The sequence below is a fragment of the Balaenoptera physalus genome (assembly GCF_965194825.1).
Source record: "Balaenoptera physalus genome assembly, chromosome: 3".
In the NCBI taxonomy this organism is placed as follows: Eukaryota; Metazoa; Chordata; class Mammalia; order Artiodactyla; family Balaenopteridae; genus Balaenoptera; species Balaenoptera physalus.
The window spans coordinates 76,865,064-77,009,242 of NC_138890.1; the positions used below are offsets into that span (position 1 = coordinate 76,865,064).

General features: G+C 34.9%; 2 protein-coding genes and 2 long non-coding RNA genes across 6 annotated transcripts in view; 3 read left to right on the forward strand and 1 right to left on the reverse strand.

Annotated features, from left to right (window-relative positions):
• The window catches only part of LOX (lysyl oxidase), a gene marked incomplete at its 3' end in the record, with an annotated part of 15,619 nt that extends 15,592 nt beyond the window's left edge, over window positions 1-27 (forward strand). Inside the window, exon 7 of the mRNA XM_082457909.1 lies at window positions 1-27. This exon is cut by the window's left edge and continues 3,572 nt beyond it.
• Window positions 28-16,719: 16,692 nt separating this feature from the next.
• Window positions 16,720-30,261, forward strand: LOC309658887. Its single transcript, XR_014262441.1, has 2 exons — window positions 16,720-16,835; window positions 16,883-30,261. It is a non-coding gene; the product is annotated as an uncharacterized lncRNA (long non-coding RNA).
• On the reverse strand, window positions 29,891-90,431 carry SRFBP1 (serum response factor binding protein 1). 2 transcript variants are annotated; one of them, XM_082457908.1, is made up of 8 exons: window positions 90,226-90,431; window positions 79,765-79,853; window positions 78,301-78,373; window positions 53,666-53,737; window positions 36,677-36,758; window positions 35,188-35,899; window positions 33,869-33,906; window positions 29,891-30,564 (listed from the first exon to the last, which is right to left on the reverse strand). In XM_082457908.1, the coding sequence occupies exons 1-8, from the start codon at window positions 90,259-90,261 to the stop codon at window positions 30,380-30,382; spliced, it is 1,287 nt and encodes a 428-aa protein (XP_082314034.1). In that variant the 5' UTR covers window positions 90,262-90,431; the 3' UTR covers window positions 29,891-30,379. The 2 variants fall into 2 exon arrangements, with proteins under 2 accessions (XP_082314034.1, XP_082314033.1); XM_082457907.1 differs by having other exon boundaries at window positions 36,677-36,794; window positions 90,226-90,415.
• A 56-nt stretch (window positions 90,432-90,487) lies between these two features.
• Window positions 90,488-118,204, forward strand: LOC309658882. Of its 2 annotated transcripts, none has more exons than XR_014262435.1 (3): window positions 90,488-90,602; window positions 91,058-91,203; window positions 106,253-118,204. It is a non-coding gene; the product is annotated as an uncharacterized lncRNA (long non-coding RNA). The 2 variants fall into 2 exon arrangements; XR_014262436.1 differs by lacking the exon at window positions 106,253-118,204 and adding an exon at window positions 93,204-93,547.
• The last annotated feature ends 25,975 nt before the right edge of the window (window positions 118,205-144,179 follow it).

Below are 144,179 nucleotides of genomic sequence, written 5' to 3' on the forward strand. Positions count from 1 at the left end.
TGCCTTGAATAAATGATTTCAAGTGTCTAGAGTGGTCATTTATTGTTACATATAAATAAATGATATGAATTTCACTTTAGATTAAGATCTTAAAGCCATGTGTATGGTTGGTGGTTTTGCTTAATTGCCTTTTGTATTAACAAATTGTTTAACAAGCTCACATGACTTGAAACTTGTCTGTGATGGATAAAAATCTAGCTGATGTTTTAAAAAGAAACTATCATACATGAACAGATTCTAACTTTTGTTATCATTACCAACCACTTCCAAGGATGCAGGGCAAGCATTGTAAGAATAACCACTCTCTATTTTGATTAGCATTTCTTAGAAATATACAAGAGCATATATACACCCAGGGGACACATCCAGCTCTAGATACAAATTATTTATATGAAGAAAAACATTGCTATCATAGTAATCCTTATTTAAACGTTTACCAGATTAGCCTGGAAGCTGGTAACCTGAGAGGACGAACAGGCCCCAAACTGTGGGCAAGTGTTTTGGGAGGACAATTTGAAAAATTAACCCACGAACAATTCACCTTTAAGGAGCTCTTGCAGGTAAAGTAGATGTAGGCTTGTGTCTGACAATTTTCAGATTTGACATTAGCAGGACATTAGTGACACTGGAAACCACCAATTTCCTGCTTTCCTCACCTGCTCAAGGCAAAATATGTTATTAGTGTAAAAGATGTTTACCTTTCATCAGTGTTGAGTTTCAGACACTGTTCATTATTATTAGCTCATTAACCAAAGATAGGAGAAGGCAGGTTTTTCCTTCTGTCAGAAACTTTGACTGCCTTAAGTTACTCATTTATTAATACTTCTAATCCTTGCCACAGATATTAGTAGGGAATTAACACACAGGTTGAATAAATCACTTAAAGCATGTATTAAGGAATTCTAGTTTCACAAATACTCTACTCAAAAAGAACCCCACAGTAAAATAACTATGGGAAATGTTATCTTTATGGTGGCGATTCACAATACATATTACCATGTTAAAGATTCTGAGAAGTCCTGCAGGAAAGAAACCAGTTTGTTAGCCAGTGTTTCTCAAATTTATTTTGCCACAAAAGTCTTTTTTTAAAAATTTTAAATAGCACTTTTTATCCTGTTAAGCTTTTTTGTCTTCTTGGAAAACTCTGGAATATGACATATTAAGTAATTATCAATTCATAAAAATAAGATCATTTACAAATTACTTAAAGTATGATAGTGGTAGCATTTGTGCTGTAGGACACAGGAATACCTGAAACCCACCAATTTACTGCCTGCCTTGCTTCCAAAAAACTGCATGGTTAAATAGGGTCCTTTCAAAGGAAACGATTATTTCAGATTCTAAATCATGTTCTCTTTCAGAAGGAAACAGAGATCTTTCTTATTTGTTAAGTAACTTGAAAGCTTTATATACCCCTAATTAAAATCTCTCCTCTCCTACATATTAGTTGTTTATAACATTCAGGATGAACCAGTCATTTTCTTCATGGTTCATTCATTTTGTATAATTGAAATTATTATGTTATACATAATAGCATAGCTTAAGTAAATTTCAATTAAATCTTAGTACTCACAGTGGGCAGGGAAAAACAAAACTGGTAATGAATGACTTGGAAGGATATATGCATGTATTTACAATTTGCTCCCAATAATTTGCTGTTTAAACTGTTGATAAGAGGCACCACTTTGGAGAGAGAAAAAATAGCCACAAACCACAAGGTGAACCATCAATACAATGACCAAGAACATGTCTTTGCCAATGTTAGAAATACAATATTTCCAGTTCCTAATTCCTTTAAATACCAAGTCAAGCCAGAGTTCATAACACAACTGTATATAACAGGGACTAAGGACAAATGCAATGATAGAAACTATTAAGAGATAACTCCTCTTAAAAATGAATCAATAATGCTGGATGTTTATTCATGTATCTTTACTGAACTAATGCATACATTTGGAGCTTGAAAAATTTGGAGCCAATATTGCCAACCAGTCTTTTGCAAACTAGTGAATTATACCATTGTCATATAGCAAACCATTAGAATCAACCATTTTCAATTATTACGAGTTTTTCAGTGAGATGGTTTTAGGAAAAAAACTTTTATAACAATCTATAGTTGGGTTGATGCTGGGGCTAAGATTCATGGATATATAAACAATCTGATAGTTGTGATCACTTCACTTTTGTTTTAGGGCTCTTTGGTTTCTGGTAACAGGAATATATTTTAAACTTGATTACTCCAAAGAGGAATTTTTAGGCTTATGTAACCAAACAGAAGAGGGGCAAGTTAGGGTTTGCCTCAGGAGCAGAGATGGAACCAGGAAATCAAATACTATCAAGACCACATTATTGCTACCTTTTCTCTGTTTGTGTGTCAACTTCATTCTCTTAGTTTAGTTTCTCAATAAGGATGGAAACCTTATTGCCTGCAGATCTGGGTACACACCAACATAGCTTGTTGATCAGAAAGAAAATGGCATTAGCCTGTTACTCAAGTGTGAAAATTCTAAGGGAAGGCATTTCATAGGCTCAGTCCGGGTCATGTGCCAATGTCAGTTCCAGTCATTGTGGATACTATGACAGGTCCAATTGAGTCAAGTTCTTTACCCTATTAAGTCACCAAAGTCAAGGAGACAGAGTCAAGTAAGAGGATGGCTGCTCCCATCCAAAGCACGTGACTGCATTTTTGGCTTCATGTGTGGGTATAAGGGGAAGGTGGGGCATGGACAATGATAACTCCAGAGGAAGGGGGTGAGTTATGATGGGTATTGTCAATGAAAAGATTACTGGGAGCCAGCAAATCACTCAATTTATGTCCAGCAAAAAGACTAATAAAATCAGTATCTATAAAATTCAACTCATAACGTTTCCTTCCAAAATACTCACCCACCTAATTTCTGTTAAGAGAACCCAATATTCTCTGTATCTAAGGGCTGACTATTCACCCAGAAAGAAGTAATGCCATCTTGCTCTCCCTTTCAAGATTATTCACCTCCCCTATTGGCAAGTCTGAACAGCATGATCACTCTCACCCTGCCTTCCATTTCACGAAGTCTTTAGTAGGGCATTTCAGGAGGGAAGCTCATCTTTACAAGTGCGAGAAGATCCTAGTTCCTTTTTATTCAACCAGTCACCTTGAAGTTGCAAAAAAAAAAAAAGAAAAGAAAGAAAAAAAAAATCCATCCAAAGAGGAAAACAAATAAGAAAAAGAGCCATTGTTTTAAGATTTTGCTCCTCCAAATGCTACCCATTCTCACTGACCCGTCTACTATCCCTCTTCCCTGTTGTTTGTCTTTGACCATCAGTGAGAGACTCCATCTGGAAGGGATATCTTAGAGAGGGAACATTTCCTTCTTTATTTCTGTTAGTTGCATTATGCTTCTAACACATTTACAGTCCCTGTAGAGTAGGTATAATTCAATGGCAGGGAAAGTGGGGAATGAAAACCTCAGAGAAAAGCACAGCAAAATATTAGTGTTCTGGAAGAACTGCAGCTGTAATGAGAGGCTTGGGTGACAGTAATAAGTAGTCAGCTATACCCATCCCTCTCCCAATATTATCTTAGTGTTTTCACCGTTCTTTTTAATCCACAGTGTAGAAAAATTTACATGGGGTTGATGCTGGGGTGAGGCAGGAGTGGTGCACAGGTATGACAACTCATCCCAGATATTTCTGAACCTGAGTCCAAGAGCATCAGCAACTGGGTTAAATTTGCTTTGCAGATGAGGATGAGGTCAGAGGAATGGGATGGAAAACATACATGGTGCAACCTCTTCACTAATTTAGGCAACTAGCTCTCTGGAAAGTGACCTACAAAGTCAAGATATTCTCCAAGGCCTAGGCTGACCAGAGTTGCCTTTTCATCCGCAGGGAGTTATTCTGTTACTCTTTCAGAGTTTGAGAAGGTTTATCAGGAGCTAGGCACACATAACCTTATTTCCTGCCCCCTTCTCCCCAATTTTCTAAAAGGAATACTTTTGAGTATTAGAGACATGGAAAAAAATGACATTCTCCTCTTCTCTCTCATCATGTACAGGATTTCACAATTTAGCAACAGGGTGTCCTCTCTTAATGATCAACAAGAGGCCAATAACAGTGCTTTAACCTCAAACATTGGTCTTACTTGAATGTACTTAGAAAAAAATCTAAGAGTTAGACTTTGCCCTATCAGAGTATTTTAGATCTTCACTCAAAATCAATACTCCCATCCTGGTTCCACTGAAATCCTTTAAGTTAGTTGTCATCAATAAATAATTTTCATTTCCCTGCAGTAATTACTAAGGTAACAGTTCCTTAATATCATCAGATATCTAGTTAGCATTCAAATTTCACCATCTCATAATTTTTTTACTTTTCTTTTATTTGTTTGATTCAGGAGCAAACAAGAACCACACATTGGCTTGGTTATTATGTGTTTTAAGTCTCTTTAAAATATATATATTTCCCTTTTATCATTCTTTATCTTGCTCTTAATGTGTGTGAAAAAATAGGTATTTTTATAGAATACCTACTGTCTCATAGAATTTTCCACATTCTAGATTTTGCAGACTGTATCCTGGTGGTGTCACTTAATACATTCTTCTGTTCCTTGTATTTCCTATGAAAAGTCAAATCTAGAGGCTTGACCAGATGTAGGTTAGGTTTGAATTGGGGGAGCAAAAAGACATGATACATGGTGGTGTGTCCTTCATAACTGCATCATATGAGGAAGCCCAGGATGTCTCTACCATCTATCTTTTGGTGATGTTAAGAATGACTAGTGGGTTCAGTGTTGTCAGTCTGATCCATCCAATATAGAAGTTCCCATCAGATTTTCACCTACTCATTTTAGCAGCCATTATTGATCACTGCTAGATCCATTATCAAATTTTCAAAATAGGTGATTTAAAAATTTTTTTTTAACTTTTTTTTTTACTTATTCCTTCTCTTTAAAAAAATTTTATTGGAGTACAGTTGCTTTACAATATTGTGTTAGTTTATACTGTACAGCAAAGTGAATGAGCTATATATATATATATATATATGTATGTATGTATATATATATATATATATATATATATATATATATATATATATATATATATATATACACACACACATATATCCCCTCTTTTTTGGATTTCCTTCTCATTTAGGTCAAAATAAGTGATTTTCTTAAAAAAAGAACAGTGAGTATTCCATAATGGTATATATGCTTTTTTTTTTTTAAATTAATTAATTAATTTATCCACGGCTGTGTTGGGTCTTCGCCCCTGTGCGAGGCCTCTCTCTAGCTGCGGCAAGTGGGGGCCACTCTTCATTGTGGTGCGCGGGCCTCTCACTATCGCAGCCTCTCCTGTTGCGGAGCACAGGCTCCAGATGCGCAGGCTCAGCAATTGTGGCTCACGGGCCCAGTCGCTCCACGGCATGCGGCATCTTCCCAGACCAGGGCTCGAACCCATGTACCCTGCATTGGCAGGCAGATTCTCAACCACTGCGCCACCAAGGAAGCCCTGCTTTTTCATTTGAATTGAACTGTTTGTTTCTTTCATTAATGCACTTTATTAAATTAAATAACATTTAACATGAAACTTGATAACTGATCTTTTTTTTCTTTTTCTTTTAGTAATTTGAGATAGTTTTGGAACCTTATAAAAGACATTCAAGGTGCTGTGCTCTTTCACAAGAAAGGCCAAAATGTTGTTTTTGGAGCTGTTTTTCTCATGTGCGTGTATATTTTTCTCCCCTTAATGTCAAAGGTAATTTTAACCTTACACAAGTGATCTGTTGACTTGAAATATCATGGGAAAACTTTGACCTAGAACATTTTCAAAGAGGATAGTTACTGGAAATACAAAAAAGCTAAGGACACTTGGCAAGGAGGTTATATTACTTGCTTCAAATCTCTACACAAGTACATAGCTTTCTCCTTCCTCAAATTTTTCAATTTTAAATTTGGTTTCTCAATTTCCTGTAAACTAAATTTCAAGACCTTTAAATGACATTCAAGGCCTACCTTTATCTCACCCTAATTCTCCACTTTATTGGTTTCATATCTACTACTTTTGTGCATTGTCTTCTCTGGCCAAACTAGACAACTGACTATTCTCCTTACGCCTCTTGTCTCTCCAGGAGTTAAGTACTTCCTGGGGTACACACAGGGACTTCACTTCTCTATTAAGGTGTTTGTTTTTTTTTATAGATTCACATATATTCATGCTCTCTTACTAGACTTGTAGTGGACAGCTACTCTTTCTTGGCTAACACCATGTCTTCCTACTATTTAAAAGAAATTGGCACCCTGATTTCCTTTTGGGGGAATACTTCTCCCACACTGCATTGTTAATGACGGTATCCTACACCAAGCAGGACACAGCTCCAGGTCCCAAGCTCGATGAATTAAAGGAGACTTTCTCCCTAAAATTTTAATTATCAGCAAAGTGACTAAAAGACTGATAATGGTTATAAAGGATTAACTGGCAGCCAGATGAGTTTCTCAAGAACTAATAGCTATTATTTACTGAGTGCTTGCCAAAGAACCCTATATACTATGTATAGACTCCTATTTGAAAATATAGCAGGGCTAGGTCTTAGTATTTATTTTGTTGTTTTCAGGGTATTTCTTACTCTTTTCTTTCTCACTTATCCTCAATTTGTCATTTCTCTACTCCCAGTTCATATTCACTCAGGAACAAAGATTCAAAAAAAACTTACCCCTGAAGTGCCAGATGAGTTCTTTTCTTTTCTTTTTTTATTTTTTTTAATGAATTACAGAGATTTATGTAAGAGTTCCTTCTCTTTCCCCCATAAAACACACACAAAACACTTCTGAAAATCAGCAAACAATCAGTCACTCAAAGGTTTTTCTTTTTCTGAATTTTATTTATTTTTTTATACAGCAGGTTCTGATTATCTATTTTATACATATTAGTGTATATATGTCAATCCCAATCTCCCAGTTCATCACACCACCCACCTCCCCCTGTTTTCCCCCCATGGTGCCTATACGTTTGTTCTCTACATCTGTGTCTCTATTTCTGCCTTGCAAACCAGTTCATCAGTACCATTTTTCTAGATTCCACATATATGTGCTAATATATGATATTTGTTTTTCTCTTTCTGACTTACTTCACTCTGCATGACAGTCTCTAGGTCCATCCATGTCTCTACAAATGACCCAATTTCATTCATTTTAACGGCTGAGTAATATTCCATTGCATATATGTATCACTTCTTCTTTATCCATTCGTTTGTTGATGGGCATTTAGGCTGCTTCCATGACCTGGCTATTGTAAATAGTGCTGCAATGAACAGTGGGGTGCAAGTGTCTTTTTGAATTAAGGTTTTCTCTGGGTATATGCCCAGTAGTGGGATTGCTAGGTCATATGGTAATTCTATTTTTAGTTTTTTAAGGAACCTCCATACTGTTCTCCATAGTGGCTGTATCAATTTACATTCCCACCAACAGTGCAAGAGGGTTCCCTTTTCTACACACCCTCTCCAGCATTTGTTGTTTGTAGATTTTCTAATGATGCCCATTCTAACTGGTGTGAGGTGATACCTCATTGTAGTTTTGATTTGCATTTCTCTAATAATTAGCTGCTCATTGAGCAGCTCTTCATGTGCCTCTTGGCCATCTGTATGTCTTCCTTGGAGAAATGTCTATTTAGATATTCTGCCCATTTTTTGATTAGGTTGTTTGCTTTTTTAATATTGAGCTGCATGAGCTGTTTATATAATTTGGAGATTAATCCTTTGTCTGTTGATTCGTTTACAAATATTTTCTCCCATTCTGAGAGTTGTCTTTTCGTCTTTATAGTTTCCTTTGCTGTGCAAATGCTTTTAAATTTCATTAGGTCCCATTTGTTTATTTTTGTTTTTATTTCTATTACTGTAGGAGGTGGGTCAAAAAAGATCTTGCTGTGATTTACATCAAAGAGTGTTCTTCCTATGTTTCCCTCTAAGAGTTTAACAGTGTCTGGGATTACATTTAGGTCTTTAATCCATTTTGAGTTTATTTTTGTGTATGGTGTTAGGGAGTGTTCTAATTTCATTCTTTTACATATAGCTGTCCAGTTTTCCCAGCATTGCTTATTGAAGAGACTGTCTTCTGGATTGTATATCCTTGTCTGCTTTGTCATAGATTAGTTGACCATAGGTGCATGAGTTTATCTCTGGGTTTTCTATCCTGTTCCATTGATCTATATTTCTGTTTCTGTGCCAGTACCATATTGTCTTGTTTACTGTAGCTTTGTAGTATAGTCTAAAGTCAGGGAGTCTGATTCTTCCAGCTCCATTTTTTTCCCTCAAGATTGCTTTGGCTATTTGGGGTCTTTTGTGTCTCCATACAAATTTTAAGATTTTTTGTTCTAGTTCTGTAAAAAATGCCATTGGTAATTTGATAGGGATTGCATTGAATCTGTAGATTGCTTTGGGTAGTATAGTCATTTTCACAATATTGATTCTTCCAAGCCAAAAACATAGTATATCTCTCCATCTGTTTGTGTCATCTTTGATTTCTTTCATCAGTGTCTTATAGTTTTCTGAGTACAGGTATTTTACCTCCTTAGGTAGGTTTATTCCTAGGTATTTTATTCTTTTTGTTGCAGTGGTGAATGGGACTGTTTCCTTAATTTCTCTTTCTGATCTGTTGTTGTTAGTGTATAGGAATGCAAGAGATTTCTGTGCATTAATTTTGTATCCTGCAACTTTACCAAATTCATTGATTAGCTCTAGTAGTCTTCTGGTAGCATATTTAGGATTCTCTACGTATATTATCATGTCATCTGCAAACAGTGACAGTTTTACTTCTTCTTTTCCAGTTTGTATTCCTTTTATTTCTTTTTCTTCTCTGATTGCCATGGCTAGGACTTCCAAAGCTATGTTGAATAATAGTGGTGAGAGTGGACATCCTTGTCTTGTTCCTGATCTTAAATGCTTTCAGTTTTCCACCATTGAGAATTATGTTTGCTGTGGGTTTGCCATATATGGCCTTTATTATATTGAGGTAGATTCCCTCTATACCCACTTTCTGGAGAGTTTTTATCATAAATGGATGTTGAATTTTGTCAAAAGCTTTTTCTGCATCTATTGAGATGATCATATGGTTTTTATTCTTCAATTTGCTAATATGATGTACCACATTGATTGATTTACATATACTGAAGAATTCTTACATCACTGGGATAAATCCCACTTTATTATAGTGTATGATCCTTTTAATGTTTCATTGGATTCTGTTTGCTAGTATTTTGTTGAGGATTTTTGCATCTATATTCATCAGTGATATTGGTCTGTAATTTTCTTTTTTAGTAGCATCTCTGTCTGGTTTTGGTATCAGGGTGATGGTGGCCTCATAGAATGAGTTTGGGAGTGTTCCTTCCTCTGCAATTTTTTGGAAGAGTTTGAGAAGGATAGGTGTTAGCTCTTCTCTAAATGTTTGATAGAATTCACCTGTGAAACCATCTGGTCCTGGACTTTTGTTTGTTGGAAGATTTTTAACCACAGTTTCAATTTCAGTGCCTGTGAGTGGTCTGTTCATATTTTCTATTTCTTCCTGGTTCAGTCTTGGAAGGTTATACCTGTCTAAGAATTTGTCCATTTCTTCCAGGTTGTCCATTTTATTGGCATAGAGTTGCTCGTAGTAGTCTCTTAGTATGCTTTGTATTTCTGCAGTTTCCATTGTAACTTCTCTGTTTTCATTTCTAATTTTATTGATTTGAGTCCTCTCCCTCTTTTTCTTGATGAATCTGGCTTAAGGTTTACCCATTTTGTTTACCTTCTTAAAGAACCAGCTTTTAGTTTTATCGATCTTTACTATTATTTTCTTTGTTTGTATTTCATTTATTTCTGCTCTGATCTGTATGATTTCTTTCCTGCTACTAACTTTGGGTTTTCTTTGTTCTTCTTTCTCTAGTTCCTTTAGCTGTAAGGTTAGATTGTTTACTTGAGATTTTTGTTTCTTGAGGTAGGACTGTACTGCTATAAACTTCCCTCTTAGAACTGCTTTTGCTACATCCCATAGGTTTTGGTTTGCTGTGTTTTCTTTGTTATTTGCCTCTATGTATTTTTTGATTTCCTCTTTGATTTCTTCAGTGATCTCTTGGTTATTTTGGTAGCATATTTTAATATGCTCTTGGTAGCATATTATTTAGCCTCCATGTGTTTGTGTTTTTTACTATTTTTTTCCCTGCAATTGATTTCTAATCTCACAGCATTGTGGTCAGAAAAGATGCTTGATACAATTTCAATTTTCTTAAATTTACTGGGGCTTGATTTGTGACCCAAGATGTGATCTATCTTGCAGAATGTTCTGTGTGCACTTGAGAAGAAAGTGTAATCTGCTGTTTGCAGATGGAATGTCCCATAAATATCAATTAAATCTATATGGTCTATTGTGTCATTTAAAACTTGTGTTTCCTTATTAATTTTCTATCTGGATGATCTATCCATTGGTGTAAGTGAGGTGTTAAAGTCCCCCACTGTTACTGTGGTACTGTTGATTTCCTCTTTTCTAGCTGTTAGCAGTTGCCTTATGTATTGAGGTGCTCCTATGTTGGGTGCATGTATGTTTATAATTGTTATATCTTCTTCTTGAATTGATCCCTTGATCATTATGTAGTGTCCTTCTTTGTCTCTTATAGCATTCTTTATTTTAAAGTCTATTTTATCTGATATGAGTATTGCTACTCCAGCTTTCTTTTGATTTCCATTTGCATGGAATATCTTTTTCCATCCCCTCATTTTCAGTCTGTATGTGTCCCTAGGTCTGAAGTGGTTCTCTTGTAGACAGCATATATGTGGATATTGTTTTTGTATCCATTCAGCAAGCCTGTGTCTTTTGGTTGGAGCATTTAATCCATTCACATTTAAGGTAATTATCAATATGTATGTTCGTATTACCATTTTCTTAATTGTTTTGGGTTTCTTTTTGTAGGTCCTTTTCTTCTCTTGTGTTTCCCACTTAGAGAAGTTCGTTTAGCATTTGTTGTGGAGCTGATTTGGTGGTGCTGAATTCTCTTAGCTTTTGCTTCTCTGTAAAGCTTTTGATTTCTCCGTCGAATCTGAATGAGATCCTTGCTGGGTAGAGTAATCTTGGCTGTAGGTTCTTCCCTTTCATCACTTTAAATATATCGTGCCACTCCCTTCTGGCTTGCAGAGTTTCTGCTGAGAAATCAGCTGTTAACCTTATGGGAATTCCGTTGTATGTTATTTGTCATTTTTCCTTTGTTGCTTTTAATAATTTTTCTGTGTCTTTAATTTTTGTCAATTTGATTACTATGTGTCTTGGCATGTTTCTCCTTGGGTTTGTCCTGCCTGGGACTATCTGAACTTCCTGGACTTGGGTGGCTATTTCCTTTCCCATGTTAGGGAAGTTTTTGACTATAATCTCTTCAAATATTTTCTCACATCTTTTCTTTCTCTCTTCTCCTTCTGGGACCCCTATAATGCGAATGTTGGTGCGTTTAATGTTGTCTCAGAGATCTCTTAGGCTGTCTTCGTTTCTTTTTATTCTTTTTTCTTTATTCTGTTCCGCAGCAGTGAATTCCACCATTCTGTCTTCCAGGTCACTCATCCATTCTTCTGCCTCATATATTCTGCTATTGATTCCTTCTAGTGTATTTTTCATTTCAGTTATTGTATTGCTCATCTCTGTTTGTTTGTTCTTTATTTCTAGGCGTTTGTTCTTTAATTCTTCTAGATCTTTGTTAAACATTTCTTGCATCATCTCAATCTTTGGCTCCATTCTTTTTCCGAGGTCCTGGATCATCTTCACTATTATTCTGAATTCTTTTTCTAGAGGTTGCCTATTTCCACTTCATTTAGTTGTTTTTCTGGGGTTTTATATTGTTCCTTCATCTGGTACATAGTTCTCTGCCTTTTTATTTTGTCTATCTTTCTGTGAATGTGGTTTTTGTTCCATACGCTGCAGGATTGTCATTCTTCTTTCTTCTGCTGTCTGCCCTCTGGTGGATGAGGCTATCTAAGAGGCTTGTGTGAGCTTCCTGATGGGAGGGACTGGTGGTGGGTAGAGCTGGGTGTTGCTCTGGTGGGCAGAGTTCAGTCAGACTTTAATCCACTTATCTGCTGATGGTTGGGGCTGAGTTCCCTCCTTGTTGGTTGTGTGGCCTGAGGCGACCCAGCAATGGAGACTACCCGGCTCTTTGGTGGGGCTAATGGTGGTCTTTGGGAGGGCTCACACCAAGGAGTACTTCCCAGAACTTCTGCTGCCAGTGTCTTTGTCCCCGCAGTGAGCCAAAGACACCCCCCGTCTCTGCAGGAGACCCTCCAACACTAGCAGGTAGGTCTGGTTCAGTCTCCTATGGGGTCACTGCTCCTTCCCCCTGGGTCCTGACGCGCACACTACTTTGTGTGTGCCCTTCAAGAGTGGAGTCTCTGTTTCCCCCAGTCCTGTCAAAGTCCTGCAGTCAATTCCCACTAGCCTTCAAAGTCTGATTCTCTGGGAATTCCTCCTCCTGTTGCTGGACTCCCAGGTTGGGAAGCCTGAGGTGGGGCTCAGAACCTTCACTCCAGTTGGTGGACTTCTGTGGTATAACTGTTCTCCTGTTTGTGAGTCACCCACCCAGTGATTATGGGATTTAATTTTATTGTGATTGCACCCCACCTACCAGCTCATCGTGGCTTTTCCTTTGTCTTTGGATGTGGGGTATCTTTTTTGGTGAGTTCCAGTGTCTTCCTGTCAATGATTGTTCAGCAGTTAGTTCTGATTCCAGTGTTCTCGCAAGAGGGAGCGAGCGCATGTCCTTCTACTCCATCTTGAACCAATCTCCAGATCGTTCTTATAGGCGTACTTGTAGGACTGTTTTCTCTGGCTTCAAAAGAACAAATAAAACTGGAACTGGAAAAAGAAAAAGAAAGGTAGAGTGGGAATTCAACCTGATGAGGAAGATGGTTAGAAAGAGGAAGGATTAGAACTTTCAGAGTTTCGGGGAGCAGAATGAAAGTTTCTCTGATTTTTTTACCTACAGGTAACCTGTCATTCAACAGTCCTGAATACTTGTGGGTCCTCCTGGAGAAAGGGGTGAGGGAACTTGGATACCTTACATGAAGATGAGGAGAAAAAACAAACAAAAAACACCCTTACTGTAACCGCAATAAAATTGGAATAAAATGAATGGGAAATTCCACTATAAATGAGGCAGAGGCAGAATCAATGTTAATTTTATTTCTTCCTTTCCTGTTAGCTATACCTATTGTATTTCTTTTATTTCTAACTACACTGGCTTCAACTTTCTAAAACAATGTGAAGTGAAAATGTAATAATAGTATAATGACAGCCATCCTTGTTACGTTTCTAACTTCCAATATTTCTCCATTAAATGTAATATTGGCTATTAGTCTAAGATACCCATTTTCACATTAAGAAATTAAACTTCTATTTCTAGATTTTTTAAGTGCTTTGTTTAGAAATGGACAGATTAATGAATCTCTTGGGGTTTTAATGGGATGAAAAAAGATTTTTTATTGGTCTTACTGGAATGATGCATTTAGTCAAATTCAGTTCCTATCATTTAATTAACCATGGTAATACTGAACAACACTAAAAAATATAGAGAAGTTGGTTTGTAGTATTATTTGACATTTTCCCATTCACATTTATAAATGATTCAGCTCCTCCCACTCCCCATAATATAATCTTTGTTAATTTTATTACCAAGATTATCCAATCTTCCAAAAAATATGGCAGCATGATGTAGTTGTTAACAACACAGGCTATTCAGTTCACATCTTAGCTTCACCACTTACTGGCTGTGTGACCTTCAACAAGTCAAGTGACCAACAAAGATTAGGGTGATAGAACAGAATGTAAATTCTATAAACCTTCATAAGGTAGAAATGGTATAAATAACAAACAGTGAGAAGGGAAGAAAAGGCAAAGAAAAATTTGCTAGTTTTTCATATTTTTATAGCTGGGTCAAAATATGTAATTGAAATCAGATAAATATATCCATCTGCCTATTCTTAGATTTATTAGTATAAAGATAAACCCTAAGAAAGATAATATCACTGACTAATAGTCAGTAATGGAGGAAAGAATGCTCAAAGGAAGAAGAACAATTTAATTTAATCATTATTCAGAATATACTGTCTAAAGCAAGTCAACAAATATGGACAATTGGCTAAATCAAATACACCACCTGTTTTTGTAGATACAGGTTAGTGAAATACAGCCACACCCATTTGTTCACATATTATCTATGGCTGCTTTTGTGCTACAACACCAGAGTCAAGTGGCCACCAGAGACTTTATGGGCTGCAAGGCCTAGAATATTTACTCTCTCACTTGTTACAGAAAGTGTTTGATGACCCATGTTCTAAAGCAATAGAGTATTAAGTATGTCTGTGTATATATACGATTACAATGATAAAGATAGCCTCTATTAAAAAAATTCAAATATTTCATATTATACAAGAATCATTGACACACACGAAAGTTGCCTAGAAAGAATGACAATGTAACTGACAGCTGACTTCTCAATAGAAACAAAGTCAGAAAACAATGAGATATTTTCATACTAATGAAGAAAATAATTATTAACCAAGATTAGTTACCCTGCTAGAATGTCAGTTGAGAATGAGACTGAAATAAAGACATTATTCTAATAGACAAAAACTAAGAGGGCTTACCACTAACCGATCTTCACTATACAATGTTGAAAAATGTGTACCTAGGAAAGCAGGAAAATGATACCAGAAAGAAGGTCAAAGACAAAAAAAAAAAAATTGGTCAACAAAGAAATTGGTAAACATGTGAGTAAATCTATATAAACATTAACTGTATAAAACAATAATGATAATGTCTAATTTGGAGATAAAGTTAAAAGGCAGAACTGAAATTTTTGACACAAATGCATGCAAGATAAAAAAGTGATCAAAGAGTTAGGAAGTTTATGTATTGTTTAGTAGGCTGGTAGAGTTACTGAGGTTAATTTTAATTTTTAAAAATATTCACTTTAAATTTTAAAGGGTAATTACCAAAAGAAATTCCAAAATAGCAGAGAAGGAAAATAGGAAAAACATCTGAAATGCAATTGGAAAAAGGTAGGAAAAGAGAAAACAAGTAGCCTAGAAATCACAATGTATCAGAATCTTTGGTATACGGCTAAAAGACCACACAAAGAAAAAACTGAATACCTTACTTAGGTAAACCATTAACTAATCTAGAAAAAAGTATAAAACATAAATACACAAAATAAAAGACTGAACTCACCCAAATTTGTAGAGGTAATTTTAAAAATCAAGAGATTACATTGTTTAGCTCTGCAAATAAAATATATATCATGGATGAAATGGTTACTTTTTTTTTTTTGTGGGTGCCACACTGTGTGGCTTGCAGATCTTAGTTCCCCAGCCAGAGATGGAAGCCAGGGCCCTGCAGTGACAGCACTGAGTCCTAACCAATGGACCGCCAGGTAATTCCTGAAAAGGTTACTTTTTAAGAAAAATATAAAATTGAGTTCAGGTGAAAATCTAAATAGATAAATTAATATAGAAAAAATAGAGAAATACACGAGGCAGAAATGGTTTTTTTAGAATTATTCCACTAAATCTTTAAAGAACAAAAGAGAAAAATCACATAGTAACTTTCAAAAATGCTTAAAAGGCATGTGTTAAAACTCAACATCCATTCTTGATTTAAAAAAAATATGTTTTAATAAGAGGAATAGATCATAACTTCATAAAACATATCTTTCTAAATCTAAAAGTCAACTTCATGCTTAAGTGAAAGCACTAAAAGCATTTCCATTAATGTCAGGAATAGACAAAGAGGTCCACTTTCAGTGTTATTATTTTATGTTGTATTGGAGGTACTAGCCATTCTACTTAGGTAAGAGAAATAGAGTTACAAAAATTAGGAGCAAGTAAAATGATCATTATCTGAAGAAGGTATAATTCTGAACCTGGGAAGATGGAGGAGAAACAGTGGAGTAACTATTAAAAAAACAGTGAGAGTTTTGTAAGGTAGCTGAGAAAGTTTTAGCCTTCATATATACCAACAATAACCAGTTAGGAGGTTAAAAATTAGATATCATTTATAACATGAACAAAATCAAATACCTTATTTGGAAAAAAAAATCAAAGTCAAAAGACAAATGACAAAATGGAAATTCTTTGCAAATCATGGTAGGCACAGGGCTTATTTCACTAACATATGAAGAACTCCTACAAACCAGTAGCAAAAAGACTAAGAACCCCAAATAAATATGGTCAAAAAATAGGTCATAGAAAATGAAAATACAAATGGCTGTGCTAATTGTTTTCATTTTAAATTAATTACAGTAAACTTCAAATGAGCTTCTAATGCTGCCTAGTAATCATACTGTTTCTTATTTCAATTATTTTCATACTTTTTCTCCAGCATTAATTCATACTTTCTCCTCTATAATCAAACATTACCTTCTCTCCCATTCTCATCTCCACTGCTACCATCCAAGTCCAAGCCATTCTATCTCTTACCTGGGTTATTCTAATAGCCTCCTAACTGGCAGCTTCAGGTATTCAACTATATGAGTCATTGATATGCTGAAAAAACTTGTATATATCCATGATTAGTTATTCAATAATAATATTTATTCAAATATTTATAGAATATGTATTTTAAAAGCAAATATTTAACTGAGCACTACCATGCACTTCTATGAATGTCACAGAAGAAAAACCAAGCAAAGAGGAAGGAATAATCAGTTGGTTTCTAAGGGAAATCAGAGAAGCTCTCCCTAATAAGCTGACAATTGAACGGAGACCTGCAAAACTGAGGGAGGGAGCCTTGCAGATATCAAAGCGGAGAATATAAATTCAAGCACTAAAGTAAGAAAATTCTAAGCATTAGTAATGTAATTATAGAACTCACTAAAGTAAAAAAATTCTAAGCATTGATAAGGCAATTATAGCATTACAGGCCTTAAAAATTTGATAGGGCTTGCAAACCTCTCCTTTATCACAGGTGGTACCTATGATTCAAAAAAAAAACAAAAACAAAATCAGAACTAGTTCACACCTATTTTAGACCTAAGTTAAACTGGTTGTTGTTGGTATATGTGAAGACTACGAACTCCCGTCCATTACAGAGAGAGCTAAGCTAAACACTGAATATTCATACCATGTTTAGTTTAAAAATAAACACAAATAATCCTCCTCCATTCATTGACCCTCTAAGTTTTGGCTGTCTTTACTGAAAAACATCCTTTCAATTATATCCTGAAGACAGCATGGAGAATGACTTTCTTTCAAAACAAGTTTTCCCTTGAGGAGAAACACATGTTCAAAGTACAAACAACATTCCAGTATTCAACTTAAGGCTACTTAATTTCTGCATGATGATGTCATACTTAGACTACTGAACTTGCTCCTGTTCATATCATTTCTTCTACAGTTCTATATTTTAGGCCCATGCATGGAAGCAGACCCATCATTTTATACAACTAGAGAACAACAATAAGAACATGTTTGAAACACAAATACCTCCCAGGTTACAAAAAAATTCTAAGAATAATCAGAATTAATATCCCAAGACAATTTTTTAAAATAAAACTTAGAAGCTGATTTTAAAATTTGTTTCTAAAGAAAAGACAAAAGACTTGCCAAGAAAATTCTGAGAAAAAAAATTATGCGTAAACAGGGCTACTGGGTATCTAAGGAAAATACAAAGCTATAATAATTTAAAATGTAATATCTGATCAGAGAAACAGATAAGCAGAAAAGAGAGAGAGCCTAGGAACAATGCTGTGCTTATATGGTGACATTTCAAATCAGTAGAGAAGGGATGACCCAACTACTCAAAAATAGCATTAAAACCATATTCATTTCAGAAAAACTAGAATAGTTAGATCCCAACAACATATCATATACTTATTAGCTGCAGTAACAGATAACACTCTAAATCTCAGTGACATAACCAAATACTTATTTCTTACTCATGTGAAGTTCAACAGGTGGCTGGGTAGGGTTGTGGGGATCTGTTCCATGCCACCATGCAGGAACCCTGGCTGATAGAAATTTCACCATCTTCAAAATCTATCTTGCAAGGTTGCCCAAGATGTCAACATCTAGCTGGAAAACAAAGAAAGAAACGTGGAGATTGCCTGGAAAGTTCTGTGGGGCATGTGAAAATCATGTAATCACTTTTAGCCATATTTGGTTACCTAAGTAAAAGAAGAAATAGATTAAGTGAACACCTTATAGCCCATTTCTAACATAGTATGTCCTTCTGGTTACCAGGTGCCCTACCACATAGAGCACATTCCCTCCTTCCCTAAGTGAGACAAGCCAAAATTCCATCCAGTTATTGCAACCAGCTCAATGCCCAGGATCTCTGAATAATGCATGGTTCTTTCCACCAGTTCTGGATACGGCCACTTGAGGTTCCAGTGACACTTGCACCAGCAACAGATGTTATAGAAATCTCTCTACTGCCAGCAGGTCCAATTTACCGTGGTGAAGCAAGGACAGGACAGTTGTAATAAAAACTGCCATCTGGTAAAGGGAACATGGGAGACACACAGAAGGCGATGGTCTATAGTAGTTATGACATCCTTCTGGCAGGTGTTTTGAGGTCCCTCTTATCTGGCAGTGGGATATTTTCCTGATTTCAGTTTTTCTATCTGGAAGAAACTACTTATTCAATGTTCTTCAAAGCTCTGGATCTACCTTTTTGGAGGTTTTTTGGTCCATTATTACATTTGATACAAATGATGGGGATCTTGCCCTCACTGGGGGCCTTTACAGTTTTTGCAACCCATTTCTTTCCTGAGCAAGTTTGGGAGCCCCAAAATACTAGTAATGATAGAACATTTGAAGGCTATTGAAATCCAGTCTTGTAATTTCTTTGGTATTACAAAAAAAGCAGATTACTGTTTTTGAGGGAAAGGTATCTATTCAGTCACATATGCTGATAGCACCCCCAAAGGTCTTTCCTAAATATAATTCTCAAGCCTGCCTTATTTTTTCCCTCATTTGCCAACATGGCTTAAAGTCATCATGTTTAGGAGGAAATGCCACACCGTTACTTAGAACTGTGTGGAGCCAGAAGTCTTAGTGGGCATTTGTCCATAATCTCTTATTATTTGGGGCTAGAAGCCATGGCTTTCTCATCCTTTTACTTTTTTTTCTTTTTTTCTGCTTTCAAACTAACAAGTTTTTGCTACATCCCATTTCTTGTTTTTTGTATCACTTTGATAAATGCAGGTAGTAACAATCAACATTCACTACCAACATTCCATTCTCCAGCCTCTCTCCGTACTATGATGTCAGTAAGCATGTGGTCCACCTTCCAAGTAATTGTAAATGACCATTTAAAATATTGTTTTGTTACTGCATGCAGAAATCTCCAGTTTTATAGCCCTGGATATTAGTTTCCATCTTGACTGTATGGTGGACCAATGCCAAGAGTTTTGGATTTTTGTTACAGTAGCATCCTTCTTCTAGCAACAATTTCTGCATCAGAGTAATACCTTGTACTATCAAAAAACAAACAAGAAAAAAGCCCAAATTCTCAGTGGTTTTACACAATAGATGCTTGTTTGATGATAACTTAAGTCCAGTTGGCTTAAGTGGAGGAAAAGGTGGATAACTATGGTTTTCACAGTGATTGACATTCCCACATTGATGGTTCTTTCTTCATCTTAAAAACGGGGTCCTCTACTGTCTCCCTGGGAACTGACACCCAGCTGAGGGACAAAAGAAGGGTGGAGGAGAGAAGAGGATTTCATGGGCCAGACCTGGAAGTGGTTTACATAATTTTCACCCATATTCCAATAAGTAATTCTTGTCACATGACACCAACCTAACTTCAGGAGAGGCTGAGAAATGCAGATTCATTGTAACTAATTGGTTTAAGCAGTTTGCCAATTGGGGTAAATTCCAGAAAGATTAAGGCCTAAAGGTAAACATAAACCTATACAAGTACTAGAGGAAAATATAGTAGAATTATTTCGGGCTGTCAAGTACTCAAAAGGGTATGGGAGTTCCATGGGCCTTCACTGGGCACTCAGGAGAAAGATGAGGGACAGAGCAAAGATAAGAGAAAACTTTCCTTGATGGTGCAGACCTGAAAGAGGAGAGGTTACTGTTACAGGAAGGACACAAATACCCACCAGGATCCTTCTTCCCTACTAAGAAAAAAGCCTTAAGCCACGGTAAGGTCATCAATTAGCCAGGACACAGGTATAAAGACTCACTGTGGCTTGGAAGTGTAAAAGGGAAAACAAAAAACAAAAACAACTCTGTATCCCTGGGAAAGGTCAAGAAGCCATCCTTCATCCAGATCTCCTAACTTGGGAAGGAGCAAGAAACTCTCCCAAACAAGATTCACCACGGATGCAATGAAAGTTTAGCTGCCACAAGGAAGAGGGGCAGGATCTTTGTTCAGAAAGCCACAATACCAAGATCCAGTAATAATGTTTAATAATGAAAACCACAGAAAAATTTTTAAAGTATGAAAACTGCAGAAAAAATATTTAAATATCAAGAGCTCAAATAATTCCTTCCATGAGTCCTTTTTTGAGGAATGTACTAGAAAATGAACTTCATCCAAACAAAACATAACTGGGAAAACTTCAGCAATTTAGCTTTAATATACTTAACTGCAAATCTAAGGCTAAAACTAAGGTGGGGATAAGGGCAGAATAATATGTTATATAATAATGTTCAATGTTATGTGTTGTATGTTCCAATGACATTATATTAATGCAATTAAAAATTGGAAGGGAATGCAGATGGAAGAAGGAAAGTAGAATAAACCCATTAGCTGTGATTTAGGCAACAAGCGATACTTAAGGGATGTCATTAAAAATGGACAATACAGATTGTGAATAAAAGAATAAGGGACTAAAGCCATTAAATAAAGGTATAAGCACAAAGATAACCACCAGAAATACTAACCTTCCTAAGTGCCAAATTTAGGAATTTCTTTTTAAAAAAGAGAACGCAGCAAACATTATGAAGAGGAACAAAATAAATATAATAATTACAGTATAAGATAATCTGACAGAATTGAAAGCAATCATAATCATCTTATCAACAAATGTGAAAAGGTTTATTATATGGAAAGATTTTCAACCTGGCTCTTAAAGACCCAACAAAATGCTCTATTCAAGAGACACATCTGAAACAGAATGATTCAGAAAGACTAAAAATGAAAGGATAGTCAAAGGTATTCCAGACAAATGGAAACACAAAGAAAGCAGGGACAGCAATATTTGTATCCAAGTAGAAAACAAATAGTAGGGTAAGATTTTCTAACTATGATGCCAAATCTATATGCAAAAATGAAATAATAGGAAATAAAAAGAGAAACCAGTACATCTGATTACATATAAGTGGCAGACAAACAACATGATAGAAATGTAAATGACATAAATAAAATCAAAAGACAACTGACAATGGATGGACCTAGAGATTATCATACTAAGTGAAGTAAATCGGAGAGAAAAAGACAAATATCATATGATATCACTTATATGTGGAATCTAAAAAAATGATACAAATGAATTTATTTACAAAACAGAAACAAACTCACAGACTTTGGAAACAAACTTATGGCTACCAAAGGAGAAAAGGGGTGAGAGAGGGATAAATTAAAAGTTTGCGATTAGCAGATACAAACTTCTATACATAAAATAGATAACCAACAAGGACCTACTGTTTAGCACAGGGAACTCTACTCGATATTCTGTAATAACCTAAATGGGAAAGGAATTTGAAAAAGAAGAGATATATGTATATGTATAGCTGAATCACTTAGCTGTACACCTGAAACTAACACAACATTGTAAATCAACTATACTCCAATATAAAATAAAAATTAAAAAAATCAATTAGAAAAAGGCAGACAAAACAAAAATAGCTTATAAGCAAATAAAAAGACAATTGACAAAACAGGAAAAAATATTTGCAATACATATAACAGATAAAGGGCTAATATCCCTAAAACATAAATAAATCTTAAAAATTTGGGGAAAAGGACAAAAAGAAAAACCAACTCCTCACCAATGGGAAAATGGGCAAGACAGAAAATATTCACAAAAATTCATATAAAATTGTCCCCCAAAATTTAAAAAAGTACTCAACTATGCCCATAATCAGAGAAATGTATAGGAAAACTACACTGAAGTGACATTTCTCACCTATCCAATTAGCAAAATTAAAAATGTAAAACACCATACTCTACTGGAGAGGTGTTGGAAACAAGTCTGTCTTATATGCTGCTGGTGAAAATACAAATTGTTACAACCCTCATGGAAAAAAAATCTGGCAATTTTTAACTACATATACATTTACCTTCTGACATAACAGTGTTACCTCTAGGAACTTACCCCAAAGGCATACCTCCAACAATATGAAAATACATACTGCTGGTTCATATTTTGTTTGAAACACTGTTTGTAGCTGTAAAATATGAAAAATAATCTATAGGCTCCTACATAGATGAGTGAATAAATTGATAGATAGGTGCAATGTCATTTTTTATTTATTTATATTCTGTAATGGCTTAAACAACAAAAATTTATTATCTAATAGTTCTGTAGTTTAGACCCATGTAGTTCTGACATGGGTCTCACTGGGCTAAAATCGGGGTGTCAGCAGTGCTGTGTTCCTCTCTAGAGGCTCTCGGGGAGGATCCTTTTCGTGGGTCGTTCAGGTTGTTGGCAGAATTCAGTTTCTTGAAGGGGTAGGCCTGAGATACCCATTTTCTTACTGGATGTAAACTGAAGGCTTCTAGAGGCCACCTGCATTGCTTGGCTTGTGATCCTTTTTCTCTATCTTCGAAGCCAGCAATAGCGGGTGCTGTCCCTCTCACACATTTTTTTTTTTTTTTTAATTGAAGCATAGTTGACTTACAACATTAATTTCAGGTGTACAACATAGTGAATTGTTATTTTTATAGATTATACTCCATATAAAGTTATAAAATTGGCTATATTCCTTGTGCTGTATATTACATCCTTATAACTTTTTTATACCTAGTAGTTTGTACCTCTTAATTCCCTCCCCCTAAGCCTCTCCCTTCTGGTAACAACTAGTTTGTTCTCTGTATCTGTGTCTATTTCTGTTTTGTTATATTCGTTCATTTGTTTTATTTTAAACAAGGAAGATCTCTATTGACAGATTTGTAGTGATTTCCAGAATACATTTTTAAATGAAGAAAGCAAAGATCATAAAAGTATCTAGGAAATGTCAATTTTTATGTAAGAAAGAAGGGGAAATAAGAATATATACATGTTTGTTAATCTGTGCAAACAGAAACTCAGGAAGAATACACCAAGGACCAATGAGATTGACTATCTACATGGGGTGGGTGGGATTGGGGTGGAAAGGAAAGAAACAATTGGAAGGGCATAGTTGGCACTTCTCTTGAGTATACTGTTTTGTGCAGCTCTAACATATGGAACAATGTTAACATTTCACTTACATAAAGAAAAAAATAAATAAAATTACCAAGGATGGAGAAAAGAATACTTCAAATTAAATACCATCATAAATATATGAACTAAAATGCATTTCCAATGAAGTACTATATGGAAGGAAGGAGAGGGGGAAAAAAAAACCACTAACCCAGGTAACTTTTTATTATTATTATTTAAAAAAACTGAGATACAATTCACATACAATAATGTGCATCCTTATAAAGTGCACTATTCAGTGGATATTTGTATTCACAAAGTTGTGCAACCAAACTACAATCCAATTCCAGAACACATTCAATCCTAAAAGAAATGCCACACCCATTAGCGGTCATTCACTATTCCTCCTTCTCCCAGCCCTTAGCAATCACTAATCTACTTTTGATCTCAATGGATTTACGTATTCTAGACATTTCATATAAATGGAACCCTGTTTTGTGTTTGGCTTCTTTCTAAGCATGATGTTTTGTCTTTTTTTTTTAACTTTTGGGTTGGTTTATTTATTTATTTATTTATTTATGGCTGTGTTGGGTCTTCGTTTCTGTGCGAGGGCTTTCTCTAGTTGTGGCAAGTGGGGGCCACTCTTTATTGCGGTGCGTGGGCCTCTCATTATCGTGGCCTCTCTTGTTGCAGAGCACAGGCTCCAGACGCGCAGGCTCAGTAATTGTGGCTCACGGGCCTAGTTGCTCCGCGGCATGTGGGATCTTCCGAGACCAGGGCTCGAACCCATGTCCCCTGCATTGGCAGGCAGATTCTCAACCACTGCGCCACCAGGGAAGCCCAGCATGATGTTTTCAAAGTTCATCCATATCACAATATGTATCAATACTTCATTCCTTTTTATGGCTGAATAATATTCCATTGCATGTACAAACCACTTTTAATTATCTAGTCATCAGTTGATGGGTATTTGGGGTCTTTCTTCTTTTTACCTATTACGAATAATGCTCCTATGAAATTCATATTCAGGTTTTTTTTTTTTAAACAAGTTTTCAATTCTCTTGCAGGTATACAGCTATGATTGGAAATGTGGGGTCATATGAGACTCCCATTATGCCTATGTTGGTACATTTGATGGTATCCCCACAAGTCTTTGAAATTTTCGTTATTTTTTTTCCCTCTAACTGGATAATCTCAATTGATCAATTGTTAGATTTACCCAATCTTTCTTCTGTCTGCTCCAACGTACTGTTGAACCCATCTGTTGAAAGTTTTGTTTCACAGTAATGTACTTCTCAATTCCTAAACTTCTTTATAATTTTTATCTCATTACTGATATTCTCTATTTGATGAGACATTGTTCTCAAACTTTCTCTTAGTTTTTTAGATATGGTTTCTCCTTTTGTTCTTTGAACACATTTAAAATAGCTTAATGTTTTTGTCAAATATATCCAAAGTTTGGACCTGTTTGGGACAGTTTCTATTGATTGCTTCCCCACCCTATATATGAGCCACAATTTATTTCTGTGTATGTCTTACAACATTCTGTTTAAAACTAGACATTTTAAATAATATAATGTTGCAACTCCAAAATCAGATATTCTCTTCTCCTCAGGGCTTGTTGTTGTTGCTATTTTTTGTTGTTGTCCAGTGACTTCTTTGAACTATCTTTGTGAAGTCTGTATTCTTTGTTGTATATGGCCACTAAAGTCTCTGCTTCATTAGCTTAGTGGTACACTAATAACTGGACAAAGATTTCCTTAATGCTTGCAATTGATATTTCTCTCATTTTGCTGAGAGTCGGTATGTGTGTTGGGGTACACCTTCAACACTTGGCCAGGAAGTTGACAATTCCACATCAGCCTTCACTTCCTGCTTATGCAGAGCCCCCAAAGTCAACCAGAAGTGAGGGTTTAGGGCCTTCTCAGCACTTTCCTGAACATGCACATAGCCCTGTCATTCATGTGACTTTTCCTTAATTCCAGGAAATTTGTCAAAACTTATCAAATTCCCTAAAGATATTGAGTTTTCCAGATTTCCTTTTAATTTGATTAACTTCTTGTTTTCCCCAACTGCCTCAGGCAGCTGTGATGTTAACAATTGCTTCTAATTGATTTCAAAAAGTGATCTCAGGAAAAACGCTTTTCACACTGGGAAAGCTCTTCCTCAAGTTAGATAAAAACAGAATTGCCATGGGCTCTCCCAGTGAAGTACCATACTGGCCAAATAATGATAGTTCTCGGGGAATGTGTCTTTGAATAAGCTCCAACCCTGTTCTGGCCCCTCCAGTGTCTGCCAGGCTGCAGGTTTTCATCATGACTGTGGGTTGTTGATTTTCAAAACACCATGGATTTGGGGAGTGGGGGATGAAAATAGGGCAAGTTAGAGTGTCACAAAGATACTGTTCCTATCAAGATTCAGCCATTTTTTAATAAATAACATTCCCTGGATTGCTGTAAGCTTTTGGTTAGTCCACAGTTCTGAAAACACTGATTCTGACAATATGGACAGTTTTCTCATTGTTTTTAATGGAGAAAAAGAATTTCTGGATGTCCTTACTCAGCCATTTTTGCTGACATTATCCCAGGTAACTTGCAAACTTAGTTTTGAGACCATATGCCCTCAGGCTAAAGAAAAAAGAACTCTAAACATAAATTAAAGTTTGGTTAGTAGACTTGTATTTTGCAAAGGTGTCAGTCAGCAATTCTGAAGTTAACTTCTGTGTACTCTAGGGTTGAGAAAATAAGTAAATATATTGTGGAAAATAAGAAACCACCTTCCTCACTATTACAGAAAAGGATTTACATGACAAAAGGACAGAGGAGACAGCTTGAGGGGGGCTTCCACAACCAAATTAAGGATAATTTGACCATCAAAATAAAGAACTTCTATTTCCCACCACTATGAAATAACAGGGATTAGATTTGTTCTTCTATATTAAACGACTAGAAAACTGGACAAAGTGGATGAAACAAAGGTTTCAGACAACGGACAAAAAGCAGTACAGGATATTAATACCTGAGAGAAAGAACTCAAATGAGTTGAGTGCTATAAGTACACCAGCTCACTGTTTGAAGAGTTTCCAAATTACAGTGCCGGGGGAAGGAAACCCAAAATAGCCCAATGGCCTTTCTGAAGAGACAGTTCAAAGTTTACATAGGTTAATGTGACTAGAATTTGTGAGGTAAAAAAATAGAGAGGAAGGAGATGCACAGAAGAGGAAAAAGTGCTCTGGAGATCTGTACAACGGTCCCCTCAAGTCAACTGTATTATACTGATCTGTGCAATGTATATAAAGAATCTAACAAGGCCAGGGGGGAAAAAGTCACTAGAAAAGAGTTAGTGGAAACATCCTAGGAGCTAATACAGGTCCAGGTATAGTTTGTGTTCTCACCAGACACAACAGAAAAATTTCCTAACAAAGAATTAGGCAGAGTTCTTAGAACTGTAATGCCTCAGGAGTGGCGCCAAATGAGTCCTAGACCAAGATTTCACAACCTTAGTACTACTGAAATTCTGGGCATGATAATTCTTTGTTGTATATATTGTAGAATATTGAGCAGCATCTCTGGCCTATATCCACTAGATGCAACATCTTTCTCCCCAGTTGTGACACAGAAAATATCTCTAGACATTGCCAAATATACCTTGTGGGTAAAAACTGTCCCAAGTTGGGAACTGCTCCAGACAAGATCATTAAAATAGCTATGAATGTTCTGTATGTTCCAGGAAGTAGAGAAAAACATGGACATGATACAAAGACAAGTGGAACATTACAGCAAAATCAGTAACAATGTACTATACGGTTAAATGTAGAAGCAAAAACTATATAAACAATAGTACAAAAGCTGGGGGGGAAAACTGAAGTGTACTGTAGTAAAAGGTACTTGGACCATACGTAAAGTGGTATAAATACTACCTGAGGTTAGGCTGTGAAAAATTAAAGATGTATACTATAGTAAACCTCTTAAGCCAATAATAGATAAAATGAAGTAATAAAAAATACCTTATTAATAAAAAATAAATAGAAAAGTAGAAAAAAGAGGTCCCCATGAGATAATACTGAAATACATTTAAAAACTCAATAAACAGGAGAAAATGGAAGACTCTTCCTTATTCTAAAAAGCCATCTAAAAAGTATAGTAAAAAGATGAAATTAAAAAATCATCATTTACAATTACTATAGCAATAGTTGTTTCAGGTAAGAATTATGAATGAATGTTAAAACTAGTGCATGAAAGTTTCAGGACAGAATTAAACATAGTCTCAAAGTATCTCCTCACAAGATAATTATTAATTACAAAGAGAAAAACAGTAACTTTGCAGTGGAGAAACCTTATAGATACCACTTGAAACAAGTAAGTAAAGTTAATACTACCAGTAATGGGCCAGCCATATCAACATTGTCACCTAACTCCAGATATGATGCACTAGGACAAATACAACATTCCTTCTCTAACATTCCTGCCAAAAGTGCAGAACCTGAATTTGATAATGGGAATATTAGACAAACCCAAATAAAGGGACACTGCAAAATAGATCTGTACTTTTGAAAAATGTCAATGTCATGAAATCCTAAGACAGACTGAGGTACTGTTCTCAACCGAAGAGATGACAAGTGAATGTAAGGTGACAACTGTATGTAAGGCATGATGCTGCACTTTCTGTTGCTGTAAAAAGACATTGGGAAATTGTCAAAATCCGAATATTTGATAACTGGAGTGTGGTAATACAAAAGAATAGAGAATGACTTTGTTTTTAAAGAGAGAATATAAACGGGAGAGAGAAAAAGATGGAAATGATAAAAGGGTGAGAGGTAGAGAGTAGGTAGAGAGGGAGAGAGGGAAGAAGGGAAGAAAAGAGACGAGAGAAAGGGAGAAAGATTAAAAAAAGGAAGAAGAGAAAGGGGAAAAGGAAGGAAAAAAGGAGAGGAGAGAAGGGAGGATGACAGCCAAGGATAAAGTAAATACAGGAAAATGTTAATATTTGGGAAATTTGGGTGAAGGATATTGTGTAGTAAAGAACCTGGCCTTGCCCAAAGAGAGAAAGTGCCTTTGCCTTCAGCTTCGTGGATGCACTCTATGTCATACCTGATAGGAGTGTCTTTGTTTAGGGCAGGAGCTGGCTGCACTAAAAAAGACCTACCATGTAATTTAGGATGGGGACTTCGGTATTCTTAATCCATCTGCAACAATCATGCGGGCAATCAACTGATCATGTCTTCAAATCAAAGCCACAATAAAAATTCGGGACACTAAAGCTCAAGTGAGTGTCTCTGATTGGCAATACTCTGTGCATATTGATGCCACGATGGTAATGCAACCTGAGGACAACAGAAACTTTGCTTTTAGAACCCTCATAGACTTTGCCCTAGGCATCCTCTTCCTTTGGCTGGTTATAATCTGTACCCTTTCCCTGTAATAAACTATAACTGGGAATATAATAGGTTTCAGTGAGTTCTGCAAGCAAATTTTTGAACCTGAGTGTATTTGGGGAACCCTCCCCTGCAATCTCCGAACCTGCAGTTGGTGTCAGAAGTGAGAGTGGTCTTGTATGGGCTCTTTCCTCTAACTTTGTAGGCAAACCCTAATTCCTTGAAGTTGGGGTTAGACGTCTTGAGCCGACAGACAGTGCTCTCAACCTCACAGTTCGGCTAAATCTGGGTAGGGATAGAGACATTATTTTTTAACTTTTCCTGCAGTAATTCTTCATAATTAAAATTTCAATTGAAATTAATTTCAATTTGACATAATTGGAATTATGTAAAAATAAAAATTTAAAAAAGGAGAAAAAACCAAATTTTGCATTTAATACAGCAGAAATAATTTTCTTTCTGTATGATCTCTTGAATTCTATTGCTCTAGTTATCTAAATTCTTAAGCTCTTGAAAAAGATAAAAATGACTTTCCAGAGCTTCTGAATTCCTGTTAACCAGAAGGTTTTTTCTGTCATTAACAGCACCAATGTATAGAAAACAGAGAATTTAGTTAGCGTTACTTAGTTAACCAAGAACCTTAATTTCTCAGAGCAGCAAAAAGTGAAACATTTGAAGGGATTTTTAAAATCCTGTTTTCCTTTTAAATAACAGTACTATGAAGTATAAAGCAGACCCTTCTTCAGTGAGTTATCTCATAACCTCTGCTCAGCTATCAGTACAAATGCTCCTTTAATCACATCTCCTTCAGAATTTGTTCTTATAAATTCCAATCTATGATTCCTCAAAAACTGTTTCTGTAAGAACACATGGGAGAGAGCAAGCAAGGGAACCTGTTGTTGGTTCTCGCTGCCCCCTGCTGCAGCAGGGACCCCAATAAAGCCCTGCCTGAAAAAAAAATAAGAACACATGGTCAAGATATTACACATTCTTGATTTGACAGAAATTTTATATGCAGTAAAATATAAAACACATTTTTGGTTGTGTTGCTACATTTAAATATGAATGTTGTCCAACTAAGTGAAGCATAATTCAGAAATCCAAAATTTTCCTGGGAACCTATTTTAAAACAGTTAAAAACCAAAAAATTACAAATAATTAAAACTATAACAAGTTAATATTTACTTATATAATTTATTATCTGTATACCCATAATAAAAGTTACCATCTTAGTTTTGCTAACAAGAACAATTTTCAGCAAAAATGATCTATTTTAGATAGCTACAATTTCCTCATATTTTTCCATTATTATTTTAAATATACCTCAACATTTATTTTCAAAGTAAAGAAACATACAGCTAAACTAGTGAAATATGCTTCATGATTAGCACAAATGAGAAAATCTGGGACAGCCAACATCTCAATATTCTTTTATAGAGGGAATAGTCTAGACATATTTAAAATTAATTTAAGTATTCACTTGATTTGTGGAAGCTTAAACATAACTTGAACACACTTAAAAAAAAAAAAAAAGACAAAACCAAACTCAAAGAGACTTCTTCAAATACATATTTAAATAATGGGCTGGTTAAAAAAAAAGAAGAAAGGTTAAAAAAAGAAAAACAAATTTTAGATAGAGAAGTTCACAAAAAAATAGTACTAATCAATCATCAAAGGTAATTTTTTTCCCCTGAAACACAGCAATTTTGGATTGCTGTTCTTTTCGCCTCCGGCTTGCTTCCCATGAAGGATGAAGAGGCAGCTGTGATTTCTGTTTTGTATTTTCAGATCCTCTTTGTGCACTCTTATTAAACTGATTATTGATCTGAGGTTCAATTCGCTGAAAATCTGGAGCAGAAAGCAAAATTAATGAAAACTAAGTCTATACATAAATAGCATAGAAAACAAATACATTTTATCTTCTCAAATCAGTGTTTAAGGAAGAAATTTAGTTTTACTTAAATGGAATACCTCACAGTGTAAAATCTAAGTCCTACAGGGAAGTTTGAAGTTGAAATACACATATGAGCAGTCAATTTGGGGACACATGCTTTCTAATCGTTGTAAATAGATGTCTGTTGCACGCCTCCTAGTATATGCTGTGCTGTCTTATTTACACTGACATTAAGAAACATAGTCCAGACAACATACAAGGCAAAAAAATTTAAAAAGGAGGGGCATTTTGTATTTTTAAAGGAATATGATTCATTATCATATGATACCTGTGTGCGGAGCAATGCAGCCAGAAAATTCACATGTTTTAACTAAAATATTGAATCCAACGGTGTTGATGGGTGAGCTGTTGTAAGGGCTGTTAATTGATTCCACTCCCTTCTGTTATTGAACAAAAAGTTGTGGTTGCAAGGTAAACTGCCGTATCTGCTCAAATTTAAGACTAAGCTCTTTTTTAACCATAAAGTTATCCACCAGATATGAGGGTGGCAACTTGTATTCTAGTCCTTACAACCTCTTTTATTATGAGAAACTTCAATTATATTATTTTGAACAAAGTACTAGGAGACATGCTGGCCTGAAAAGACTGAATCAATGCATATTTATAGAATCAGAAAGAAAAAGAGAGGTAAAAAATTTAATACAGATTTATTAATCAGTCCTAGGGGTGTATAATTTCTCCATTGCAAGTTAGCCATCATTGTCAGAAGCCTTTTAAAGATCTTAAAAAGCAAATGTCATAATGTTATACAAGCAAGTGTACAGTTGGGATAACATTTCCAAAACATCACTGCATACAGATTCAAAATGTCCCATATCTTGTACAAATCACATGTGCTCTAGAAATCTGTAATACTCAAAGAATGCCTCTAGTGATAAAGAGTGATGAATTTAAATGTTAAATGAAATTGTTTCATGTAAACTGAAATTTGAATAAGGCAATATTTCTAAACTGATACATATTTTACATAATTATGTAAAGCATATTTGCATGAGCAAACAAATGGATAAATTAAGTATTATAAATTTATAAACTAAAAACAAAAACATGTTTTACTTGGGTTTCCTCATCGGGAAAATGTGGGAGTGTCTTAAATTTATAGTTATTCTGTATTTGTGAATATAAGGCCACGTATTTGCCAAACCTAGTATTTTAATACAGCCATTAAAATATCATAAAAATTTGGCACGGGCTTTGCAGTTCAGTGGTAGGTAGTAAGGAAATGGATACCTGAGGCTGAAAAGTGAGCATCCTGTGTATATGTTAAGGAAAAGGTAAAATTGTTGCCAGTGAAAACTTGGGAAGTAGGCTACATGCCTATGGAATTGCAGCACAAGGGTAAGTGGCTGGAAAGAATAAAAAGATTAGTGTACTGATGGCTCTTTGGCAAAGTACTACAAAAAAAAAGAGAAAAGTTCAGGAAAGAACTGGCCAGCTCACAAGCAGAATCAAAAGGGAAGAGAGGGTTCAGATATTTGGGACCTAAAGGTTTAGAAAAGCCTTTGGACTCCTAACAGTAAGAGATAAGACTGAGAAAGATTTTAAGCAGTAAAGGCCCAAAGAGATTTAGCCCTGGAGCAGAGATAAGAGCAAAGGTATGGCCATCTCAACCAAACCTGAGAATCTGAATGCAACAGACACTGAATGACTGGGACAGTGGCGGAGGGCGGGGGCGGGGAATGACTCACCAACATAAATAAGGCAAGTTTGAAAAATAGCTCTAGGAAAGAATTTTTGGTGTGGTGACTAGCTCATTGATGGACTGATTGGAAATAAAGAGGTCAGAAATCCAGTAAGTTTTGGAGGGAATTTTTATTGTGAAAGAAATCACAAACCTAGGCTGGAAAAAACCTGACTGTTAAGACTTGAAACCATCTTCACGATCATATATTTTTACTAATCACTTGGGGCAACTCCCAAGAAGATCATACTAACTGTCTACTTCAGCTGTGGCCATGGAACAAAGACCCTCCCAAGAACACAGTCAGAGACCATGGAGAACAGTGGATAAGAAAATTCCTCATAGATTCTTCACAATCTTTGCTCAGGTAGTAGACATGTTGCACACCTCCCATGTTTCCCTTAACTGATTGAGAGTTTTTATTGTGGTTACCTTGTTCCTGCTCTGCCACTAAATATCTGGTCTGAGTTGTGGGCAGGCAGTGTGTCTTTTTAGTGCACAGGTCACCAAATTTTGAGCAGTTACATCATGAGATCTGATGGAAAGCACTGCATCATCACTCAGGGATTCTAGGCTTTGAACTGGATACAATGACTGGATGGGACTTTGGGTTGGCTTCCTCAGGAAGGAAGCACATAGTGTGCTCTATGTGTTGAGAAATTACCAGAGAAAAAAGTGAAATTACCATCTGATGATCAAAAGGATAGTCAGCAGCAGACAGTTACGTGTTCAAGAAATTCCACTTTCTTTTTCCACCCAGCCGCATAGTTAGACTGCATTTCTTAGCTCCCTTTTGGCTAGGATGGGGTCATGTAACTAAATTCTGGCTAATGAAATGTGAGCAGAACTGATCCCTAACACTTTCAGGCCTGGCCCATGAAAACTTCTTACAAAATTCTCCGTGTACTCTATTCCCTTTTGTTGGTCAAATGGAGAATACCTGGGAACAGGAGTAGAAAGGAGCCAAAGATGGAAGGAGCCTGATCCTTGAATGACTATGTGAAACACAGCCCCTGTGCTGATTCATAGTAGACTGTAATGTGAGAAATAAATTTTTATTATTTTAAATCAGTGAGAGTTTGGGATTATGTACAGAAGTCAGACCACCCAAATATATTAAATTTGATTTGTTACGAATTAATCTGAAAATCTGGTTTCACTCTTAACCCTGAAAGTAACATACTTAGTACTGAATGTTTAATGGCATGGCGTTGACTAAGATGGAACTCACATAGCAATATACTTAAAGAATATGTCGATTAGTTCAAGATAAATTAAATAGACCCGATATTTCCTGATAACTTTTGTCTAACATATTTCCTACTGGCAGGACATAGAGGGTAAAAAAAAATAATTAAAATTTAAAAATTATTCTGATTAATTATAAGATGCTCTATTTACATTTCTGTGGGTACATAATTGATTCAGGCTACTAAGCAACCAGAATTTTTCATCTTCCCTCTTTGGCAAAGCATTGCTCAACTGCATATGGAAGTCAGACAGTCATTAATACATACCTGGGGTTTTGCTTCTTGGCGCCTGTTCTCTGTAATTTCTAAAAGAAGAAAAATACCATTAGGACATTTAAAAGATAAACAAATCCTCTGACTTTAAGAAGATAACATAATAAAAATGTTGATAAAACTCATTAAAAAAACTATCATACTCCTTTACCCCCCCAGAAACGAATAAAAAAATTATGAAAACCCCATGTTTTAGCTACATCAAAGGTTTGTTAGACCCCAATATTACTACAGAAACATGTAGGAATTTTCCTCTCACCACCCATATAGGGATTTCTGGCCATAAAATATCCCGTCTTGGTTACCTTGTACCTTTGAGAACTATCTAGACAAAGAATTTCAAAAATCTTACAGGGGGAATGAGTCCCATATAACAATCACATATAACAAAAATTTAGATTAACATTTTTCGGGGAGAGGGAAGGGATAGTGGTGCTTAATTTTCAAGTGAGGGAAAAACTGTAGCTTTTTTAGGCACAGTTGGGAGATATATGAAATAATGTAATAATTTTCAAGGCTCCAAAGATGGTTTGTGTGTCTTTTCCATACTCTGACATTTTTGGAAAATTTCAACATCATATTTTTCTATTCTACTAAAAATTATGCCTGACCTATAAATTATAGAAAAAGTTTATGGAAGAAAATAGCTAACCATGATTTTTATTCTAAAATGTGAAGATATCCCCTACCAGATTAGAATTACAAATGAAGTTAAACTTATTGATTTATAACAAAACAGCTATGAAAAGTAGTGATTAACAGAAGGGATAAGGATGACAGCATCACCAAATACAAAGCAGTCTGGAGAAACTCAGAGTTAGGGCAAGCAGCCTTATCTACTGAAACAGAAATACATAATAAAACGGTTGAGTTTTACAATAATGCCCTGGGTCAACAAGAGAAAAAAAAACAACAAAAAAACTCACCACATTCTTTTCAGAAAGCTCTGTTTAAAAAGTGAGATATGTGAGAAATTTTCAAAAGTTTTCACCAAAAGCTAACTAAAAGTTTCAAAACTTGGATAATCAAAGGAATAAACTTAAATTAGCTAGACAATTAAATTAGACAAATTATTTATCTATATTGTCTCATTTTCTGATGAGCTTGGAAAAATGTGGCATTCTCATACGTGTATTTGTATATATTATCCAATATAAACTTGGAGAGGGCCAAGTCTAAACTTTATAGGATGTATTGTACAAACTAGAATTATGTATGAGAGATAGTATCTCAGTGTCAGGATGTGTGGTTATTTCATATCTTTTGAAAAATTAAGAACTAATAATTCTTTCAGGATGAAAAAATACTCTTACCTTCCAGAGCTTTTAGATCCAGATAAAGAATGGAAAAACACTGATTCAAACTTCCTTGCTTCTGTACATGGCTTGTTTTTATCACTTCTCATATCCTGATGGGTTTCAAGTATATCTTCTTCAGGCAACAATTTTTTGGGGGGGTTTTGTTCCTTAACTGAAAAATGACAACTACTTTCCTTCTTCCGTGTCCGTTTGACTTTCCCAATGAAGAAGTCATCACCACTATCACTATCCTCGGACATGGAAGACTGTTTGTAAAACCTTTCTTCTGTGCTATCATCAAAATATTCCTTCTCTTCTTCATGTAATTCTTCTCCATCACTGTTAACACCAAGTGAGCTACTGGACTCTTTCTCTTTTTTGGTTTGACTAAATGTTTTCATTTTGGGGTCAGCAGGTATCTTCTGGGGTTCAGAGGGTACTGCAGAATCTTTTTCAGAAGGCTTTGATAGAGAATTTGGAATGTCCACTGTTTTGGGTCCATGTTCCATCTTGGCTATATTTTCTTTTGAATTATTTATTGGTTTCTTTGCCAATATTTTGGCTTCTTTCTCTTTTTGCTCACTGATAATAGTTCCTTCATGCTGTAACTTACTGGCATCGTCGTTTGAACACAAAGTGTCCTTGGAATCATTTTCTTCTGAAGCATTCTTTGATGACTTAACTTCAACAACATTTTGTCTTGCATCTTTAAAGGCTTTGACAGCAGCTGCAAGAGAAACAGCATATGACTTGTTTCAGCATTGAAACAAATAATACAAAACATTATTGTTTTAGTACAGTATTTCTTAAATTATTTGGAAATACTTAAGAGAATGACTGGAATTTATATTACATATATATAATGGGTATGAATTTACAAAGAAATCTATTGACTTTTACAAAACCAAACATATACAAAATGCTCAGAGGTATCCATTTTAAATCTCTAAAATTAAAAGAAAATTTATTCCTTCATGTTTGGATGTTAAGAAGAACAGTAAAAACTTCACTAAATACAAATAAATAGAATAAAATGGCAACTTTAATTTCTGTAATAATAATGTATTAATACAATTGTAAATACCATAAATTGTGTTTTCAGACATAAAAATAAGTATCTTCTAATCTGTGACAGAAGCATTTAATTCCTTCAATACATTTTAAAATGTACATACATAAATAGAAATTATGTGACTAAGTGGCAATATCATAAGTAATAATATGAATTATACCAATATTTAGAAAATCAATTATATTCAATATTATCATGAATATATATTTTAGAAATTTAGGAAATAGGAATTTAGAAAAAATACAAAATATTTTCAGACATCAGATAACTTCTATATTGTCAGGTAGCTTCCCACATTTGGAAATATTTGAAAGAGACATTTATAATATAAAAGATCCTCAAAAGGAGAAAAGCACCATAAAAGTAAATAAATGAATGGCCGTTTATTCAAATCATGTACCATAAATGGCTTAAAAGTCATTTAATTCATACCTTTTAGCACATCTATTTTTTTCTTCAGAAGAGGGTGCACTGCTAGTCTGGCAACTGCTCTTTCAGTTGCAGTAGAATCAGGCTGCAAATTGAAGTAACAAGCACATGGGAATAAAAACTACGCAACACTACTAAGAAGTGAATAAAATGCAATCCATTATAATTTTTAAAAGTTAAGAGTTAGGGAACAGGAATTTGTTAATATTCTAATTAGACAACTCACCTGTAATCCATGCTAAAGATAACACACTGACAAAAATACTACTGTTCTTAACAGTTAAAATTATCATGTAATCAATTAATAAATATTCTTTGGGTACTTAATATCTTTCCAGAATTGTGGTAAGCATCGTGTGTGATATTAAAAAAAAAAAGTAATATAGCTCCTGTATTCAGAGTTTAAAAGATCTAGTTAAGAAAACTAAAATAATATGAAAGAATCAAGTAACATATTAGTACTAAGCTGGGTGATATAATCCATGACTACTATAATGCTTGAAGTTCCATTTACTAGAGACCTAGAAATTATCAAATGCTATATATTTTTATTTTGAATGACTAGTACCATTACTGTATTCTCACAACCTTCCACCAGTGCCTGGCTTATAGCCAACACTTTATAGATGTTTGATGATGACTGAATGGGACTATATACATATATATATACACATACATACATTAATATTTATACATTTAGAAAATTCATAATTCAGACTGCTTTAAATATCACCTGTAGGCTGAAAACTTCCAAATTTCTACCTCAAGCTCTAACTTGAGTTCCAGACTCATATATCCAACCACCTACTTGACATGTTAAAAGAGAATGCTGTAACTTTCTTCTTAAACCTACTTCTGCTATAGTCTTTCCCATCTTATTGTATGTAATTTTAATTTTTCTGGTTGCTCAGGCCTAAAACTCAAATGATTCTTCCATTACATTTCTCCTTTCTTCACAGCTCAAATAAATCCTTCAGCAAATCCTGTGGTTTCATCTGCAAAATCTATCCAGAACCAGTCACTTACACCATTTCTACTTACTTCCTTTGACCAAATCACCAATACCTCTCACCTGGACCAATGTAATAAGCTCACACCTGGTCATTCTCCATTGCCTCTTGTTCTCTCACAGTCAATTTTCATATAGCAGTCACAGCAAGCTTTTAAACATAACCAGATCATGTTATTTCCCTATCTGTTCTTTTTAAAGCTTTACTGCCTTCTGATGCTTAGGCTCTTCCTTTGCAAGCTCTTCTCTACTTGGAATACTCTACTCCCAAATACACACGGGCTGATCATCTCATTGTATTCAGGTCTCTGCTCAAATGTTATCTGAACTAAAACACTTTCCATCACTATTTACTTCACATCACTCAACACGGCACGCCAGTGCAGATATTTTCGTATCTGTGAGGCAGGGACTTTTGTCTTCCACATTCCTGTAGACCTAGTGCCTAGGACAATAACTGATAATAGTTGGCATTCAATAAATATTCCATGAAGCAAGTAAAAATTTCACTAGTGTGTGAAAGTAGAGCTATCAGCTTTAAACATCTTTACTTTAAATTTACCCTTCATTGTTAACAGCCCAATAAGGCCTTTTCCTTCCCAGTAATAAACACTTATGAGTACCTAAGTAAAAGCAAGATGATAACAGTTTGAAATCTATTCTGTTTGGAGAACTTATCTAGGTAGAGTCCCTCAGAGAACAACTCCTTTAAATTAGACCTGGTGCAAATCCTGTGCCAGGACGATTTGCTGCCTAATTACCTTCTGTCCTGGGTCAAATGGTATCCTCCCCAAATTTTTATCCAACTAGAAACTGAGAATGTGATCCTACTTGGAAACAAGGTCATTGCAGATATAATTAATTAAGAGGAGAGCATACTGGTTTAGGGTGGGCCCTAAATCTAATATGACTGGTGTCTCTATAAGGAGGGCACTTGGATACAGAGGCACGGGGAGACAGAAAGGGAACACCACTGAGGCAAAGGCTGCAATTACCCTGCCACAAGCCAAGTTGGAAGAAGCAAGGAAGGGGTCTTCCCTAGAACCTTCTGAGGAAGTACAGCCCTACTGATGCCTTGATTTCAGATTTCTAGTCTTCTGAAACGCAAGAAAATATTATAAACTTCTGTTGTCATATAACATTTAACTTTTGGTATTTTGTTATAAATTTTTGTTGTTATATACCATCTAGTTTTTGGTACTTTGTTACAGCAGCCTTAGGGAAACTAATACACCTTGATTCTGACTCTTAGACACTGTCTCTGTTCAGCCTTCTGCAAGAAATATAGTCCATTTGGAGACTATTCATTAAGTACGGTGTTAAGCCAATCCTGTTTCTTCAACTCCTTGCTGGGTTTCCTTTTTTTTTTTCCCTCTTTGGTAACGATAAGTTTGTTTTCTATGTCTGTGAGTCTGTTTGTAAATAAGTTCATTTGTATCATTTTTTTAGATTCCACATATAAGTGATATCATTTGATATTTATCCTTCTCTGTCTACTTCACTTAATACGATAATCTCTAGGTCCATCCATGTTACTGAAAATGGCATTATTTCATCCTTTTTATGGCTGAGTAATATTCCATTGTGTGTGTGTGTGTGTGTGTGTGTGTGTGTGTGTGTGTGTGTGTTTATCACGTCTTCTTTACCCATTCATCTGTCAATGGACATTTAGGACGCTTCCATGTCTTGGCTATTGTAAATAGTGCTGTTATGAACACTGGGGTGCATGTACCTTTTCGGATTAGAATTTTCCCCGGATATATGCCCAGGAGTGGGATTGCAGGATCATATGATAACTCTGTTTTTAGTTTTTTTGTTTTGTTTTTTTTTTTACTTTGAAGAAACCTTTACTGCTTATTCAAATGATAAATAACAACTCATTAAGTTGTCCAAGCAGTTTATTCCTCTATAAGATAATGAATGAGCAAAAAAGAGAATATTCAGAATGATATGCTCATTTCCCTAGGATGTTCAATAAGCAACATACTGTGTTCTTTCAGCTTAAAAGGTTCTAACTATATTGTATTCCACACAGCATAGGTCACCTGTGCTGTGTGTTTTTAGTTTTTTAAGGAAGCTCTACACGTTCTCCATAGTGGCTACAACAATTTACATTCCCACCAACAGTGTAGGAGGGTTCCTTTTTCTCCACACCTCTCCAGCATTTATTATTTGTTGACTTTTTGATGATGGCCATTCTGACTGGTGTGAGGCAATACTCCATTGTAGTTTTGATTTCCATTTCTCTAATAATTAGCAATACTGAGCATCTTTTCATGTACTTGTTGGTGACCTGCATGTCTTCTTTGGAGAAATGTCTACTTAGCTCTTCTGCCCATTTTTTAATTGGGTTATTTGTTTTTTTTGATATTAAGCTGTATGACCTATTTGTATATTTTGGAAATTAACCCCTTGTTAGTTAATTAACCACACTGTTTGCAAATATTTTCTCCCAGTCAGTAGGTTGTCTTTTAATTTTGTTTATGGTTTCCTTTGCTGTGTAAAAGCTTTTAAGTTTAATTAGGTCCCATTTGTTTATTTTCATTTTTATTTCCATTACTCTAGGAGACAGATCCAAAAAATTATTACTGTGATTTACATCAAAGAGTGTTCTGCTTATGTTTTCCTCTAGGAGTTTTATAGTATCTGGTCTTACATTTAGGTCTTTAATCCATTTTGAGTTTATTTTTGTATAGAGTGTTAGAGAATGCTCTAATTTCAGTCTTTTACATGAGGCTGTCCAGCTTCCCCAACACCACTTACTGAAAGAGACTGTCTTTTCTCCATTGTATATTCCTGCCTCCTTTGTCACAGATTAATTGACCATAAGTGCATGGGTTTATTTCTGGGCTTTCTATACTGTTCCATTGATCTATATGTCTGTTTTGGTACCGGTACTATACTGTTTTGATTACTGTTGCTTTGTAGTATAGTCTGAAGTCAGGGAGCATGATTCCTCCAGCTCCATTCTTCTTTCTCAAGATTGTTTTGGCTATTCAGGGTCTCTTGTGTTTCCATACAAATTAAAAATTTTTTTGTTCTAGTTCTGTGAAAAATGCCATTAGTAATTTGATAGGGATTGCACTGAATCTATAGATTGCCTTGGGTAGTATGGTCATTTTGACAATACTGATTATTCCAATCCAAAAACATGGTATATCTCTGCTTCTTTAACTCCTTGTTGGGTTTCCTGAAGTAATACAGGACTTCCTACTCATGTTATCTACCTAGGAGAAACATGAGCGAATCTGGCAAGAAAGCCTATTGCTGGTATCCTGTGTTACTCAGTGACCGGCTGGGCTGCTGAAAGTATGGGTCAAACACACTGGCTTGAGTTTTGTAGAAAAGCTATTAACACAGAAACCTCAATGAAGAACATGCTTTTTCAGGCTGAAAAGGCTCAACACAATAGATGAAAATAGAGTCACATCACAATGCTGGGGTCTACAACTTTCAGAAAGAAAAAATAAAATCACATGCACAAAATTCAAGAATCAGAATTAGAGGTCAGGACAATAAATTTGTAGGAAAATGATTTCCAAACTAGAGAAGAATAAAAATACTTTCAGACATGGAAGTTTTTAAAAGTTTACATTCTTTGAACCTTTCTCCCTAGAAGCTACTGGCTCCACTAAAATGAGGAAGGAAACAAAGAATGAGGTAGGCATGGGATAAAAGAAACAGAAGATCCAGGCAAAAGGAATGCCCAGTATGGTAACAGGAGATTTAGATTTAGATTTACAATACCTAGTGTTATTAACTATCTTGAGAGGAGATTTCAATAACTGATGAGGAGTTTGGTGTTATATAGAGAGTACACAGAAAACAACAAAATAAACATAATAATTACAAACTATAAGTAGAAATATTATACAGAAAAAGAAAAGTAATAATCACTCACTACGTGACTCACAGCCAAAATAACATAATCACTAAATGTTCATCTAATCTAAATCTAACCCAAGTATATTAGGAAGATAGAAGGGATAAGGAGGGTACATATACGACACAGGGGCTGAAGGAGGAAAGAGATCTAAATCCTTATAAACCACAGCAGGAAGTCACTAATGCTTCAAATGTACTAATATAAACATACTTATGTGGGGGTAAATCCTGTCAGAATCAACTGAACTTGAAAGTGGGGAAAGACCAAGAGAGAGAACTGTCATTTTCACAAAAAAATCTTGTAGAACTATTTGATTTTCAAACTGGCCCATGGGCCAACTTCTCACCTGCTGTCTGTTTTTAAAAATAAAGTTTTATGGGAATACAGCCAAATTCATTCATTCACATACTATCTATGGCTGCACTATGTCACAATGGCATTGTTGAGTAGTTGTGACAAAGACTGTAAGGCCTAGAAAGCCTAAAATATGTACAGTACTGTCCTTTACAGAAAGAGTGTAATGTTGCTCTACATTACATGCAAGTAGAATCCTCAGTGGAAGTAAACTAAAAACTGAGGAAAACAGAAAAAAAATTTTTTTTAGCAGGCTCATCATGTTTAAAAGTTGAATTTAAAACAAAAACACTGCCACGACAGACTTTTGTTGCCAAATCGAGGCAACAGGTTATAGCACTAAATGCAATAAATGTGCTTCCTGAACGCTGACATAATAAGAGATTCCGGCTTAGTAGAAACAATTCGGTATTCAGTGCAGAAGCAGTATGTCTTAATCTTCAGGACTAATTCTAGAACATTTATATGTAAAAACAATAACAGTGACAACAAAAACAACTAGTCCTGACAAATGTTATACACACCCCAGGAATCTTTCCTCAGGTTACAAGGGAAAAAGACATTCCAATAGCATCTGTTTTTTCTTTAACTGTTTCTTTCAGTATATTTCCCGAGTAGCTACTAAAAATTCAATTCACTTCAAAGAAAATTCCTGATATATGAACAACTGTATCTGTAAGGCAGATAAACTAGAAAGTAATTATTTTTATCATGTGAGTTAATTTCACGTTTTAGATAAGAAGTTCTGGGAATACGAAATAGATTTTGACTGAAGGTATTCATGTATAATTGTTCAAAACCATATTTACTACTGTTACCAAATCCCTGTTTTGACAACTTGCTAAAAGCTTTAATGAACCGGGTATTTTTCTTTCCAGAGTTAGCTATATCTTTCCATCTTAGTTATAAAGTTTTAGAAGAACAGTGGTAATACTTGTGTGTTGTGTCTAGTGTTGACTCAAAGTAATACTGCTTTGATAGGAATCATTTTATCTTTGAATTTACTTAGCAATGCTATTTCTCTGCCCTGGAAGATATCCCAGAGTTAAGTGTGACTTAGTGATCTAATTTCAGTAAATTCTCTTAAAAAAAAAAGAGGTGGGGTGGGGGCTCTAGAATAAGATTTAAAATTGTACAATTATGTATTAGTCTAATAAATGAAGATGTTATTCTTATATGTCATCCTCTATAACTGTGGTGGACTTATTTGGGGAGAATACAGGTTAATAAGAAGTGAGATTGGTTAAAAAATAGCCATTGCGTTGCATAATCCCAGGGTTGGCATTCACACTGTAGTTGTCACAATTGGAGTTGTACAGTATATTGCTTATGCACTCATATGTACCAGCAGTGAGTTCAAAGAAGAACATGAAGGCTTGAGTCTACAAGCTATATAGGTCTATAAAATTAAGTAGTTACTAATCAGGTATGATTACATAACAATTTAATAAGCAGAATTATGTATACCACAGCTTTAGGTTCTGTGATTATACGTAATTTGTGTTTTTAAAGAAAACAGATAACGGTATCAGCAAATAAAAGTATTATTCTCTTGAAAGTACTTTGTTGATAAAAGTAGGTACTTTAACATAAGATATAAAACATATTCTCATTCTTTATGCTTCTCAGTTTGACAGCTAGTATGTGATGACAATGTGGCTTACTTAGGAAATCTAAGAGGTGTGGGCATTTAACTTCCTGTAATCACTCCATATCAGAGAACAATTTTATATCTCTGGGTAAGTTTTGAATAGCTATAAATACAAAATCCAGTTTATAGTATGAGGCAGTATCCCTGTCCTTAACAGTGGCTAGGATAGACACTACTCCATTGGTAGGAATGCAATTGTTTAAAAGAACATAAGAAGAAGAATGGGTTGAAAATAAACGGCTTCTCTAATTAATGCCAATCCTTTTCAAACTCTTCCAAAAAAAACATAGAGGGGGGAACATCACTAAACTCATTTTATGAGCCAGCATTGCCCTGACATCAAAGCCATATAAGGACACTACAGGAAAAGAAAACTACAGGATAAACTATTTACCCCTGATAAATAAAGATGCAAAATTCTAGACAAAATTCTAGCAAATCAAATTCAACAGCACATTCAAAAGATAATACACCATAATCAAGTGGGATTTAACCATGGGATGCAAAGATGGTTCAATATCCACCAATTAATGTACATGATGTACCTACCACATTAACAGAATGAAGGCTGAAATATCACATGATCCTCTCAATAGATGGACAAAAAGACAAAATTCAACATCCTTTCATGATAAAAGCTCTCAACAAATTGGGTATAAAAGGAACATACCTCAGTTTAACAAAGATCATGTATAACAAACACAGAGCTAACATCATTCTCAACAATGAAAAGCTGAAAGGTTTTCCTCTAAAGTCAGGAACAAGACAAGGGTGCCCACTCTCACCACTTTTATTCAACATGGTACTGGAAGTCTTAGCCAGAGCAATTAGGAAAGAAAAAGAAATAAAAGGCATCCAAATTGGAAAGGAAGAAGTAAAATGGTCTCTGAATACAGATGACATGATCTTATACACAGCAAACCCTAAATACTCCACTAGAAAATTGTTAGAAATAATAAAACAAATTCAGTGAAGTTACAAGATACAAAACCAACATACATAAATCAGTTGCACTTCTACACAATAACAACAAAATATCTGAAAGAAAAATAAAGAAAACAATCCTATTTACACTACCATCGAAAACAGCAAAATACAAGGAGGTAAATGATCTGTACACTGAAAACTATAAGACTTTGATTAAAGAAATTGAGGAAGACGCAAATAAATGCAAAGATACCCCATGTTCATGGAATGGAAGAATTAATACGGTTAAAATGTCTCTACTATCAAAAGCCATCTAAAGATTCAACTCAATCCCTATCAAAATTCCTCCAGAGTGCCAATTGAAGGATGAATGGATAAAGAAGGTATAGTATATATACAACAGAATATTATTCAGCCATGTGAGAGAAGAAAATCCTTCCATTTGTGACAACATGGATGGATCTGGCATTATGCTAAGTGAAATAAGTCAGATACAGAAAGACAAATCCAGCACAGTATCACTTATATGTGGAATCTACAAAAAGCCAAACTGATAGAAGCAGAGAGCGGAATGGTGGTTGTCAGGGACTGGGAGAAGTTAGTCAAAGGTATGAACTTTCAGTTACAAGATGAGTAAGTTATGGGGATCTAATATTCAGCATGGTGACTACAGATAACAATACTTTATCAAATATTTGAAAGTTGCTAAGAGTCAATCTTAAATGTTCTCACCACACACACACACACACACACAAATTACGTAAGGTGTTGGATGTATTAACTAACTTTATTATGGTAATCATTTCATACTATATATGTATATCAAACCATCACGTTGTTTACCTTAAACTTATACAATGTTATGTCAATTTATATCTCAATAAAGCTAGAAACAAAAAACTTTTTTACCAAAATATTTAAATATATCAGCATCTTTAGAATAAAAGAAAAAAAAGAAAAAGAAAAAAGAAATGGTTTCTCAAGTTCTCACTTAGCTGGAATCTATTTAACAAAAATGTTGTCTTGTAGGTATGTGCCATACCCACTTTGTACCACAATGGTATTTGTGTATGAACATTTCAATATGTCCCTACTGCTTCTAATTTTTATAAAGTGGAATTTTGATAAAGCTAGCTACACGACACCACTGCTAAATATCTTAGGGAATGAACTATTCTTGTTATAATGAAATATGAACTATTCCTGTTATAATGAAATATGACAATGTCAGAGTTGTTTAAGAATATTTAAAAAAAAATAATACAGTGCAGAAATACCACAAAAATCTTGCTAAGATTGTGTGAGGGATACAAAATATTTAATTTTTTTTTTTTTTTTTGGCAAAACAAAACCACACACAGAGAGGACAGCCCCGTCATTTTCATATCTGATGCAGTAAGAATTTTGAAGGGGGACTGAAACGCATTACCAGAATGTCTGATCTGGAAGAGCTGCTTATTAGAGAAATGAGAAAAAACAAAAGCCAGAGATGGTAAGTGACCTGCCTGAAGTCATGCAGTTAGAGGCAGGCAATGATAGCTGGAATGCAAAAACGCCTAAAAATGTAAGCCTCTTCCCTTTGTAAAGGAATCTTTGCAAATAGAAGCATGGTAGACAAAAAAATCCTTTTATTTATTTGCTAGCTGTATTTAATTAATTCATATCTGTTCTTGATGGTCTGTTACTGATTTGCAAATCTGAGTAGCTCATGATTTGGGGAGTAGAAGAAATATTCTAATGGGGAAAAAACTGTGCAAATGGAAAAACTGTTAATGACATACACATTAGTTATATGCTTTATAAATACTCGGGGTTTAAATTTTCATTCTTTTAAGACGAATAAAAGATGTTATACATGTACATGCATACCTTGTTTTATTGTGCTTTGTTTTATTGCACTTCACAGATATTATGTTTTTTTTACAAATTGAAGGTTTGTAGCAACCCTGTGTCTATCAAGTCTATTGGCACCATTCTTCCAACAGCATTTGCTCACTTTGTGTCTCTGTATCACATTTTGGTAATTCTTGCAATATTTCAACTTTTTCATTATTATTATATTTGTTATGGCAATCTGTGACCACTGATCTTTGATGTTACTACTGTAATTGTTTGGGGCGCCAAAAACCACGCTCATATAAGAAAACAAACAACTGATGTTCTGACTGCTCCACTGAACACTGAGATGTTCCCCTGTCTCTCTCTCTCTTTGGGCCTCCCTATTCCCTGAGACAAAACAATATTGAAATTAGGCCAATTAATAACCCTACAATGGCCTGTAAGTATTCAAGTGAATGGAAGAGTCACATGTCTCTAACTTTAAATCAAAAGCTAGAAAGGACTAAGCTTAGTGGGGAAGGTATGCTGAAAGCCAAGATAGGCTGAATGCTAGGCCTCTTGCCCCAAACAGTTAGCCAAGATGTAAATGCAAAGGAAAAGTTCTTGAAGGAAACTAAAAGGGCTACTCCAGTGAACACACAAATGATTAGAAAGCAAAACAGCCTCACTGCTGATAACAGAGAAAGCTATAGTGGTCTAGATAGAAGATTAAACCAAGCCACAACATTTCCTTAAACCAAAGCCTAATCCAGAGCAAGACCCTAACTCTCTTCAGCTCTTTGAAGGCTGAGAGAGGTGAGGAAGCTGCAGAAGGAAAGCTAGCAGAGTTTGGTTCATGAGGTTTAAGGACAGAAGCTGTCTCCACAACATCAAAGGGCAAGGTAAAGCAGCAAGTGCTGATGTAGAAGCTGTAGCATATTATCCAGAAGATTTGGCTAAGATAAACAATGCAGGTGGCTACACTAAACAACAGATTTTCAACGTAGAAACACCCTTTTTGGGAAGAAGATGCCTTTTATAGCTAGAAAGGAGAAGTTAATGCCTGGCTTCAAAGGACAGGCTGACAACTCTTGTTAGAAGCTAACGCAGCTGGTGACTGAAGCTAAAACTAGTACTCATTTACCACTCCGAAAATCCTAGGGCCCTTGAGAATTATGCTAAATCTACTCTGCCCAGGCTCTCTAAATGGAACAATAAAGTCTGGAGACAGCACATCTGTTTATAACAGGGCTTGCTGAATTGAATATTTTAAGCCCATTGTTCAGACTTACTGCTCAGAGAAAAAGATTCCTTTCAAAATATTACTGCTCATTGACAATGCACCTGGTCATCAGGGCTCTGATGGAGGGGTACAACGAGATTCATGTTGTTCTCATGCCTCCTAACACAACACACATTCTGCAGCCCCATGGATCGAAGAGTCATTTCAACCTTCAAGTCTTCTTTAAGAAATACACTTCATAAGGCTATAGTTGCCATAGCCAGCGATTCCTCCTATGGAACTAGGCAAAGTAAGTTGAAAACCTTCTGGAAAGAATTCACCATTCTACATGCCATTAAAAACATTCATGATTCATGGGAAAAGGTCAAAATAGTAGCAGTAACAGGAGTTTGGAAGAAGTTGATTCTAACCCTTATGAATGACTTTGAGAGGTTCAAGACTTCAGTGAAGGAAGTAACTGCAGATGTGGTGAAACCAGCAAGAGAACTAGAATTGGAAGTGAAGATGTGACTGAATTGTTGCAATCTCATGATAAAAGCTGAATATATGGGGATTGCTTCTTATGGATGAGCAAAGAAAGTGGTTTCCTGAGATGGAAACTACTCCTGGTGCAGATGCTGTGAAGATTGCTGAAATGACCACAAAGGACTTAGAATATTATATAAACTTAGTTGATAAAACAGCAGCAGTGTTTGAGAGGACTGACACCAATTTTGAAAGAAGTTCTATTGCGGGTAAAATGCTATCAAACAGCACTGCCTGCTACAGAGAAATCGTTTCTGAAAGGAAGAGGCAATCGATGCTGCACACTTCATTGTTGTATTATTTTAAGAAATCACCACAGCCACCCAAACTTCAGCAACCGCCACCCTGATCCGTCAGCAGCCATCAACTTCAAGGCAAGACCCTCCACCAGCAAAAAGAATACAACTTGCTGAAGACTCATGACGGTTAGCACTTTTTGGCAATGAAGTATTTTTAAATTTAGGTACGTACATTTTTTAGACATAATGCTATTGCACACTTAATAGTCTACAGTACAGTGTAAACATAACTTTTATATGCACTGAGAAACCAAAAATTTATCACTTGCTTTATTGCGGTTATTTGCTTTACTGAGGTGGTCTGAAATTGAGCCCCTGGTATCTCTGAGGTATGCCTGTAGTTCTTAAAATGTTTGATTTGGAAAAAGTCTTAGTTAAAAATACCAAATTTTATAAATTACAGCAATCATTTAAATAAATGTTTAAATTTCTCTAATAAAAATTTGTCAAATTTAACACTTTAAACCTTTCTTTAATTTTATTCTTAAGAAAGCAATTAGAAATCATTCATTTAATTTTTTAAGTTCAAATTTTAACAAGAGGTTAAAGAGGTAAAGGGAATATAGACCAAAGATTTTATCTAACAATTAGACTAACAGTATTGACTTGATCTCAAGACCACTTAGCCAGTTAGGAACAAGCTAGAGTTCAAAGTCAGGTTTCTGAATTCAGTCTAGTATTCTCAACAAGTTTTCTTCTAAACTATTTGAGATAACTTTCCCTCATTTTGTGACCCAACTCCAAGCCTCCCTCAAATCTTTTTGTAAAGAAATTAAATATAAACATAAGAAAAGAGGCTTGTTAATCAAGAGGGCTCAGGTTCATACCTTTGGCAGTGTTTTGGGTCTCTGCTGCAATGTGAGATGTCTACATTTTGCTTAAGGCACTGAGCCTAAGTGTAGGAACTCAAAGAGTCAGTACGACAGTCCCTGTCATGAGGGACTTCAAATTCTTTATCCTTCCTTACTTCTTTCCTGTCCATCTTCCTTCCTCACTTAGTTTCTCCCTCTTTATATTTACAGATATTTATATTTACATAAATATGCCTTATTATGTGAAGGCACAGTCTTACACATAAGGACACAAACACCATCTTTTGAGGTTCATGATCTTGCACTAATTTAAAAGGTTAAAACAAATGCACAAATAACTAACCCAAGGTAGAATGTGATAAACTTCATAGGAGAGACTGAAAATGTGGAGGTTTATAAAAGAATTCAAATACAGCCACACTTCTTAAATTTAAATAAAATTATTTTGAAGCTTAAAAGGCTAAGTAATCACGATTAACAAATAGTTTTTACACATGCATGGAACAGTCTTCACAATATTGGGGGATATGAAGGAAACCACAGCTTTCATTACTTGAAGTTGACACAGTGTTTGCCTTGGAAAATTCTCAGGAAACTGTGGTTTTCATACACCTCCAGTTTCTTCCATTTCAAATAAATTAAATTAAAAAAGGAAAACACCTCACTTTTTAATGGACACATTTTATTTTGGCATATGGGTATTTACTGTGAACACAAAGCATTTGGTGTTCAAGTTTGAAAAGAATTTTGAGAATGTACATGTAAATATAAACAAGAGTCTAAAAATGAAAAAGCTCTCTTACACACCATGTTCATTCCTTTGAAATGTTGCCTTAAAACAAACTGACGCTAAATGAACTAGTACAGGTAGAATGCTAGTAGCATACTTTTAACATTAACTGGACTTAAATTCAATTCCAGGTTTTACCTAATGATATAAACCAACACATTCATATTTGTATTTATTAAAAACATTTAGAGATATAATAAGAAACAGTCTATTCAGCTGGATCAGAAGAACTGTGGCAAACAAAGCAAAATACGGCTTAGAGTCCACATTTAAGAGAATGGGAGACTTTTCTGTATTCAATGAACTCTTAAAATCCCTACAACACCATGATTTCCAAAATGCAGTCTTACATATATGGGACTTATTCCATCCTTTTGTCCTAAACTTTCATTTTGTAGGCAGAGACATGGGTTTAGAACTTGGATCTGACATTTCCTACTGACTACCTATGACCATAGGTATATTTTACCTTTCTAGGCCCGTTGTCTCATCTGTTAAATGAGATTATCATCATCTTCCCTGAGAAAGCTAACGTATATAAAGCATCTAACGAGTCAGGCAACTGGTAGATGTTAACAAATATTAATTTGCTTCCTCTCATCCTGTAGCTGTTTAATATAACTGTGTTCTATTTCCTTCCTTTCTTCCATAGTGCTTAGCCGATTGCTCTGCATATAACAGATGTTTTGAATTGCGAAGCCCTTGAAATTCTGGCAATAATTGTCTGGAAATGTCACAGTTCTAGTCCCCAAACTCTCTAGCTTTAAAACTCTTGTACAAATATTAACTGGCTACTTAATCTTTCTAACCCCTTTCTGAATTTGGAAAATGAAGACACTACTAGTATTACTACACACCTACACACACATGTACACACACACGTGTGCACACATGAATGTTTTCTATACGAGATCATTGTTGTAAGATCAACTGAGGTAATAATGTATATGCATGAACTGTGCAGGCTCTAAGAAGTTACACAAATTAGTTTGTTCTGCTCTATTCTGATGGTCAGACAGCTTCAAATGTACAGAGCTCTATGTAATAGCCTTATTTCCTCTTTGGTCATCTTTCACTAACCTCCCTTCCTATGGCAAACTAATCAGTCTTCTCTCCATGACACTGCTACTTGCCTCATTTTTATTCCAGAAGTTTAATTTATTAACATATTTTGATACAGAACATGAATCCAATCAAAGAATATCACAAATGACATAAAACAGTAGCAAAATAGTTGAAATCAAATAGCTTGGGAGGAATCTGAAATCATTTTAAGTAAGACAATTTCCCTTGGCTCTAAATCCTCAAGGGTTCCATCAAGAACTCTGATGAAACAGAACTGTTTTCCTTTTCTCCTTCTCCACCTCCCTTTCCTTCCTTCTGTTTGGAGGAAGATACCAAAAGGGCAGAAATGCAATCAGGTTTCGCTTGACAATATTTCAGTTAGATCCTAAACTTTCTATGTGAATATTATAAATCTCATGACTACAAATATAGTAATATGCAAATGAATTTACTATTACAAAATAAAAATGGATAAGTGAATACAGACACATTTCCCCGTTTTTAGGATGACATTTCACACAATGGAAGGTTTAACAAAGGGTTGTAAATGAAAGAAGATACCCTAAAAAAACCTGATGCTACAAATATTACACATACATCAACTAATAGTAACCTTACAAAGTGAAAAAAATCTGACTGAAAAGTTAAAAAAAAAAAAAAAAAGGATATTTTATTTTGGATATTTTCAAGTTAAAATTAAATAATATTGTCAAGTTTTAGTGTTGAAATTTAAATGGAAACATAGTATTAGCCAACTAAAAATAAATTGCTTTTTATTCTCATCACAAATTAAATATTATTGAAATACTTTTAGAATGCAGCAACCAGAAAATTCAAAAAAATTTTTCTGGTAAAAACCTTAAATTATTATTTTTTTAAACTCTCAAGAGGAAACAAATATGTCCTACCATATTTTTATACAATTACCACTATTCTATTTAACATGTCATTATTTTGTCAGAAATATAGATAGACCAAGACACAAGTTAAAAACTATAACAGAACTAAAATTTTTCCTCTCTATGAATGAATGCTATGAAATAAGAATATTTACTGTAAAATCATGTTAGTATAAAATAAGGAAGCTGTTTGTAAAATTATGCTCATGACTTTGGTGTTGCCTTCCTGACAAGGACCGTGACAACAACAAATCTTCCCTCCCCTCAAACATACAAAAACGTTCATGTTCTGGCCTTCTTACAATAAAATGCTTTAAAATTTAACATGGCTAAAATCAGTGAATTGCAGAGAGGTGAGTGCTAGTGTACATAAATGTAGGATCAGAGTAATTTTTTCCTTAAGGCTGGAATAGGAAAATTGATATTTACAGTTGGAGATTCCAACACACATCTCTTAGTCAACAATAAAACAAGTAGGTAGAAAGTCAGTAAAGATGTAAATCACCTGAACAACACCATCAATCAGTTTGACCTAAATGACATTTATAGGACACTGATCCCAATATAATAATATTGTTTTCAGGTGCACATGAAATATTCACCAAGATAAGCCATACTCTGGACAAATAACACAAATAATAAAGTTAAAAGAATAAAAATCATAAAGAGTATGCACATGGATCATAAAGAAAACTAACAAAAAGATACCTGGAAACCCCCAATTGTTCAGAAATTAAACAATGTACTTCTAATTAAACCATAGGTTAAAGGTGAAATTTCAAGGGAAATTTAAAACATTTTAAACTCAAAGAAAATAAAATATATCATATTTATAAGATGTAGCTAAAGCAGTGCTTAGAGGGATATTTATAGCATTAAATGCTTATATTAGGAAAAAATAAAGGTCTAAATCAGTAATTTAAGCTTCCACGTTAAGAAACTAGAGAAAGAGCAAAGTAAGCACAAATGCAAGAGGAAGAAATAATACAGATTAGAGCAAATGTGAATAAAAGTGAAAAAAGAAATGTAATAGAGTTATAAAAATCAATTAATCCAAAAATCTGTTCTCTGGTGGAACTGTCACGTAGCCTTTAGCAAAGTGGGTAGAAATGAAAAAGAGGAAATACTAAGGATGAAGCAAGTGACGCAAATGCAAGGAGCAGAAGATCTGGGTAAAAGTCCTAACTGTGCACCTAACAGTGGCATACCCTTAATTAGCTCACTTCATTCTTTCTGAGCTTCAGTTTCCTTACAAAAAGGGGGTAAAAATAATTTTCATAGGGTAAATGCAGGGATTAAATAAAATATTCATAAAAACTATTTGGAAAGAATAAAAATAAAGAGTCTTTATTCTAATTTGTAAGATTAACAGACTAACTGCTATCTAACACACAAATGCCACATTAACTTCAACATACCTGTAAGGTCCTTGAGGGTGTGGTATCACAGCAAAGCAAAATTCATAAATTACCATAAAAATATTTTTTGCTGGCAGTAGTAGAGCTCAAATGGGGAAAAATCATTGTACACTAATAGTAATTGGCTTTTTAAAAAAATAATCACACCAGGTGATTGATTGACTGACTGACTGATTTTTTAGTAACTGGCTTTTGCTAAGTTCTCTCTTCAAGGAAAAAAGTGAAAGGAAAAAAGTAGGTCAACAATACAAATAAGGAACTTTTCCTAAAAGAAATACAACCCCTTGCAGAAGTACCTTTTTGCAGGTTTTTTCAAAGTTGATATCATCACCAAGAGCAGATTTAGTTACTGTATCAGGTTTCAACTCCTGTAAAAGAATAAAACAAACTAATTTTAGTTATGAGCTTTATTTTAAACTGTCATTATTATATGAGAAATTCCCATGTTTTGCTTTTAAGAAATCCATTATTTAAAGAAACTACTACTTATTTTAATGACATTTCAGGACATTGGCAATTCTATCAATTTATAAAGAAATGTAGAGATTTACAGAGAAACACTTAATTTTAATTCTTACTTTAAAAAAAAACAATATATATTTATTTATTTATGGCTGCATGCGGGCTTTCTCTAGTTGTGATGAGTGGGGGCCACTCTTCGTTGCAGTGTGTGGGCTTCTCATTGCGGTGGCTTCTCTTGTTGCAGAGAACGGGCTCTAGGCATGTGGGCCTCAGCAGTTGTGGCACGTGGGCTCAGTAGTTGTGGCTTGCAGGTTCCAGAGCACAGGCTCAGTAGTTGTGGCACACGGGCTTAGTTGCTCCGCAGCCTGTGGGATCTCCCAGACCAGGGCTTGAACCCGTGTCCCCTGCATTGGCAGGTGGACTCCTAACCACTGCGCCACCAGGGAAGTCTCTTAATTCTTGATTAAAAAAAAAAAAATCTAACCCACTAAACACTTTTCTATTATGGAAGGAATTAATCCAGATTTATTTTAGAAAATTAAAAAACACAGAAAAACAGAAAGAAAAATAAGTAAAATTACCAGCAATGTTTACATGGTTATAATTTTATTATACACCCTTCTACAAGCTTCTTTAAAAGAATTTAAGTTTGATATGCATTCCACTAAGGGAATGAAGGATGACTTTAGATCATATGAAAATGCAATTTTTCTACATTAATAGTTATCAAGTTATTCTAATACGCATGAAAAAAATGAACATTTTTTTTATTATTGTCTAGAAGAAAGCTAAATAGAAAAATCAGTTGATTTTAAAACAACACTGAATGACAGTAAGGTGTATTGTATATGTGATGTGACAAAAACTGTGCAAACATTAAGTGAAAATGATATTTAAATTATACTTTAAACAAAAACAGGACCATAGTATTTTGTAAACTAGCTTTATTTAATAACAGGGCAAATGTCTATTTTTGGTTTTTTTGCTCTTATTTATTTAACCAAATTCTTACTACTGGACATTAATACATTTTCTGATTTTTGATCTTTTTGTAAATAGGAATGTGATGACTACCCTTGTACATACTGCTTTGTGTAACTCCTCCTGAAAAATTACCACAGATTCTATATTAAAGAGCTATATTGGAGTTTTGGAAGAAGAGTAGAATGGGAAAAAAAAATCAAATATTGATAATGATGATCCAATGTCAAAAAGATCAGAAAGCACTGTTTCTGAGAGTAAAAACTCAATTTCATTTTGTGTACACTAATATAAATGTGAAAAATGTGTATGTAAAACAAATCCATATAAAAAGTACATAAATAATGGACTCCTTTTAAATTGTATATGTGTGTATATACAAAAAAATTCATTATGTGACATATTTTGGCTGAAAATGTCTTAAGTTTGATGAGCTAATTTAGGAGATGGCCTCCCTTAAGCAGTTTCAAGTTAATAAAGCTATTTAAATTACAGTTAAAAATCCAGATTTTAAGACTTGCCCCACGTTTGTCAATGGCTGGCTACAAGCACCTTTTTTTACTCTGTAAGACAAAAATCAGCCTAAAGAGTGAATTGGTTAAATTTTATTGCTAAAATGAACTTAAGTAAGTGCAGAAGGTAATGATACTACCTAAATCTCAACCCACCCACATATTCCCTCCAAAACAATAAATTCAACAAGGAGTACAAATAAAACCAAACATGAACCGTGCCCTCAGTGTTATTAGTAGATAAATACCTATAAGCAGAGAAACTAACACCAAATTCAACAGCTCTCACTGCTGCTACAAGCTTATGAATATACAGAGCCAGAGAATGAAAGACTAAGATACTAGGAGGAAAAGAAGAGAGTGGCGTGAAGGACATGCATTAATGACAGACAAAAAGCACCACAAGAAAGCAAAAAGTACTACAAAAGGTCAAAGTATTGAACACAAGTCTCAGATTTGGTAATTCACAGCACTACAGAGAAGGAAGGGCTTGAAAGTGAGTGATTTTGAAGGCGACAGCCTCAAGAAGCACTGCTTTGAGGAGAATTAGATAAACAGGGGTTGTGCACTTCCCTTTAGTGATAACAGTGTAGGTAAAGGAAAGAAAGAGAAATTAAGGACCCTACAGAGACGAAAGAAAATACATGTAAACCAAGTCCTCCTTCTCATTATCCACTAAAAAAATGTCACTTTGCCATACTGACATAAGGTGGGCCCTGTATAAGAAACGTCTACAGTTCGGAAAAGAAAAAAAGCCAAATTCATATAAAATTAATTTAAGAATAAAAAGGAAAATGTAAATCAAAATATTTTATCTGATTCTCTCCTAAAAACTAAACGTCAAAAAGACAACTGTAACATAACCCTGCAAACTTCATTGGGGAGCCTCAAACAAGTAGTTGGGGCCTATACAAAAAAATTTGCAAAATGAGAAATTAAAACACTGAAGAAGAGAAATAGGTAAAACACAGAAGTGCATCAACAGTTGATAAAGCTTAGGAAATAAAATGCAAGAAAAGAAAAACAATCTCAGAAAGAGAGAACAGATTTAAAGAAAAATTCAACAAGGAACACTGAAGAAAGTCAAGAAAACTACCAAGAAAATGAAAATAAGATAAAGAAAAAGGGACAGAAAGAAAGTGGCAAAGGATGATCCCACATACGTGTAATCGGAGTCTCTGAAGAAGAAAAACAATAGACAAAAGCCAGTACTTAAAACTATAGTTCTAAAACAACTTTCTGGAAAAAAACAACCCAAAAATTTAACAAAATGGTTTACTATGTACCTAGCTTAAAGAGACCTGGAACAATCAATAACGAAACTTATTCTGGTAAAACTATTAGATTTTAAAGACAAAGGAAAAAAATCTTCAGAACTTGTGGCCAAAAAGATCAATTTAGTTATAAGGGTGAAAAAACTGAGCTGGTATCAGATATCAAGAACAAAATAAACATAAGTATGCAGCAGCATTTTCAATATAAGCAAGTGTAAGCCAAGAATTTTACAGTCAAATAGCTCTAAAGAATCAGGTCTAGAGAAAATAGTTTTGAACTTGCAAGAATTCAGGAAATACAGTATACATGTGTTTGTCTCCAGAGGAATCTTCTAGAGGAGGAGTTCAGCCAGCAAGAGATAATTTTGGTAAAAGAACTGATGGTGAGTATGTATCTGCAGAGCTAGAATTAAAAGAAATGTGGGGGCACAGGAGAAAGAATAACACATAAACTTTGTCCTCATGCTCAGAGCCTGTGAATAAGTTACCTTACATGGCCAAAGAGACTTTATTATGTATTTAAGTTAAGGATCCTAAAATGAGGATCCTGGATTACCCAGAGTGGGCCTAATGTAACCACAAGGCTCCTCCTAAGAGGGAAGCAGAAGGGTATCAGTTAGAGAAAGAGGAGAAAAAGGGAGAGATACTGAGGTACTGAGATTTAAAGATGCTGTGCTGTTGGCCTTGAAGACGGAGGAAGGGGCCATGAGTCAATGAACACAGGTGACCTCTAAAACCTGAAAGAGTCTCCACAAGGGATACAATTCTGTCAACATCTTGGTTTAAAACTTCTGACTTCCAGAACTGTAAGATAATAAATCTGTGTTGTTTTTAGCCGCTAAGTTTGTGTTAACTTGTTGCAACAGCACTAGAAAACTAATATACATACGTTTTATCTCCCACCAATCTTCATATTATAAAATAATTCATTACACCATATTATTTGGACAGCATCATATACCATAAATAATGCCTAGAATTAAATACTTACCCTAAAACTATAAAAGTAAAATCTAGATGCATTTAGATGGCTTAAACTTTCCTTATCATCCCACTCATACTTCAGTATTTTGGGTCAACTCATTTTTACCTTAATTTTAAATATAAACATATGTGTCATTAAAAGGGAATGCTATCTCCTATGACATAGTTCATATAAAATTTTTAAATGGTGCTTAAATAACAAAACTGTATGGACAGGAATGCTGTGCCATAACTAGAATTTTGGTTCAGAACTATCCTAATTAGACACTGAGGAATTTAATAAATCAAGCAGTTTATTAGACAATGCAAAAATTGCAATAAAATATATATTATGAATTTATTCTTCCCTCCCTACACTTCTATTCAGAAGAGATCAGGAACTGCCTTTCAGAATAAGACTCTTTGATGTGTTATTCCAAATGGATAGACAGCACCTCAAATGTTAGTATTCCCTTCAGCAGGTAAGACGAAATTTAACCCACAGCCTTTCTCAATCCTTCTAAGAGTCTGCTATGCAGTCTACTTGACAAGTTCGTGGTAAATTGCCAGGACTTTCAAATCATCTCTTAATTGCTCCAAATTCTAAATTTATATACATTCTGACTCAGAATATCTAATACACGTTTAAAGGAAGAAGTCTTAAACAACTATTTTCATTATTCTTGGATTGGATTTAGTAGTTCTAATGATAGGTTATAATTTCGCCACAAAATTTAATTTACTCATATTGTAAGAATAAATTACCCTTCAAACTGATTATGAAAGCCGGTTGCTACAGCAAAATTCACTAGGGTCTAATAGATCAGTAATATAAACTGCAGGGGATAGTGGGAATTTATTTTTTTTTTAAAGATCTGAAGTAATTCACAGTTTTCAAAGAATGCCTTGGATGATGGATGTTTTACTGGATTTGCGGCTGCGGTACCTTACCTGACAATACATCTACTCTCTTCATTATAAACGAATGGCTTCCCACAAGAGTTTGAAAAGCACATAAGATTGCAAGCTTTGTGGATAAAACTCCAAAAAGCCCTCATTTAGGTAAAACGTAGAGAACTCTAAAAGACAAATGGTATTTAGAGGCTTGGACATGAAAGAGTTGCAACAATGCCAGGTTTCTGGCTAACTACTCAGAAGAGGAAGTAGTTGGAACCAGCTTGTTGGGAACACTTCTGCTTAAGCTAGTTTGAACATGGTTAGGTAGTAAGCCATCTGGTCAAAAGGTCTGAGGAACTACATAAAACAGTCAGGGAATAATTTATGCTTATACTAAGCTTAATCTTTCATTTTCTTGATGGGAAAATGGAATGAAGAGCCCAGAGTGTAAGTTCCTCAAGGGTGAGAATGGTCTCTTATCCACCTTTGACTATTTGATCCTAGTATAATGATATCAATACATTTGTTCAACAGAAATGGACCAGAGTGAAAAAATTTTAAATGCCTATTTCTTAGCGATAGGTTAGTAAAGTCTCTTACCAATAGACAAGTCAAATTCAGAATTTCCAAAGAATTTTTAGTTGCCAATGTGGGTTTTTTCTTTAGAAAAGCAAAGATGAAGAGATAAAATACTAGAAAAAATAGCTAGGACTACTAGAGTGTTGCAAAACAGAAGACTTAACTGCTCAAAAGTATTCTACATTACCATAATTTTTATTCATAGTGGGAGAAGGCCAAATACTACTTAAGAACTCACTGAAACGTAGATATTATATTGTGAACGGCTGGGAAACTGCATTAGCTAATAAGCTAGGCAGGTGCCATAAAAGACAAGACTGCTCTTTCTGAGAAAAGATTTCATTACCAACTGGAAAACTAAGATCCATTTCTAGACCCAACAAAAGACATTTCTACACAGCAGCTCTGTTCCTATTCCAAAGACATTAAACATACTCAATGCAGAAAGGTAGACTTAAACATGGTTAAGAAAATACCAATAAAAATGTGAAAGAAAAGACACCAGTTCAGTGCTTATATGATAATTTTACACTATGCTATTCCTAGTATATGGGGTTAATTCTAAGTAAAATGAATAAGACAGGAACACTTGGCTTTCTTTTATACAAAACTAATTCCAATGCCTTTTTTCAGATAAAATATTTCTCTTAAATTTTAGAGTTTTCTGTACTTTAAATTGAATTTAACCATTTCAAATAATTCTGCAATTTCAAATGCAGAATAAGATACATTATTCCATATGGTAATTTGCAAATTTTATACCAAAGTCATACATTATGGACTTTGGAAAAAAATACCTACCTAGATTTCAACTTAAAAAAGAAAATTTTAAACACTTAAAATTTGACAGAAAGTAAAATGACAAAAGTAAAAACACAAAACCATTCTCAATTAGAAAACCATGGATCAAGAAAAAAACAATGGGAAAATGAAGATACCTGAGTTATGTAACAAATGCTAAATATGGAATACTGCACTAAACAACTTTAAAATGAGTGTAAGAGAGACACATTAGACAAGTAAAACGAGCTATTTTACAAAAATGCTGCAAAGATTTTTCATAAAAAAAGATGTTTAAATATATCATCAAAGGGAAATTAAAAATAACATTAATTGCCACCAATCAAATGCTAACTGAACTTAGTTTCTGAAACTGAGCTTAAGTAGTTTTTTTCCCTTAGATTTCCTTAAAATAACTCAAGTCTGAAAATCTTCATCTTCCCACTTGCAAGCTTATTCATCAGTGAGCAGGGCTCCGTGCTGACCTGTATAAGACATACATTCTTTTATTTTAGACATTCAATCCAGCTTTATTTCTAGCATCAGTATAACTCGTTTCTTTTATTTAAGGTTTCAAATTTATAACTATCCAATCCATCTTAAAGATGAAATAAAGCATTAACTTCTTTACAATATATATGCTATGAGTTACTAATCCATTCATAAAACATCAGAATTATAAGGGACTTCAGCTCTCACATAATTCTACACCTGTGTAGGAAAGGGTTAACTCAGCAGGCCTGGGCTGCTCAAACTCTGCACATTCCTGAGAAGGCCCATCTTCAGGACTGACCTTTGGCCAGTTCCTAGGAAATAAGTTCTGAGCCCTTGGGCCACAGGCTTACCAATTTGTTGAGGCAGTTTACCCTAACAATGTGATTTATGGTGATCAAGTCTCTGCTCTGGGGAGCTGGAGCCTGAGTAGTTAAGGTGAGTCACGTAGGTGATTCATGGCTATGTGACTGGCTCCCGAAAAAACCCCTGACACCAAGGCTCAACTGAGCTTCCCTGGTAGGCAACACTCTGCAAGTGTTGTCACACATCACTGCTAGGAGTGTGTCCATGCGACTATACTGGGAGAGGGCATCTACAAGCTTACGCTTGATTTCTCCTGGACTTCCCCCCATGTGCCTTTTCCTTTTGCCGATTTTAATCTGTATCCTTGAACAGAAATAAACTGTTGCTCTGATATAAAAGTTTTTTCTTTTCCCTAAGTCCTGTGAATCCTTCTAGTGAATCACTTAACCTTGGGAACCCTCAACCACTCAACTTTATAGAAGAGAAAATGATAACCCAATAAAGTTTAAGAGACTCATTCAAGGTATTACAACAGGGCTCAAACTAGAATCCCCATATTTTGCTTTTTGCCATAACCTGTTGTCAGTGGTGATAAAGTAGAAATTCCTTCTTCATGTTAAACTAACATTGTTCAAGTTTCCTGAATTAAAGATAGCCATTCACTAATAACCAGATCCATCAGAATATTTCAGTTCCTTTATTTCACACTGTGCCAGATGCTATTGCTTTGCTTATATTCAAAAGAGCAAATTTAATTGAAATTAGTTAATCCCAATTTTGATAATTTGGCTGTCTCCTTGTCTTTCTTCTCTCCAGAGGCTTTCGTTTGAACAAATGAATATACTGACTCATAACTATATAACCAGTGTAATGCTGTCTCTGGCTGAGTGGGTAAAGTATGTTTGCAACCAAACTATTCTGTATCAGGCAGTGGGAAGGGACACTGGGTAAAGACAAAAAGTAACTTGGAGGCAGTAATCAAGCTGACATTAATTCCAAGAGGCTCTAAGATTGGGCTTTTAACGCAGTAAAATATAAAACATGTTTGTAGTTTCCAAAATGTGATTTAAATTGGAATATGACATTTAGATTATGAAGGGTTAATCCCAATACCAGGGAATTACAAGGTGACAAGAAAAGTCTGGATTCTTGGAGGTTTTTCTTGTCTATTTGGAAATGAGGCAAGAAATGCACTTCTCTGAAATAAAGAAACTGAAATAACTCGTGAGAGACCTATTGACATCCAAATTCATGCTTTTCCACAGATGGGATTCTCATTATGGTTACCCTTCAGTGACAACAAGAACCTTATTTCCTAAATATTGTTCTACTGTCTCCTAAATACAGTACCAGATGGAACTTCAATAAGGTTATACTCTGTCATCATATTGCCAAGGGATTTTTCCAAATAAAATCTTTGTCTTACTCCTTCACCTATTCCTGTGTTATCTATGGTAATTAATGGCATCTCCAGCCTCTGCTACTCAGGTTAGACAGCTCAGAGTCATCTGACACTGTGGGCCTCTTCGTCATGCTTCTGTTATGCTCCCATCCCCCTTTCCACTTTCTCTGCTGTAGTGTGTGTTGAATTTAGTTCCCTCCTTTGGATTACCATTATCCTACCCACAGCTTCAGAACTTCATTATCGATTGTGTGGATTATAATAGCGTAACAGGGTTTCCTGCTTCCAGAACCAGTTAACTCCAAGGCCCATTATGTCACCGTCTTGAATACAGAATGAAGCCAAAGAACTTAAGTCTGGTCTTTCATTACCTGGTCTCAATGCCTCTTTCTAATATTACATAATACACTTTTTCTAGGAGTCTCATATGCCATTCATTCAGTTTTACACAGAATTTCCTGAATAAATTTCCTATTCTCCCACCTCAGTATCTTTGGCTGGCCGTCTGCTTTTAAAATTTTTATCGTGAAATGCCTTTCTCTAACTGGTCACCTACCTTTCTCACTCCCCTTCTCCCCAGTCAAGATCTATTCAATTCTTGGTTTCTGAATGCCACTAAAATGAAACAAGGCTTCTTAGAGAAATGGCTGATTATGGATCTGAGGCAGAAAAAGTATAATCCCTGCAAAATTTTGTTATGCCAGAAAAGGAAGAATTGAGTTCTCTCAAAAAGTCATAAAAGCTGGCTTAGAAAGGATACTACTGGTCAAATTTGGGTGTCCAAAAGAGTAATGACAGCAAATTATAACCACACTGACCATATCATTTGTTGTTCAAACCAGGACCCATTTGAGAGTGAAATGAGGCTCTATTAAAAATAATGCTGGGACAAGTGATGATTACCAGAACACCAGGGAAATCTAGTCGTATGGTCACCCTAATTATAACACTTGACAATTCTTGCTACCTCCAGATTCTCTTTATTTTCTCTTAAAGCCACTTCAAGCAGGCTTTTACCCCAGCAATGCTATTCTCGTTAAACTGACCAATCTTCACGTTGCTAAATCTAATGAGCAGATCTCAGCGCTCCTCTTACTCAACATCTGACTCTTACCTTCCTTGGCCTATTACCAACTTTCAGTAAGTTAATTGCTCCTTTTTCCTTGATATACTTTCTTTATTTGACTTACAGGACCCATGCTATTGGCTGTTCTTTCTTAGCTTTCTTTGCTAGTTCTTCCTTAGCTTTCTTTGCTAGTTCTTCCTCTAACTAAATACCTTAACAGTAGACCACGATTCTGTCCTTGGTATTCTTCTCTTCACTATTATCTAATATTTAGTGATTTCATCCAGTTTCATGACTTTAAAGATCACATACATGTCAACAACTCCCAGAAGTCTCTTTCCAGCCGAAACCTCTCTTCTGCACTCCAGACTTATATATCAAACTACTTCATATCATCTCTCCTAACCCTTCGTACCCTGCTCTATTTTTTCCACAGTATATCATCCACTAACATAATACATAATTAACTTATTTATTATGTCATCCTCCCCAATCCCCCAGAAAAATAAATTACAAAAGACCAGGAAATTCTACTTTTCCCCCCTCAGGTGTATCATAAGTGCCTAGAAAAGAACATGTCATTTGGTAAATGTTCAAAAATACTTGTTAACAGAATAGACACTGAAGTTATTTTTACTTGTTAGACATTATAAATTGTTAAACTGAGTATCTCAGTTATCTCAGTATTGGGTATAGCATAAATCAGACCTGCCAGTAAACACTGCTCCTGTTCAGGAGCTGAATGAACTACAAGAGAGTACATTTAATAACTGTCTTTCATCCAAGTTTATTATTTTTTAATTTTCTAAATTAAAAACAAACAAAAAACCCTGTTAATCTTTATCCTTGACCAGGTTGATATGTGAATCTAAATTGCTATCACACCTAACACATAACTTCATTTAGGTAAACTAGTAAAATAATCTACAAACTTTGTATCTCTTGATCCTGCTAGTATTTCCTTTACAAAACAAACACGATACATTCTTACATTGTGAAGTTATAGTCAGTCACTTTTTAAGACTCAGCTTCATGCTACGGGAAGCTTTCCTTGAATCCTCAAAGCAGTACTAAGTGGTGCTCCTCCAATACATCTATCAGTGTACTATACACTGTAGTGAAACTGTTTACATGTCCATGTCTCTCATTAGACTATAAGCTTCTCAAGGGCAAACGCCATATTAATTTCTATATACCTATAAACTAGCACAGTATTTGTCATACAAAGTACAGACCTAGTATATTTTTGTTGAGCTGAAATAAAGTACTTTGGTCATGAGGATGGTTCTGAAACGACATTATAAAAATGTGCAAACTTTTCTGGCAAAGTACAGAACTAAACAATATCAGGTAAAACTTTCATTTCTTGGATCCTACAGTACAAACTAAAATAATAAGAATGATTTCAGCACTGGTCTAAATTCACAATGCAACACGGACAATGATGATGGACTGCATGGTATAGTACATCTCCAAAAGATCTCTGTTCACGAACTCTGTCGTTGAATAGTTTTGGCCTACCTTAAAAAAAAATGGTATTGAAGGCAATGGCTATCTTGAATAATATTTCATCTGTGCTATTTATATGGAGTGAAAGACTACAGAGATTCAAAATCTTAAAAAGTTTATTAAAAGAGTACTATACTAGGAACACTGATATTGCATATTTTATTTAATCCCCACAGAAAAGAAGTCAGACAGGAATTATTTCCAGTTTTAAAATGAAGAAACAGACTCAACGACACACAATTAGTTAATGGTACAAAAACAGTATCAACCCAACTTGTTAAAAATTTCAGGAAATAACACAAATGGCTTTATTCTTCTTTGCTGTTGTAATTTTACCCTTCCTCATCTTAAAAGTTATCAACATACTGTTGATTTTAGTTCAAAAAACTCACTATTTGAAACTCAAATTCTTAAATCTGAAATTAAAAATGAACTAATAATAAAGTCTCTAGCATTAGTATTAGATGGAGTATAAGAAAAAGAAACAAAAAAATTACCAAACAACTTTGATAGAGATTTATCTTCATTTTGATTAGAAAAATTTAATGGTACTTTGCTATAACCTCTTTAAATATCTATTTATAATAGATGTGCACATTAATATTTGAAATATGGTACTGAGAGTCTTCTATTGTGCAGAATATCAGGCATTGTTTAAAAATACAAATAACCAGAAAGAGTAGAGTTTAATTTTCAACATAACATACAAATGACCTGACATAACACAAAGGAGCAAGCACTGCAATAGACTGTTAAAAACTGATCACCCAAGTACTATACATATGAAGATGAAGTAGCAGGGCAACTTCTCCTCAGTGCTGTCGCTCTCAATGGCGGGAAAAATAAAACGATACCCAGAATCACTGGGGGACCTTTCTCAAATCGCACAAACATCCCATTCACTATGATATATGTCTCCAGGCATGAATCTTCACGCATTTATCCTCTGCCTCCCCCAACAAAATCACTGTTTTGGAGGATGGTGAAGGCTGTGAAAATGATTCACTCTGGTTTTGTTAAGAGCATATACGAGGTGGTGAATTCTGCCTTGTGATCAGATAAAGCTACAGAAACTTAACAACAGGAACGCACAAAGTATGTGGAGGGGATATAATATTGATTGTAACATGCAGACAGAAATGGTCAGGAAGAGAGAGGCCAACTGATAAAAAAGCTTTTAATACCCACAAGGAATTTGAACTGGTCTGGCAGACAACAGGGAAAGCTAACTTAGGTTGCTGATTATGAGGATGATATAATAAAACAAAGTAGGTTTACTATTAGGAAATTTTACCAGTGTCAGGTTTTTGCTGGCAGCCAGTTAAAAGAATTACTAAATATCAACAAATAGTACAGTAGTCTCCCCTTATCTGCAGTTTTGCTCTCTGTGGTTTCAGTTACCCACGATAAACGGCAGATCGAAAATAAAAAATTCCAGAAATAAACAATTCATAAGTTTTAAATTGTGCACCACCATTCTGGGTAGTGCGATGAAATCTTGTGCCATTCTGACCTGTCCTGCCTGGTAAATCAATCATCCCTTTGTCCAGGTTTCTTGCCCGTTAGTCACTCAGAAGCCATCTCCTACCAAATTGACTGTTGAGGTATCACAGAGCCTCAGAGTAGTGACACTGGCAATTCGAATATGCCAAAAAGAAGCGATAACGTGCTTTCTTTAAGTGAAAAAGGTGGAAGTTCTCGACTTACTAAGAAAAAAATCCTACGCTGTGGGTGCTAAAGAAGAAAAAGAAATTCAGGCTAGTTTTGCTGCTGCACCTCAAACTGCAAAAATCACGGATAAGTGCTCAGTTAAAATGGAAAAGGCATTAAATCTGTGGATGGAAGACATGAACACAAAATGCGTTCCAACTGACGGCCACGTGCTGCACCAGAAAGCACTGAGCCTATAGGAAGACTGCAGCCAGGGATCCACTGAAACAAGTGACACTAGCTTTACTGCAAGTAAGGGATGACTACACAGATTCAGTAATAGGTTTGGACTGAAAAATATAAAAATTACTGGAAAAGCTGCATTTGCCAATGATGAAGCCTCTGCCACATTTTTGGCAGAGTTAAAGGGGTTGATTAAACAGAGAGACCACATTCACATAACTTTTATTACAGTATATTGTTAAAATGTTCCATTTTATTATTAATCTCTTATTGTGCCTAATTTATTAATTAAACTTTATCACAGGTATTTACGTTTAGGATAAAACATAGTACTTATAAGATTGAGTACTATCTGCCATTTTATGCATCCACTGAGGGTCTTGGCATGCCTGCAGATAAGGGACTACTATACTGTCTCATTTTACTTCCAACTTGACTTTCATGTTTAAAGTTGAATCTTCATATTCTAAAAACTAAACGGAATTCATCTTTCAACTATAAATTATTTTCATCAAGATATGAAAAAAATTACTGACACAAAAATAATTACAATATCAGTGTGCTAAAAACAACTTGCATAATTCAATAGTCCAAAGATTTACATTTCACTTAAAAATAGATATTAACTAAGCATAAACATCGTCAAATAATTCGGTCAAATGAAGCTCCAAAACCACCTTGTCACGATATAGTCCTATCTCTCACAATAGAAATACCTTTTAGAAAACAGAACAAAACATTTTTATCCTCCCCTCCCCTGATCTAAACTGTTCTTGGCACATAAAATGACCCACTTCTGTCATGTTCAAAGAGGCAGGCAGAGAAAATGAGACAGAGCAATTATATCAACCCAAAGATTCTACACAGAACACTTCTGCACTCTAAGGAATAAGTCAGAGTGGACAGATTCTTTCATCATTCTAGAGATTCTCTTCTAACAAAATGGCTGGCTTTGGGGATAAAAGTTAACCATTTTGAAGTGGAATCCAAACATTTGTTTAAGAGGGCATTATTTCGTGGCAAATTTATAAGGAGTAAATAAAATACTTAAAACCACTTTATTTGGAATAAAGTGTTAAGAATAAGAATAATTAGAAGAGGTGAGATATATATAGGTATTATTTTTTATTATTTAGTATATCAAATTTAAAAAATGACAAAAATTACCGCTTGGTATGAATATATTATATTCACTTTTTTACTCCTGAATTTTTTATATCTACATACCCATGCAAGTTTAGGTTTCCTTAGCCAACCACAAAGAGTTAAGGAAACAAAAAAAGAAACAAAATCTCAAATTTAATGAACAATTACATAAGCTCATAGCACATTTTCCCCCCAAGAGTGTAGCACCTAGGAAACTCATCAAAAGGCCTTAGGAAAATTGTATTAGGTGACTGAGGCAGATTTTCCCTATAATTTTAGAATTATGACTAAGATATAGGGAGGTACTCTAAAGGGTATAGGTATCTGTTAAAAGAGAGCAGTCTTTAACTGAAAGAATAAGGAACAATCTTTCAAAGTCTCAAGAAAGTCAAACTATTTGTTATTATAAGTTCTAATTCCTTCAAAGTATTTTCTCTAGAACCTTCAAGTTTTCAGTAATCTTTTTCAAGGGCATATATGATAATAAAATACATACTTATTTCTTAAATATATTTCTATATGTTAATAATTTAAAGAACCTGCATCAAGTAATTCTAGAACGTTACATTCAAATGTTTTTAAAATATAGCGCCAAACTGAGTAAGGAACAAAAATGTTTTGAAATATAATCAGTTACCAATTCACAGTCCCAAGGGAACTGATTATTTTGGTATTTAGCTTCCAGATGTTATTTCTAAATGTTAAATGCACACACAAAATCCTTTATGGATAACAAGACACTCTGTATCTTTAGGGAGGCCCAACTATTCTAATTATATCAAATTAAAAATAAATCCTATTTTTTTCCAAAAGAAGCAATGATGATATATTATTTCACTATTATTTTCACTTTTCAATTAATAGTGATCATTAAAAGCACAATGCAAAAGCACATTGATCATACCTAATTATTCCTGATAAAATTGTGCACTTAATTCTTAAGAGAGGTTAGGTTAGTAGAGTGTTAAGAACATGGGTTATTGATTCAGATAGATTTGGACTGAATCCTGGCTTTGCCATGCTCTAGTAGTGTAACTCTGAGCAAGGCAATTAACACGTAGATCCCCAGTTTCCACTTCAGTACAACAGGGCTAATTAGGAACCGTGAAGAGCTACTATGAAGATTAGAGATCATATATGTAGGCTGTAGCAAAGAACATGACATAGAGTAGGTGCTCCATAAAAACTAAAATTATTATTAAGTTATTTATGAGCAGTGTTCTTATATCTGAAATTGAGCTTCCTAGTGCTATAAATAATATTTAAGTCTGGGAAGTAAAGTTGTTACATGACACAGTATCCTTGCTATCTAATTGGGATTCAATTAAATACTATCAAGGAAATCATATCAATTTGATAAATCAGTAACAGTAAAATTTTTTATTAAACTTTTCCAAGAAACCTTCCCTAATTACTAGCTAGAAGCAACCTTTTGCTCTTTTAAGACTTTCAAAGACCCTATCATAACTTACCCAGTTTTTAAAACTGCGCATACCAGCTCCTTTCTCTGATAGTGTACGATTTTTGCAGAGCAGGATCAATGAATCACATGGCATATTAGCTTCCATAAAGATAACCTTAATATATGTCTCCTTAATGAATGAAAAAATTAAGCCAGTAATTGCTTTCTAATCAGGGATCTCACCTCCAATCTTGTTTCCTTTTAATCAATCTTCCACTCTCCTCCAAATTTCTCTTTCAAGAAAACACATATGATTATTCAAAAACCTTTGATTACCCACATTTCCCAAAAGGCTTTCAGTTGTAATCACATCTCCCATCTAGCCACTATCTTCAGCTATTTGTTCTTCCTCTCAATCTATACTCCAGCCACAACATCAATTCATTAATGAAATACTTGCTGAATGTCTGTTTTATGTCAATTAGTGCACTAAGCACTGGAGACAGAAAGATAATATTCTATCCGTAAAAAAGGAGTCATATAAAGAAATTATTACAGTTCAATGTGCTAAATGAATACTATAATAGCAACAGAGTCCTAAGCAGCCCTTCCAAATCACACAATGTACTTGCAGACCTGTACGCTTTGTTCTTGTGCTCTATTTACCTAGACTACCTTTTCTAAAACAGAATCATATTTATTCTTCAAGTTCCAACTCAGTGCCACGCATTCTGTAAGATCTTCCCTAAATTCTGTAAGTAATGAAATAAATCGATCCCTTCTCGAGGTTCCTACAAATCTTTGATTGTAACACGGTATGGTATATATCATACAGAGACTCATACGCTTGTTTCCCACAGAACAGTATGTTCCCTGACAGCACAAACCTATTAATCTACATACATAATAGGTTCTAATTTAAAATGTATTTAACTAACCTGAGTATATGATATGAATTTATAATAGCTGTACTGTAAATTCTTAATCATTTTTTTATTTGTACATTTTTCTTTTCTGGTTGCAAATTTTATGGGTCTTAGAAGATATATGATCATTAATAAACTAGGAGGCTATCTTAGATTGTGATGAACAGAAGAATAACTGTAGTTATTGATTCACTACCACCAAAACTCATAAGTTCTACTTTAATATACTGAGTTTCAACAAAAATCAAAAATTAAAAAAGTGAGAATTTCTCTCCCTACCTCACCCATACATAAAATTAATATGCCTTGTAAAGAGTTCAGTTTTTATAGAAGGGGAGAATAAAAGAACTACACATTTTCAATGTAAATTGCTAAAAAAGCACTTTTAATTGGAGCAATCACTACCCTTGGGATTATTTTATTTCTTAGAAGCCTACATAGTTTACATAATTTAGTGGCAGGTAGAGAAAAAAATAAAATTCTTCACAGCCAAGAAAAAAACAGAACATTTACTGAGTTTTTCTCGTCACAAAATACTAATTGAGTAGCAAAACACTAACATGAGTTATTCTAACATATAGGGGAAAAAAACATAAAGAATACAGAGTTTCCATTACAACAGAAATCTAACAACATACAACATATGTTCAAGTTAAGGAGTGTAAATGTTTAAAAATAATCTGTCTCCATTTAACCCAAAATTCAGGTGATATCGCAGTTGAATAAAAAGAAAATCTCACTTAAAAAAAAGTTATTTACTGTTCTTATTGCTGCTTTTCTTTGGGGCCCTTTGTCTCCCACTGTGTGTTCCCAACAAAATATGTTGTAATATTTGCCCCTTTTCTTAATCACCACATTATTCCATATTGGAATTAGGATAGTACTATTAGTTGTCCAAATTTTTTAAAATTAATAGTTGAAAAGGGCTTTGGATACTTTCACAGTTAGTAGGAATGTCCTGCCAAGGTTGTAAGTTCAAATTTCCAAAATTACAAAACTTAAAAAATCAAATCAAATCAAAACAAAACAGAAAGCAATAAAAAAAAATTTTTTTGGAAAAAAGGCTCATGTGATACTCCTTCCTTCCTACCCCTAAATCCTGTTTACACACTCAGTAGCCTTTGAACTAGGCTTATCTGGACTGAAGCAATTCCAAAGTCAGTTTTTTATTTTAAAATTAAATGTATATAATGACTCAGTAAATGGTAATAGCACTTCACTTTTACCAACAAGGACCTGTACCTTTTCCTTTGTTTTCAAATAGAAGCAATAAGGTTAAAAAGCAGAGAATGGATACCACTTTTATTTGCTACCACTGCTCTTATTTAAAAGACAAAAATATTTTAAGGCCACCATAGACTTGATATAACATCTTTATATCAACACAGCTTACAATGAAAATCATGACCCCTACACATTAAAAATGCAACACTGCTAAGGATTTCAGGATTATGAGCTATTCAAAACACTGGCTTAAAGCTGCAGAAACCACATGCCAGGAAAGCAAACTAGAATTCCAATGTGATGATCTGTTTCTAAACACTGTTGCATGAGTGTGAGGAGAGCGGTATATACTGACCCCTTGCCCTTTTAAAACACCACTATGACTTCCTGTTTATCATTTCAAATGTCACAAGTTGAGTATAGAAGGATATTAAATCAGGGCATCTTGCTTTGCCTTCAGAGGCAATAAAAATTCTCCCTTAAAGAAAACTGAATTAGAAGTTAACCGCTCTTAGAGCACTGGCTAAGCTGGCTGTAAAATGGAGAGCCTATTCATTCTTCTGTTTCTGATAATTAACTTTAAAACCAACAAACGAGACATACTACCCTAAGTTGAAAATTTTTATTGAGGATCTTTAAAGTTACCTAAAGGTTTAAAGAAATTCTTTATTACTTGATTTCTATAATGCATTAGAGAAAAATAATCTAAATTAAAAGTGCAGATTTATAAAAGAGAATTACAGGTTATAGTGCTGATCTTGTAGCTATAAAAGACCATAATGTGGGTATGCTCAATGAGTATGGGGAAGCAAACAAGAAAGAGAAACATTATGCCTCTTTCATACTTGGAACAGTGTTTGCAGCTTTTAGGTTTCAGACGTAAAGGAAGAAAATATGAATGTGGAAACAATTTCAGACTTTTGAGATTTAAATATACTTTAAAAGAAAGAAATAGGACAGGGAAGGGGAAGAAGGAGAGAAGGCATGTTAGGATCACATGAGCAAGAGCAAAACCGTTTCTAATTCTATCAGCACAGTTCTGCAAAGTATTCTAGACCACAGAAGAATGACAACTTGAAAAATTCATCAATAATTATGATCTAATAAATGAGTTTACACTTTAAAAATAATACTGCTAATTTTGAAAACAAGAACAACAATATTAACATAAACACCTAGTTCATCACTCCGTCCTCTTGAAATAGTCTCTTCACTTGGTTTCCTAGATACCATACTCTCTTGGTCCTCTTTGTGTGCCTACACTTCCTCAGTCTCTTTTACTTATTCCATCTCTCTAAGACCTAAAGTTACAGTGTCAGTGTCGTGGGTGCTCAGTCCTCTTTTTCAGCTATTCACAATTACTTTTAACTTTCGCTACTTCCATTTCTGGGTATAACAGACCAAGGTACTAACAGATAATATGATTAACCCTTCCTCCAAAAAAACAAAATAAAGCAAAACATGAAACCTGGACACACTACAAAAAAACCTACCTGAAGGTAAAGCAGAGTAAATGAAAGAAGACAGGCTCTGATGTAGAGTCTACGCAAACTAGGAGTAAAGATGGGAAGCTATACAACTAAGACATCATCTCTTCAGAGTGCAACCTAAGACTAACTGCAGTCGGCATGGTTCAGGAGCAGTGGCTGAGGAACATATGGAACAGTGAAGCCTGGGTCCATTATCCACTTAGAGAGCAGGGGAAACCCAGGAGGGAAAGAACCACACAAGGAATCCCTAAACTTAAATAACTCATCCAAGGAACAGATTCAAAGCATCTCACTAAAAGGCAAAAGATCTGAACTGAGGCCAGAGGTGCTGTCCAAGAAACATTGTTTGAAATTAAAGCCTATTCCAAAAGTTAACTGATAAAGCCACCACTCACTGGAGAAAAATAACCAAACACAGAATCTCTGCTTAATCTTCATAATGTCCAGAGCACAATTCAAAATTACCTAGCATATGGGAATTCCCTGGCAGTCCAGTGGTTAGGATTCCGTGTTTCAACTGCAGGGGGCACAGGTTCGATCTCTGGTTGAGGAATAATTAAGATCCCGCATGCTGCGCGGCATGGCCAAAAACAAAAAAACCAACAAAATTACCCAGCAGATGAAGAACCAAGAAAAAGAAATATCTTTTCTTCTCCACAAGCACAAATGGCTATTATCACTATCCTCGATGATATTAAAAAAAAAAAAAAATTCCTCTCAATGGATTAAAATCTTATCAGAGAAATAAAAAATCCCAGCAGAGAAACAGAAACAATAAAAAACTGTTAACTGATTCAGCCAAGGAACATCAGTCACTGCGTGAAAAGACCACAGGATATTCACATAGTCTCAAAGTTATCATCTCATAGATTACTTAACAAATGCAAACAGAAAAAGGTACCTTTAAAAGGGAGGAATCTGGCAGACAACATCTAAACCAAGTGACTGGAACTCACCATTACCAGTAAAGGGACAAACATGTATGTGATACAATGTATTATTATTATACTGTAACATTACAATTTTTCTATAGGTTTGAAATATTTTCCAAAAAGTTAGAGGGAAATACAAACAAAAGGAAAAAAATGCCAAAAGGCATACTATTATAAATCAGAGAGGGGAAGAATTAAAACAGCTGTCTTGGGATCTATTCACGTCCCTTACAAGGAAGAAACTCAGGGAAAAGTAGGTGATGGAGTTTAATCTACTTGTTAATATGCTGATAACTGGTTCTCCTGGTAAATATGCTAATGATTTTTGTTAGGAGGAAAGTCCTTATCTAATGAATGCTCTCAGTGGGATGTCCTGTTGTTAAGGATGCTTACAGTAAACTAACCCAGAATCTATGAATTTATGAGGGATGGCACATTGGAGAATATCATGTAAGCTACACAACCTTGGGGTACAGAATGCGTAAGTTTCAAAATCTAAATGCTCGCTGCTATTAGGTAATACCTAAACTTCCTCATTTAAAGATCTCATCTACTCTGTGCCAGAAAGTACATGTCTGATGCAGAAAGGAAGGACCTATGGAATCATGGAGAGTCCTAAATCTCTCCTATGTTCACCTATGCCTTCTGATTGCATCTATCTTTGAAACTACTAGTAAAGCTGGATTCTAGGTAAGATCTCTAACATATGAGTCTGATTTGATGATATGATTCTTTGGATTGGCTTACAAATGAAAGATGAAACTATCAAAAATAATTACAATCTCAGAATAACAATAGTATTAATACTATTACTTTAGTAGAATAAGTGAATTAAATGTTAATTTGACACAAATAATTAACACAGTATACTTTCAGGACAAATAAGGCATCTTTTACCCTTTGGCAAATTTCTTTTTAAGCATTCATAATGGAAAAAACTTAACAAAATCATAGTATGTGAAATTACAGAGAAAAATCTCAATAAATTTTTAAAAAGCATATATAACCTGAAATACCATAAAATTCGAATTAATATATGACTATATATGACAAACACGCAACCAAGGGGTGTGTGCAGTCTAGAACATGTCTAAATATGTCCTTTAAATTAAGATTTTGCCCACTTTAGAGCTGTGAAGTTCAAATGATATGATATATAGTCGACCCTTGAACAACATGGGTTTGAACTGCATTGGTCCACATACACGAGGATTTTTTTCAAGAGTAAATGCTATAGTACTACACAATCCAAGGTTGGTTGAATCTGCAGATGCAGAACCACAGATACTGAGGTCCCACACTAAGTTATACCCAATTATTACCCAGATTTTCAACTGTACAGAGGGTCAGAGCCCCAAACCCCATGTGTTCAAGGGTCAACTGTAGTTATATTATTTTGATAATGTATTATTTACTTTATTTTATATAATGCTTCTAAAGATCATAATCTACACCATTTTCCTATCTGTGATCCACTAATGACAACCACTTAGAAACAGGCCATGATGGAGCATGAGACAAGGCAATCCTAACAGCTGATAAAGCTCAAAGGATGCTTTTAATAATAGAGAGTAGAACATGTAAAAACAGAAAAAAAAAAATGCAACAAAAGGTGAAAGAGGTTTAAAATAGAGAAGTAAAAGGTAGCAGGCAGAGCAAGATCTCACAGGATATACAAATGATCATTGCACAGGAATATTCAGCATAAGGAAAATTAATGGCCTCAGAGAGGAGAAAGTAAAAAAAAACAAAAAAGAGGTAACTGGGTATATTTAGCTGTGAGGAATTAAAGAATCTGAAAACTTGTTACACATCTTTGGGCTTTTTTTTCCTAGAGGGAAAGTCTCATGCTTATTATATTACTTAATCCAATCTTTAGGAGAGTAGAGACTAGATATATTTCAGAAGTTCTCATCTTAATGAAGCAGTACAGTGAAATGGCTAACAGTATCAGCTTTATAATTAGTTACAGTTAGTTCACCACCTAACAACTATTTGACTTTGAACAAGCTGCTGAACTTCTCTAAGCCTCAGTTTCCTATTCTGTAAGATAGGGGTAATAATATCTATTTCATGAGATAGTGAATATAAAACATACAGTATAGTGCCTGGCACACAGTAAATAATAAAAGCTAGTTATATTACATTTATTGTTGAGAAAAAGATTTCTTGTACATTTTGATTAATTTCACTGTATGCTTTAATTTTACCATCTCCTTCTCTAGCTAAATAACTTAGGGATCTGTAAAAGTCAATAAGCTACTTTAATATCCAAAGAAAAAGGAACTGTTTCAAAAGCCAGTGTATATACTAGTATCAAAGTTAAAAGTGTGAATACTATTAGAAAAGGTAGCAAAGATTTCTTTCGTATTTATACATTACAGTCTATAAAACTGGAATCTATCATTTTATAGTATCATAAAGATCAGGCCATTTTCTTCCCCTTGGCCAGAAAAAACAAACTCCCATTTCTAAATATATATCAGGTTTTCTTCTTAAGGAAGTCCTCTTGCAACAAAATACCCTATTATCATATAAAGCAAGTATAGGACAGTATGTCAAGAACAAGACTAAAAATGTAATGGTATATGAGCCAAGGAAAAAATTCATTTGGAAAAATGAGTAAGAAGAGGTTTTTCACCAAATTTAATTGAGACTGTGAGCTTTCTGTTTTGTGACTATTTCTTTGATACTCCCATGTACACGATAAACACTCCCTTAAGAAATTACAAATGACCTTTCAATTTAAAAAAATGCTTTATGTATTTGCTTCTTTTAGAAAAGTAGACCAATTTTGTAAAGGAACCATGGATGAAGAACGAAATTTGACATGTAAGGAGAGCAAACATATAGACTTACTCTTTTTCTGGTTTTTATACTTAGATTTAATCCAGTTTTTAAACACCATTACAAAAGGAGCTGAAGGCAGAGTATCCAAACTAAACCACGCTAACCACTGACATTAACTCAAGGAATATATATACTATTAATTTTATGAATTCAAGGACTATAGCAGGCTAGGAATTTTAGCTTTCTATGAGGCAACAATTCCATAGTGGTCTTTTATAAACACAAGGAAAAACAGAAACAAAACAAACAAAAACTATGATCATGACATAGTAATCTTGTAAACCTATGAACTTTAATTATCACTGAGTCTGATTTTCTATTGCTGATGAGGTTTACGAATTACAGAAAATAAGTTTCACATACAGATAAAATAGGACAACTTTTCTTTCTAATTAACTAAATTAAATTCATTATTGAGAGTTATGGGAGGGAAGTATTTTAAAGATTAATGAATACCTTTTGTTACCAAACTCCTGATACACTGTACACAGGCTTATTATATATAAGCCATCCTTTCCATGGTAAAGTAAAATCAGCAATTATATAGTAGCTCAAAGCCTCTGAATAATTTAGGACTACAAAAATGACTATTCAGAAGAAATTACAGGGAAAAATTTAGGTAAGGAATGTAATTTAGTAAGGAGCTTGGTTAAGAGAAAGTGAAAGACAACGGCATAAACCATAACTTCCTACCTTAGTGTTATCCTCAAAAACAAAAATCTCTAAAGATTTTATTTCTCACAGGAATTTTATGGAAAAAAAAAGAAAAAGTCTAAATGATGTGTAATACAAAGTGATACAAATAATAATTAAGAGTCAAATACAGAGTATTTTGAATGAATGACTGGGCAACAAGGGTATTAAAACTTATGACATATCAAATGGATTCCATGAATTTTACAGTCCTGTGAAAATAAAACAAATTAAAAAAACCCCCACAAAAACCATACCTCACACCAAAGAATCATGTCCTACATCGGTTTCTATTCAGATTAACTATGATAACTTTGTCTTATAGGACACTTTATCATCCTTCAAAAGGAAAAAATTGTGAGAAGCTTTGATAATCTAACTCAATTAAAATATTGTTAGAGATTTCTCTTGCTCTTTTATCTATCTCAAAACTTAGAAGTTCTACCAAAATGTAATAGTCAAACATACATGCAAAATGACCCTGCAATTAAGGTAATTGCTGGTACCAAATGTTGTTTTTCAGTTTTGCAATAAAACAGTCTCCCAGACATTTAATAGTATGTCATTTGGTAAATGAAAGTTTCCACAAAGTAAGAACAGAGAGAAGACCTAAAAATTATGCTAGTGAAGAGTCTGGCTGAAGAAAAACAAAAATACGGATCATTTTGGTCCAATACTAATTTTATTTCAAGTTACTACAGAGCTGAATAAAATGCTGACACCACCACACAAAAATTTATTGAGTTGGCAATAGGCAAAGCATGATGTCAGCCACCAATATCACCATCCACATTACCAAACAGCATGAACTTAACTTAGACTTGATCTTAACTTAGACTTCATGCCTGAAGTTACAGTAAAAATAAAAATCTTAGGTATGAAGCATTATTAAACATAGATGAGTTTAGTTTGGCATAGTTTTGACTCAAATTAGTCTAGTACTTTAACAACTTCAGTAAAAAACATAGAATAATGCAAACAAACATATTACAATTTTCTAAACGTGCTACATTCTTCACCAAACAGACCCACACAAATAAGTCTTGGTAAACTCACAATTATATTCAAATAAGTAACACCAGACACACACAGAATGCAGGCTGACAGGAGACATGGTAACACACATATATACACATCCACACAATTTCTTACCTTCATGGCATGAATTTCTTCGAGCAATCGTTGTGCTCGTCTTTGGTTTTTCAACAGTGCATCTTTGGTACCCCTGCAAAAGACACATTACAATATGTATCCAGAAAAACCATTTATTTTAGACTAGTATCATAATGAAAAGTCTCTCCATTTCTTTTAGAAGAGCTTAATAAATCTCTAAGTAACAAACATTCTGTTATACTGCACTGCCCTCTCCCCCATCCAACACATACCCCAATTCCACCAACAAACCCAAGCTTCTGGCAAAAATAAGCACTGTCCAGGTATTATATTAATGACTATTACCACTGATAGACAGTTTGCCTTCTAATTCCTTAATGGGAAAGCCAAATAATACTTTCTAATCAATCGATTAATAGCACATTGTATTTCATGTAAGTTTTAAAAGCTACAGTTAAGTTTCATAAGCTACAAGGTTGGATATAATTTTATTAAATGACAACTGTTCTCTGGAATTAAATAAATACATAAAGATGTTAAATACACGATTATATCAGAGAGAAGGGCTATCTTATGAAACATTTACAAAAGAAAAAACAAGAAATTAATCAGAAACAAGACACATTTGAAGACTTTGTAAGTATTCATGCTTAAAGCATAAGAACTATAAACAACATACTTTTTCTCTAATACTAGTGATACCAAAAATACAAAACAGGGCTTCCCTGGTGGCGCAGTGGTTGAGAATCTGCCTGCCAATGCAGGGGACACGGGTTCGAGCCCTGGTCTGGGAAGATCCCACATGCCGCGGAGCAACTGGGCCTGTGAGCCACAATTACTGAGCCTGCGCTTCTGGAGCCTGTGCTCCGCAACAAGAGAGGCCGCGATGGTGAGAGGCCTGCGCACCATGATGAAGAGTGGCCCCCACTTGCCGCAACTGGAGAGAGCCCGCGCACAGAAACGAAGACCCAACACAGCCATAAATAAATAAATAAATAAAATTTAAAAAAAAAAAAAATACAAAACATTATTCTTTCAAAAAAATTAAATGGAACACAATGTTTTGATAAACACTTCCAAAAGGTACTAAAGATTTCAAATTAATTATCAATTCAAGGAATAAGGTGATATGAAATCTTTATAACTGATTCAAGGTATCACTTGATTTATTAAACTATATCAACATCTTAAAAAAATAACTTCTAATAACATAAAATACATAAGTAACCCCAAAGGATTTTCACTTTGAAAAAGCCACAAGAAGAGTTTTGAAAAAACAGAATTTATCATATATCTTAATTGAATATGGTCCAAACTATGTAAGGACATGCTGACAGAGCACATTTTATCTCACTCAGATCCTATCTACATATAAAACAAAGTGCTGTATGAGTAAGACATTTAACTACTCCTCTAGGTCCTACCCTCAAACTTTGTAAATACTGAATAAAGACAACTTTTGACATTTTATTAGTCATAGGACCATTACTTTAAATGACTAACTTTTTTGACTTCAGTCTGCCAACACTCCTGACAAGTTTTCGGATAACCAAAACTCGGATTCTCTTCACTTCTTTTCTCATCTTCACAACCTTCAAGGAATAAAGCCAAAATTAGAGAGGTTCTTAATTCAAGAAGAAACATACCTTATTTTGAGTATTAATATTATAGAATAAGTCTACCACTTTAATCAAAGCTTTATTTAACTATATTCATAGTTTGATGAAATCAAACTTCTTCCATAAACAGTGAAGGAATAAGAAATCAACATTCTAAATACGCGTCTGAGGACTTAGGAGAAACAACTTATTAAAAAAAAAAAAAAAAATCACAGCATTCCCAGTGGCTAGTATTTTAAATTACACTTATATCTTGTTGGGCTTGGAACATAATAAATTGTGAGCTCCCTGACATCAGAGACCACCACGTTTATCTTTGAATCCTTGTGGTTTAAAACAAAGCTTCACCAATAATCGTAGGAATTTAATTTACTGAATGGGCATTTGTATTAACAAAAGCAAATGCATGAAAGTGATTTTATTTTACTTGTTTTTAGCACACCCCTTTCATTTATATTCAGTAATAAATTATTTCAAGCATAACTCAAAAAATACAAGGGCACACACGGAGGTGCACACATACACACACAAACACACACATACACTTTAAATCGCCCCATTACAGAACAATGCTGAGGTCTAAGAACAAAGAAATAGAATTATTGGCCAAGAGATAGAAATATTCCAATGATAAAGAACTACATGTTATAATAGTACTTAGTGCAATGGGATGATATTGAGTTTATGTTTTATCTATCATTGTTAAGAGGCATACATCTTATAATTCGTCCTGTAATGTCCTTCACCCCTCCTCCACTTCAGGAATTACATGAAATTCAGTTCAGAGATAATCGCTCCGGTGAAACCTTCAATGACTTCTTCAGTTAGATAACCATTCCATCCTTGGAGTTCCCACTATACCTGTAGATAGCACCTATCACTGTACTGTCACTAACTGCTCATGAGGCTGTCTTTTTCTCTTGTCTATAATCTCCTGAAGGGCAGGGGCCTTGCAATATTTACATGTTTTCTGTGCCTCGCAAGAGTGCTTGGCACACATAATCCTCAAATTCTTCTTGCCAAAATAACAGTATCAACATCATTCTGTTTTTACAAGGCTCTTGCATTTAGCTGTTACCTCTACCCTTCATTAATATCTTTCACCCCCTTATCATTGACAATACTGGCAACCAACTTACAATTTCTCTCCACCCTAAGTTTTGCCATTATTCTGGGTGAATTCAAGTAGGTGTCTACTTGAATAACCCACCCCAATATTATATCCTCACTTCTTGACTTCCTCCTTTCTAATGGCCTAATCTATTCTATCATAGCCACCCACTTCCATGGTCACACTGTAGTTCTAGTCATTGCTCATAACTATTCCATTTCTAAAACCATCAATTCAAATACTCTGCACTGAGATCACAACTTCTTTCAGCTTGCTTGTTCAACCCCACCCACCATAATGGTCTTCGACTTTACTGGAACCACTAGTTCACTGACCCCTATACATTCTCTCAAATGATTAGTCCTCTTCTTTTTAATTTTCCTTCTCTTATCCAGTTTAGGTACATAATCAACACTTGCCAATACCTTAAACTCATCCCTCTGGTTAGCAATCCCTCTAGTGAATCCTGGATAAAAACAACATTCTGAGTTCTTTTATCACAGTACCCCAAGAGCCAGGAAATATTTGAGGCATTCTATCTACTAGATATTCATCATAACTAACCTCAAATGGGTCCTTACACTTCCTAGCAATCCTATTATACGTATGTATTTTGGTCAATTCACTTTATAATGACTATTTTAAATCTGTGTCTGCTTTCCTAAAACATCTAACCTTTCTCTTCTCTCTTTTTCAATTTCATGGAGAAAATAAACATCAGATGGGAAACGTCGTCTTTCTACTACCATGAATGTAAATTTACTTGCATCACCCATCCTCCTCTATTAATAAAGTTACAATATAAGAAATATCCCTGAACTTTTCTGAGGTTAATCTTTCAACTGTATTTTGGATCCCATCCTCTTCTGCCTTCCTATAACCCTTACTACAAACTATCCATTTACTCTAGCATTGTCAATCTCTTAAATGGATGTTTTCCACTAATCTTTAATCATGTTTGAGTCATTTTCATTAAAGAAAAGACAAACAAAACATCTCACTACAAAGTTCACTAGGAGCACCCTCTCTCTTCAACTGCCCCAGAGTCAAGCTTTTAGAGATGTTCAAACTCACCATCTCCTTATCTGCATGCCACATAATTCCAGTTTAATTTCCATTCTCATCAGTCTACTAAAAGCTGTCACAATGATTTCTAGAAGTCACCAATGATGTCTAAAATTCCCTGAATCCAATAAGAATTTTTCAGACATCATTTTTCTTGAAATCTCAGCAGCATTTGATACTGCTGAACACTTTCTCCTTCTTGAAATATTCTCCCTTTGGTTTCCGTAACAGAATACTATCCTGGTTTTCCTGCTTTCTCTCTAGCTACTTCACTTTGGTCTTCTGTGAAGGCACATCCACCTCTAATCAGTCTTCAACTGATTAGGCCAGCTCTTCTTTTCAAGATATACTTTTTAGCCCTAAGTGATCTTATGTGTGTATACAGTTTTAATTTGCTACCTAAACAAAGATGACTCGAAAATTCCTACCTTCACATGAGATCTCCATTTTAGCTCCAGACCTAAATGTGTAACTGCCTACTTGACATTTCAAGTATGCTTAAAACCACCTCCAACTCACACCTGAACCCATGTTCTTCACTCCCAACTGGATCCCTTTTTTGGTGTTTCATATTTAAGGGAATAGAACAATCCTTTCAGTTATAAACCTAGGCTCATCATAGGTAGCTTTCTTTTCTAAATCCCTCACAATGAATCTATTATCAAGTCCTGATAATTTTATCTCCTAATTACCTCTCAAATTGTACCATTTTTCTTCTATCTTGACTTCTTGGCTCTCTTGGCTGAGTTACTGGCAACTGTTTTCTCAGTATCCATTCCTGCCCTTCTCCAATCAGTTACCCACAACTCAATCAGAATACATTTTTTAACACTTAGATCTGATGTAACACCTTTACTTAACTCTCTTCACTGGTTTCCAATTGCTCTTAGAATGGCCACATGGGCCATCTTTTACTCCATCCTCACCATGCTTACAACTACCACCAAATCTTTACACCTGCTGTTTTCTCTGATAGGACTGCTTTCTCTCCATGTTAGCTTAACATCTTATCTTTCTGATTTTGGCCCAACTGTCATTTCTCAGTAAAGTGCCTCCTGGCCTCCCTCAGGGGTCAAAAATGCTTCTAGAATTATCATGACCCTTATTTTAAGTTTAATATTTTACTTTTAATCTGATTATGCTTAATGTGTCTTTCTCCCACTAGGTTATAAATTCCACGAAGGTCAAATATCTGGTTTTATTCAACATTGCATCTTAACACCCAGCATGGTAGATGGCATACAATAAGCATGTTCAATAAATATTTGTTAAGTAAATGACCAGAAAGGGAGCAATACTCACTTGTTCATTCACTGTTTCAAAAGAGTAATATAATAACAGAATGTAATCAGATTTCCACTAGATATGTTAACCTCTCTGAAATTTGTTTCAAAGTTAGATCTATTTAGAAAAAAAACATACTTGCATAAACAAAAGCCATTTAGAACAGGTTTAAGTGGAAAAATGAATTGCTACATTTCATAAGCAGCATAATAGGGGGTTATGATACATTTTTTGAAAGTTAAGTCATTCATAAAATAAATAGCAAGTAATAAATTATGCATTAAAATATAGTAACAAATATTTCTAATTGCTGTTCCCTGTAGGTGCATGAGATGATTATATACTATTTGCTAACTGCTCTTAACCAAACTTAATTAATAAATTGCAGTGGGCAGAACTGGTCCTCAGTTACATTTCAATCTTGGGAAAGCTAGACTCCAATTTTAAAATTCCAATTTAAGAAGTACTATATTTGTCATTACTGCATAAGGGAATTCTGAAAAGCAAAGGGAATGTTTCATGCCAATGCTAAAAAATGCTTTTCTAGCTTATTAACTTTTCCAGTATTTGTTAAGTTTAATATACTAAAAAAATAAGTATATTCACTTCACGTAAAAATGGAACTATTACTTTTATTTTCCTCACACTGCCTGCCCCAAACACCTAGCTTTCTCCAAGCATTTAAATTTATTTTTGTAAAACTGACAAACAGCTACCAGTAACCTTTTAGTTAGGATTTAAAAGGTTGTCAATTCATTTGTCACCCAGGAATTATGAAGCTGGTTGACAGATAACCCAGATGTCAACAAATAGGCCTAAAACACTCAGTATTGTCAGAAGGCCAATGTACTGCTTAAGGGAAACATGCTTTGGTGAATTCTTCAACCAAAAGCAAATAGAACTGTCATTGTTAGAAATGTGAAAAGAGTATAATATTGTTCAGGAGGAAAAGAAGGAAAGAGAAATAAAGTAAGCAAGGACAAAACAGGCAGAATAATGAAAAGTGCTGAAAGAGAAGAGACAAAATGAAAAAGAAGTGGAAGGGAAGAGTTTGAAGTCAAAATGAAAAAGAAGTGGAAGGGAAGAGTTTGAAGTCAAAAATTGAAGGACAAAACTCTGTAGGTCATCATTACCAAGACTGATAAGTCCAAGCTGAGTGCTTCCAAGCTGCAAAAGAATGCATTTAATAATCTATAAGAGCACAAGAAAAAGAGGTAAGACACACACACCCACACAAAATACACGCACTGAAAATGAGGTGTTGCCTAGAACCTAGGCATAGAGACGCCCTCAGTTAACCTGGTGAAATCTGAACACAGTAATGTAACCTGGATCAACTCTTAGGTAGACAGTACAAAAATACAATCATAAATAAATAAAAAGCTAATATACCTGACTGGGAAAAGACCATGTGAACATATGGGCAAGAGTCAACTTAAACACACAAAGAACCACAAAGAGCAAAAGCTGGCAGTGTCCGAATCAAGAAGATTCCAAAGAAAGGTTCCCCAGCTCAAAGACCTGGGAACTCCAATTTGTACTGGAATAACTCAATTATGGGGACAGATGTATCACAGCCCAACACTGAATCATGCACCTGAAACCCTTTTTGTGGTTCTGTATTTCAAGTAGCTGATGTGGATCACTAGACAGGAAAAGAATGTGTCTTACAATGTGAGCATTAGTATCCGCATTAGATATTTTTCTCAATAAACTAGCTTTGTTATTTATATGGTCTCTTATAAGTTTATGGTTGATATGAATTTGCTTTTGAGAGAATACTTTTTTGAGAACACTTTTGGGGTGACAACAATAGCAAGTTTCCGACCTACAAAGCTGAGAGCAAACTTTGGTTCACAGACAAAAGTAAACATAAATGTTACCTTGAAATGACTCGTAGTTGGCTATCTGCTAGCCAGTCAATTAGCCAACCTTTTTTGGTAATGGACTAACTTTGCTACACATATGAATTAACTTATAACAAAAACCCATGGTTATTAGAAAACAATTATTCTAAGAGCTAGTTGCTCTAGAGAAGCCTGCAGTGCTAAGGAAAATCTGAGTATATCTCTTTTTCTTAGAATATATTAAAACTTCTGCTTATTCATTACCCACCTGTCAGACTGGCAAATACAAAAAAATATGACAACACATTCTGTTTGTGAGACTGTGAGGAAACAGGCACTCTCATACATCGCTGGTAGGAATGCAAATTGGTATACTCCTTCTGGAGGAAACTCTGGTAACACCTAACAAAAATTCTACTTCTAGGAATCTGTCCAGAAGACATACCTCCAGCTATAGCAAAAGGCTACGCACAAGACTATTCAATGCAGCATTTTTACAAAATGTTGCATAAGAGATAAAATATTGTATATAAATAAAGCATAAGCAATGTACCATTTTAGATCAATGCAGGAAATCTGCATGTATTATGGACAAACCCTGAAAATACTGTTTGGTGAAAGAAGTAACTTTTAGAGTGATACGTATGATACTGCATTTATACAGTATAATACCACACATGCAAAATGTAAAAATACACAACACAATACTATACCCTGGGTATGAATATGGGTATATGTTATGAAAATTATAAAAAATACATATGAGAAAACACACTGAATGAGTAATACTTCTAAGGTGGAAAAGAAGATGGGTGGAATTAAGCATTACAATATGGCAAAATACTGACACTTGCGAATATAGAAAATAGATTATAAGGACATTTGTTACATCATTTTCCATATGTTTGAACTATTGTATAGTTAACAATATTAATTACAGCTTTATACAGAGGACTTCTAATTTGGCCATTTGGCTGATTATTTACTACTGAATTATACTTTTTATTTCTGATGAGCAACAATTTTAAAATTCTAGAGTGCTTGGTTATTATCTACAACTTGAGCATATGCTGCCACCTAGCAAAACTTCCCAGAATTGTTTAACAACCAAACAGAAAATGGTTCTCTCCTTAAGGATGGACCCTAGTTTACTATTTCAGTAAAGAATTATTAAAAATATCACATATTTAATTATGAAACTGGAGCTTTGAAACTTCAGAAGCACATACAAACACAATTCTTGACATTCTTATCTTTTACAAATAAGTAAAGGCAAATCATTTTGTTCTCTGGCATTTTAGTTTCTACCTTTACTATCTTGCAGGACATGGAAAGCAATTTTCTAATGAGCTTCTTAATAATTTGCTATCAAGAATAAAATAATGTAAGTTTCATACAATAGCCTTTGGCCCTACTGTGGAATTAGAGTACCAGATTAGAATGTTTCACCTCCTAATTCTGATTTTATATATCACTGCTGCCTAAAGAAACAAATGACTGGAGGAAACCCAGCTCTAGTTTTGCAAATTCTTTACTCACTAAACGCTTACTGTTGTTTTCAATTGTACATCCCTTCTCTGGTTCTAATGGAAAGGGAGAAAAAAGTCTTCATTTAGCAGATTTCTCCCCCTCATCTGAACATTAGGTGATTCAAGTTGAGTTAGCCATACTTTTGTATGCCCAGCAAGTATATGGTACTTATTATACACAAGGTACTATGTTAAAGATTAGGGAAGCTGCTATAATAAATCAATTAAATATTCTCTCTTCAAAGTCCACATGAGTGCTTGTGAAGATAAAATATGCAATAAATAATCATAAGATAAAGTAAAAAGTAATACTTTATTTAAAAAAAAAGTAAAGGTAGAATTTTACATTATTTCAGAAGAATACATGTATTTTAAGAACCAACAGCCAGGAAGTGTTTTATAAATGTCAGCCTTTAGCCCTGGAAAATTATTGAAAAAAATAGAATTAGAGCTGAAGACACTGAAAGTTAGCATAATATAATAGTTGTGTCTGCAAGCTGGCTTTTATTTTCACAGAAGACATTTTGGGAAATTAAATATACTGTAAATTAGCTGGCCACATAACTTTTTAAAAGAAAAGACTATAATTAAAATTTATGGAAAAAGGATTCCAATCAAATTAATCACAGATATGAGTACCAATATTCCAAAGATAATACCAGAGATTTACAAATTTTTGCAAATATGATAAAACCTATGAAATATTTCCCCCTCCCCCAGAGACAGGCTAAATACAACAAATTACACATAATTTCAGGCAGTTATACGATCCCTGAAATTCATTCCTGAATCTCAGTTAAGGAGACCTAATTTAAGTTATTAAGGATCATAAAAATGATGCCTCAAGTTACTCATTTAACAGACAGGCACTGAGGATACGATGGTGAGCGAAAATTTAGTCAGGTTGAGGGCATAAGAAATCTCTCTCTCACATTCACATGCCCCACACATTAAGCAATTCTTACACATGCTAAAAAGAACTAAATAGTGCTACAAAAGCTTATAAAAGGAGTAAATGAAAGTCAAGAAGCATTTCCCTGAGAAAGTGACTAAGTAGTATAAAATGTACTGAGAGGAAAAGGAGCTGTGGGTAAAAGGAACAGCAAGTGCAAAAGATCTGTAGAAGGCTATGCTAGATAGTGGAGGAAAGCCAGTGTGGCTGAAGTACACAGCCTGAGGGCGGTGAGGGTAGTGGTATAACAGTGGAGACTGGCTTTGTGTAGATTGGTCTTGACCAAAAGCAACAGGAAGCCACCAAATCAGTTCTAAGCAAGGAAACACATGATTAGATTTGTTTTGAAGAGAGCACTCCAGCTATACTAGAGAGATGAGATGAGAAAACAAGTCAAAGTAGTTGGGAGGCTAGGATAGCAGTTCTGCTGGGAGATATAACTTGGACTAAGATAGGGGTGATGATGGAAAAGTAATGGAAAGATATGAGATAACAGTGAATTTAAACTCTTTTTCATATATATTTCTTCCATGAAGAAGTTTTAATTCATTTCTTTTACCAATTTTCTATGAGATGACTTTTCTTAAGTTCCATGAGCTATTTTATAGCAATGACATTAGCCATTTATCTGTCATATTTGCTGTATTTTTTTTTCTAATTGGTTGTCCCGTTTTTCCCCCTTTGTTTTTCAAATTTTATGTAAACAAATGTTTTCCCCTTAGTAGTGTTTCTCCCATTAATTTTAAATTATAACACTTTTCTTCCACTATCTCCACTTTCTTCCGTCTTTTCCTACTTTCATATTAGAACATGTAAGGTTTACTTCAGTGTGGGATGTATAAACTTCCTAATTGGATAAGTTCATTCAATCATCCAGCAAACAGTTACAGACCACATATGTTGCAGGTGACAGACATACACACCAAAAGAGAGAAACAGGTAAACAAGTGTTTTCAGAGTAGAAAGCATCCTGGTGGCATAAAGAATAGACACCTAGCCCAGACTGAGGTGAATTAGTGAAGACTTCCTAAAGGTCAAATTTTAACTGTTTTGAAGAGGCCTGGAAACTAAGTGGAAAAAGAAAGAGCCTTAAGTGAAGAGTGGGGTAAATGACCGTCACCACTCCTTTCACAGTAATTTCGAAATTGAACAGGAAGTTCACTAGTATTTCCAGTGAATTTCCAAGGACATCACTCCGATTAAGATCTTTTATACCTCCTAGGGAATCTAATGGAAAAAAAACACACCAAATGCTTTCTGTAACTAGCACAAGCTTAACATATGTTTATCAATGTAAACACCTTGAAGAGTTCTCTTCAATATACCCCGTTCTCCACTGTCAAGTGAAATCCAGACTTACTAACCTGGTAGTAAGGCAATAATACATTTCAGTTTTATTTCCTACTTTATCTCACAAGTTCTCATCAGTAGAGAGTTATCTACTCCTATACAATCCAAGGGGCTTCCCACTCCCATTCTTTCCTCCCTTATACTGGTCCCTCTGGTTAGAACACCTTCTTTCTCCATCATTGAATTCCTGAATGCAATCCTGTGTAGGACCCTTAAAGACCAAGAAAAAGTATCACTCATTTCACCTTGCCCTCTTTGGAAACTTTTCTGCACTACGTAACTTTTTTCTGTGATGAGCATTATCCTGTATCATTGATGGATGTTGCTTGCCCTTTCCTACCTGACTACAGGTTGCTTACAGAACTGTGTAATATGAACAGTGGCTTGCTCACAGCAGACTCATATATCTACTGAATAAAAACGGCGAATAATTTCCTTTGCTGTAGCTGTGAGGTCCTCATTTGATCCCCGCTTTTCCAGCTTACTTTAAGTCATTGATGACTACGACTTCCTTGAATAGATATAGAAACTAGAAAGGGGCTAATGACAGAAATGGTAACCTGGTGACACGTAATTGTGGAGGTAATGAGGGCAAACGTCTGATGAGACTGGATTTAAGAGAGAAGGAGACATGAAAACTTGTGGACAGCAAGTATTAAAGTTTTGCTGTAAATGGAAGCAGAGAAATAGGACAGTAGCTGAAAGAAGAAATGAGGTACTGAGCGAGCGTACATCCTTATAAATGATACGGTCTCATTCAAGATGAACAATTTCTTAGGAAAAGCTACAGCTCTCAATCTCTCCCTTTCATTTTCTGCAGTCAACAAAAGGCAGGAAATATATACTGAGAGTTTACTGTCAGGCACTGTGCAAACACTACATACTCCAGTTAACTTAATTCTCACTCCAGCCTTGTTGGGGAAGGTACTATCATGAGCTTCGTTTTACAGATGGACACTGAATAAAGAGATTAAATGATCTTCCCAAAGTACCACAAATAAAAACTCACGAGGACTGAGGGCCAGAGACGCTTCACCTAGAAACAAGGGGGTGGGAAGGTGGGGGTGGGGAGCTACGGTTGTCAGTCTCGGAGTTCCGGAAAACTCGCCTGACTCCCGCCTCGCCCAGGCCCTTCAAAAAGACGCAGCAGAGCTGTTCTGAGGGCCCTAAAGGTCAGTCCCACAGGTTTCTAGAACTCGGTGCTCACCTCGTTATTGAGGTTCAAAGTCCCCGGCTGGGCCATTGTAGCTCCAAGAAGATCCCCTGCTCCCCGCACGTGAACTACATCGGCCAGAACGCTGGTGCGTTGCCACGCCCCTCCAACGGCGGCCTCGTTGGCCCAAAATTCATCCGCCGACTGCTTCCACCGAAGCGCGAGTAAAAGGTACACCTACTCTGAGGTGAAGGACGGAAGTGACGGAGAACAACTTCCTGCGTGGAGTGCTCCCCGTCTGATTTGCGCGTTCCTATGGAAACCAGGCAGGGGCCGGTGGCAAAGAGGGCGCTCCAGAAGCCGTTGCCTTGTTTAGAAGTTTTTCAAGATGCTGATTTTCTTATATTCGTTCGCAGAGTGGGTCCAGCTGTGTAAGGACCTTGTTTTTCGTGTCTCAATGGGGGTGAAAGCCTTTATGAAATGATCACTTGAGCGACCAATTTTGCTCCGAATTTTTATCTAGCGTTTGTGAAGATTTTTGCGCTTCTAACAAACACATCTGTTAGATTCAGCTTTTTTACCAGCCTCACTTTATAGCTCAAGCATGGACATATTTTTCTGCACACTGTAAGAAGGTCTAATGAACTTATAAAGCAAAACCAGGATGCACATTTCATGCTGCCTGTGAGATTGGCTGTTTTGAAGTATTAGGCTGCGTGTAGAGGACACATGAGGGACTGGGTCGGAGTTAAATAACATATTAATAGTTAACACCTGGTAGTATAAAGCTTTAAATTGGGTCAAGTGCTGGGACAAACCCTTTGCGTGAATTATCTCCAAAATAGTCAAATCCAATGAGATAGGAAATATTATTCTTATTTTACAGGTTTGGAAACGAACTTTCGAGGAGCCAAGTGTCTTGTCAAGAGTTGCCCAGCTGGAGCCGACCACTGCTACAGGATTCCAAGCCTGGTTACATAATTTAAGGGGCCCAGTGCAAAATGAAAATGCCGGACCCCCCCCATTCAAAAAGTAGGAAAAAGTTTCTTCTTTTCTTCCGTGGTGTCTTTTGACCTGTCATGTGCTTTCTATTTGGTATTTAATGTGATGCTCCCTCAAGCACAGGGATGCCATGGGGTTAGTGCACATCTTCACAGGTGCCTGGGACCCATGCTTGAGGCCTCAGGGAGGAGTGCCTGTACTGGACCAAGATGGCAGTAGTTGCTGGGCAGAGACAGGGAAGTAGGAAGCCAGAGAACCCAAATGGAAGTATGTGGCAGGGAAGACCACACTTGACCTGAGACTAAGCCCTTGACATATGTTTCATTGTCCCACTGGGTTTCACTTACAAAACTCAAATTCACAGATAAACTTATTAAGTATTTCAAGACTGTGTTGAAAGAAAATTTAAGCCAGGCCCACTTCTGAGCTTCTGTCCAGGAAGACAGTCCTGTGCAGGGCCAATGCTCTTGACTCCTGATTCTGTACTCAATTTACAATAACTCAGTCTTGTGTTTGGATTGGTATTCTTCAGTGTGTGATTTGGGCACAATCGGATTAATGTGTGACTTCCTGTTTGACTAGCGTTGCATAAAGGTAGTTTTTGCATTCATAAATCATACACTGAATTTTAATTGTCTCCTTATTCAGCTACTTCTCCTCATTAAAACTGATCTCCTGGAGTGCAGGGGTTTTTCACCCCAGGTGGCTAGTAGGCACTTCATACATAAATACTCAGGAAAGGTTGTTTTAAAGATAAATGTAGAGCTTTATGGAAAATGTGTCTTCTAATTTAGGAGAGAGGTGTTAGTATGATTCCACAATGCTTCAAAAAGTGTATTAATATGAAGTTTGTCTGTAGCTCTTAAAGTCTCTGTAGTGTTTTCTCTTGACCACTCCTCTTGTTCTTCAACACCTCATTTCTCTAGCCACCACAGTCTCTTCAGGCTCAGCATTTGTTTTCTACCTTCTCTTAGCAGAAGCTCTCTCCTTTGCTTATGATGCTCCCTCTGCCAGATCGGTTTTCTCAAGTGCTACTTTTCAAGACAGGTTCACATTCTATACATGCTTTTTTTTTTTTAAATATGCTTCCTGGGTGTAGAGTAACAGACCGACTTGGGCTCGCCCCCTGGTAAACCTGTAACTACTACTTCCCTGTAACTACTACTTCTTTCTTTCTTCCTTTCTTTCTTTCTTTCTTTCTTTCTTTCTTTCTTTCTTTCTTTCTTTCTTTCTTTCTTTCTTTCTTTCTTTCTTTATTTATTTTTGGCTGTGTTGGGTCTTCGTTTCTGTGCGAGGGCTTTCTCTAGCTGTGGCAAGCGGGGGCCACTCTTCATCGCGGTGTGCGGGCCTCTCACCATCGCGGCCTCTCTTGTTGCGGAGCACAGGCTCCAGACGCGCAGGCTCAGTAGTTGTGGCTCACGGGCGCAGTTGCTCCACGGCAGGTGGGATCCTCCCAGACCAGGGCTTGAACCCATGTCCCTTGCACTAGCAGGCAGATTCTCAACCACTGCGCCACTAAGGAAGCCCTATACATGCTTTTTTAAGAATTATTTTCATAGCCCCCCAACAGAAGTTAATTTTTCTCATCTGCAGTTCATTCTTATATTATTTACAATATTCTACTTTAACTTGAAATTTCTTATGTACTGTCTACTCTTTTACATGATAAGCTCTCAGCAACCTAAGATATTCATTTTTAAAGTGACTCATAGTTTTTCATTGTACCTGATATATCACTTCAATATCAATCCATCTCTATCTTTTGATGTTACAACCTCAAAAATCATTTTGATTCTTTACAGAGGTGATTCTACTAACTAACCTGCTTTCATTAAGCTATACACATGTCCTCTAGTAATAATAATGCATTTGTGTTCATCAGGCTACAAGTTTCTCTAGAAAGCAACACCTGCCCCTTTTATTCCTGAAGGGCTGGTCCTGGATCATTTAAATGCTGTCAGAGATATGAAACAACAAAACTATTATCATTAAAAGCAACTGGTATAAGATCTTTTTCCTCTTTATTGCAGTGTTACATTTAGTGGAAGTAAGGATTCACAAGCATATACAATGGGGACTCAAGTTTTCCAAATTCAAACTTCTTCTGTCAGAGATATGAAACAACAAAACTACTATCATTAAAAGCAACTGGTATAAGATCTTTTTCCTCTTTATTGCAGTGTTACATTTAGTGGCAGTAAGGATTCACAAGCATATACAATGGGGACTCAGGTTTTCCAAATTCAAACTTCTTAAGACTTTCTCAAATCCCACTGTATTTGTCTACTTAGGCTACAACAAAATACCACAGAATGGGTGGCTTAAACAACAGAAATTTATTTTCATACAGTTCTGGAGGCTAGAAGTCCAAGATCAAAGTTGGACTTGATGGTTGTTTCTATCATGGTTGTTTCTCCTGAGAGTTCTCTTCCTGGCTTGCAGAAACAGCCTTCTTGCTGTGTCCTCACATGGCCTTTCCAATGTGCATACCCGGAAGCACCTTCTCTGATGTCTTTCCCTCTTCTTATAAGGATGCCAATCCTATTGTATTAGGGCTCCACCCTTATGACCTCGTTTCACCTTAATTGACTTCCTAAAGACTTTATCTCCAAACATCATTATATTGGGGATTAGAGTTTCAATATATGGAGACACAATTCAGTCTATAACACCCACGTTCTTTGAAAAAAGGAAATTACCTCAAAAGTAATAGTCTCTTTATCTAACATGCCTGATGACTGACATTTCTATCATTTTGCACTTTCAAAAATTATAATCATACATTTCTAGATTACAGCTAAACTCATGGATGTTTAGCATTCAGAATAGAATTGAGGAATAAACCCATGCATATATGGACAACTGATTTTTCAACAAAGTTGTAAAGATAATTCAGTGGAGGAAAGGTAGCCTTTTCAAAAATTGTGCTGAAACAATTGGATACTCATATAAAAAATTAACTTTGACCCACATCTCACACCAAATACAAAAAAAAAAATGTAAAATGTATTATACACCTAAATGTAAAGCACAAAACTGTAAAACTTCTAGAATAAAAGATAGGACAAAGACGTTGTGACCTAGGGTTAGGCAAATATTTCTTGGATATCAGAACAAATGCAGAATCCATATAAAAATGCACTGATAAACTGGACTGAATCAACATTAAAACTTCGCTTCAAAATGCACTGTTAAGATAGTAAAAAGATAAGCTCTACATGGAGAGGAAAATTTTGCAACTAACATATTTTATAAAGGACTTTTATCTAGAATATGTAAAGAACTCTCCAAACTCAATAAGGGTAAAAAGAACCCAATAAAATAAATGGCCAAAAGATCCGGACATAAAATACACTTAAAAAGATATGTGGGACTTCCCTGGTGGTGCAGTGGTTAAGAATCTGCCTGCCAATGCAGGGGACAAGCGTTCGAGCCCTGGTCCGGGAAGATCCCACATACCGCAGAGCAACTAAGTCTGTGCACCACAACTACTGAGCCTGCACTCTAGAGCCTGTGAGCCACAACTACTGAGCTTGCATGCCACAACTACTGAAGCCTGCACGCCTAGAGCCTGTGCTCCACAACAAGAGAAGCCACTGCAATGAGAAGCCCGCCCACCACAACAAAGAGTAGCCCCTGCTCACCGCAACTAGAGATAGCCTGCATGCAGCAGTGAAGACCCAATGCAGCCAAATATAAATAAATAAATAAATAGTTTAAAATGGCTAAAATGGTATATTAAAAAAAAAGATATGTAGATAGCAAATAAGCACATGAAAGTATGTTCAACATCATCAGGGAAAAGCAAGTTAAAACCACAATATGATACAATTACACACCTATTAGAATAGTTAAAAAGTGATCATAACAAGTGCTAGTGAGGATTTGGAACAACTAGAACTCTCAAGCATCATTTGTGGGAATATAGAATGGTAGGATCACCTGGTAACTGAGCCCACTGCAGCATTATTCACAGTATCCAAGACATGGAAGCAATCTAAGTGTTCATCTGTGGATGACTGGATAAAGAAAATGTGTTATACACAAACAATAGATTGTTATTCAACTTTTAAAAAGAAGGAAATTCTGCCATTTGTAACTACATGAATGAACCTGAAGGACATTATGCTAAGTGAAATAAGCCAGACACAGACAGACAAATACTACATGATACCACTTATATCAGGAATCAAAAGCTGTCAAACTCATAGAAGCAAAGAATAGAATGGTGGTTGTCAGAGGCCCGAGGGAGGGGAAAATGGGAAAGTATTTGTCAAAAGGCACAGTTTTAGTTATACAAAATAAGTAAGTGCTATGGATTTACTGTACAGCATAGTTCTCATAGTTTACAATGCTTTATTGTATACTTAAAAATTTGCTAAGAAGACAAATCTTAAAAGCATTTAAGTGTTTATATCATCACACAAATAATGATAGAGGGGGCAGGAAGAAACTTTTGGAGGTGATGGATATGCTAATGGCACAGATTGTGGTGATGGTTTCACGGTGTATGCTTATCTCCAAAGTCATCAAGTTGAAAATATTAATTATTTACAGCTTTTTGTATCTCAATTATACCACAATAAAATGGTTTTTTTTAGAAAAGAAAGCTATGGGGTTTAAAAAACCAGAAATGTTACACCTTTCTCATACTTGAATAAGTGCTAAAGAGAAATTATTATTGGCAAACCTGTCATTTTTTTCAGCATGTCATTTACAATCTTTAGTACTTGAGCTATTATTAGTAATTCACCTCACAACAGATTCCAACACAACTGTTTTCAATCCCAGCTAAGAACCACTGCATTAAGTTTCTCAGTTATTCTGGCTCTGCATTTTCTTTCTTTCTTTTTTTTTTTTTTATTATATATATACGTTTTTGAATTTTTGAATTTTATTTTATTTATTTTTTTATACAGCAAGTTCTTATTAGTTATCCATTTTATACATATTAGTGTATATATGTCATATGTCAATCCCAATCTCCCAATTCATCACTCGCTGCCAACCCCCCCCCCCCACCACCAACGCCCAGCCTCTTTCCCTCCTTGGTGTCCATACATTGGCTCTGCATTTTCAATCCTCTATCCCCTGGATGGCAGTGTTGTTCTCCACATGTCACATTACAGTTGAAACTTGGCATCTTAAAGAAATCAATCTGAATGAATGGCTTACGATAGCATTTTTGAATTAGAAGGAAAATAGATGGATCTATCAGACTTTATATATATTTTTTTTATTCAAACAGAAAGTCACAAAAATTATAATCATCCTCATCAGTTCACTCAGTCCCATGTAATTAATTTTTTTTATCTTGATCTTTATTAGCACTTTTATGAATTCATCAGTTTTCGATTAGAGTTCTGAAAATGCTTATTCATTCAGTTCAGCAGTATAGTCAGTTACCAGAAACCTGTACTTGTCAGAGTCTTTTCCATGAATTCCTTGAACATGAAACCCTTTTATAGGAACATTTTTGCAAAAGCATCAGAGTACACCCAGAACTGTCTGTAAATGACAAAAGACTTGAAAATGACCATGGTTAAAGATTTGATGAAAGTTCATAATAATGCAATTGACAAGGAAATTTAGTTATTTCTGAGATATATATTTTAAAGTAATAACTAGAATTATGACTTATAACATTATACCAGAACATATAAGATTTTTAGGAATTTCATGTAATGTCTGAAACATTTATATTAACATATTTCCATACAAATAACCCAAAGAAAGTTTAGTATTAGTTTTTTTTTTTGATTTTTGAATTTTATCTTTTTATTTTTTTATACAGCAGGTTCTTATTAGTCATCAGTTTTATACACATCAGTGTACAGACTTTATATTTTTAATGTCTAAGATTAACTCCTCAGGTTTCAATTTTTGACTTGAAGTGAATTCCTAAACAATAATAAACCCTCTAATTGAGCTACTAATGGATTTATGTAAGATTCAATGTTTTATATATATAACATACCGAAGAGTGTAACTAGTTACTGTATAGGAGACAAGTAGTTGGCAAGTTACTAGGCTAATATGTTTCCTAAATCAATCTTCTAACAGATTATTTTTTGCCTAAATTTCATGTCAATGTTTATGGAGTGTTTTGGTTAGATTTGTTACTTTATATCTCTAGGAAATTTAAAGAAAAGTTTCTATTGTAGGAATTTTAGATCTTAAAAATTTTTGAAATAACTAGTTAATATTACATAGTCAAGTTTTATAAAATCTGAAGGGATGGAGCTGACACTTAGCAATTTAGCATTTTGGCCTAGAGCTTTGGCTCTGGAATCAGACAGATATCAAATTCTAATTCTATCTTTTAATAACTATGTGCCCTTGGGCAAATTATATTAACTCTCTGTGGTAAGGCTTCTTTTTTTTATAAAAATGGGGATGGTAATCACCCTGATAGGATAGTTGTGATGATTAAATGAAAACACAATGTACAGTTCTTGAATATTTACCTCTCAATAATTTAATCTGCTATTATTTTCCATTATCTAATTTGATCTTGACTTTGGGAGATAGGCATGGTACATATGAAGGATGCATGTCTTACGAATAACAAATATGCCTGAGGTCACAGAGGTAATAAGAGGGCAATCCAAGTATCTTGACATAAAATCACTGGTGGCAGTTTTACAACAACTCTATGATATGAATGTGTAAATTACATTAATAATTTATGACCACTATTCTTTCCCATTCACCTAATTATTTATTGATTGTTCAGCAATTAATGAGCTAAGGTACTTTATAAACTATAAATCTTAACATATATATGATTTATTTTTTTTAATTATTTGCCAATTAGCCCAAGATAGGCTCAAGATTATGCAACAAAGCCTATAATATTTTAAAGCTAAGTTCAGAAAACATTATTAAACATAATATAAATATAATATATATATAATATATATATAAAATATATCAAATAAAAAATATAAAAACATTATTAAAGCCCAATTCGGATTCATTTTCAATAAAGTGATTGGCTTTGATTCACTTAAATCAACATTTCTGACCATCTGTTTTGCAAAGCATGGAGATTTTGAAAAATGATTAAGACATTGTCCTTGTCCACGTTCACCATGGACTTACAGAGTAATAACTTTAATAATTCTAACACCAAGGCCAACTCAATATATTAAGTGCCAGAGAAAGAATATTACAGGGAAGTGAGAGCAATTTGATTAGAAGGCTTCCTAGAGGAGGTGGGTTTTGAGTTCTGTTTTGAAAGAAGGGTGGGACTTCAATAGGCAGCTGTAGAATAGGGAGAAAATTCCCCAGCAGAGGAAATTAGTTAAATAAAAGCAAGGTAATAAAAGGCACTCTATTTCATAAATAATGTAAAGCATCTAAAAGATTTTTTATATACTCTTAAAGTTTCCAAAAACATTGTTAGACAGACGTAGAAATTAAAACCTTTTAAATTTCCTAAATATATCTCCCCTACACATATCTCTGAAAAAGAAAGCTCTCTTAAGTTATTGAAATTTTTAAAAAGTGAAGCAAAATCTTTTGAGGCAAAAACCAAACTTCATGAATCATAATAGACTGGAAGGAGGTGGGTTTTAAAATACCTGGGAATTTGCAGATTTGTAAATGAGTAATATTTAAAGGGAATTTTGCTGCAGTTATATTTAAACATAAAGATGGAAATTCGAGATAGAATGAAGTGAATGGTGTAAAAGCCAGTTCAGAGAAAACGTTTTTAATTGAACATACCATCAAGAGCAAGGTATTTATAGCGAATATTTCTGGTTACATGTCCATCAAGACCAAGAGAGAGAGAAAATATGTAGCTTGGGAGTTAAATTTAGCAGGTCATATAGCTTCTCCTAGAAGGAATTCAATGCCTTTTCTCTGGCAAGGATTAAGGTTAAAGAAAGAAATTCCATTATTTTCCCCAACTCATACTCAGGGTTCTTGAAAGTGCTGTCTCTGCTTCTTCACTTTTTAGCTGTTGCATAGTTTTGGAATCCCCTTTTAAAATCCACTGAAGCTCTGCTGGTCAGAGTCACCAGTAACCTCCCAGGTACTCAACTGACCTTGGGGTACAAGATATCACCTCTTTTCTTTGCCAGCATTGACTCACCTGAATGTGTTGGCTGAGCCAGTGACTCCTTTCCTCTTTCGTCTCCCCACATGTATCATTGTCCAAGCTAGAAATCTTGCCAGATAGATTTACCTATGTAGTGGCACTTCATACCAGACTTTTTTATACCTGACCCTAGCCATAGGAACACTATTGATTCAACAAAGAATTACCCAGCCCAAATGTCACTAGTGCTGAGACTGAGAGCTGCTAATCTATGTTCATGTCTGTAACAATCCATTTTATAGTGTGGTGAAGTACCAAGGGCCAGGCTGTGGGAGAGGTCAGGTCTGGGTACAAGAAATGAGGGAGGGTGCTGGGATTGGTCTGTATAGAATTTTTTTTGATGTGGACCATTTTTAAAGTCTTTACTGAATTTGGTACAATATTGCTTCTGGTTTATGTTTTTTTGGTTTTTTGGCCATGAGGCATGTGGGATCTTAGCTCCCTGACCAGGGATCAAACCCACATTCCCTGCATTGGAAGGTGAAGTCTTAACCACTGGACCACCAGGGAAGTCCCTGTGTAGAGTTTTAAACCAGTTATAATCCTGACTAAAAGTCAATCTGGTTTTATTATCACCATGCATTAGAAATTCTAAAAAAAATTCAGTGATAAAAATTCTCCTCCCTGAACAAATAGTTTATCAGTCTAAGTATAAATAACTAGTTCAGTTTTACTGTTAAGTTTTAAAATTATATATGTAGGCTTCAAAATTAGTAAAGTTTTATTAACTTTAATAAACATTGTATTCTATATGAAAGTAAGTTTGGAGAACTGCCAGTTATGCAGTAGGCCCCTGACACATGTAGACCTAGGGACACCTATTCAGTAATAAGTTTGTAATTGTTTGGAATCAACTGAGCTCACTTTTTGACACAGTTCATTTGCAATCTCTGTGATAGGACAAATTCCTGCATTTAACAGTGATTCAAAATAAACAATGATAGCTGTGTGTGATTTTTTTTTTTTTTTGAGTTATCTTGCTTTTTCTAGTGTGAGGTTTTAGGTGAGGTTAATCTGACCAAAAAAAAAAAAAAAAAATCACAAACAGCCGCAATTATCCTGGAGCGCTGTATAGTGAAACACCAAGCTTTAAAATCATTTCTTAAAGAGAGGCGTACAGAAAATGTGGGAAAGGATATTAACTATTTAACAACAATGACCAACAAAGTAAGAAAATGGACATTCATATAGGAAAAAGGAGTCAAATTTCAGAGAAGAATGCCAGAAGAAACAACAGAAGATGCTAGTATTAAATTGCCATTAAAAATAGCAACATGTGAATGCCTTAATTGTTTCCATGAAGAATGGACACTTGTTCTAAAGCAATGGATCAAATAATGTCCATGTTTGTTATCATTCGGCCATTTTCTTTCTCTTTTGCAAAAGAAGAAAAAATTTGTAGTTATAACCAGTGTTATAGAAATTTATGATGCATTTTATGGTGAAAATATTGTAGTGGAAGTATTTTTGACTGAAGAGCTGTTCAAAACCACCAGCATACATTCTGAAGAAACAAAGACATGGATAGTATAACAATCTTTGGAATTTATTGTGAATCAGATTATTATAAAGTTTAATTTTTTTTTCACTAGTTGCATATATTTTGCTTCGTGTGAAAGAAACATAAATGTTAAAATTAGTTAAAAGTGCTCTTCAATTCTAAGTGAAGAGAAGTTGACAAATCTGGCTATACTATCTTGTAAATATGAATATGTGAAGAAGATCAATTTTTGATGAAGTTTTTGACAAATATGCAGAAGTTTGGGCTTGAAAACAAAAACAATTATGTTATTATTGAATGCTGTGACAGACCAATATGTAGGAATAAATTTTACCCTTGTTAACACATTATTGACCAGGGGATTTTTGCAGAAACTAATGCCCGTAATGCGTCTCTGGTCAAAAATGTGTTAAAATATAATTAAAAATCATTAGTACGTTTTCGTTTATATTTTTATATTCCAGCATTTAATTAATCATTTTAGTTTTAAAATTTTTTACTACATGATTTTATATACAAAATTCAATAAAAAATAATTTCACTGTGTGCTTTCTCTTCTGGCCATTATTTGTTGTTTCTTTTTACAACGTTTTCTAAAAATATTTTTTTTTGTATAGAGAATGGTAATATTAAAAATGATTTGTTATGGATGTACAATAGGTTATGCCATTGATGTTCTAATATCTGAGAGGTACCTGAAGTTGATATGTCTGAAACTATTGATAAATTCACTACTTACCCTTCATGAAGTCATGTTTAAAAAGCAAACAAATTAAGAACTCCTGATTCCAGTAAAGGGCATTATCATTCACACCATCATCCTTGACTTCTTCCTTCATTCAGTCCTTACTCCCACATAAATAGTCAATAATAACATTGTTTAGCTTCTCCTTCTTTCATCTCTCTCCTGAATCTCTTCATTTCTATCCACACAGCTGCTGATTTCAGTTAGGCCCTACCCTTTTCTCTCGTGGATTATGTAGTAGTTTCCCAAGTTGTCTCCCTGCCTTCACATTTACCACTGTCTATCCATTCCTCACATTGTCAGGGATGTTTTCTAGATAACTAATCACATCATTCCCTCCATAAAACTTTCACTGGGTTTTCACAACTTTTAGGATAAAAACCAAACTTCTTGGTATGGTATATCAGACTCTTTATGATTTGGTCCATGATGACATCTACAGGTATATTCCCTGCTAAAACTTTATAGTTATAAAATGTACCCCCAAATTTGCATTTCTTTTAACATTTTCTGTTGGATAGGTCATTGTAGATATGGATTCTTGGCCCAAAACACTTAACATTTCACTCCTCACGCTTGCCCAGGGGTCCATTTATCTACTTCTATATTTATCAGTCTGGATTACTTAACTCTGATGCCATTTTCCCACCAGAAACTGGTGTAATCTCAGGTTAGGTTTAGTCATATTTCTCAGTTCGTATACATTTTCATCATTGGTCAGGATAAGATTCCTTTCTTATTTTAGTTATGTATTTCCTCTATCCACTCCTATTTCCACCCTCCACCCTGGTAAGTAACTATTCTAGTGTATTTAATATGTATCTTTTTTGAGGGGGCAGGTGTCTTTACAAAATGTGTATTACCTAATTCTATTTTAAAATCTTCACATTCCACCATACAGATCAAACAGTCAGAAGCTCAAAAACATAGATAATAGTATGATGTTTGGACTTCCCTGGTGGTGCAGTAGTTAAGACTCCGCTTGCCAATGCAGGGGACACAGCTTCAACCCCTGGTCCAGGAAGATCCCACGTGCTGCAGAGCAGCTAAGCCCTTGCACCACAACTACTGAGCCTGCGCTCTAGAGCCCGTGAGCCACAACTACTGAGCCCATGTGCCACAACAACTGAAGCCCGCATGCCGAGAGCCCATGCTCCACAACAAGAGAAGCCGTCACAGTGAGAAGCCCGTGCACCGCAACGAAGATTAGCCCCCACTTTCTGCAACCAGAGAACGCCCGTGCACAGCAACGAAGACCCAACATAGACAAAAATAAATTAATTAATTAATTAAAAAAAAAGAAGTATGATGTAGTAAAAAATAATTAGGAAGGGATGAGTTTTGAGTATCTATTACCTTTGTTTCTAATGCAGTTTAATTATAAATTCAGATAAATTTTAATAATTTTTTTTTTAATTTATTCATTTATTTATTTTTGGCTGCGTTGGGTCTTCATTGCTGCACATGGGCTTTCTCTAGTTGCGGTGCATGAGCTTCTCACTGCAGTGGCTTCTCTTGTTGCAGAGCACCGGCTCTAGGTGCATGGGCTCGGTAGTCATGGCTTGCGGGCTCTAGAGCGCACGGGGTTAGTTGCTATGTGGCATGTGTGATCTTCCTGGACCAGGGATTGAACCCACGTCCCCTTCATTGGCCAGCAGATTCTTAACCACTGCGCCAGCGGGGAAGTTCCAATAATGGTTATGTTTTGCAACAGATTATATTCTTGTTTTTTTTTCCTCTTTTGGTGTATGTTTACTCTTTGAGGAATCTCATCTACCCCTAATGTTTCACCTTTCTTTTGAAACATTTCCCAAGTAATGTTCTATGCAATATCTCACGGCATTAGGTCTAGCTAGAAAAATAGTTCTATATTCAAATACATTTAGAATTTTCTGTGTGATTCATGATGTAAAGTAACATTCATAATGTAAAGTAAATCCTAGATAATTCTGAAGTAATGAACCTTCTCAACCATGTTTAAACTAATCCTTTCCAATATCATTGGAGTATAGATCACATCATGGTGCATTTATCAAATCTACTGAAACTGTGTATACTAGTTTGGGAAATATTGGCATAAAAGTTGATAACTTTCCAATATATGTATCCAGTCCCTCCTGTTATCTGAACTCCAAGACTGAATTTCCAACTGTCTCTTATATACCCAGAGGTACTTCAACATTATATAGTCCAATATTAGGCCTGTTGCTGTATCAATGACCTGAAGCCAAAGACCACCAACATACACTTATAGTTAAACAAGTTGAATTTATTACTGGTTACAGTGAGGGAAAATGCACAACATAGCAAAATGCAGGGTGTCTCACAAAGAGGATGTTAGAAAGAACTTACTGTAAGATTTTAGTTTAGTTTGAGTAATTTTGGAGAGGATCTAAGGAAGCAGAGACTAGCTCTAGATTGGGTGCTATCAGAAACAGAGAGCAAATCTATTATTGAATATCTCAATAAATTTTATGTGTAGGAGGGCTGGCTAGAGTGAGAATAAAGCTGTATTTGGTAAAGAAGTAACAGTCATTTATTTTAGCTGAGGGAGGGGAATATTTGGTATTTTGTGAATTTCCTAATTCATCTTTTTGTCTTATTTAGTCATGGTTACAGAGTTATTGTGTTTGATATTCATGTTTGGTGAGGTTTATGTCCAAGAGCAGAACAACATGGCTTAACTTTTAGCATCAAAAGGACTTGTAATAACATTGAGAATAGGTGTGTATTAGAAGAGGTCTCCAATATCAAGAGCTGTTTTGTCCTTCCTTAGATCCATTACAGAACTTGTTCTTTGTTTTGTATTATTTAGTGGCATAACCTTAGTCATCTAAATAAGAAGCATATGGTTAACATTCATCTCTCATCTCTCATACTCCTGACATTTTAGAGGATTATTAATCACCAATTTTACTCCTAACTATCCATGAAATGCCTTTCAAAATTATTCCTGCCCCTCTTATCTCAATATCTAGATTCAGGCCCTTATTATCTCTTACCTGAAGAGTTGCAATTGCTAGCAAACAGATCTTCCTGATTCTAGTTTTATAGCTAATCATGTTATCCTCTCACTATTATCAAAGGTTTCTTCCCGAAACATAAATAAGATCATGTCCTTCCTCCATTTTACAACCTTAAATGGCTCACTTTTTCTATACATTTTCTTATGCATGGTGTAAGTACCTATGCTGCTATTTAAGGCCCTTGACAATTTGGTACATCTTAACTTTAGATCTCACTTCACATCTAGTCCTAACTGTCATCATATATGGTCTGTGCCCTAAAATTCATTCAGTAAATATTTATTGAAATTCTTTATTACTAATTCAATAATAACTGTGACAGAGATTAAGAGTTTCTTCTATTACTTCTTTTCCTCATCTGGTATTGTAAAAGAATCGTTGATTTTTTTAAAGCTGGGACAATTAAAAATATATTCAGCCACCCAGAGTATAGATTCTGTGTTAGCCTCCTTAACAGATAAGCTAACCACCTTATCAATTTCTGACCAAAGGGTTATAAATGAAAGTGGTTGGTAGTTTATGTTAAAGTGAATGTGCCTCTTGCTGTGCCTCCTTACTACTGGCTGGAATGTTGACATAATGGTAGGAGCTCCAGCAATATTTAAGAACATACAGGTGAAGGCTACATAAAATAATGATGAAGTCAAAATTTGGAAGGAGTTTGGGTCCCTGATTACTTCATTAAACTGTCATACCAAGACTGGGCTATTCCTTGGGTGAAAAGAAATATAAGACAAAACTTGTGTGCTTGAGCCTCTTAAATTTGGATGTTTTGTAACATTGGGGTGAACTTAATTTTCTCTGATATAATAATAATGGTAACCGTATTTTTAAAAATTTCATTTGATTTAGCTACCCATTTGTCACTTTCCTTCCCATACAATTATCTATCTATCCAAAAGAACTCAATTCAGTGTGGTGGGATAATATTATAAAACATCAAAATTACATAATATAAAAATAAGAATATCTGCCTCCTTTCCCCGTCTCCCATAATACTTTCATCTGAACCCTGAAAGCTTCTTCCCTTCCCAGTCAAAAGGACAAAAATTACTCAGAGCAAAGCATAAAGGCTACAGAAAGTATTAAGAAAACAAACAAACAAACAGAAGAATTAAAAAAAACAGCCACTGGTCAGAGCAGCATTTAGAAATCTTAGAATATACACACCCCATGTTAATTTTCTTGCTTAGATAAACTGAATAGAGTGCATGGGCAGAGGAGGGAAAAAGTTGAGAGAACCATGGGATAAAAGAGAACGTGCTGGAGAAACTAAGAACCTCTGCCGAAGTTTCAGAAAACTGTGTTTCTTGATTACCAAAAGCTAGCTTTTGCCTATGGAATATAGGTTTCAATTAAAACTTGACTGTGCCAGTGTCACATCTCCATCCAATACATCCTTTAAAGGCAGCCCTCTTTCTGACGGCTCAGGACGATTGAAAGCCTCTACAAATGTATATGAGAGACCTGGACCCTGAGGTTTGATTTTTAATGTGAAAAGAAACCTTGCCTCTATGCAGGAAAATAAGATGGAAGCAGAACAAAGGTTAATATACAAAATGGATGCCACAAGGTCCTATATGTTTTTTAGGGATGAGCCATGAGTTAAAATCTAAAATTATAGTGCTAATATACAGGGAGAAATACAGTAATTTTGATGCTTTAAAAGTCCATAACATAACATATTTCTTGTTGTTTAGAAGGATAATTAACACTGATACTAAGATCACAGAGAACCAACCTCAACTATATCCTCCTCCCTGAAGCCATCACGTCAATGAAGACACTGTGAAAATTTTTATAGTCAACACTGTCATTTTTCCTGTTGTTTACTATTTATCTGTCCTTAAAAGAGTGCTTATATTTTGTGTTCTACAACTGGAGGGCATCCAAAGTTTTGATTCACCAGTGTTGTTTCAAAATGTTGAAGATCAAGTTAAAAAAAAAAAAGTGGGGGGCAGAGTGGTTCATCTCCCAACCTTGAGAGACTAACAGGATCTGGGATTACTTTCTGCTGTAAACAACTAGAAAACTGTATGAAATGTATGAAATGTATGGAAATGTATGGAATTGGGCAATAGGCAGCACAGGCCTGTAATCACTGAAAGAAAGCAAACAAATGAATATACACCTATTTAAGATGTTCTTCTACGATGGAATATTACTCAGCCATAAAAAGGAACGAAGCTGGGTCATTTGTAGAGACATGGGTGAATCTAGAGAGTGTCATACAGAGTGAAGTAAGTCAGAAAAACAAAAGTCAGAGAAAAACAAATATAGTGTATTAATGCATATATGTGGAACCTAGAAAAATGGTACAGATGAACCAGTTTGCAGGGCAGAAATTGAGACACAGATGTAGAAAACAAACGTATGGACACCAAGGGGGGAACGTGGGGTGGTGGTGGTGGTGGTGTGATGAATTGGGAGATTGGGATTGGCATGTATATACTAATATGTATAAAATGGATAACTAGTAGGAACCTGCTATATAAAAAAATAAATAAAATAAAATTCAAAAATTCAAAAAAAAAAGATATTCTTCTATGCCCACAGTCAGTATTAATTGTACTTCTAAACAGCAAGATATATTTTATGTTATGAATATTTTGAGTTTTAAAATTATTTTATTATGTTTTTTTAAGTACTAAAACCACCTCTAAATACCATAGTATCATTTCATCTGTCCCCTAACCCCTATATTTTTTGTGATTTACTACTTAGATCTGGAGGCTAAATAGGATTTTGATTTTTTTAGAAAATAAAGACACTTCATTTGTAATAATGTGTACCTCCATGAGAAGGCATGGATATTTGACTCCTGTGACATAATGTAGCTATTGTCATCATTGTTTAGCTCAATTCATTTCTTAATGGCTCCAAAATGGTGATATTTTAATTCCATCGTTTATTTATTTAGGAGTTTTCATACTTCTATAAAGAGAAACTTTTTCCTTTTCAATTATTTGATTATCTTAGGGTACAGTCATGGAGAATCCAAGGGTTATTTTCATTGAGTCATTTACACACGGCTTGAACAGAAAGGTATGGAAGGAAGAAATTCTTAAAATGCTAAAGTGCCCAGTCTTTAATTTATTCTGGGGTGACCTAATTTGTTTCAGATTTTGGGGATATGGTTGATTATGTTTGATTATATGCTGATTGAAATCCTATATATATCTTTATGAGAATAGAACTCAGTTTTAAATGGAGTTGCTCTTTAGATGATAAAAAAGACTTTATCTTTTTGCTATTTGGATGATTAAAAAAACTGTTAATTCTAATAGTACTTAAATTAAGCAATCATGAATAATAATCTCTTCTCAGAAATGCTAGATGGAAGGATAACAATTGCTTGACAACATCATCAGCCTGCCATGTTACAAACTACCTTCTTTACTTTCAACGTTGAGATTCAGCAGCACTAATGCAGTGCTAAAAATGAAAGAAGCTACTAGAATTTTTAAAGTTGCCTTGGTTTTGTTACATCTTTTGTAACTGAAAGAGGATTATATTTTATTTAGCATATGTCCTTAATACATAAGAAATACTAATAATTAAATAAATACCCCCTCCCCAACTGCAAATTCAATAGAGACCAAAAGAGCAATAGTATAAATAGTGTTCTTTCAGTGGAGACAGGTCAGCAAGTTTGAACAGGTAGAACAAAACTAGATAATTAAGAATCATGCAAAGGTTTTAAAATAAATTTATTTTATGTGAGAATGCTAAATGTGTCTGCTGCTAGTAGTAGGTCAAATCTAAGTACTGACAGAAGTAGTTTAAAACATGTCAATTTTGATTAGAATTTTGACAATTTTCTAGCCTTAAATGATTTTATGTCCATCCAGCATAGAATACTGTATCTAAACAGAAATCAGAAAAACGGACTCATGAACTTGGCAGAATGATGAATCATTCATCTATAATATTTTTGTGTCAAAAAAGAAGCCCAAAGCTGTAGTTATAGATTTTGATTTTACCTTGTAATTAAGATTTTTGCGAGATAGCTTCCATAACAAAGTAAAGAAATGACATTTCCCTTTAGGATAAATGTGACTTTTTTTTTCAGTTCTCAAGAAGTGGACTTTAAATTTTCATTTTTCATATTTAAAACAAGAAAACCTCATAATATTAATATTTTTAAATGTAGGAATCACTTGCAGTGTTGTATGATTTTATATTCTTAATGAAAAGTTACCTCTACGTGGATCCACTGATCAGAGAAATTTTATACACTAAATGTATTGGAACATGATACCAAAAATAAAAACGCATTTATGAAATGGTTCTTAATTTTTTATTTGAGCAACGGTTTCCTATGGTCAGGCATATTTAGTATATTTACTAGGGCTTAAGCCCATTCTTCATTGACTTTGCATTGAGGTTTTCAGGATAGCACCCCTCCGATGCCATAGCCAAAAAAATTGGGTCATCACTGCTTGTAGAGTAAAGGAGCCATGTGAGTACCTAGGTTAACGCAAGCAAAGGTATTGGAATAACATTAAGTTTTGTTCAGTTCAACTCTGCAGCTATTCTAAGAAAGTGAAAACTTTGCTTCCAGTTTTGTTGACTCCATAATATATCGGGGTACATAATAGTAATAGGCTCATAATTACAATGTTATGGCTCTTAAAATTATTAGTCAAAAATATTGAGATAAAACATCAGAACTACTCTTTTCTAGCTATTTGCATATTTTAACTTATTATTGAATACTACATTTTTTTTCAAGTGAGTGTCTTATAATGTATTAATCTTGTATATCTCTCTTGATTTCCATGCTTCCCTCCTGGTAATTTGCATTCTTTGATTGTAATGTTTGGACAGGCAGGGAATGATCAGATTTTAGTTCAATATTTAAAAGCTACTTAGCAATCCACACACATTCCCTGATTCTAAAATCCAAATTGTCACCATACAAGTTTACATTTGTATTCAGCCTCATGTTACAAAAGCAATCCATTATATTTCCCTTATTCCAAGCCGCCTCAACTTCCATTAAATCCTCAACTTTCATTACGTCCTGAATAGTGACTGGCTCCAGGATCATCCCAGAAACCTGAAACTGTCGTGAATTTTTCTATTTATCTTGCTTTTTGCATCAGTTGCTGCAGCCTGTTGGTCCTTTTTCTTAAACACATCTCATTTCTCTCCATGCTTCTCCATCCCTACTGCCACATTTCTAGCTCAGGCATTAATCATCTGTCACCTGCCTTTGAAACAATCCTCTTAGCTGGCCTTTCTGTTTCTGGAATAATGCCATCCAATCCAAAGCTCTATCCTGCATCCAGAGTAATCTTTGAAGCAAGGATGTGTTATCATATCACTTCCCTCTGTACAATTTTTCAGTGGTTCCCCACTGCTTACAGAATAAATTTTAAACCCTTTCCACATAGCATATAACATCTTGCCTTTCTCTGTAGCTTTAACTTTTAGGACTCCCACCTTTGCACTTGTAATATACCACAAATGCTCAACTACTTGTAATCCCTGGAACATCTGAGACTCACAAAACTCTGAGTCTTTGCTCAGGCTGTTCCCACTGCTTGGAAATCCCTTCCTCACCTGTCTGCCTAATAAATATCTACTCTTTCTACATGCTTTTTGGCAATATACCTACAACTCGTTCTCCCCTTCCATCATTCAGAACTTTATCAGCTCAGTTAGTCTTTGAGGCCACCAAGACTATTCCCACCGCAACTTTGATTTTTGTGTATTCCAGTCCCCACTGGAAGCCCCAGACTCTCATAACCACTACACTATTTTTCATGTATGTTTTTCAGGTAGTGGTTATTTTTCTTCTCCTATGGCCCTTGTGACTCTGAGCCTGAAATTGAAATAAATGGCCTTTTTATTTCTCTCTGTTGTATTCAGAATACTGTCTTTCCCTCTTTCCAAAAAACCTCCAGCATTGAAGCTTCTGCCATCAGACTGTGTCACTCATTATTATTTCTGTTAGCTACACACAGGCCAGTATCTCCCGTTTCTTGAATACTTAAGTACTGGTTCACTGTCACACTCCAGTACAACAAACACAAAATTTGATGATTTCGGTATCCACATAGATTCAAATAGATGGACCTTCCACTTCCTTGTCCTGGTTTCTCAATTCTTTGACTTTCCTTTATTAACCATATTTTTCATCTTAAAACAGGCAACTCTCATGTTCTTACTCTAAACTAGTCATAACCAACAATTGTACTTCTTCCTCCATCATTTCATGTTTAAGTATACTGCTTTCTTTTCCTTTCCAGCGTTTTATTATAAAAAGTTTTCAAACATACAGAAAAGTTGAAAGAATTTTTACAGTAAATATCTGTATACCCACCACCTAGATTCTATCATTAACATTTTACTGTATTTGCTTTACAACATTATCTATCTATCTATCCATCCCTCTCTCCATCATTATTTCATCTTATTTTAAGTGCATTTCAGAGTAAATTGCAGACATGAGTAAAACTTCTTTAGTACCTTAGAATAAATATCATTAACTATAGTTTAATATTTGTTTACAATAATAGTGATTCACACACACACACACACATTACACAGGATGTAATTATTTGCATCCTGCTCCTGCTTTACCACTGAACTGTGATCTCCCTGAGGGCATGCACAATGATCCACTTATATTTGTATCCTTAGGGGCTAGCACAGGAAAATTTTGTAGGTGGTAAATAAATGCTAGTTGAATGAATGAAGGTCTCTCCTCACAGTCATACCAATCTAGTCAGTTAAGATAATAAGATAAATCCCACTGGATCACTCAAATCCAGAATTAGGTTATCTTGACAAATCAGGCAGGGAACATTGCCAGGATATCAGGACACTTAAGACTGAGTTCATAGACAAGTTGGGCTCTTTCTTGAACCGCTTTTCTTACATTTCATTACATCCTGAAGAAGTGACAAAATTGAAATTTATTGCATGAACAAAAGGCATAATGCTTAATTGCTTTCTTCAGAAAGCCATGCTTATCACTGTAGTCACATTTACTTTCTATTATGGCTAAGTAGAGACTAATATTTTTATTATTAGATTAGTATGTCTAGAATAATTATGGTTATAGCCTCTTAATATAGAATTACTTTCAGACTGCTTTTTACTTTTGAGCTTGGTTAAGCAAGACTATATCATATATAGCAGAAAGACACCATTAACGAATAAAATGTTCACATCAAATCTTCTTAGGTTACATGGATCAGGGATTTAATAAACAGGTTGCAGTCTGACTTGGCTTTATACATCTTGTTGATTTTCCATGGTTGCCTATAGTGTAAGTTATACTGATGTCATCATGTTAATCAGAAAATTAAGACTGTGTAATATACCATACTTTCAACAATGTAATTGGATGATTTATCCCTCCTGTTAAGGGAATCAGTAAGCATACTTACAGAACAGATGCAAAGAAAGAGAAATGTGTGAGATGCTCTGACAGGATGACACCATCCACAATACTAAACAAGAAGCATGTGTCATAAATGTGAACATTATATAATAGAATAACACCTTTCAAAACACAAGTGTGATCGTAAAACCATCTGCTTCATAATCAGCTTCTCAAGTACATCTGGTATTGCTATATTGCTCACTAAATTGTTCCTAAATGCATTTTAAAAACATAAAATGAATACAGATAGTCTGTGGGATGAGAGACTAAATGTCCAGATGGCTTCCTTTAGTACCTTTACTAATTTCATCATTGTATTTCTTAATTAAGCTCTCTCAGTAAGCGTGTAACTGTTACCATTAAAAACACACATTGATTAAATGAGTGTTTGAAAGACTCAGGTAAGTGGTGGTTTCAATTTAGCTGTGTAAATTGAGTACAATTTTATTTCTACTCAATTACTTCTTTCTATTAAAATAAAAGAAAATACAACACCACTAGAGTCCTTATTTCAATCATAGTATCATATACAGTATGACTGTATTGTTAGAAGTAGCCAAGCTTAAAATGATAAATTAACGTAGAGCAGAAAAGGGGTTCTGGCTTTAAACATTTTTAAAAAGACAGTTAATAACTTAGTCTAAACTCAGAAGACACCCTTAGCTTTTATTATTGACATCAGATAATTTGTTATTATATCTTTTTAAGAGTAACGTTTGAGTTGGAAATAATTATTTCCTGGTTGATCTGTATTTCACAGGCAAAGTTCTTCTTTATACTAGCTGAAGAAAAACTGCAAAGAATCTATGCATGTTAGGAGGTTATTTTAATAATCATGTGGACTACTCTTTTTATCATATCTTTTCTGTGAGAGGTTGAACTGTTTCCTTGATTAGGATTCTAGGATTTACTTTTGCATGTGTGTCTCTCTCCCGTCAATATTGTTGTTTTCAGTACAATCCTTTTTTTTCCTCCTGTCCTGGGAAGAAAGGCGGAAGTGTTTCTATTAGAATGTTTTAACCATTTTTAAAATAAACATTTAAAAATATTTAATTTTTTATCTGCTGTCAAAGATGGTCATATAGGAAGACCCTCAACTCACTTCTTCCTATGGACACACCTAATCTACACCTACATATAAAGCAATTCCTCATAAAGAATAAATGAAGGCTGATTGAACAGCTTCTGAACAAATGATAGAGGGACCACATAGAGACAGATAGAAGAGATGGAAACATGGAATTAATGGGAACCCCCACTCCTGATGTAGTGACCTGTAGTAAGAGGAGGTAATAGTAAGGGGCCTGCATGCAGACTTGCCTGTTCTGGGGTACAGTGAAAAAAACAGTGGTTTAAAGGGCACCAAACTACACATGAAGGAAATCCATTAACTGACCCTAGAGAGTTTGCCAAATGGGCCAGGAACTATTGGCACTCTCTCCAGGGTCTGAGGCACCAAGAGTGCCATTTTTTGCACTCCCCATCCACCTTGATAGTGCAGCTAGGAACATGGTCCATGCCCTCTAGCCAGCCTGCTAGAACTGCCCCATCACATCCCAGGCCCCCTGCTTACACCAGCTCCAGCCACATCCCCACAACCCAAGGCAACCCCAGCCCAGGTCTGCTCCAACCCCAGTCATCCTGAGGTGGCCTTGGTGCAGAGCAACCTGGGACACCCTCAGCCTGTGCCTGCTCCAGCTACAGCCATCCCATCAGGGTGGCCTTGGAGCACAAGGCTGCAGGACCTCCTGGCACACACCTGCTCCAGCTCAAGCTGTCCCACTGGGTTGGCTCTGGTGCAGCATGCCCTGGGACACCCTTGGCCCACACTTGCTCCAGCCCCAGCTGGCCTGCTGAAGCCACTTGGTACATGCAGTCTACACATGGGATGCTCTTACTCTAAGCCCTGTCTTTAAGACCAAGTGAGGTACCTGTTTTGCTTAATTCATAGAAACAAACACAGAAAGTCAAACAAAATAGACGTAAGAATACATTCAAAACAAAAGAACAAGATACGATCACAGAAAAAACACTGATGAAATGGAGATAAGTAATTTATCTGCTTGAGAGTTCAAGGTAATGATCATAAAGAAGCTTATCGAACACAGGAGAAGAATGGAGGAACACAGTGAGAATGTCAACAAAGCATTAGAAAATATGAGAAAGAACTAATCAGAGATGAAGACTATAACTGAAATGAAAAATATATGAGAAGGAATCAACAGCAGATTAGATGATAAGAACAGATAAGCGATGTAGAAGACAGAATGATGGAAATCACCCAATCATAACAGCAAAAAGAAAAAAGAATTTTAAAAAATGAGGATAGTTTAAGGGAGCTCTGGGATAACATGAAGCATATCAACATTTGCATTATAGGGGTCCCAGAAGAGCAGAGAGAGAGAAAGGGGCAGAAAAATTATCTGAATAAATAATGGCTGAAAATTTCCCTAATCTGGGGAAGGAAACAGATATCTAGGTGTAGGAAGAACAGAAAGTCCCAAACAAGATGAACCCAAAGAGATCCACATCAAGATATACCATAATTAAAATGGCAAATGTTAAGAGTATCAGAGTGGGAAGAAGGGTGCTAGGTGCCAAGAAATTCAGTCAGCCTCTAGAAACTGGGAAGATGGAATGTTCTGGAGGAGATTAAGATGGCAAAGTAGGAGGATGTGAAACTCGCCTCCCTCCAGGAACACATGAAAATACATCTATATGTGGAACAATTCTCACTGAAAACTAACAGGAGACTCGCAGAAAGACTCCTGTACAACCAAGGCTGTAAGAAAGATCCATGTGGATTTGGGTAGGAAGAGAAGAGAAGCAATCAGGTAGGGACCTTTGCCCCTGTGAGGGGACACAGAGGAAAAAGGAGATTACACAGGTGGAGATCCTCCCTGGGGAGTGGGTGGTTCAAGGCACATATTGGGTGTCCAAGCTCTGGGGCCCAACACAGGGAATACAAGCCCCCTTCGTTGTTTGGAAGGCTGATGAGACTAACAGGAGGGCTGTGGGAAGCCTGAACTCTGCTCATAAGGAGCACACACACGTTTTCTTGCTCCCAAAACAGGGCAGAGAGGTTGGATTGAAAACTGCACCAGTGGCTGGAAAATTACCTATGATTGCCCTGGTGTGTGCCGCAGCCTGAGCCAAGTGAATGGTCCAGCCTGAAGCTTCACGAAACAACTCCACACTGGGGCAAGGGCTTGGCTGTGAGACACAGAGGCAGCTCAGAGCCAAAGCTGCATCTCAGCAGGGTGGGGCAGCCATTACTGGCACTTACACAAGCAGTGCATCAGAAGTAGTCCAGATCTAGACCCAGGCTGGACTGCTGCAGCCTGTGCCTGGACACGCACCAAATGACCACACCACACACTTTTGCTCCAGCGCTGTTCTCCTTCTGGATGAGGGTGCAGGTGCTGGGAGGGGGGAGAGCACACACCTAAAGAGAATGGAGCCAGCTTGGACATGACCCTCAGGGCTTCTACTCATGCAAGTTGGGACCTGCCTCTGCCCCTGATAAGGTGGTGACAGCCATGGATCTGATGGGTAGCCCTAGCTCATAGCTGGCTCCAGTGCTAGTCCCTCCATTTCCAGCCCCACCTCTCACCAAGTGATAGCTGGCAGCACACCCAGAGGAAAGATGCGACTTGTGTTCACATCAATTCCAGTTCTCCCACCAAAGCACTGGGCATATGCAGACTATACAGGGATGCTCCCACATGAGGAAACCCATTCAAGACCGCCAGAGATAAATGTTTCACTTAATTTCATAGATACAGAAAAAGTTAAGCAAAATGACAAGACAAAGGTATTTCTTTCAATAGAAGGAACAAGAGAAAACCCCTGAAAAAACAACTAATGAAACAGAAAGAAATGATTTACCAGATAAAGAATTCAAAGCATTAATAATAAGAATGCTAACTGAATTAGGAAAAAATAGATGAAAATAGTGAAAATTTTAATAAGAAACTAGAAAATATTAAAAAAGCAGTCAAAACTGAAGAGGACAATTACTGAAATGAAAACACACTAGGAGGAATTAATAGCAGACTAGGTAATACGTAAGAACACATAAGTGATCTGGAAGATAGAATAATGGAAATCACCCAATCAGAACAGAAAAAAGAAAAAAAATTAATAAAAAGAGTTTAAGGGATCTCCGGGATAACTTCAAGCATACCAACATTCCCATTATAAGGGTACGAGAAGAAGAAGAGGGAGAGGAGAGGGTTGAAAATGTATTTGATAAAATTATTACTGAAATCTTCCCAAACCTGAAGAAGGAAACAGATATCCAGGTACAAGAAGCAGAGGGTCCCAGACAAGATGAACACAGACCCACATCAAGATACATCATAATTAGACAAAAGTTAAGGGTAAAGAGAATTCTAAAGGCAGCAAGAAAAAAACAAAGAATCATATGCAAGGGATGCCCTATAAGGCTACCAGCTAATTTCTCTGCAGAAACTTTGCAGGTCAGAAGGGAATGGTATAATATATTCAAACTGCTGAAAGAGAAAAACCTGCAACATAGGATACTCTACCCAGGATTATATTTAGAATCGAAGGAGAGATAAGGAACTTCTTAGACAAGTAAAAACTAAAAGAGTTCATCAATACTAAACCTAAAAGAAATGATAATGGGTCTTCTCGAAGTGGAAAAAAAGAAGTCAATAAAAAGAGGTAAGAAACTAGAGGAAAGGAAAAATCCCACTAGTAAAGGTAAAAAGATAGTAAATGCTAAGGATAAACCACTTAAATAAGCTAGTATGAAGATTAAAAGACAAAAAATTGTAAAAGCAACAATAACTACAATAAACATTTAAGGAATAAACATGAAGATTTAAAATATGACATCAAAAACCAAAATGTGGGGGAGAGGAATGAAAATGTAGAACTTTTAGAATGAATTTGAACTTAAAGGAAAACCTACTTAAAACAAGTAGATATAGTTATAGTTCAACATTTAAGAACCCCATGTTAACCACAAATCGCAAACCTATCATACAATAGATGGGCAAAAACTAGAGAGAAAGGAATGCAAGCATAGGACTGGAGAAAATTATCAAACCACAAGGGAAGAAACAAAAATGAGATGAAAAGAACAGAAAAGAACTTTAAAAACAGCTGGAAAATAAGTACTAAAATGGCAATAAGTACATACTTATCAATAATTAAATGTCAATAGACTAAATCCTTTAATCAAAAAACATAGGGTGACTGATTGGATAAAAACAAAACAAAAACAAAAACAGAACTCATCTATATGCTGCTTAAAAGAGACTCACTTTAGAAAGAAACACACACAGACTGAAAGTAAAGAGATGGAGAAAGATAGTAATGTGAATGGAAACGACAAGAAAGGGAAGATAGCAATACTCATATCTGACAAAACTATAAAAAAGACAAAGAAGGGCATTAAATAGTGATAAAGGGATCAATAAAAGAAGAGAATATAACACTCATTAACATATATGCACTCAATAAAGGAACACCTAAATATATAAAGCAAATACTATCAGACATAAAGGGGAAAATTGACAGTAATACAATAATGGTAAGGGACTTTAACACCCCTCATATCAATGGACAGATCATCCAGACGGAAAATCAAAAAGTTAACAGTGGTCTAAAATAAAACAATAGGTCAATTGGACTTAATAGATATCTACAGGACATTTCATCCAAAAAAAAAAAAAAGCAGAATACACATTTTTTGAAGTGTACATGGAACATTGTCCACAATAGCTCACATGTTAGGCCACAAATCAAGTCTCAGTAAATTTAAGAAGATGAAGATCATATCAAGCATCTTTTCTAATCACAACAGTATGAAACTAGAAATCTATTACAAGTAGAAAACTGGAGAAAAATCACAAATATGTGGAGACTGAACAACATGCTACTAAATATCCAATGAGTCAATGAAGAAATCAAAAAAGAAATCAAAAACTACCTTGAGACAAATGAAAATGGACACAAAACTTTCCAAAATTTATGGAATGTAGCAAAAGCAGTTCTAAGAGAGAAGTTCATAGCAATACAGACCTACTTCAAAAAATAAGAAAAATCTCAAATAAACTAAATGTACACCTACAGAAACTAGAAAAAGATTTTTAAAAAGCCTATAATTAGTAGAAGGAAGGACATAATAAAGATCGGAGTGGAATTAAATAAGATAGAGACAAAAAATAATCAATGAAACGAAGAGATAGTTCTTTGAAAAGATAAAGAAAATTTACAGACCTTTAGCCAGATTCATTAAGAAAAATAGAGAAAGGGCTCAAATAAAGAAAATCAGAAATGAAAGAAGAGAAGTTACAACCAATACCACAAAAATAAAAAAATTCTGAGATTACTATGACCAATTATGCACCAACAAATTGGACAACCTAGAAGAAAAGGATAAATTTGTAGGAACATACAATCTTCCAAGACTGAATCGGGAAGAAATAGAAAACATAAACAGACCAATAACTAGTAATGAAACTGAATCAGTAATCAAAAAGCTTTCAACCAACAAAAGCCCAGGATCAGAGGGTTTCACAGGCCAATTCTGCCAGAATTCAACATTCATTTATGATAAAAACTCTCATATGTGGGTATAGAGGGATGATATCTCAACATAATAAAGGCTATTTATGATCATCCAACAGCTAATTTCATACCCAATGGTGAAAAGCTGAAATTATTTCCTCCAAGATCAGGAACAAGACAAGAATATCCACTCTCACCACTTTTATTCAAAATAGTATTGGAAGTCCTAGCCACAGAAATCAGAGAAGAAAGAGAAATAAAAGGAATCCAAATTGAGAAGAAAATAGTAAAATTGTTGCTGTTTGCAGATTACATGATATTATACATAGAAAATCCTAAAGATGCCACCAAAAAACTACTGAAGCTCATCAAAGAATTTGGTAAATTTGCAGGATACAAAATTAATACACAGAAATCTGTTGCTTTTCGATACACTAATAATGAACAATCAGAATGAGAAATTAAGAGAACAATCCCATTTACAATTGCATCAAAAAGAATTAAATACCTAGTAATAAATCTAGCTAAGTAGGTAAAAGACCTGTACTCAGAAAACTATAAAACACAGATGAAAGAAATTGAAGGTGACACAAACAGATGGAAAGGTATACTGAGTTCATGGATTGGAAGAGTTAAAGTGTAAAATTACTATACTACAAAAGGCAATCTACAGATTCAATACAATCCCTAACAAAATACCAATATCATTTTTCAAAGAACTAGAATAAATAATTCTAAAATTTGTACGGAAACACAAAGAATGTCAAATAGTCAAAACAATTTTGAGAAAGAACAGAGCTGGAGGTATCATGCTCTGTAACCTCAGACTATACTACCAAACTACAGTAAACATAACAGCATGGTACTGGCACAAAAACAGACTCATAGATCAATGGAACAGAATGGAGAGCCCAGAAATAAACCCACACACTTATGATCAATTGATCTATGACAAAGGAAGCAAGAATATACAATGAAGAAAAGACAGTCTCTTCAATAAATGGGAGCTGGGAAAACTGGACAGTCTCATGTAAAAGGATGAGTTTAGAACATTTGCTTATACCTTATACAAAAATAAACTCAAAATTGATTAAAAACCTAAATGTAAAACCTGAAACCATAAAATTCCTAGAAGAGAACATAGGCAAAACACTCTGACATAAATTGTAGCAACATATTTTTTTTGTTGTGCTTCCTAAAGCAAAAGAAACAAACACAAGAATAAACTAATGTGCTGCTGGATTCTGTTTGCTAGTATTTTGTTGAGGATTTTTGCATCTGTGTTCATCAGTGGTACTAGCCTGTAGTTTTCTTTTTTCATGACATCTTTGTCTGGTTTTGGTATCAGGGTGATGGTGGCCTTGTAGAATGAGTTTGGGAGTGTTCCTCCCTCTGCTATATTTTGGAAGAGTTTGAGAAGGATAGGTGTTAACTCTTCTCTAAATGTTTGATAGAATTCACCTGTGGAGCCATCTGGTCCTGGGCTTTTGTTTGTTGGAAGATTTTTCATCACAGTTTCAGTTTCAGTGCTTTTGATTGGTCTGTTCATATTTTCTATTTCTTCTTGCTTCAGTCTCGAAAGGTTGTACTTTTCTAAGAATTTGTCCATTTCTTCCAGGTTGTCCATTTCATTTGCATAGAGTTGCTTGTAGTAATGTCTCATGATCCTTTGTATTTCTGCAGTGTCAGTTGTTACTTCTCCTTTTTCATTTCTAATTCTATTGATTTGAGCCTTCTCCCTTTTTATCTTGATGAGTCTGGCTAATGGTTTATCAATTTTGTTTATCTTCTCAGAGAACCAGCTTTTAGTTTTATTGATCTTTGCTACTGTTTCCTTCATTTCTTTTTCATTTATTTCTGATCTGATCTTTATGATTTCCTTCCTTCTGCTAACTTTGGAGTTTGTTTTTGTTCTTCTTTCTCTAATTGCTTTAGGTGTAAGTTTAGGTTGTTTATTTGAGATTTTTCTTGTTTCTTGAGATAAGATTGTATTGCTATAAACTTCCCTCTTAAAAGTGCTTTTACTGCATTCCATAGATTTTGGGTCATTGTGTTTTCATTGTCATTTGTTTCTAGGTATTTTTTGATTACCTCTTTGATTTCTTCAGTGATCTATTGGTTATTTAGTAGTGTATTGTTTATCCTCCATGTGTTTGTATTTTTTACAGATTTTTTCCTGTAATTGATATCTAGTCTCATATCACTGTAGTTTGAAAAGATACTTGACATGATTTCAATTTAAAATGACTATACTACCCAAAGCAATCTACAGATTCAATGCAATCCCTATCAAACTACCAATGGCATTTTTCACAGAAAAACAAAAAATTTCACAGTTTGTATGGAAACACAAAAGACCCCAAATAGCCAAAGCAGTCTTGAGAAAGAAAAATGGAGCTGGAGGAATCAGGCTCCCTGATTTCAGACTATACTACAAAGCTACAGTAATCAAGACTGTATGGTACTGGCACAAAAACAGAAACATAGATCAGTGGAACAGGATAGAAAGCCCAGAGATCAACCCACACACATATGGTTACCTTATCTTTGATAAAGGAGGCAAGAATATACAATGGAGAAAAGACAGCCTCTTCGATAAGTAGTGCTGGAAAAACTGGACAGCTACATGTAAAAGAATGAGATTAGAATACTCCCTAACACCATACACAAAAATAAACTCAAAATGGGTTAAAGACCTAAATGTAAGGCCAGGCACTATAAAACTCTTAGAGGAAAACATAGGCAGAACACTCTATGACATAAATCACAGCAAGATCCTTTTGGATGCACCTCCTAGAGAAATGGAAATAAAAACAAAAATAAACAAATGGGACCTAATGAAACTTAAAAGCTTTTGCACAGCAAAAGAAACCATAAACAAGACGAAAAGACAACCCTCAGAATGGGAGAAAATATTTACAAATGAAGCAACTGACAAAGGATTAATCTCCAAACTATACAAGCAGTTCATGCAGCTCAGTATCAAAAAAACAAACAACCCTATGCAAAAATGGGCAGAAAACCTAAATAGACGTTTCTCCAAAGAAGATATACAGATTGTTGAAGATATCAACAAACACATGAAAAGATGCTCAACATCAGTAATCATTACGGAAATGCAAATCAAAACTACAATGATGTATCACCTCACACCAGTCAGAATGACCATCATCAAAAAATCTACAAACAATAAATGCTAGAGAGGATGTGGAGAAAAGGGAACCCTCTTGCATTGTTGGTGGGAATGTAAATTAATACAGCCACTATGGAGACCAGTATGGAGGTTCCTTAGAAAACTAAAAATATAACTATCATATGACCCAACAATCCCACTACTGGGCATATACCCTGAGAAAACCATAATTCAAAAAGAGACATGTACCACAGTGTTCATTGCAGCACTATTTATGATAGCCAGGACATGGAAGCATATATATACAATGGAATATTACTCAGTCATAAAGAGAAACGAAATTGAGTTATTTGTAGTGAAGTGGATGGACCTAGAGTCTGTCATACAGAGTGAAGTAAGTCAGAAAGAGAAAAACAAATACTGTATGCTAACACACATATATGGAATCTAAAAAAAAAAAAAAAAGGTTCTGAAGAACCTAGGGGCAGGACAGGAATAAAGACACAGACATAGAGAATGGACTTGAGGACACGGGGAGGGGGAAGTGTAAGCTGGGACAAAGGGAGGGAGTGGCATTGACATATATACACTACCAAATGTAAAATAGATAGCTAATGGGAAGCAGCTGCACAGCACAGGGAGATCAGCTCAGTGCTTTGTGACCACCTAGAGAGGTGGGATAGGGAGGGTGGGTGGGGGCTCAAGAGGGAAGGGATATGGGGATATATGTATACATATAGCTGATTCCCTTTGTTTTACAGCAGAAACTAACACAACATTGTGAAGCAATTATACTCCAATAAACATGTAAAAATAAATAAATAAATAAATAAATAAATAAATAAATAAATAAATAAATAAATAAATAAACTAATGGTACCTAATTAAACTTAAAAGCTTTTGCACAGCAAAGGAAACCATTGACAAAAATGAAAAGACAACATACTGAATGGGTAAAAATATTTGCAAATGATATGATGGATAAGGGGTTAATATCCAAAATATATAAACATTCCATACAACTCAATTTAAAAATGCCCAATTAAAAAATGGGCAGAAGACCTGAATAGGTATTTTCCCAAAGAAGACATACAGATGGCCAACAGGTGCCTGAAAAGTTGCTCAACATTGCTAATCATCAGAGAAATGCAAATCAAGACTAGAATGAGTTATTACCTCACATCTCTCAGAAAGTCTATCATCTAAAAGTCTACAAATAATAAAAGTTGTCAAGGATGTGGAGAAAAGTAACCCTTGTACACTGTTGGTGGGAATGTAAATTTGTGCAGTCATTGTGGAAATCAGTATAAAGTTTCCTCAAAAAACTAAAAATAGAACTGCCATATGATCCAGCAATTCCACTGCTGGGTATATTTCCAAAGAAAATGAAAACACTCATTTGAAAAGATACAAGCACCCCAATATTCATGCAGCATTATTTACAATAGCTGAGATATGGAAACAACCTAAGTGTCCATCAAGAGATGAATGGATAAGAGGATGTGGTATATATACACAATGGAATATTACTCGGCCATAAAAAAAGAATGAAATGATGCCAGTTGCAAAAATATGGATGGATCTAGAGGGTATTATCCTTAGTGAAATAAGTCAGACAGAGAAGACAAATACTGTATGTTATTGCTTATATGTGGAATATAAAGTATAAAACGTGAATGAATATAACAAAACAGAAACAGCTTTATATATAAAGAGAACAAACTAGTGGTTACCAGTGGGGAGAGGGAGGAGGGAGGATCTAGATATAGGGGTAGGGGATTAAGAGGCACAAACTACTATGTATAAAATAAATAAACTACAATGTTACAAGGATATATTGTACAGCACAGGGAATATAGCCAGTATTTTATAATAACTTTAAATGCAGTATTATTTGTAAAAATATCTAATCATTGTGTTGTACACCTGAAACTAATATATTATAAATGAACTGTACTTTGATTAAAAATAAATAAATTGAAGCCTACAGAACTTTTGTGTTCAGTCCCTCCCACCGGCCCCTCCTCTGGGAATAGTGGGAGAGAGATCAAGGTGATGGATTTCTGCTGATGACTGTTGTGTGTACATGTTGTGTTTCTCTAACAATTAGCCTTAGTGACTTTGCCTATCCCTTTGCTGTATTGAAGCTGTATACATTTGTCTCACTGGACATATATTTGATTAATCTTACAAACAGACCAGTGTGCCTGAGGCTCAGCTCTCTAATTTGCCCCTCAGCTACTGTCTGTCACAATTTTTATGACAAAGTGTTTTAAAGTATAATTTGTCATTTTTGGATTACTTCCATGAAATAATTTTCAGTCAGTGCTCACCATTACCAGGAGTTGGCTAATTCTGTAATTCTCCTTTCAGTTTTACTACATATCTTTCTAAAATTTTTCTCAGTGAGTTTTATTTATTGAAGTTTCATTACATACAGTAAGCTATACAAATTTTATGTGTGGAATCATGTATGTGTTATTTGCTTCTGAATTATGATACTCTTGACTTTTGGTATTGAAGCACTTGTATCTAGAATAATTTAATGTAGTCTGTATTTACTTAATATTCATAGTATTTATAATTTAACATTTTTCTCCTAAAAAGAATGGCTCAAAGTGGAAGCTTATATCCAAAATAAAAACAAGAGAAATAATTCACATTTTAAGAATTTTATTTTTGAGAATTAGTTTTATTTAATTTCCCTCTACTAAATAAAAAAACCACAAATTCACACAACTTGAGAGAGCTAAGAGTGGACAAAATCAAAACTTTACCTAATCTGATTTACAGAAATGATTTCTACCACTTTCGCCTTTTTACCTATTAAATGGAACCTGCTTTTTCTCACATTCTTAATACGATGTAGCATCAGGAATGGAATCTACTTTACTCCTAGTTTTCCTTTATTTTACATGGTTCCTCATATTTCTGCCTCAAATAAATTTCTACAAAGCCTTTTAAGAAGCATTTATAAATCTTTTCAGGCCCTTGGTATTTTTGTCTTTACAGAATAAAGCACACATTTGAGTGGGAGAAAAATCTGTAAAAATTATACATTATTTAAAAAGCTGCAGATTTTATTTCTTTGCTTGGTTTGTAAAAGTTAATGCTTACAATGTCACATTGAATAAAACACTAGCTTTGAGATATGCCTGAAGATATTATCCTCTAATATGGAACCAAATTATTCTTTTTTTTTTAAACTTCAATAACTACCATGAGTTAGTTACAGTAATTTAGGTTGGCCTAATTTTGATGCTTCTTTTGAGACCATAGTCAACTTTCAATTATTTTAAAATTATATCTGTTTTTCAAACTTAGGTAATTCTTATAGAGTTTTCATAAGTTTTGACTTGTCCATTTACCTCCCCTCCTATTATTTACTTAATATTTTCTGTTAAAATGACTCTCTTAAAAAGAAAATAAAACCTAAGGAATGTTTTAGCCTTTTCCTTATAATAGTATCACAGTTTTGATGTATTAGTAATATGTTTTGATATATATATTTAATAAACACATTACAATTAAAATTAAAAATGTTTATCTGTGTACTAGCTAAACCATATCAAGTCCTTAGTATTAAATATAGCACATTTTGGGAATGACTCTATTATATTATGCATTATTGTGTTATGAGGGAATGAAGTTGTTTAGGTGTATCTAGCCTCTGAGTACAGTGCTATACAAGTCTGCCATCTTTGTGTCTGGCAAACGTGGGGCTACTAAAATCTGGTAAAAGGATCAACCAGTCGGAAGCACAGGTTTCAGTGTAAGGAAGTCTTAGACAAATATAGATAAACTACTTTAAATTTCTGTTTTAAAAAATGTATGTTACATTAAAATATAATTTAAGGTATTATGATCTGGACAAGTGGAGAATGGTCCCACAAAAATATATATTATCTTTGTGGAAATACTGACCACAAAATCTTGCCTGCTAACAGTAGTGGCATATTAACTGTTTGTCAGCAGAATTAAGAGTCAGGAAAAAAGGAGATGAAGCTTTTCAAAATGGGGAAAATAGCCATCTACAATATTGTTAAGGAAACAATAGGCCATCATGTGGTTTCCATAAGAGCTAGATTTTCATGGTGCTTCTTAATTTTCCATTTTTGTGGATTTGGGAAGAGTTAGGTTAGGTGTAGATACTGTACTATTTGTACTGAGGTTGTATTCTTTGATAAGTTCTAAGTATATAGTTAGATAGAATTCAGAAGTTCTCAGGAAGATAACTGAAAATGCTTTTGATGTAAAGCAGATTAAAAAAATTGTAAATTAGAGAATTCAGGGAAGCCCATGGGAAATATTGTGTATGATTTAAGAGATTTAGGATGTATTAGACATTATCAAGTTTAGAGAATACTATGCAGAGCTATGTAATGTTTGAAATGTGTTTTTGCTGAGATTTGATCTTATGAGATTGAGAGTCTCTCTTCTGCTCTAAATAATGTATTGGTGTCTGTAATTTAGAAATTAATGTTTAGTAATTATTATGCATGTATATTTTAATAAAGCATCTATTTCTATGGAATAAGCTGAGTTGAACTGAAAAACTTGCTCTGACCTGTGGTACAGGATGTTTATGAATCTGGTATAAATTGCTAACTGTAATACTCTGAAAAGATCAAGATTTAACAGCAGTTTTGCTCCGTCTTCTTTCTGCATTTCAGAATTTCATTTTACTGTTTATAGTCTAACTTAAAATAAAATCCTGTTTATAGTCTAACTTAAAATAAAATGAACATTTTATGAATAACAAGTGACTAAAATGAGACTTTGAATGGTACGATCCTGTTCTCTCTTCATGCAGTTGAGTTTGTGACTAAGAGCGTGAGTTCAGAAATCAGACAGATCTGGGACAGGCTCAGTTTCTGCCGCTAAGCAGATCAAGAAATCCTTTCTAAGCCTGAGTTATCTCATCTTTAAAATGAAGTTAATAAGAGTACCTGTTTGATCTGTTTTTTTGTAGAGATTAAATGAGATAATTTGCAAAAAATTCTTGGCTTAGTCCTAGGGACAGAGTAAGCACTCCACAAAAAGCTACTATTTTAAATAATAATATAAGAATAAATAGTTAAACTGAAGTAAACTAAAACTGATGACATGATTCAAGAAAACATAAAATGTGTATGTAAGTAATTAAAGAGCGATTTCTGGTTAAGATTATTATTACCATATTGAAAAAGACTTCATTAGCAATCTGTCTAAAACATTCAATTATCATGTAAACAAACTCTCCTTGTGGGGAGCCAAGAAGATAACTATCAGAGCTGTGAAAGCCAAATGGTGACAATGTAATTTTTGTAACTTATCCATATCCTTTGATGATTGTTGAGAAGAGGTAAAAATTTTTATTTTTAAATCAATGGCCATGAATTTCTTTAGGTAAGAACCCAGTGTCGTTTTGAATAGCAATTGTCAAATAAATACTGTATAAAGTAGTGACTCACTGTACTCTTACTTGTTCATTCATGACATTTTCTTTTTGCATAATCTGTACAATCAGATTTGCTGCCTTCACACCTCTCCTCAAACTTATAGTTGCCCCGAGCTGTCCCAAATGTTAGAGAAAAATATATGTAATCCTTAAATCAACTCATTTGCTGATACATGTTAAGAAACAAATATGAAAATCGAAAATAAACACAAATATGAACAATATACAAGGCCAAAGAATAAATTGTAATTGAAAACTTCTTTACGTTGACTGCCTTTTAGAGGTTTTCCAAAAGCGTCTATATTATTACTCAGCTTTTCCAGAAAAACTGTAATGACTGTAAGAAATAAGCTTTTTGGTTGTGTATCTTCTCCCTTGTTTTCTGCTTTTGCATTGCTCTTTTGTAAATTTATAAAATCTACTGAAATTTTAGGACAGTGGTCATCACGTTTGCTGATAAGGAAGAAAAATTTTTGATTCTCAAATTTTCAGCTATTCTTTTTCTTCTATTTATAACCATTGTCAAAAATAAAATAACATCTTGTCAACCCACTCTTGGTTTCCAGATACATAAGTTTTTGAGATATTGGAAACAATGCAATGCAGGCTTAGACCATGAAGCATATTTTCTTTCAATAGTAAAATATAGAGGAATGATAAAAACAAACATCAACGTGAATGGTATGCCTTATTTGTTATGGTAAAATTCCAACCAATAACAAATATTTGAAACTTTAGCAAGTGATTTCTTTTTAGGCTTCAAATAAGATATACTTGATTTTACTACATTTATACTAAAGAAAACTTGTAATGGAATTCTATTAAAATATGTTCCAAAACTAAAATGTTAGTGATATTGTTAACATTGGCATTTTTCTGTTATGTGACGTTAAACACTGTTTTTATTGATAAAACAATGAAAAAATATGAAACAATATGCCTCCTAAATGGCTCTTAAATTTTACTGTTGTACACTGCTAATTTATTATTCAAAACTCATTATAAAAATTGCTGTGATGGTGATGATATTCATTTTTTCTGTTAACTTCTGCATTCATCAGAAGAAAGTATTTATAGTGAATTGACTGCAGATAGCATAATCGTGTTTATGTAAATACCTACATTATAATTAAGCTGATCTAAGGACCACAGAAACAATAGATCCTGCGTGTAGTCCTCTTTTGTCAGGAAGGGATGCAGCTGGATTTCTTTCCTTCACTTACATTTTGTATTATAATGAGACCAAGCATTATTCCAGAGGTTTTTATATCTGTAGAATAATATTTATCAAATATGCCATTTGGTCATTAAAAAGCCACCAGTATTAGAACAATCTGTTATTTTATTCATCCATCCATCCATCCATCCATCCATCCATCCATCCATTCCTCCGTCTATCTATTCATTAATTCACATATTGAGCTTCTAACATGTACAGGCACTGTGTAAATTAATAAGAATAGCATTAGGAATAAGACACAGTCCAGACACTCAAAGAGCTCTTAATCCAAAAGAAGAGATGGATAGATCAACAAGAGCACTGATGATGTAGTATGATAAGAGTTGTGAGAGAGACACGTCCAGGATGCTATGGGAGCAGGGGAAGGGGAACTAGGGCAGTCTGGGAGGCTTCTAGGATGAGTGTTGATTGAATGTGGGCAAATTAAATAAAAAGTTAGCCAGGCAATCATCAGGAGGCAAGAACATTTTCAGCATGTACAGAAGTATGAAGGCCAGAGGGAGCATGATATGGCCAAAGAAAGTTTCTTCTTAAAGTGTAAAAGTGGATAGGTGGATAGGCTGGCAGCTGAAATTCAGAGATATTAAATAACTTGATCAAGTTCATAAATATAGTTAATTGCAAAGAAAGAACTAGAACCAAGTTTTTTTGTTTGTCTTGATAATCAGATGCCTCAGGGTAAGGAGTCTTTAATTTCTTCCTTTTTTTTTAAACAGAAACTGTTTATTTTATTTTTTTATTTATTTTATTTTTTTCGGCTGCGTTGGGTCTTCGTTGCTGCGTGCGGGCTTTCTCTAGTTGTGGTGAAGCGGGGGCTACTCTTTGTTGTGGTGCACAGGCTTCTCATTGCAGTGGCTTCTCGTTGCGGAGCATGGGCTCTAGGCACGCGGGCTTCAGTAGCTGTGGCACGCAGTCTCAGTAGTTGTGGTGCACGGGCTTAGTTGCTCCATGGCATGTGGGATCTTCCTGGACAAGGGCTCGAACCCGCGTCCCCTGCATTGGAAGGCAGATTCTTAACCACTGCACCACCAGGGAAGCCCCATGGAGTCTTTAATTTCTACTTTGGATTTCAAATCCCACAGCTCCAAGGAGTAGAGTGACTTCACTAAGTTCAGAAGTAAGTATACTTGCCACATCTTTGTTCAGTTTTTGGGACCACTTCCTTTAGAACTTTCTCACCGACATCCATTTTCTAAATGACAGTTTTATTGAGAAATAATTCACATATATAGAATTCACCTATTTCATATGTACAATTTGATGGTTTTCAATGGAGTCACACGTATGTGCAACTGTCTCTACAGTCGATTTTAAAACATTTTCATTACCTCAGATAGAAACCACATCCCTTTTAGCTATCACTCCCCTATCCCTCCCATCCCCCTCAGGCCTAAGCAAACACTAATCAACCTTCTTTTTTTTTTTCTTTTTTTTGTTATTACTATTAACTAATTTTTAATTTTTTTTCTTCTTTTTTTAATTGAAGTGTAGTTGATTTACAATGGTGTGTTACTTTCAGGTGTACAATAAAGTGATTCAGCTATATATATATATATATATATATATATATATATATATATATATATATATATATATATATGTATATTCTTTTCCAGATTCTTTTCCCTTATAATTATTATAAGATGTAGAGTTTCCTATGCTATACAGTAGGTCCTTGTTGGTTATCTACTTTATATATAGTAGTGTGTATATGTTAACCCAAACTCCTAATTTATCCCTCCACTCTGTTCCCTTTTGGTAACCATAAGTTTATTTTGTATGTGTGTCTATTTCTGTTTTGTAACTAAGTCCATTTGTATCATTTTTTTAGATTCCACATATAAGAGATGTTATATGATATTTGTTTTTCTCTGTCTGGCTTACTTCACTCAGTATGATAATCTCTAGGTCCATCCATGTGGTTACAAATGCCATTATTTCATTCTTTTTTATGGCTGAGTAATATTCCATTGTATATATGTACCACATCTTCTTTATCCATTCCTCTGTCAATGGACACTTAGGTTGCTTCCATGTCTTGGCTATTGTAAATAGTGCTACAATGTACATTGGGGTGCATGTATCTTTTCAAATTATAGTTTTCTCCAGATATATGCCCAGGATTGGGATTGCTGGATCATATGTTAACTTTATTTTTAGTTTTTTAAGCAACCTTTATACTGTTCTCCATAGTGGCTGTACCAATTTACATTCCCACCAACAGTGTAGGAGGGTTCCCTTTTCTTCACACCCTCTCCAGCATTTATTATTTGTAAACTTTTTGATGATGGTCATTCTGCTTGGTGTGAGGTGATACCTCATTGTAGTTTTGATTTGCATTTCTCTAATAATTAGTGATACCAACATCCATTTTTAAGTGAAACATAATATACATAAGACCAAGCCTCAACTCTGCTGAGCATCTCATGAAAGTGATCCATTTGGATCAGGATGGTGAGATAGGGATGGAGTAGAGGTAAGTGTAAGGCTAGCTGGTTCTTAAAGCTCTGTGAAAGAATAACCTAGGTCACAGAAATTTTACATATGTTATAGTGATTTCTGGATCATGCGCTTCAGCAAAAGGGACTGAGAATATCTTAATAAAGCTGTTGATAATGGCAGTACTTCTGACAGAAATCAGTGCTACTAATTAATTTAATATTCAGTGCTCCATGGTTCTCACCTTAGACCTCAACAGACCTAGTATATTGTTAGAGAATTGGAAGAACTGATGCTACTGTATGACATACGTGATAGCCTTAAGGAGAAATTTTGGTAAGTAACACAGATAGTTTGGGCAGAATGTTAGGTGTGAACTAGAGTAGGATACAAAGAGTGTCTACAAAATCAAGTCACATTAATTTATATCATGAAAATTCTACAGTGCTGTATCTAATTTCAAAATACATTAATTTACTAAACAAATAGTTATTGAATGACAGCTATGTACCAGACACTTTTAGAGTTCTGGAAATACAAAAATAGAATCTGTTTTCTATTTTTGGAGCTTACTATAAAGGAGCTTACTTAAAGGAGCTTACTATAGAGTGAAGGATGTTCATGAGAGCAAAAAGCACTTTTCTAAAGGGCATTCTCCAGTAACTGGAAAACTCACCTGTGTCTCTCTTTACAGCAAACTCAGTGAATTTTAAAAAGTCTTCGTTTGTTGACATATTCTTATATCTGTGAATTTTTGTCAGTTCAAAACATATTTATTGACTACCTGCTATGTATGTCAAGCATTTTGTGAGAGGCTAGAGATACCATATGACTAAAATTTCATTCTTGCTTTCAAGAAACGTTTAGTCATGTGTGATATATTATAGAGCTGAATACATGCCGATTTTAAAATGTATTAGTACGTGCATCCAAAGTCAGTCAGAGAAAGGAATAAAATGTTATGCACAGTCTTGTTTTACTCTTTTCTATCCTTTTCTCAACTCTTGAGTGCTTTTTGGTCTTCTCCTTTGATGTTTGTGTGTTTGGATTTGTTTTGTTTAGGTTAGTGTATCAGTTAAGATTCTTGGCGGTGACCAATAGAAACTGACTTTGATTAACTTAAGCAAAAAAGAAAAAAGGAATTTAAAGGAAGCATAATGTATTACTCATAATAGAAAATGGTAGGTTCAGCAACATAGGCTTCAGGAAAGAACAGAAACCCACTGTTGCTCCAGGGATCTCAGTAGTGAGGACCCATAGTCATTTTCCTTGGAAATAACTCAGTTCCATCTGTCTTCTACTTTTTATATGGCTCTATCCAATAGTCACATTCCTAGGAGGGAGAATTTTGGTTGTTCTAATGTGAGTTATGTGTCCATACCTTGAATAAGGGAAAAAGTAGCAGCATGATTTATAGTTCTACTAGAACCACATGTAATAGAGGAATAGTTTTCCAAGGGAAGAGTGGGATGCAGGACAAAAGATGCTGGGTATCTAAGAACAGTGTTTCTCAAAGCTGAGACATGCATGGCCTCTTTTAAATGAAAAAGAAGTGATCACAGCCCTCCTCAGTGTAGTTTAAAATTATTTTTATTCATCACTATTTTCAATATTTTTAAATGTTCAAGCATTTTGTGCTTATTAAGAAATATACTACCTTCTTTTATAAGTGTGTTGAATGGGGAAGAATAGAAACATGATCACTATTTTTTGTTTCTTGGTTTAAAACAACATGGAAAATTACATGTAATAGTACAGTAATACTGTGTTTCTGGTTTCCTACCCAATGGGGCTGTCAACTGGTAGCTGAGGGTGGAGAGTAGTTCCCCACAATCTCCATACAAATCTTCCACATAATCTTCAAAATAATCTTACCAATCAAATGCAAACAGAACTAAAAGAGAACATAAAATTTTATTTAAAAACATTGCTTTACTATGACAGATGATGTTGTTTGCTAAAACAGAATCATTGCTCAAAATATAAATATGAAACCAGCTGCTACAAAGGCAGGCTCTATTAAATTTGACCTGCCTATATCACCATATGCTCAGGGATACCTCAAAATTTCCTTCACTTTTCTTCATTGAAACAGCTTCATAACATTGTTTTGAGAGTGTTTGGTGATATCCATCTAACCTTCATTTGGCACGAAGATATTATTTGTATATTAAGTCCACATCTGTGCTTTTGTCATTAGCTTCAACAAATAAAGCAAACTGTTTAGTTTCATTTTGATAGTACAGAAAATTCAACAGGTGCTGAAATGATATGGCTGCACTCAAGTATAAGGCAGATATCCAGAATACGCTTATGTATAAAATTTTAGATTATTATCAAAATAAACATATCAAATTAAAAAATTAACTTGAATAGAACTCACATACCCTAATTGGGAAACACTTCTTTGGGCAATCTGGTTGTGAAGGATGGAAGGACCGGAAAGATAATCACTAGGGGCGCAACATGCCCTACATCTCTCTACAGTAGCTCTCTTCTCTTTTATTTAAATTTGGTTCAGTAGTCATTAGTGAATGGAAACAGCACTGATTGTTTCCTTTTTCTTTTACAAAGGATTTTATTATGTGGATAAGAATGAGCGAAACCATGCATTTTATAAGATGATTTACTATATATTTTTGTTGATGCAGATCAGGAAAGCACTGCTTCTCCAAATAAAAGAAGTAGACTTTCATTTATTTGTAAGAGAAGACAGTTATCATGAAATTATACCTGCAATAGATCCCGTTTTACACTTGGATAGTTCTCAAACAATTGTTGTTAATAAAAATTATTTTAAATTTGAACTTTGAATAAGCAGTTTGACCCAAGGTGTAATAGAGCAACCAATTCCTTACTAGTAAATATACTACCCCCTTTACAAGAATGAAGAATGATTGCCTCTGAAGGAAATGAAATCAGTATCTTGAAGAAATATCTGCACATGCATGTTCATTGCAGCATTTTTCACAATAGTCGGTATATGGATACAACCTAAATGTCCTTCGACAGATGAATGGGTAAAAAAAATGTGATGTATATATATGTGTATATATATATATATATATATATATATATATATATATATACACATATATATATAATGGAATATTTTATATATAAATATAAATATAAAATGGAATATATATATATATATATATATATAAAATGGAATATTAGCAAGCCATTATAAAGAAGAAAATCTTGCCATCATTTGTGATAATATGGATGAACTTGGAGGGCATTATGCTAATTGAAATAAGACAGACAGAGACAAACAATACTGTATGGTATCACTTATATGTGTAATCTTAAAAAAAAAGCTAGCTTCATAGAAACAGAGAATAGAATGGTAGCTGCCAGAAGCTGGGAGGAAGGTGAAAAGGGGAGATGTAGTCAAAGTGTACAAACTTCCAATTATAAGAATAAGTTCTGAGGATCTAATGTATAGCACGGTGAATATAGTTAATAATATGGTATTGTATACTTGAGAGTTGCTGAGAGTAGATCTTAAGCATTCTCACCACACACACACACAGACACACACACACACAAGTTAACTATGTGAAGTGCTGAATGTGTTAATTATCTCAATATGGGTAGTCATTCCACAATGTATATCAAATCACCATGCCGTCTACTTTAAATACGTACAATTATATCTGTGAATTATTCCTGAATAAAGTTGGGGAAAAATGATTGCCTAATTTTTGCTTCTAAAGCAATGTGAAAAATTGTCCCTAAGTATAGTAATGCTAGGTCTTTCTTGACCTGACTGGCGGTGCCATCAGTTGTCGGTGTGAGAGTATGTTCCCCACAATCTACATCAGCTTCCATCCAAACCACTCCAAATGGACATAGAGTTTACATAAAAATAACACACTTATTATGAAATCATAGCTTTAAGACAAGTCCTGTAGCTATATTCAACCATGTTGCTCTATTTCCATATAGAAATTTGTGAGCTTCTGTGGAAATTCTAGAGCTGCTGGCACATTGTCAGCCCTCAAGAAAAGCTGGTTGGACTGATTTGACATGAGGAGACCCACATATCTAGCAAATATTTCATGTTGCTGAAAAAAAATTGGCCTTTTAGCAAACTGACATATTTCTATGTGAAGAAGTCTAGTATACTTACATGCGAAAAAGTTTAACAGACTTTGAAAAGGAACTTGAACTATACAAATGTGAAATAAACTCTATTTGCAGGGTAAACACAATAAAATCAAAATGAATTTATTTAGAAATGATTAGGTTAGGGTTTAAGACCTTCACTTTAATGAAATGGCAGAAAATGTAAACTTCATTTATTCTCACTTAGACAAGAATTTATACTGATTATCTGAAGTCAGAGCTAATAATCCCAACCTTCCAAAGGTCAATTCCTACATGTGGGTTTTACAGTGTGAAAAAAGCATTCATTTAATGATTTTTCCACTCAACTAGATTGAACAAAGATTTACTGAACACTAGCTGCACAGATTTGTGCAAGGTGCTGTCAGGGAGACAAAGGTGAACAGAACAAGAAGGCTGCCGATAAGATGCATACACACATCATCATTTCATATTACTGCAGTGCACATTCTGTTTGAGAACTCCTCTAGTATAGGAATAGAAACTTTGCACATAGGAGGTAAGAAGGAGGAGTGATTGCTACAGGTTCTGGTAATACAGAGAAAAAATAGATACCAGTCTTTGCCTCTATGGAGCTTACTGTCTTATAGCAGAAACAGAAGTAGACAAGTAATAATGCAAATTTTTAATCATACATGCTATGAACACTACAAAGGAGAAACACAATGTCAGGAGAGTATGAAACAGAAGACCTAACCTACTCTGGGTTTTTAACAAAGCCTTTCCTGGGGAGATGGAATCTGAGCAGAGACCTAAAGGAGGATAAGTGGAATTGGCAAGGGATTAGTTGATGGTATTGTTGAGGAGGCCGACCGCAGGAAAAGAATCTTGGGCAGTGTATACAGTGGACTCAGCAAGAGAAGGAGAGGCTTGCAGGACAGATCCAAGAGAGCATTTAATTGTTGGGATCATAGCATGATTTGAGGGAAGCAGTGGGAAAAAAGTATGGGAGAAGTTAGGGTCAGATCTGAGTGTGGACTTGAATGCCTTCACTGAATACTTACCAAGGTACTTGGACTTTATTTTGTAGGTGTTCAGGAATTGTTGAAGTCATTTGAGCAGGGGGTATAACCAGAAGGAGGACATGAAAAGGTTACTCTCTTATGAATGTGCACAATGCATTTATGAGAATCAGAGTTGCAGTTGGAGGTGTTACTGGACCTGAGAGCCAGAGTGCTCTCAGGTGAATGAGGGTAACTCCAGTGGAAAAGGAAGGAAGGTTGAGGTTAGATGTAAGTGTTAATGGAATGGCAAAAAAAGGTGACTTCCAGGCTTTGAATTTAGATGGTTGTTTGATGCCAGAATCAGAATTATGGGGCACACAAAAAAGGATGAATTTTTGCTGAGACATGAATGGAGTTTGTGAACTTCAGCTAGTAAATGCTTTTTTTTTTTTTTAATAAAGGAAACAGTAACATCTAACACAGATAGAATGAGTAAATTCATGTGACAAATTTCAATTAATAACAAATGTGGGGGTGGGAAAGTCTAGTTTTTTCTGCAAATCTGCTTATATGAATGGAATATAAATTATCTTTGTTTAGAAATCACATTAATTTTTTAACCTTTTTCCCTTTTTTTCTTGTTTCCCAAAACTATTAACACTCTAGGGTTGTTAAAGAGACAGGGAAGAAATATGTAGAAAACGTTGTTTATATTGTAATTCCTGCCACTTAGCCAGCAGCCTAATGGCTATCCTCCAGGGAGAGACTGGCAGCTGGTTCAATAGTATGAGTCAAAGGGCTAGGGTAGAGCCAGATAGCTTGGCTGTCCCTTTAATGAGGGACATCTTCATGCACATTTATAGTGGCTTGTTTACTCTCTTTCCAGAAGCTTAATTTGTAAACCCAACAATTAATAAGTGTTTATTTAATTCATTTAAAAAGAAACATCAACTAATCCCAATTTTATGTGGAATAACCAGCCAGGTTGAACCAATTCCAGTCCTCTTTAAAAATTTTTTATTTTGCACTTATACAATTTAAGAAGAATGTCTTGCTAGTCCACAATTGCTTTTTATTTGTTCATTCTTGGAACTCTTATTCTGCTTACCCTGCAGTATGGAGAAAGTCAACATTTTCACTCAATCTGCATTCACATTTTATCTTCAACTGTGGAAGCAGCTTAGTGAATTGACTCTAGGTTATTGGATGGGAAAATGCTCTGCTGATCGGTTTTAGGAATAGTCCTAACACTGATCCAGAAAATACACTTTTTTCTTATTTCTAAGATATCTATGTGTCTGTCCCATAGAAGATTAAATTATTTTAGTTTTAGCTTGGAGCAGCTTCTGGAGCTCACTTGGGGTGGACATGGGGGGCCAAATAATCATTGATGCTCTCTCAGTATTTAGGAGTGCATCTTCTGAATCTTTCAAAGAAAAAGTACAACTGCTATAATTAATTGGAGTTTGGGGGTCAGTTTTATATTCATAATAAACCTACTTTTGAATTGAGATTTCCATACTGTCGCTTGCTGACAGCAGTAGAAAGACTTAACCAGCTAAGTAAGACAAAGCATGTGTTTTTGTCTTTGCTATTTTTCCATTTTGAGGATGACAGAGATGAAATCATGTATAATTTGAAGAGAATAACACAAGGTTAAAAAGAAAAGTTGTTCAATCCTTACTGTGCATTAACTTGAACTTGTGTCTCTCCTCTTTCCCCTGCGGCACTTACTTACCTTCTCTGTGAACTGAGTGTAGTAATCATGCTTCACTTGATTGAGGACACACCCTTATGAAAATTTACTTTAAAGGCAACATTTGGCAGACAGAGTTTTCCTTCCATTAAAATCCTTCAAACACTCCTGATGATACAATTTAAAAAGCATAGGCTCAAAATATGGAACTTCAAGAATTTCCACGGACTGGAAATCTGCTGAAAGATCATTTGGCAAGAAGCACTGTACCGTTAAGCAATTTTCAGAGATTGCGAGTTGAATTGGGACTTGGGATAACAATAAAATGATGTATTCAGTCAACTAGGGGTAAAGAGGTAAATGTAAATTCCATATATCTCCAAGTATTGGATTTTGGCTTATTTTGCTCTCTGTATTGCGGTGTGGGAAGAAATTTTATTTTACTATTGGATATTCCACAGGAAAATGGGTTTCTCTAAAATATAGGCAGGTTTTGGTGAAAGAATATGCTCAATTTACAGGGATGATGTGAAGCTCTGCAGTTTTGACAATGTGTTCTCACATCTTATCAAAATACACTTTCTCTCCAGTGTTCTAAACTCTTAAACACTTTAAAAGTATGTAATCCAGGGTGAAAGCCTGGAAAAAAATTGTTAGATTCTTTTGTTTGCATTATAAATTCCTGGGGGAAATTGCACAGAGAAATGTGTTTGTAGTGTATCCTATAATGTCATGTATTGTGCTGTTATGGCTGAAGAATTTCATAAATACTTCCTTATATAAACAAAGATCAAAATAGAAAATCACCTGGAAAACTGTTTAAAGTTTCCTTATCTCCTTTTAAAAATGAAACGCTCTAGTTTAGTAGAATTCAAATAAAAACATATAGAATGGTTTTTATTTTTATGTATTTCATTCCTTTCACTGGTGCATCTTAGCCTTGAGACAATTTTTCTACTCTGCAATTCAGAAAATGGCATGGAGGGTTCTTTATGAAGACAAATTGTCACCAGGTCTTGCCAGGCAATAGATTAAAGATGATGTTATTCTTTTAAAGTACGTATGGGTTATATGGCCACAACTGAGTAAGAGTTAAGTTTATAAAATAATATATCCACAGTTACATAAAGTGCTAATAAATGTAAGAAATCATTTACTATTTTGAAAGTTTACTGACTTTCATAATCTCTCTCTTAAAAAGTAAGTCATATTCTGAAGAGCTGTGGTCTTCCTGCTGTGTGCACATAATTAGCAGTAATGTGAATTAGATAAGCACATGTAGTGCAAGCTCATCCTCGCTTTTACACTGTGCTTGTCAAGTGGGGATATAAAATGAGATGTGCTGGTAATTCTTCACTGTGTTGTGGACATATGGTAGGTTTTTAGCAAAGTGGCACCCTGGGAGGATATTTGCTTATTCTTTGTACATGGCATTGAGACTCATAGCACCCTCTCTCCTAATGTCTCGTAGAGAGTACTAAGAAAAACAAGTGGCTGTATTTATGACCTAACACAGTGTCCCCATTCATCATAAATTATGTCTAATATGAACCTTTATAATTGAAGGTTATTTAATACATTTTTCAATCCATGGTACTCTTTTTTTCTGTCCAAAATTTTTCTAGAAAAGACTATAATCTCAAAAATAAGAAAAAAAAACTTTTGTTACAGAAAGATTGGGGAATGTAGGATGGAGGAGAGCGTGTGGTTAAATTTTTTTGAGAATCTACTAAGTTCAGCAATGTTTTAATGTTATTTTGTTTAATCTTTACCTTACACTTTTGAGTTAGGAATTATTCTCAATTCATAAATGGGGAAACAAGCTGGTTTTGTTCCTTGCCAATAATCACAAAACTTGTGAATGACAAAGTTGTAATTAAACCCCAAATCTGTGGAACTATGCTCTTTCACTATGAGTATTGCTCACAGCTCTTAATTCACCCTTAACTTCTGCATCCCTGACTTGGAGGGGTGAAGTTAAAAGTCTGCTAACTTTATACCATGATTCTCTCATCCTGTCACAAAATCACTCTACCAATGAATATTCAGTCTATGATTATATAGTTATTGATTGACTTTCAATTTTCTCCCAAAATTCAGTGAGAATATTGAAATGGGTTCAGTATCTATTCTTTGCAAATCCTACTATTATCCTAAGTACTTTCAATGTCCATGTGCATAATCCATCCAACTTCCTCACCTCAAGTGTTTCCAAGCTGCTCAGCATCAATGTCTTTTACGTTCTCTACACTTTAGCAGATTAATACTCCTGAACATTATCATCATCCAGAACTGCTCTATCTCTAAAATGCTAAATACTAACAGAACTATGGTGAAGGTTGCTAGTTACCTATGTTCAATGTTTTTTCTCCTTCACCTTAAGCATAAAACCCATGATTTGTGGTAAACATGACTATCCAGAAAATATATATATATATTTTCCAGGTTCTCTCACAGGTAGTCTTAGCCAAATTACTTAGTTCTGGTCAATAAGACATAAGCAAAAGTTTGTGTAAAACTGTCCTTAAAGGGAGTTGGGGAAAGAAATTGCCCTGTTTCCTACTTCTTGTTGGCTTGACAACAAATGTGATGCCTGGAGCTCCAGTAGCCATTTTGAATCATGAGAAGGAAAGCATGAGCTGAAGATGATAAAGGACAAGAAAGAAAGAGACTGGTTCCCTGATTCTATAGAGTGCTCTTATCAGCTCTGGGCTATGTATTTCTAGACTTGCTTTACATGAGAGAAGGAAAGAACTCTATTTTGTTTAAGCTAATATTAATTTATTTCTTCAGATTCAACCAAACCTAAACCTGATATGTTAACTCTCAGATTCAGTATCAAGTTGTCCATTATCTCACACTTCAACAGCTCTTTTCTGATGTCCATTGTTTTCCTAGCCAGTCCGGCACTCACAGTTAAACACATGAACAGCTCTTTCACCAGCACTGTACTTACTTCTTCCTAGAAAAATCAAATACCATCCTAGACTTAATGCAGCCATCTGGGATTGCATAGATTTTCTAGAGTATACCATATATTTGCACATATTTTTCCTTGGTCTAGAATGCCAACCTCTTCTTGACCCTTTGGAAAATCCTAGTCTCTTAAATATCACTATATATAGTATAGTAATATAGTAATATATAATATAGTAATATATAATATATAATTATATATGTAATATAATATAATCTCTGATTATAACTTTATTGACATAATTATATACCACTTCCTCCTGGCCCAGGATACCTAGATGTTTATATTGTCAGACTTATTGATTTTCAAAATTTATTTTTCCTGGGTTTTCTATTTTCAACAATTCTGACATTTCTTAAGCTGTCAACTAAATAGCCTGGGAATTTAATTGATGCTAATGGAAGAGAGGTGTATACATTTATCTTCTAGTATTTTTGTAAGGAGTGTAGCAGTGGTAGGAGGATGTTCAGGGATCTTTCAAACATAATGTTCTATATTTGCATTTAAATCTGACAGACATTTTCCTCCTTTATTTCTAAGGAATTGAAACATTTCAAATGACCTAGTGAAATATGACTTTCAACTTCAAAAATGCATATGTCTACCCTTTATTTAAATTTTGTTGTTGATAATGTCAGATTATTCCTATGTAATTGGAAGGAAAAAAATCTTTTAATTTAATTTTGTGTAACATTAAAATGTACAGCATAGTATTATTTTACTATAGTATCTTGTTTTATTAAGGAATAGTAGATTCTCATCAAAAGTATTTATTATCTAGTATTTATGAAACCTCTAGTTTAAAAAGCTGTAAAACAAAAGTGGGGCAGTCTTTGCAAGCTATGTTAAAGTCTCTACAGCTTTGCTAGGTATGATACTATATCAGCATAAATAGCATTATCAGTAAATGATATAAATGCCTGGATTTTCAAGTTATTTACAGAATCCTTAGGAAATTTGACAAAAATTAAATTTCTGAGAGGTTCAAATGAATCTATTAAGCAGTAAACTCATTTTTCTGATAATTTCTATTTCATTTATTTCTCTTCTAGTTTCTCTACTATCAGGGATTATTAATAGCTGGTTTATCTCCTACAGACTATAGAAGATTCTTTAGGTAAGATATGATTTCATTAATCATTACTAATGATTAAGAGAGTGTTTTAAAACCTAGAAATATTAGCATTTAGCAAAATATAGTTTAGACCACATTTTTACAGATGAGAAATATGAATACTTTAGGAGGCTAGTGAATTGCTTGAGGTCACATTTTTTTCTAGTGTAAAAGATGGCACTGAAATCCAGATTTTTTTGATTCCTTATAATCATAAAGTTGCTTTTTTCCCCTATTACTCATGCTGATCAAAATCCTTTAGAAGAAAATGAAATAATTCTATGGATGACTATTGAGGAGGATGACCATGAAGGAGTAGGCACTGATAATTGGTCAAGACCAATGAAAATATTTTTAAAAAATTTACTTACATGTGTAAGTTGCCATTTTCGTGCTTTAAAATAATTTTACAGTCAAACTAGTTTTCTGATCACATTTGCTCTTTTTATTTATTTCTATTTTTATACAGTTTTAAAGGTTACACTCCATTTACAGTTATTACAAAATATTAGCTGTATTCCCCATGCTGTACAATACATCCTTGTAGCCTATCTTATACCCAATAATTTGTACCTCCAACTCCCCTACCCTCATATCTCCCCCGACACACTGGTAACTACTAGTTTGCTCTCTATGTCTATGAGTCGTCTTCTTTTTTGTTATATTCACTAGTTTGTTGTATTTTTTAAACTCCACATATGAGTGATATAATACAGTATTTGCCTTTCTCTGTCTGATTTATTTCACTTAGCATAATACTCTCCAAGTTCATCCATGTTGCTGCAAGTGGCAAAATTTTCTTTTTTTGTTTTTTTAATTAATTAATTAATTAATTAATTAATTAATTAATTAATTAATTAATTAATTTATGGTTGTGTTGGGTCTTCGTTTCTGTGCGTGGGCTTTCTCTAGTTGCGGCAAGTGGGGGCCACTCTTCATCGCGGTGCACGGGCCTCTCACTATCGCGGCCTCTCTTGTTGCAGAGCACAGGCTCCAGACGCGCAGGCTCAGTAATTGTGGCTCACGGGCCTAGTTGCTCCGCGGCATGTGGGATCTTCCCAGACCAGGGCTCGAACCCATGTCCCCTGCATTGGCAGGTAGATTCTCAACCACTGCGCCACCAGGGAAGCCCCTTTTTGTTTTTTTTTTATGGTGGAGAGGTATTCCATTGTATATATATATACCACTTTTTTATCCATTCATCTGTTGATGGACACTTAGGTTGCTTCCATATCTTGGCAATTGCAAATAATGCTGCCATGAACATGGGGGTGCATGTATCTTTTTGAATTAGTGTTTTTGTTTCTTTTAGATATATACCCAGGAGTGCAATTGCTGGGTCATATGGTAGTTCTATTTTTAGTTTTTTTAGAAACCTCCATACTGTTTTTCACAGTGGCTGTACCAATTTACATTCCCACGAAGAGTGTGCAAGGGTTCCTTCTCTCCACTCCATGAAATGCCTATTCATGTTTTTGCCCATTTAAAAATGAGTTTTGCCCATTAAAAAATGAGTTGTCTTTTTCTTATTGAGTTTTAGAAGTTCCTTGTGTAGTTTTGTACATGAATCTGTCACAGTTTATGTTCTAGGGAAGCAGATACTGAGAGTGAAAAATGCAAAATTTTATTAAGGAGTAACACTTTGTAAAGTCACTAGGTAGGAGCCTCACCAAGAAGAATGTGACCTGGGCTACTACTTTCTTGGCAAGTATCACCCTAAAAATAGCATGACTTTAGCTCAAAAGCTGAAGGAGACTCTGCAGGTGTTAATAGCTGGAGGCTGACAGCTAACCATACTCCTCGTAACAAGATGAGTCCTTTCTTAAAGGGAATATACATCTCTGCATGTGTTACAGAACGCTTTTGTAGTTATATATATTGCAGATATCTTATCCTCTCAGTATTTTCACACTTTTAGTGGTATTTTTTGATGAACATGAGTATCTAATTTTAATATAGCTTAATTTATTAAAATTTTCATTCATGTTAATTATGAGTTCTGTTAAAAACTGTCTGTTCCAAATTAATTATGGTATTCTCTTAAAGTTACTTAGTATTATTTGATCTTTTACATTTAGATCTACACACCATGTGGAATTGATTTTGGTCAATAGAGAAAAATAGGGGTGAAATTATCTATCTATCTATCTATCAATCTCTCATCTATCTGTCTATCCATCATCATCCTCATCCTCATCATCATCACCATCTCTCTTTCTATAACTATCCTTAGACAAGACATAGATAGACATCCAATTAACCCAGTGGAATTTATTGAAGATCATTCTTTCTTACTATTCTGCAATGTCATCTTTGTCATACATTAATGGTCAATAAATGTGCAGGCTTGTTTCAGGGCATTCTGTTCTATTCTATTAGTCTGTTTAATCTCTCCCTGCAATAACCCCCTGACTTAATTACTGTGGTTTCAGAACTAATCTTATTATCTGGTGATATCATTCTTTGTTCTGTTTCTTCAAAATTTTCTGCCATCCTTTCTCAATTGATGTTCTCATCTGAACAGAGAAAATAAAAAAATGACTTGAGTGATAATTTTCTCAATTCTTT

Bases quoted from the DNA above. Each gene is read 5' to 3' on its own strand.
- SRFBP1 (XM_082457907.1), bottom strand. From the start codon at position 90,261: ATGGCCCAGCCGGGGACTTTGAACCTCAATAACGAG. The intron at 78,374-79,764 runs GTTAGTCATTTA...TGTCTTTTGCAG, and splicing joins GGCAGACTGAAGTCAAAAAA to GGGTACCAAAGATGCACTGT. The intron at 33,907-35,187 runs GTAAGAGTATTT...TTCTTCTTTTAG, and splicing joins GGATCTAAAAGCTCTGGAAG to AAATTACAGAGAACAGGCGC.